Source organism: Crassostrea angulata, chromosome 2 (genome assembly GCF_025612915.1).
Source record: "Crassostrea angulata isolate pt1a10 chromosome 2, ASM2561291v2, whole genome shotgun sequence".
Lineage (NCBI taxonomy): Eukaryota > Metazoa > Mollusca > Bivalvia > Ostreida > Ostreidae > Magallana > Magallana angulata.
The window spans coordinates 16233172-16359112 of NC_069112.1; the positions used below are offsets into that span (position 1 = coordinate 16233172).

At 34.2% G+C, this 125941-nt stretch overlaps 8 protein-coding genes and 1 pseudogene across 13 annotated transcripts; 4 read left to right on the top strand and 5 right to left on the bottom strand.

The window, feature by feature from the left end:
• Positions 1–12716: 12716 nt before the first annotated feature.
• LOC128173960 (ankyrin-1-like) lies at positions 12717–15204 on the bottom strand. The gene is made up of 3 exons (XM_052839616.1): positions 15129–15204; positions 12856–14024; positions 12717–12728 (listed from the first exon to the last, which is right to left on the bottom strand). The coding sequence occupies exons 1-3, from the start codon at positions 15202–15204 to the stop codon at positions 12717–12719; spliced, it is 1257 nt and encodes a 418-aa protein (XP_052695576.1).
• Positions 15205–26133: 10929 nt separating this feature from the next.
• On the top strand, positions 26134–26640 carry LOC128173961 (uncharacterized). Its single transcript, XM_052839617.1, has one exon. It carries the CDS (start codon positions 26134–26136, stop codon positions 26638–26640), a length of 507 nt encoding a protein of 168 aa, XP_052695577.1.
• An 11427-nt stretch (positions 26641–38067) lies between these two features.
• Positions 38068–41607, top strand: LOC128173731 (riboflavin kinase-like). Its single transcript, XM_052839386.1, has 4 exons — positions 38068–38250; positions 39808–39959; positions 40493–40595; positions 41209–41607. Exons 1-4 carry the CDS (start codon positions 38094–38096, stop codon positions 41376–41378), a joined length of 582 nt encoding a protein of 193 aa, XP_052695346.1. The 5' UTR covers positions 38068–38093; the 3' UTR covers positions 41379–41607.
• A 5319-nt stretch (positions 41608–46926) lies between these two features.
• On the top strand, positions 46927–80418 carry LOC128172253 (neogenin-like). Of its 6 annotated transcripts, none has more exons than XM_052838048.1 (28): positions 46927–47202; positions 51021–51183; positions 54403–54533; positions 55435–55722; positions 56416–56581; positions 57037–57179; positions 57474–57746; positions 58502–58679; positions 59161–59306; positions 59726–59908; positions 60280–60431; positions 60719–60977; positions 61525–61722; positions 62276–62371; positions 62844–63024; positions 63655–63800; positions 65223–65330; positions 66016–66213; positions 67851–67970; positions 69472–69643; positions 70104–70312; positions 70568–70711; positions 71391–71558; positions 73001–73027; positions 73593–73682; positions 74889–75089; positions 76778–76914; positions 77874–80418. In XM_052838048.1, the coding sequence occupies exons 1-28, from the start codon at positions 47121–47123 to the stop codon at positions 77970–77972; spliced, it is 4458 nt and encodes a 1485-aa protein (XP_052694008.1). In that variant the 5' UTR covers positions 46927–47120; the 3' UTR covers positions 77973–80418. The 6 variants fall into 6 exon arrangements, with proteins under 6 accessions (XP_052694008.1, XP_052694009.1, XP_052694012.1 ...); XM_052838049.1 differs by having other exon boundaries at positions 67851–67961; XM_052838052.1 differs by lacking the exon at positions 74889–75089.
• A 17747-nt stretch (positions 80419–98165) lies between these two features.
• On the top strand, positions 98166–98849 carry LOC128172258 (E3 ubiquitin-protein ligase XIAP-like). The gene has a single exon (XM_052838059.1). It carries the CDS (start codon positions 98352–98354, stop codon positions 98823–98825), a length of 474 nt encoding a protein of 157 aa, XP_052694019.1. The 5' UTR covers positions 98166–98351; the 3' UTR covers positions 98826–98849.
• Positions 98850–102798: 3949 nt separating this feature from the next.
• Positions 102799–104290, bottom strand: LOC128172263 (uncharacterized; annotated as a pseudogene).
• A 1998-nt stretch (positions 104291–106288) lies between these two features.
• LOC128173963 (uncharacterized protein F54H12.2-like) lies at positions 106289–107536 on the bottom strand. The gene has a single exon (XM_052839618.1). The coding sequence runs from the start codon at positions 107534–107536 to the stop codon at positions 106289–106291; it is 1248 nt and encodes a 415-aa protein (XP_052695578.1).
• Positions 107537–111594: 4058 nt separating this feature from the next.
• LOC128172259 (E3 ubiquitin-protein ligase XIAP-like) lies at positions 111595–112666 on the bottom strand. Its single transcript, XM_052838060.1, has one exon. It carries the CDS (start codon positions 112090–112092, stop codon positions 111619–111621), a length of 474 nt encoding a protein of 157 aa, XP_052694020.1. The 5' UTR covers positions 112093–112666; the 3' UTR covers positions 111595–111618.
• A 3266-nt stretch (positions 112667–115932) lies between these two features.
• LOC128172261 (uncharacterized) lies at positions 115933–119044 on the bottom strand. The gene is made up of 4 exons (XM_052838062.1): positions 118970–119044; positions 117352–117598; positions 116442–116630; positions 115933–116022 (listed from the first exon to the last, which is right to left on the bottom strand). Exons 2-3 carry the CDS (start codon positions 117582–117584, stop codon positions 116483–116485), a joined length of 381 nt encoding a protein of 126 aa, XP_052694022.1. The 5' UTR covers positions 117585–117598; positions 118970–119044; the 3' UTR covers positions 115933–116022; positions 116442–116482.
• Between the last annotated feature and the right edge of the window lie 6897 nt (positions 119045–125941).

Here is a 125941-nt window from a genome sequence, read left to right on the forward strand (position 1 = left end):
AAATATTTTTTTCACGGATAAACGCTTAACATTCTCAAATAAACGCATAAATTTCGCGATTTAACGCGTAACTTTCGCGAGTAAATGCGATACTTTCGCAAATAAACACGTAACTTTCGCGAATAAACGCGTTAGTTTCGCGAAAAAAAGTGTAACTTTTGCAAATAAACGCTAAACTTTCGCACATAAACGCGTTAGTTTCGCAAATAAACGCGTAACTTTCGCGATATAACGCGAAACTTTGGCGAATAAAAATAAATGTTTTTTGTTTTGTAAATATTGTTTTGTTTGACTTACAATCACCATCCTCTTTACCAAATTGGTTAAATCTTCTAAGAACCCTTTACAATTTGAATGCAATTGTGACAATGAATAACCTAGTGTAACTTCCTGTTTACTAAATTGAAATATTGTCACAAATCTTAGGATTATAACGAACTTGTGATAGTCATTGTAATACAGGGTACGTTAATTAAATGTTTCCGTCAATACGGTATAACAACATCCTTCTTTATTTAGAGTCAATGTGTGTGTCAGGTTCATGTGATTCAAAATAATTAACTAGGTCCTTGTGAATTTTGTTTGTAAAAAACACTTATATCCGTAGTTATTTTATCTTATTTTTTATATTTTATTTTGACATTTGATTACACATATTTTTTTACAGTTTGCTTTCATTCAGATTGAATTGTTTATCGATTTGATTTTTAAAACAAAACACATCCCAAAAAATATATAAAAAGAAAAAAAAATGCCTCCCACTCTTGACCACTTTAATTTTCATGGTTTAAGGTGCATGTTATATACAGATCAAGTGGAGTCTTCTTAAATAAGATATCTTACAACGTCCTCTACAAGAAATTTACTGCAAACCTTTTAGAATTTGTGCAATCAGTGTAGAATTTTCTTTCAACGGTAAAGCGTTAGTGCAAACTGGTCAGCGTATCGGGCATAGCGTGTGGAGTTATTCGAGCAAAGCGTGTTCGTTACCCGGGATCTGTAGAATCCTATTTTTTCAGGACGTATTTCTTAGAAATTTGATTGTCTCAAAATGGGCGGTATTTCAACCCAACTCTAAAAAACTTTATTTGGAAAAATGTTATATTTAAGCAGGGAGGGGGGTATACCTTTAACTCCAATTTCACTTTTTATTTCCTTATTTTCAATTCAATTTTTTTTTCATTTTCCACTCTTTGCTGCGTAAAAAAGTCGATTGATTATGCATCAATTGATGTGACTTCCTGTATCGTGATATTAAATTTAGTCACAAGACCCATTGGTGTGAACCCGTGTAAGTCATTGTAACACGGATATATAAGTGGAAAACAACATCCCATTTTGAGTATAGTCAGTGCTTGTATCAAGTTCGTTTGATTGAAAAGTATTCACAAGTGCCGAATAATTTCCTGATTGTTTAAACCTAATTGTATGAGTTTACTTTCTGATATTATATTTATACTCTTTCGTTGAAAGATATTTTGTTTCATATTTTGAAATTTATTTTCATGCAATTTTATTTACTGGTTTATCAGTTTATACAAAATCAGAATTTGGTCTAATACAATGTTGACAATAAACTGAATGGAAGAAATATAACATCCGGAATATACATTTCCCAGACTTTGGAACACTTTGAAATTTTCATGGTTCCATGTATATAGCATGGAGACCATGAAACGTCTCCTTCACTAACGAAGCTCTAGGCACAAAGAAGACCAAGTTTGTAAGAAATGACATATGCTAGTCTACTATTTATTTCATGATCAGTTTTAGAAAATCTTTTAATTTCTTAAAATAATTTAAGGGGAAAACTGACAAAAACCTTAGTTCTTATTTGGTCAGGTTTGAATTAAAATGTTTTTGATTAATGACCCCTGGTACAATAAAAGTCTTATTAATTTATAGAATCATGGAAGTTTGAGATATAAATTTCCTTCGATTTAATTCATCTTTATTTCTAAATAGATTTTTCACTCGCAATACAAATTTTACTCTGCAAGATTCTAATTCTAAACAACGTGCGAGATGCACTTGTGGTTGGGAATCCCAATTCCAGCAAAACGATACATAGTTGACACCAAGGAAAAAAACCCAAAAACTACGATAAAACAAAAGGTAACGGACCATTGTTCCAAAGTGGAAAAAGGATGAAATGGTTAACAAGTGATGAAACAGTAACAATAGTAAGAAAACTGTACTGTCAACAATACCAGTTGGGCGGAGGGGGGGGGGGGGGAGTATGGACCTCTAGCCATTAGAAAGACTGCATCCCACAGAATAAAGCGATATGCAAGTGTGCCGTTTGTAGTAGATTCAACAAACCTCAGGCATGGCGCACTTACAACCCATAAAAACTCAGAAAGTCGCAAATATGCTGTTGAATTTACAGCTTCTAGGAACAAGCCACTAGGCGAAAGCTCCGCAGAAAAAATATTTCATTCACTTAACAAAGCTACTGTTTCCAAATTGTAGAAACGTTTAGCCAAACAGTCTTATCCTATCACAGATTGTGTGTGGTTACATATATGTGAACTAGGTGAACAGAAAAATGTTGATTTATAGATAATAGGTACAAAAACCACACACGTTGTACAAAGTTCATGGTTTCCATAGCTGAGGTTAAAAGATAATAAAATGAAAAAATGACAATTACAAACTGTCAACCATCTCAAAAATCCATCAAACGAAACACAAATTCAAAGCAGAGCAACACGGACCTCTAAAAAGATAGACGTAGGATCAGGTGCCATGGAGGAGTGAGCATCCTCTGCTGACCAGTCACACCTGCCGTGTGCTCTTTGTCGTAAAAGATCGAAAATTAGCTAAGTTGAACATATTCTAATAAATTATTATTATATGAAATACCAACTTATGTACGCATCACTTCATTAATTGAACAGTGGAAACTAAGAATTTCATTGCCCCTCCCCTGCTTAAGATCAAGAGGAATAACAGTCAATAATCAATAGACCATAATCAATTGAAACTCTACAAGTATTTTCTATAAAATAATCTACTTGGAACAGATGAATTTTTAATTTCTTTTTTTAAGATTCAAGAGGCTTAACTCTTTTAAATCGTTGGAACGAAATGAAATTCTAACTCAACCTCATCTGAAAATGACACATCAATATAGTTAATTTAAATTGAATGTGTGCAACAGTTGTTGAGATAATGAACGGAAAGTATAATGATAATAGAATGACAGGAGAATGTAATGACTGAACAGGGCAATACTATATACCTCGGCCGTTTCATGGCTGGAACATAAAAGATAACGTGTATAATTAAAATGATATTGTTATTTTATTTTACATTCTATAATTTCAATTAAAAATTAATATATGCAATTATAAATATTCTCACTCTCTCCCTCTCAATTGGATATGTGTTTATACCCAAGCTATTTTCAATGTTAGGATATTATGATTCGGTTTTTGTACTGCCTAAAAGTTATGACAAATTTTAGCCGGGCTCTGCTGAAAGCAGAATCCTGGCTGTTGGCAGGCAATTCATAGCACAACTTCAAAAGTAAACAAAAAACCAAACAGCGTCAAAGTAAAAGCTTCCGCCATACCAAATAGTTACACAAAGAGCCACGTTTTGTCAAAATTGTTGGCATTTTTTTTTTTCTCTTTTTTTAATTTCGAGAGAATTGTCTATTTTTTTTAGTTTTTTTTTTTATTAACAACGTGTTTTAAAAACAATACTATGCATTTTGGACACATACAATCCGCATGAATTTCCATGAACTACTTTGCTGCGCGTTGAAGAAATTGTAAAATCCGGAAATTTATTGTCCATTTTGTAATGGTATCATGTTTAGTGTGTTGTCTTGTTTGTGACGTCAGTTCCGTAATAAATATGTATGAGCACATAGTGTTATTCTTTCCGAGCAGTAATTCCTCGATATTACAGAAATGGGGATTGAATATGTACCGCTTGTTCCAAATTTCAAGGCAGCAACTGTTGACCTTTTTTCTACTAGACAGACTTATTTTTGTTTATAACCGCTTACGAAATTTGGTCGCTATCTGACGTTTTGCCGACATTAAAAGCATGAGAGAGAGAGAGAGAGAGAGAGAGATTTTCAGTCTTTATTACACAATATGCATAAAGACACACCAAAAGAGCCCGGCTTTCAGTACTTCAGTACTTTGATTGTTGTAATGTCATACTTAAAACTTTGCATGGTCCTTGTAAAGGATATAGTATATGTAAAGATGAACACTGTTCGTAAATTTGCATGGTCACACAGGTACATGTATATAAACTCTTTGATTTCGTTTCACCCAACTGGACACCTAAAATTCGTTGCAGACGTGTAGTATTCTATCGAGTCTATGGATTTTCTACATTTATATTTTATTTTATGTGCATAATCTATATGAAATAATGCACTGAACTGTGTATTTGATGACGGGGCTGGCGTGGTATATAACTTCAATTTCACTCCTCATTTCCTTATTTTCATATCAATTTTTTACATACTCCCAAAAAAAAAGGGGGGGGGCAACTCCATGATAATTCAATTTCTTATTTGTAAATTTTTATAAATTCCTTGCTGCGAGAAAAAGTGGGGGGCGGGGGGAGGGGGGCAGCCCCCCCCCCCCCCCGGCCCCCCTGATGCTACGTGTCTGAAGATACAGATTTGGTTTAAATGTATCATTTAAGGGGGGTTGAGGCCATCTTGTACATTTAAGGATAAGAATACATGTAAACATTTCTTGAACTGCATTCTTTCTGCCTAAAACTGGTCAAAAACGTTGCCAAAAGATATAAAAGCAATAAATATGAAGTCTTACATGGCATACAAGAACATGACAATGCCTTTTTAATCACCCAAAACAGCCGTCGACTTATCTTGAAGATTTATAAACCTGAAAAAAAAAATATGAAGGGGATTCATTTTTAATTTAATGCCATACATGTGCCATTGTAATTTCATTCAAAGAATGTTATGTTTAATATCTCTTTACTAAAGATTTTAGTAACAGTCCATAGACGCATACACACGCGCATGTAGTCATGTACAGTACCATCATAATGCATTACTATTAAGTGGGGGGAGGAGTTCTATAAATTACATAAAAATGCTATTTTGGTTGATTTTTATATATGTATATATAACGTTTACTTATATTGTATTATAACCACAATAGACATTACAGACATTCACAACCAGTTTTACGCTCATTGCAGACAAGTGTTCTGCATTTAGATATATTATTATATCAGTAAGAGTGCAAACGAAACGCTTAATGTTATAAATGTTTGTATCATTAGGGGTTGACCATGTATATTTTTGCTTGTTTCATTGAGCGTTCCTGTGCATCTCCGGCGCTTAATGATAAAACTGTATCATTAAGCGACGATTTATCATTAGCTGTTGATATTGTCAAATACTAATGCAAGAATTTATAGCATTAGGGGTTGATAGCATTAGGGGTTGCAATTGCAACGCTTAATGATATTTGTATCATTAAGCGGCGTTTTATCATTAGAAGTTAATAAACGGGACTGCTAAGACAGAACCTTAAGAATTTTATCATTCAGGTTATAGATATTTTCATGCTATTTACGCACAGATTATACATGTATTGACAATTTGGGTAAAATACGGTATATTAAGTGTGGATTTCCAGGTTCAAATGATGCCCAGCAGTACGCTCTCCTCTCCTACCTAATATTGTCGGAAGAGAACTCCCATTTCCAGAGGAGTGCGTTTTACTTGCCGATAAAATTTAATCAAATCGTTATCCAATTGGAACCTTGTTCTCGGCACAGCAAATAAATAGAGAAACACAACAGGTTAGACGGAAATACAACAGAAATCAATTGCAAAACTGAAAGCCTATAAAACAATTTATTGTTGTTGCTCACTTGTTTCTTGGAAGGGGGGGGGGTTACTGTCTATTACTGTCTATATGTGTGCAAAATATTTAAGGTACTAGTATATAGAACCATTTTGTGTCAAACAGCATTGTGACGTAGGCATGTCTATTTCATTGTTGGCCCACTTCGTCATTGCTCTTTGAAATCAACAAGATTTGTCTGGCTTTTGAGCTAAGACTACGCAGTATGTGTATATTTCACTTGAAACCAGCGTCATTTTAAACTTGTTTTGACGAAAGAAAAAGATAGTTACATCATACCGAAAGTCTAAGGTCTTTAAAAATGGGTCTAAAGTTGTCATAAAATATAAATGATCCATTTCATATACATACAGTTTATACCTATGTCTAACAACGAGCGTACGGTTGGTGTAAGGATGTTATCGTCAAATCTATGTATTTCGTGAAACTATACATTGTCCTATCGTAAATTTTAAATGTACCGGGTGGCAGTTAATACAAAATTTACAAGTTGTCATGTTGTAAATATACTACCACCCGGTTAATTCAAAATTTACAACATGACACCATACACTTTAAGTGAGAAGTGCGCTCCATACATGTAGTAAATGTTTTATCCAATAGAAAATGTCCACTAGGGAAGATATTTAATTGCCATGTACAGCTGGGGGTTTGTGGAATCTGAAAGGACCCAAAAGCAGTGTTTAGTTCCCTTTGTCCAAGGTGCACGTGGCCATTCAAAATAAAAAAAACCAGTCTTTTATATCGCACAAACATGAAATAAATATCCTGGAAATTTTTTTTCAAATGATTTCTTAAATATACTAGTTCGTGTGATAAATTATTAGAGTGGAAAAGAAAAGGGAACTTACTCTCAAAAACCATTTTTTGCTTTCTTAAATATACTAGTTTTTTTTTTTTGGTGCGGGGGAGGATGGGAACTTGGACAATGCATATGTGGAATGTTCAGAAATGTTTAATACCTGCCTGTCCATGCTTACACAGTAACAAGAAAATTAGAGAATAAAGCAGATGGTTATTTACTGAAGACAACCAAGCATAAAAGCTACACAAACATAATGCCATAGTCAAAGTCACAATATAATATACCTCAAATAAAGAATATGTGATGTGTTGTGATAAGTACAACATATGACTCTTCTTCAATAAACGACAATAACTCAAGAACAATATGTATACAAAAAAATATCAAACAAAGGTACTGTAGACCAACTTTTATTCGTGTGCGAGAATTTTTTTTTCGTGACGTGCAAGAGCCTCATTATCAACTTTTTCTCGCCACTGACCAGTATTTGTCATAAAGCTGTAATAAAAAAAAGGCGTGGATAAGGCTTGGTCGCGAAAATAAGTCGCTGCGAACCAGTCCGTTTTAGTTAAATCGCGAAATAAAGTCGTCGCAAATAACAGTTGGTTTACAGTATCCTCAAAATTGTGACTATTAAATCATTATGCAGCAAATTTTTAGATCATTGACAGGAATAGATAATTAAGTACATGTACCATCTATATTAGCAGTTATATTGTCTGTTCATCTGCCAAACCTATTTCGAGAGGTAAAACTATTAAAGCCCCAGAGGGATTCAAGCTCATTTCTTACAAATTTGTAGTTAAAGATCTTACCCATATGCATTGCATTACGCTTCTTTGCAACAATTTGGGGGAAAGAAATACATTTTAAAATAAAACTTGATTATATTCTTTATTTCGATAGAAAGTACGTCACAATATGGATGTGTTACATACCACCTTAATAACGTATTTACTCTAACTCCTGATTTAAAAAAACAGATCAATTCCACAAAATGTCTGGATTATTATGTTGATGAATGGAAGTCCTTACATTTCCTTTTCTTTTGAATTTATGGATGATTTTAGACTACATATTGTAAACCAAAAAAAAAAAAAAGAGAACACCCCCTCTCTCTTTCTCAAACCAAGGCGCCATTAGAAATTAGAACATATGTATAGATAGGTTTGTACAATGTTAACGTAACAAGTGAAAAAAAACCCACACTTAATCAACACTAACATCCATCACATCTCAATTCAATGGATTTCATACATTAAACAATTACGACTCGAGTAAATCAAAAATTCTTAGACATTTTTGGCAAAGAACATATTTTCAAGTCGGAATATATACTCGGGAGGGTTAACGTGTGAACCTCCCCTACCTGAGGAACAAATTCCTGGTAGTAAGTTAATTAGAAACACGAAATACAAAGTGGTCTGTTTCATTGGTGTAATCGTAAATTTATGTTCGAACCATCTGTTAGTAAACCTGCACACTGCTATATGCACCATATCCATATTAACATAAACTCAGAGTATAAGTAAATCTTCATATATCTCCAATAGACCTCTAATAAGGTACACGTAAATAAAGAAAATACAGAAATTAAGAATGTAAAATCAAAGCATAAGTCAATGATCAGAATAATATTCAAAACAACTTTTGAGTATAAACGAAACCTGTGCTTAAAAAACAAGTTAAAAGAGAATGTTAAAAGCCCCTCACGTAAACAAGAGTACTATTACAACAAATGAGATGGGCAACTGTAAAGGCCCCAAATTGAAAATGGTGTTGTTAATTATTCAAAAACGTTGACTTATTGATCAATGTAGAAAATGAAGGTCATTTTGTGTTAATCATTTCTCCTTTTAAAAATCTCATAGCCAATTCATTTCTCTTTCAAATTTCTTCACCTTTATCATTCTAACTATCTTCAACTATATGAACGTGACTGGTGTGATTTTTTTTATATGAGTTAAAGTTTATATTATTTAATGCTATTTTGCAGCGTTTACTACGAAAGCCGAGAAGGATCATTCGAGATTCGAGATTCAAAATACGAGATTCGAAATACGAGATTCAAGATTCGAAATTCGAGATTCAATATCCAAATTAACCAATCAAATCAAGGATCTGAAAATATGTATCCTAGAGACATCAAACTGTTCTAAATAAAGATCATCCGTACATGCTCTTATATACAAATAAATGCTATGTTCACTTCTCCCTACCTAACTAAATAATTATTTGTAATTACTTTTACACAGAATATCTAAGTAGACTAGAAATAATGCAGTGTGCTTGGCGAATCTCAGTGATTTTGTTTGTCCTGGTGCATTTCCACCTGATGCGTTTGAACCCTGGGGTATTTCACCACCAGTAATAGTTTAAACCCCGGGTTTAATCACCCCTTTTGTGTAAGAATGCGGTTATGGTAGAGAACTTCATAAGCGTAGCTAATTTTTTCTGTAGGGGGTCCTAGGCCAATTTTAAATAATTTTACTATGTAAATTTAATAAGCTCCAATTTTCCGAGGAAGGGGGTCCAAATCCCCTGACCCCCTCCTTTCTAGATCCGCGCATGAAGATTAGTACATGTATCTAAATAATCTAAATATAAATAATCAGTCCAGTTTCACCAATAAATATAAGCATTACTTATCGTTTTTATGTATGCATACAGTCATATACTAGTACTATGATTATAAACAAATCACTGAGATATTATCATATTATACGGAATTATTAATTAATACAATTTCTTTTTCCTTTTCCTCAGTAAACAACTTATTATGAGCCTTACTTTTGGAATTGTTTTCAATACTCTCTACAATTAAAGGTAGGAATGATAGGGTGCCAATTTGTTCACATTGCCGATTTCTTGTGCAGAGAACAGTAAAACTTTTTAAAAATTTGATTGTGCATGAATATTTTAAAATTAATTGTTATATTTTGTTATAATTCATTCATTGATATATCAACAAGAAAGAATAAAAGGTATAGACAAGCATATGTATCACAGCCAAGTTAAGTTTCTCTGTAGTGTCCTACCCCCCCCCCCCCTCCCCCGCACCAAAATTGACGATAATTACATATAAATCATACAAATGTTTACTTTGTATGTAAGTAAATCTCTAAAGATGTAAATAAGCACTGCAAACAAAGATGTGTGTATCTAATATACTACTACATTACACTTAGCCAGATAAAATGTAATCAGGGTGAAGCTACATGGGGCGAGTGGTGCAAATTTACAAATTTGTCGCCATACACACAGAACACCGAATAAAAAAACTGTGAGTGGTGTGTGGAATGCATAAAAGATGGCGGCAAATTATCTCAAAAAATCAGTGAAAAAAACAACAAATAGGCTGTTATTTATTACCTATCCTGTAAAAACATCGATAAAAAATGTTATCGTCACATAATATAGCCGATTAAGTTAATGTGTACATATGGTCAACGTACATGTAATTCTAATATACAAAAAGACGGACGTATCAGGCGGGGATCCAGAAAAAATAAATTTCAAAAATGATCGGTTGAATTACAGTCATGCTTTGAAAATTGTTTTAAACTATCGCACGGGTCAAAATAAATGATAGAAGCTATGTACAGTGTAATTGGAAAATTTCATTTTATATCAATATGTAGTATTACCTATTATAACAAATGAGAGTATAGCACAACTGCCACAAGCAATACATGTCCTTTACCGGCACCACCCCCATCCCCATAAAAAAATGAAACAATTGTCGTTTTATTTGCTAAAATGTGTGTTGTTCAAGATTTTTCTAAAGGACATACCCGATTAGAATTGAAAAATGATTCGTACGTTTAAAACTAATTTTGTCAAAGTTTTTAGATTCATTTGGTTATATTTTGGTCCATTTGGGTAAATAGATGCACCAGCGCAGCACTAATTTATCTATAATCAGGCCATAAATTCAAAATATTTTCAAAAATTAATAGCTTTAAATCCAGTGGATAAAATAAGGAAAGCAAGTCGAACTCGATGAGCGCTAATACCTGTAATGAATGAATGGTACAGTAGGATATGCGCAAAAAGTCTATTCTTTCCTGCCCTTTATTTATTGGAATATTAAATCCGATTATAAGAGTCAAATTAAAAATCAAGTACGGATATGTACCTGTTTATCAAAAGTAAAACTACTCATAATTTATCTACAGTGCATCGTTATGGGGCTAGACAGAAAGTTTTATATTAATTTGCCGAGCCAAATAAAAAAAAGCCTGGAAAACGAAGAGAAAACAAAGTGTGGACAGAATAACTGACAATTTAATGAGGACTATATAGCCCCCCCCCCCCCCACTTGAAATGTATATACTGAAAACAGATTATTGAGTACAACATCCGCACACAATTTAAAGAAAATTTCATTGTTTTTTTTAATCATTTTCGCTAGCTAATGTAAGACATCACAAATACCCCAAACCCCCTCACGGAAAAGGAAATGCTAGGTGATGAGAGAGAGAGAGGAGAGAGAGAGAGAGAGAGAGAGAGAGAGAGAGAGAGAGAGAGAGAGAGAGAGAGAGAGAGAGAGAGAGAGAGAGAGAGTCGATGTAAATCACAGTGCGCTAACACCGTAAAAATAAAACTTGCTAGTTGGTCTGCCCTACCCTAGCTACCTCCTCTCTTTTCTCCTTTTAGAGGCCTAATTATTGTCTATATATGCTTGTATCAAATCAAATCAATTTCAAATTCTAAATCAAAATTGAATTTGACACTACAAAACGCCCTCCCTCTCTCCCTTTCTCTCTGTCTGTCTCTTTCTCTCTGTCTCTCTCATATCGACAATGGCATTGCCATACCCTACAATACACTATTCTTATCTGGATTGTTGTCATTGAGGTTGTAAATCATTATATCTTCTTATTTCATTGAATTTCGTTTCATAACTAAAACCACACTCAGTTTTAATTATGTATATTAAACAGATCTTTCTTCGCGAGCCGATTTTTACACAGATGGGGCGAATACACTTCGGGTTAAAATTGTTCGGGGGGAAAAACATACAGGGCAAACAAAACCACTTAGATTCGCAAAGCCAACAGTGTTATCACTAATTTAATTGTTTATACTGTGTGGGGTTAATTCATCAATGTTAATTGAACCATTTTATAACCACTATATAAGAGCTATTAAGACATTTATTTGTAGGAAAGAGCATGTACGAATCTTTTTTTTAGAACAGTTTGATGTTGCTAGGATACAGGTTTCAGATCCATGATTTGATTGGTTAATTTAGATATTGAATCTCGAATTTCGAATCTTGAATCTCGAATTTCGAATCTTGAATCTCGTATTTCGAATCTCGTATTTTGAATCTCGAATCTCGAATGATCCTTCTCGGCTTTCGTAGTTTACAGCAATAGTTGTATAGTGCAATTATGTTGGGTTTTTTTAAAAACTGCTTGAAAAAGCTTGTTCGATGATGTACTGTTCTACAATGTATGCGGCCATTAATGACAAGCTACATGGTTTCGAATTTCTTATTAATTCATTGCCAGATCTTTACTTTGAAAATGATGAACATTGATATAAAGCCCTTCATGACAAGCTACAAAGACAAGAGTGGGTCGAACTTTTCATTACGGAAATGCTTCTTGCTCCGTTACTTATTAATAGTTGCATCAATAGTTGTACAATGCTAGCATGTCCGTTTTCACATGCAACATAGAGAGGACTGGCTCCAGTTCTCTCACATAAATTCACGTCTGCTTCTTTACTCAGTAAAAGTTGTACAGTGCTATAGTGTCCATTACGACAAGCTTCAAGTAGAGGAGTGGCTCCAGTTCTTGTTAATGAATTGATATATGCCCCATGATCAAGTAAACACTGAACAATGTTTAGATGTCCATTTTGACAGGCGATATGGAGCGGATTTTCTCCTTTTTTATTGTTTGAATTGATGTCTGCTTCGTTTCGTAGTAAAAGCTGGACAGTGTTAATATGTCCGTATTTACTAGCTACACAGAGAGGACTGTCTCCTGATTCATCACGTAGATTGACGTCTGTTCCTTCATTCAAAAACCAATCTACAATTACATCAAACCCGTTCTGACAAGCTTCATAAATAGTAATAGAGATATTTGCTTTATCACTCAGCAAAAGTTGAACAATACTCTCATGCCGGTTTTGACAAGTTATATATAAAGGACTGACATCGTTTTCAGCACATATATTTATATCAGCTCCCTTATTCAGTAAAAGTTGTACAATTCTATCATGTCCATTTTGACAGGCTGCGTAGAGAGGACTTTCTCCTTTGGCCGCACATAAGTTAGTGTCTGCTTCATGAGTAAGTAAAAGTTCAACAGTGCTATTATGACCATTTTGACAAGCTACATATAGAGGAGTGCCTTCGGTTTCAGAACATAAATTGATATTTGCACCTTTATTTAATAACATCTTAACAATAGATTCGTGTCCATTTTGACTAGCGATATGAAGTGGACTTTTTCCGGTTTTTTCACGTATGTTTATGACAGCTCCATTTGTCAATAAACATTTTACAATACTGGCATGACCGTATTGGCAAGCTGTATAAAGAGAACTTGCTCCAGAATTGGAACAGAGATTCACTTTTGCATCATTAGTCTCATTCAGTAAAATATAAACAATGTTATGATATCCTCTTTGACAAGCTATATGTAGAGGACTTTCTCCCATTGTTGAACAAATATTGATGTCTGCTCTATTACTCAGCAAAAGTTTCACAGTTCTTTCAAATCCGTTCTGACAAGCTATGTAGAGTGGACTTTTACCGTTTTGTGCACATAAATTGATATCTGAATTATATGTCAGTAAATATAGTACAATTCTCTCATATCCTTTTTTGCAAGCTTCGAAGATAGGACTTTCTCCAGTTTTAGAACATAAATTGCAGTCTGCATTATTCCAAAGTAAGACATTTACTATGTCATCATTTCCTTTTTCACATGCTATAAAGAGAGGGCTTTTCCTTTTTTTGTTACATAAATTGATGTTTGCTCCATTATTTAGTAAATGTTCTACAGATCTTGAATGTCCATATTTGCAAGCTTCATAGAGAGGACTGGTTCCGGCTTTTGAGCATAAATTCAAATGTTCCTTATTAGTTTCTTTTAGCAAAAGCTGGACAATGCTATCATTTCCTTTTCGACAAGCTATATGTAAAGGACTTTTGCCTCTTTTGGTACAAATATTGATATTTGCCTTGTTACTTAACAAAAGCTCCACAGTGCTCTCTTTTCCATATTTGCAAGCTACATGTAACGGACTTGCACCAGTTTTATCAAATAAATTAATATTTGCTCCATGCTTTAGTAAAAGCGCAGCTATGCACGTATGTCCTTTGCGACAAGAAATAAAGAAAGGACTAACTCCATTTTCATTACATAAATTAATGTCGGAATCATTAGTCAGTAAAAGTTTTACAGTGCTTTCATGACCATATTCACAAGCAAGATAAAGAGGGCTATTTCTCTTTGTTGAATCTGAATTTATATTTGCCCAATTATCATTACTCATTAGAAGTTGTAAAATCCCATCATGCCCTCTTTGACAAGCTTTCTGAATGGGACTTTCGTTTTTCTTCGAACATATATTAATGTCTGCTTTATTTTCCATCAGCAGTTGTACGGTTTTAAACCGCTTTGCTTCTCTTGTGTCTTCTTGTTCATTCTTTATTTTTTTATTGATGTAATTTTTAACTGCTAACATTAAAGGAGTCTCAGTATAGCTTTTAGTCGCTAAATTCACATCGACATCCAACTTAATAAGTTCATCCAGGATTTCATAATTATGAAACATTGATACGATATGGATTGGATGAAAAAATTTCCATTTTTTATCCAAACATTTTTTTAGCTGCTCTGTCGAGTACAAATGAAACAGATCCAATGAACCATTGCAGCATACTGCAGAAAATACTGACCTATCATTAAGAACCGGTTGCTTTTCTTTTAGAGCATTCAAACAATATAATGCCAAATCAATATGACAATATGCAATCAGAGCACACAGAGGCGATATTTTATTTTTGTATGTCAAAAAAGACAGTTTTGAAATACGTAATTCCTTAGCCTGATCAAAATCTTGCATTTTAGTGGAAATCTTTTTCTTTGCAAGTAAATATCCTAGTTTTTCCGGGCAATCATCGAATTCTTTTATTACAACTCTTGTCACATTTTCGTCCTTCATACAGTGATTGAGTACAACATGCAAAAAATGGTGTCCCAGAAGTTCAAAAAAAAATCTTTTCCCAAGATGAACAATGTCTTTATCATTTACATATATGGTAAAGGGATCAATCTTGGCGTTACAGCTTTTAATTTTTACTCTTTTTCGAAAAAAGCTTATGTCGGCGAATGTTATGGCTAATTTTGGATAATCTGTTCCAAATACAAAGGTCGTAACTTCCATCAAAAAGTCGTGGTAAAATTGATAGTTGTCACCTATCCTCTTTACAAAATAACCATCAAGAGTTTTAAGAGCATCACCAATAGCATACAATGCTGTGTTTTTCTGCATTCCGCATAATTTCAATGCACGTTTATATATTGTCTTAGCCATTTCATTTTCCAATACCTCGTTAAGGTTAAGTGCATTGTTCAGCAGAGTTAGAAGAACGAGGGCACAGTATTTTTCTTTGCATGATTGTCTAAAATTTCTTATTTCTTCTTCGATAACCTTGATGGGCTCTTTAAAGTACTTCAGCACACTGTTGTTTTGCATTCCCTCATAGGTAAAATATAATTTACACAATAACGGAAAGTATTTATTGGTTTTAAAGATTTCAGCAAACTCTGCATTTGTTAATGTCCTACCATGTGCATATATGTTCCAAATTTTTTGTTTTTCATCATTATTCAGTTTAAGTTCGTCTTCATCGATATCTACAATGGTTGATTCCTCAATCAAACCCCCTTTTACTCTATCTTTACTCATGAGAATATATTTTCTACACGACAGTAGAAGTTTGCATTTATTTAAACAAACTTTTAAAGTTTCTTCCTGTGCTTCCCACGAATTGTAAGCAATTTCATCAAAAAACCTTTTACCAAATGGATCATTGAGTATAAAAAGGATCTCTTTTTGTGAATTTGGATTTAAATTGTAAATTTCATGCACTTCTTTCACACTGTGTACCAGTTTAACGACCCAATCATGTCTTCTATACTTAAGAGCAATATGTTGAATAATGGCTGATTTTCCTGATCCAGAATGACCCACAACAATGACTAAATTTTGATCGCTTGCTAGTTGTTCTACTTTGTTGCATGCATTTGTCATAACAAACAATTTGTCTTCCTTTTCCCACTGTTCCAAGATATCTTTATCAAGCTGCGTTTCTGAAATTTGAATTAATTTGATGTTTAGATTATATATATATATATATATATATATATATATATATATATATATATATATATATATATATATATATATATATATATATATATATATATTCAATATGAAATACAATACAAAAACTCTTATCGTATCGTTCAAGAAAGACGAACATAATTAAATGGAGTTGCGTGTGTGTATATATATCAAGGACGTGTTTATATAAAATAAAAAAGTTTGAACTGCTCCATGTTATCTTATAATGTAAAACATATATGAAACTGGGTAAACGGTTTTGTGACTGTCAATATATCAGGTTTCAATAACTCAGTGGAAACAGCGCTAATACATTACGGAAGAGGCCCGGTTGAAGTTAAAACTTGACTTCTAACTACCAGTTATATTTTGTGCCAAACGATTTTTTCCTAGAAAGTGAGCTCTTACGGCAAGGGCTGTGCGATATGAAAATTCGGAGAGCTGGCTGCAAATTCATTCAACAAATTTGTTGGCGTCAGTTACTCGGACCAGTAATGTCCTATTCTTATCGGACTAGCAGTTTTCTATAAATATATGGTTTCCCATATCACACTCTAACAAGAACAAGCCAAATAAAGATAATTAATGAATATGTACATTAATACATATAAACTGCTGAAACAACGTACACGGATATGTAATATCCAACCCTTTAACCTCCGTACACTTTCAAATAAGATAGAGTAACGTCACAATGGTTTTATAGCACATTAATTCGTCAGAATTTTTCAGAGTAAGTAATTTTCGACCCACAATGCAATCCCAAGCATTGAAAATGGCTTTCTCAAGTTCTCGTGAGAATTAAAGTAAACGTTTTGAGAACCAGATTAAATGTGTAATTTCAAGAAGATCATGCTTAAAAAGGGGGAAATAACTCGACGGTAACCTCTTATTACTGTAAATTGAATAAACAAAATCTAAAATCCTCTTAAAATCTTGCAAAAGCTAACGAATGGGGGCATTTCTTCAGAGATATGAAACAACTTTAACTTGCACTCTTTTAAATGCTCATATTTAACAATTTTTTGAGATTTCGGTGATTTCCGCTTTCGAGTATTCGTGAACCTCGATTCTCGGAGGAGGTTTTACAAATCAAGCCTAGCAGCCAAACTGCATCTATCTATACTACTATATTGAAATAATAGACTCGAATTTTGGGCTTTAATACCAAGAAATCGGAAGAGTACTGTCATTTGTTCTATGTATTTTAAACATTATTGGCACTTGGAGATTACTAACTTGTTTTTATTTTTTCTTAATCAAGCTTCACTGATTAATAATCAACAAAAATTCCTTAAAAATATCCGGAAATCGTCTGGATTTTTCGGATTTTACAATCTTGCGCATATGGATTACATTCACGCTAAATCACGGGAGGCTCTTTAGTTTTTGTTTCCACAGTTTCACATTTGCATGGATAAACTCAGAAATGATATTACAAATAAGTATAAATTTTCATTTAAAATTTGTGATGCATGTATATATATATATATATATATATATATATATATATATATATATATATATATATATATATATATATATATATATATATTCTGTTCATCAAAGAAATACGGGAGATAACTCTAACTCAGTGCATTTAATATGAAAAATCCCGATAGTTCCGAAAGTCAACTCGAAGCGAGTGAAAAACGTTGCTGGAGAAAGTGTTGAATTCTTCAATAATATAAATTAAATTTTTAGATGAAAAGTATTTAAATACTTAAAATGGTTTATTATGAATAATTTAACTTATTTTAAATGCAGCGTCATAAATTTTTGTAATTCGGAGCGATTTTGCAATATTTTGCTATATTACGGGTATATGGAAGGCATTTTAACTGTGGTGTAGGCCTGTCCCGAGACACATTCTAGTAGTGAAATTAATAGCATTATTGTAGGCTTACAGCCTTATTATGTAAATTTAAACAATACGGTGTGTCGATGTATCTATTTCGTAAATGTCCGATATCATATATAATGTCAACCCGTGCACTCACGGGTCAAAGTCTAGTAAAACCTAAAATTTAATTTAACACAGAAACCCGTTACTGCCGAAAATGTTCTGGAAAAATTCCATCTAAACGATAGATTTTGGGAAGTTTTGCGATATCAGCGAAACTGTTGACCTAATAAAATCTACCGAGAGTAAAAATACACAGCAAAATACAAGATAGACCCTGAAACCCTTCAAGTAATGGCAATCCGCTCGCATACACAGTACAGGTTGTGAATTTCCCGAGCTCAAGAATTTGACCTAACCTGCGCACATTAACAAATGGTTGAGTAAATTTGTCGTCGAAGCCCGCAGAAAGGATGGCCAGCCGTACCCTAAAAAATCACTGTATCTACTGTGCGTCGGATTACTAAGAATCTTCCAGAAATGTGGCATTCATTCAATTTCTTGATAAAACGACTCGAAGTACTATGAATTTCGTCGTATTCTGAGTGCCGAATGAGCAAATTGACAGCGGCAGGAGTGGTACATGTAATTCGACCAAAACAAGCAGAACCAATAAGGTCCGAAACTAATAACAAACTCTGGAAAACGGTTAATTAGGCAATTGGACTGCTTTATACATGATGTTTGTCTATAACTGTAAGCTGTTTAACTTCCGTGGCGTCGATAGAGGGATGGAGAGATACTTGGAGTTAATGATCAATATGGACACTTTGTTAAATTTAAAGGAAGATCAAGCAAGACGTACAAAGGTAAAATTATGATGATTCTATATTAGGTTTTTGTTGGCTGTTCACAAATATTGCTGAAACTTAAATGCTCCACATCAACCTTAACCCCTTCACAATTTCGTAACGGGGAGGGATGATAAAGTAGAGTTAAGGGGGTCTTTGAATACGGTTATAATAAATGCACTTGTATTTTTATAGGAAGACTAGCGCAACGCCACGTGGAAGCTAAAGAAATAGGGAACCATTTCCAAAACTTAGACTTATATCACAAACAAACATTATATCGAGATATGTCGTAACTGTGGTGAAAGCCCAACGTTTTACCACCAACCTTTTGAAAATGGTACAGACTTTGAACTGCGGTTTAGCCAGCAGTCGATCGGTCTTAATAAGCTATTTTCTATAATGAAAACCTTGTTTTTAGAAGCGGGAATTCCAGGTTATTATACCAATCATTCAGGAAAGCACACACTTGCGACAACATCATATCAAGCAGGCGTCCCCAAACTATGAGAAAATAATAACGCCCCTCGTCTAAAATGTTAAAGAATAACCTCTGCAAAAGCTTGTTAAAATCGAGAAAACCAGCAGTGTGATCCCGTACCGAGTTGAACAAGTCAGTTTTATTCTAAACTGTAATGTTTATTTTCAAAACTAAAATTCAAGTTTCCAAAACCGGGTTAGTGCGGCTGTTAAAGTGGATTGTTGTTTAAATAACTGTTTCTTTTTATAATTAAAAGGTTAACCTCAAATTTGTAATTGGTTTCAGTTTGACTCTTTAATATTAAGTGTTCTAAAACTTTTTTTCTTTGTGTCATATCCAATTGATGTGTCAGTTTATATATATATATATATATATATATATATATATATATATATATATATATATATATATATATATATATATTTGACTGAAAAAATATTAATTGCGGTATGAACACAAGGCCAGACTTTAGTTATTAAAAAAACACAACACAGACGCAGAAAAATAAATAGAAACAGAAAATAAAAAAACGCGTTTACAATGCCGCTACTTTGACGTCGTTTTCTGAGCATTGTGACTTCAAAAGATAAGGGCCCCTTTCTCATGACGGCAGTCATATATATATATATATATATATATATATATATATATATATATATATATATATATATATCAAAGCTTCGCCCATGCGTTATGGTGTAGATAACCTATAGATAAAGCAAAAGAAAAAATGACGAACTATTGTCTCTTATAACTACCAAGTGATCACCAAGAGCCATTGATCAGTGTCCTTTTTCTCCTTGAAATAAGACATTAATTTGATCGGTTTGCCAAAATAGCAAACCTGACAACTGACGACATAAATACAATTGCTTGCACGACAAGATATGTTACCCAATATTCTGTCGTTTTGACTGTTTTGGAGCTTGTTGATATATGTCAATGACAGGTCATTGACATCGAAACAAGTTTTAAAACTTCAAAACGATGTCAGTTTAAAATAATCTTACCCTTCATATTGCTTGGGTTGATTGTATTTTTGATTATTTCCACGTTCTCTGTAAATAAAAAGTCATATTTTTTTGTAAATTGCACGTATTTCCAATTAACTACATATCTATGAGTTAAAATTCACGTGTCAATTCTGCTCCGGTTCATCATATACTGTGGAATCATCAGAATTTGTATAGGCTAAATTTTAGTGGTATTCGTAAGTAACCCTCGACTAGGAATTTACATCCTCGACGAAAAAAAATCTTTAAATAGTTACTTTTTTTTACTTAATCGGAATAGGCATCCACGAAATTACATCCCCATGAATACGTGAAAAACGCCAAGGTCCACAAAAATTGGTCCTCATGAATTTAAATGATTCAACAGTATTGATTTACAAAATACAAGAAGAAGCATTTTTACCACTACAAAGCTTTAACATCACTTTTGAAGTGATCTTATAAAAATACCTAAACCATAAATCAATAATATTTACAATGTTAAGAATTCTGCGTAAAAACTATTACTGTTACCTTTAAGATCTAAAATATCATCTTGCAGTTTCTTTATATAGGCCTGCACTGCATCTGGGTCCATAGGACAAATCTTTAGTTCTGTTAGAGCCTCCTGGTATTCCGTGTCAGTTCCAACGTAACACTCAAGTTCTCTGACAATTTGGAAAATGGTTTTCCACTTATGTTCAAAGTCTGCGTCCGATATGGAAAATTCCGTAAAATGTCCATAATATTCGTTTCGAATGATACGGATCCGTTCTATGTTTGCTGACAGGCCTCTGTCTTCTTGTCTTGGTACTTTTCCCCATTGGTTTGTATGAGGTTGGATTGAGCATAAATTGCGTAAAAGAAGGTAGAGCAATGAGATGTCAAAGTCTGAGTAATTCTCTGCATCTATAAGTTGTTGCTGTTTTGGAGTGATAATAGGATTTCTATGGTTTGCAACAAAAGTCTTTACATTTTGTTTCAGGGTGGAAGGCTGAATCTCCTTAGTGAGGACAGCGCACAGAACATCAGTACACGGACCCAAGATAATCCGGACAATACGAGCAAGATTGGTGGTTTCGCGGGTTGATTCATATTTTGAATGAGCCATCATCTGTCGCATTGATCATCGACCATTATTTCTACAAATATTCAAACTGTTTTGAAAATATAGGCTTAATTAAATTGACGGAAATTTGGCTTAACTAATATGGCACTGTTATAAACGCATTCACCAAATTCTTTTTCCAAGTAAAGTCTATAATTGATTTAGAAAAGACAACTAGCATTAGTATTACACGAGCAAGTGCTACATTAAATGTATGCGTACAAGAAAAAAATACAAATTAAGAAAAATTAATTACTTTTATTTTTAAATGATTGAACAAAAAGATTTACATATATTGGCAAATGTGTTAACAATGCAAATGAAAAAGATAAATCAACGATGCTTATGTAATATCATAATTTGGTGCGCCATATTGAAAACAGATTAATTTTTTAAAGTCAATCAAAAAGCTTTGCAAATACAATTGTCATATCAATTTATCGGAATTAAATATCAAAACACACAATGCATAAGCCCTTAAATACTACGGACACTATTTGTTTGGGTTTTTAATATTCATATAATTATCACTCAATCTTATTGAATTAAATAAAACTAGTATTCTTTAACTGACAGGTCCCAAGCATTCTATACAGGTCATTTAACGTTTTGTTAAACCCAGTGCTTTTACCCAATACGCTGCGATGCCGTCAGTCAAAACCAGACCAGTGGTAAATAAAGGTCAGTGGATAGAATGGCAGTATACATAAATGCAATTGACATGTATATAATTAACAACGGTGTACTAGTAGTTATAAGATCAGTTAAATCTTTTAGTATTTTTGATAAAATTATAAACTAATGTAAATAAATGCTTGTTTTCATTGTCACTTACTTACAAAGGGACGTACGTCGTTTGACTTATTATCATGGAGTGGAATTTGAGTAACTGTTATCTATTCATAAATATACCTTTCCCTTTGTACAAGACAATAATTCACTTCAGTTATAAATGCTTAATTATTTTATTAACTCTTACAACTCACCTTTGATTTAATTGACTCACTCATATTGAAGTTTTACTCTATGACATATGTCACTCGTGCTTAAGTGCTAATTTCTATTGTTTTCAATTCTTATTTATATTGTGTTATACACCAATGTCGAGAGAGAGAAATTAGGTTTCGGATTGTTCGGGTGTAGTTTTTGGATTCCCAGAAATCACCCATACCGACCTAAAGTTCAAATAAAGTGCTTTTTACCATCTAAAGCATTTTAGTCTTATTGTCGCCGGATATAGAGAAACACCTTAATTTCCCCGGTGATATTATTATAATAAAACTGTCCCAGCCAAAAGTAGTGAATGTCGTCTGTTTGGTAAGGAGGTTGATCATTATTTTAATGTCAATTACACAACATGGTATAGGATTTTGTACGTCCCTATCATAATATTGTTCTCCAGTCTAAGTACATTGCCTTGTAAAAGTAAAAATATATATATATAAATATATATATATATATATATATATATATATATATATATATATATATATATATATATATATATATATATATATATAAAATCCTTATCCAAATATGCCAGTTAAGTTCTGACATTTGTGTACTTCCTGGTCTAGCTCCCATAGCGACAAGAGCGAGATCACATGGCCTAAAATCAAGAAGTTGAACAGCAATCGATATCCTTTTTGTAAAGACAGAAACCAATACCGGTCTTACACACCGTTCAATTCTTTTGTTATATATACAAGTGTTCCTTTATAGAGAAAAAATGTTATAATTGAATTAAGTGACAACGCTTGCGGTCTACATTTGTTTGTTTAGTTTAAAAACCGAAATCTTACACTGTTTTCATGAACAATTTAAACAATAAAGATTAATCATTGATTTATGTCGGTATTTTTGATTTGATTTATATTTATACTCTTTCATGTTGATAACGTGCCATTTAAGACTCGCTCAAAAAACGATGCCTAATGTAATTCAATTGTCAACGTCATCTCAACTTGTAGTAGTTTCCTACTTTTTAAGAGATACAAGTTACGGCTTAAGGCGAGAGTGTGCAATGTAAATCGCATTCCCATTGCCGATTGACTTTAATCTGTCCTTGCAAAAGTAAACAACTTTTGTTTTCATGCAAATCGTCTGTTTGGTAAAGATGTTTATTTATCCATTGAAATTGAGTTCATCATTTGTTTAGTATTTTTAATAACAAAGAGTAAAATTTGTAGAATATCCTTCTAATTGTTCTCTCACTTTAAAAAATATTGCATAACGAGAATTGGTAAAACTTTAAAGGATATCCATAATAACTACCATAAAACAATTTGTGTAATAGCTTCTCGTCCTTAAACTTTAACGACTTGGAAAATAGATAATTACAAACCTTATTCAAAGATGGCGAGTCCAGAAGTTTTTTCTTCTTCCTGTCTTGTCTCCCATGGATACAAGAGTGAGACCACATGGTTTGCTGTTTAAAGGCTACATTTGATTTATACTATTAACATGTCAACCAAGTTTCGGAACCCCCCTCCTCTGGTGAACTTTGCCAAGAGCGGTGCTGCAATCAAGTACATTGTTCTTCAGGTTTAAAACCCACGCGTGTGGACGATGACAATATCAAAGCCTTAACATACGACAAAACACCATGTCAGAATCAAGAGCATTTTTTTTAATGGGCGGGGGGGGGGGGGGGGGTTCCAGAGGATGAATAAATTTGCCAAGGGGCCTGAGATGTAGCTTCGATACTTTATTTTGTGAATTTAATAAGTTAGAATATTCCCGGGCGGGGGGGGGGGGGGTGAGAAGTGGGCGAAGTGCAAGCCTGGGCACATGTCTCTTTTACCAAAGATAATTAATGCGCCAATGAATATTGAATAACGAATCGGATCCCTGGCTAGACCTGATAGTAGCGGACCTGAATAGGTTATTTTGATTGATATTAGTTTGAATTTTAAAAAAAAAACTATTACATTTCTTTAAAAGTTTCTGTTTGTGTATATTTATCTTGATATCGATTTTTTTACACTCGAATACGTTCAATACTTGATAGATATATTGATTTGAAATACTTTATGCTAATCAATTTAAAATCTTTATTCATAGTCTCAGTTTTTGAACTTTAAAGTCTGTTATTTTTATGATTGGGTAATTTTCTATACAGTTTTATTTCATTTTAAATTTAACAAAGAATTAATGTGAACCCATATCACTTTACGATCTTTGACTGTGCAGTTCACTAATGCACGACATGAATTACAAACTATCATATCAGGTGGAGAAATAACAACTACTATCAAGGAACTAAAACGCATGGCGGCATCTTGTCTGATTGTATTCAGAACAAACGTTCTTAATTTCGGAGGAGCCTTATTGTTCACGTGTATTAATACATTATTCAAAGTGTGCAAGATTCCATCCATCTGGAAAAAGCTGACAAATTACTGTCCTTTAGTACTAGTAATATTCAGTCTAAAGTAAAAAATTATCACATGCCAAATTATAAATTTTCGTGTAATAATTTTTAACTTTAAATTGACAATTAGTAAAGAACAATACCTATTCACCAAGAAAATTTCAACCCAAGACATCTTCTGACAGCTATATACACAGATACCTATCGCCCTTCTTTCTTGTCTTACGAAACTACATGTATTTAAGATATCTATATGATTCTTATGCTAAAGACTCACGATCATATCCTATTACTACCATTAATTAATCAAGTTTCCAAATCCACAACAACAAGGTTTCCAACATAGACTTTGAAGAATAACAACCTCATTCAATCTTCAAGAGAAAATCGTTCACAACCTAGAACACGATGATCCTGTCTTTGTTGCCTTTCATAATTCAAAAAAAAGGCATTCGATGCCATCTGGAAACAATGTCTTAATTGTGTTTAAATTACATTATGATTATTTCAGTGTGGCAGGATCTATTTGAACTCTCGAGGAAAGGGTCAAGGGTCACCGAGCTAGCAGGTTGTGGTCAGGAAGAGCTCCGGTGAAAATCTTTAAAACGTTCTATAAAATCCTATTACTTTGGATATTTATGAGCAGAAAAGTGTGTAAAGGGTATATTGGATGCAGAGGGACCTGAAAATCCCGACTGACATTTGTTAATGTGTACTTATTGTGAAAGTTTTGGAGACTCTGAGGTGGGAGCACTCGGTGAGTACAGCTCAGCGGAGCACTGTCGTCTATAGCCAGTGCTGTATATATTTGTATTGTTTTATACTCCTTTTTTCGTACGGTCTGTATATAGTGAATACACAGTCAACATGTCTAAATATATTTCTGATTGTACCAAACTGGTCACAGAGACTCATGCTATTATCTATGGTGACACAAATAAAGGACCGAGCGCCAACAGTGACGGAAATAGTGACATCACACTAGCATCTATCCACACAGTTCTGATACAGCTTACAGAAATGCAAACACAGATGAACGCTAAACTCACAAATATTAAAAACAAAAATGCCGGCCTGGAGTCTCGATTAGCTGAAATTGAAAAAAAATATCAACAAATTCGCTGAAATCAATAATGTGGTCAGTTCTTTGAAATCCCAAGTGGAAGTGCTTACTGGAGATGTCCAATTTGTGAAAACCAATTCTAACGACCTAGAATCCAATATGAGATCGCTAGGAAATATTTTTGATTCAGTTAAAGCCATAGCGGATTCGAACACAGTTGCAATCGCAGAGAACCGAAAAAACATTGACAAGTGCGCTCAGCTTCAGAAAACAACACACCCTAACGTAAGGAAAGAGCTATTCGAAATGCGTGAAGTAAATTCAAACTTACAAGAAAGCATTATCGACCTGAAATCTTGATCAATGCGGGACAATCTTGTATTTTCTGGAATTCATGAAGAACGGGGTAAGAACACAGAGGAGATTTTACAAGAATTCATCAAAAGGAAATTCCGCATTGACTACGACATTAGCTTTGAACGGGTGCATCGCATGGGAAAGTTGTCTGAGCATAACCTATACCCCAGGAACATTGTGGCTAAGTTCACATACTTCAAAGAGAGAGAGCTGATCCGGACGCGTGCCCCTCAGAAATTAAAGGGGTCTTCTGTGTGGGTCAACGAGCAATTCCCGCCAGAGATTGAGGAAAGGAGGAAGAAGTTGTACCCGATCATGAAATTAGCGAAGAGGGATGGAAAGCGTGTGCGACTGGTCAAAGACTTGTTATACGTCAACGGAGAGTTATATGACCCAGAAAAGGACGTATCCACCCAGCCGGAACGGCTGCCTTACTCCCGAGTAGTAAACACTGGTAGCCGCCAACCGCAGAAAAGACCGCGCCACGGATCAACGCCTGACCGGGTCAGATAGGGACGCGTGGAAGATCAGACAACAAAGACTCTAAGTTTTCTATCCCTTAACGTCTGCGGACTGATTTTGTTACTTTTGTTTGTAAATACGATATTTTATGCTTAACTAAAACGAAAACCGACAATACTGATGTTATTAATATTCCAGGTTTTGTTGTATATATGAAAAATAGATTTGACATTGCAAAGGTAAAATCGGGAGGAATTATCTTAGCAATAAGAGAAACTTTGGTTAAATATATTGAAGTTTTAACATCTGAATGCGAGTGTGTATTTTGGTTTAAGTTATTCAGAAACTTATCTAACAGTTCCTCAGATATATTGTTTGGAATAACATATGTCCCTCCAGAAAATACTATAAGATACTCGTCCAGCGACTGTTTTACTGACATAGAACAAGAAGTGTTGAATATGTTAAAAACTACTCAGAATATATGTTTGTTAGGCTATTTCAATGCAAGAACTGGCAAATTGAAAAATTATGTATGTTTAGATAATTTTTTAGCAAACCATAATAACATGGACGAAGAAACACGGCAATCATTAGAACAGGTTAATATATTGTTGGACTCAAATATTTCACTTGAAAGGTCAAGTTGTGATGATCACTGTAATAACTTTGGATACAAACTGATTGAACTGTGTAAGAATAACAATCTCTTCATTGTCAACGGCCGACTCGGAGAGAACCGGTTAACTTGTAAAGATAGAAGTACTGTAGATTATGTATTATGTAATGCGTCTTTGTTGCAGTCAGTTAAAGGCTTTTTTATTCACGATTTTTGTAACTTATACTCCGATGTTCACAGTCCAATCACTTTTGAGCTTTTGGATCAATTACCAATAGAGAAACAATCAAGTAGCCAATCAGCCGAAAAAGTAGATTCAAACTTATTCATTTGGGAGTCTGGAAAAGCTACAGAATTTGCACATAATATCAAAAGCGATAAATTAAACGAAACTGTCAGAAATATTGAATATTTACAAGGTAAACCCATTGTAGAACAGTACGATATAGACAAAATCACTAGTGAAGTCTGTAATATTTTTATTGCCTCAGCAGGAAAGAAAATGTTCGAGATTTATTATTAACATGTACAAGGGTATTAAATCAAAGGTAAAAATTGGTCAACATTTATCAGATTTTTTTTATGTGTAACATAGGTGTAAGACAAGGAGAATTTGTCACCATTTTCATTTTCTCTTTTTATTAACGATTTGGAAGATTATTTATTAAGAAACCAGATAGAGGGTTTTACTTGTCCTTCTCTTCAATACAGGATGATTTATTTGCTATGTTGAAACTCTGTCTACTTTTTTATGCCGATGACACTGTCTTGATATCTGAATCTGCGCCTGATTTACAAAAGTCATTAGATGTGTTTGCAAATTATTGTGATTTATGGAAACTTATTGTCAATGTAGCCAAAACAAAGATCCTCATTTTTTCATAAGGTGCAATGTCAAAGCGCAAATTTTTGTATAAAGGAGTAACTATTGAAAACGTAAAATCATTTTCCTATTTGGGTATTGTTTTATCAAGAAGTGGAAAATTTAATAATGCTAAAAAGCATTTAGTAGAACAAGTGTCAAAGGCATTATATGGTGTTTTACGAAAAATACGTAATTTTAGCCTACCAATTAATTGTCAGTTAGACGTATTTGACAAGGTCATTTATCCAATTTTACTTTACTCGTGCGAAGTGTGGGGTTACGAAAATTTAGATATTATTGAAAAGGTACATTTAAAATTTTTGAAATTTATTCTTAATCTTAAATCTAGAACTCCAAATTGTATGGTGTATGGAGAAAACATTTAAGAAAATGTACAATGTGTGATTCTAATAGTATTGGGGATGAATTTCATTATATTTTAGAATGTACAATATTTATTGAGAAAATTTTCAAAGTCTGTTCTTCCAGAAACCAACTTTAACAACCTATTGTATTGTGATTTTAACCTTTTTTTGGTCATTATTACTCCTACTGTACATGTGATCCTTGACTGTGTTCGTGTACATTTGTATATACCGATTTTGAACCTCAAATACCGGTGAACTGGTCTTGAGCGAATTAAGAATTGAAAAAAAAACTCTCACTGGCGCTTAGGCCACAAGTACCTTCTGTTCAGTTGTCATAAATTAGAAGAATTCCGACTGGTTCCCAATTTTCTAAGGGAGTGAGACAAGGGGAAGGGGGGGGGGGGGGGCTCTCAACCTTTCTCTACGTAGTGTTTATCTACGACTTTCTGTAGGAATTGCAGGGCCAAAGCCCAAATACACAGTATAACATTTTCAAAACTAGCATATATTTTAGAGATTTGATATTTTTCCATATCCTTGTCACCACGGGGACTAAACACAGCCTGATACCATTGAATGACATACACTGCATCGTCGAAACCCACGGCTTTTCTCTCCGCTACAATGGTTCTAAAGTGTTGAAAGCAGGGTAACGGAGAGACCATGATATTTTCACCATCTAAAGGCTTATGACATATCTTCATTCTTATCAACAGAATGGAATGTTTCCGACCAAATTAAAGATGAATTTAAACTGCAGTACTTAATCGCTATATTCAATAGCTATACCACCGTGCAAAATTCATGCACTGTTCAATTATAACTTTATTTTGGACTTTACTTTTAAAGTTCAACATCTGTTTTGTAATATTTTCTCACAGTTTAGGCCGTACAAAGTTACTTATTTAATTAGTGATTGACACTTGTCGGACTCTATGTGTGATTTCAAAAAGACAAAGTGTCATGTCTCAAGAACTGCTAATCTCTTAAAACAATATTGTGCAATTATCAGTTTTTCATTTCTTGGACATCAAAGACTCATTGAGTTTATTTAATTACTTTATATCTGTCAATCTTTCACTCTGCCTTCTTATGTCATCTGCACCTGTCAATTTTTACTTATTGTTCATATATATATATATATATATATATATATATATATATATATATATATATATATATATATATATATATATATAAAAGCACTAAAAATGGCTAACGACACGAACAATAGAAATAATTGTTGATTCTATTCAGTGCTTTATATATATATATATAAATATATATATATATATATATATATATATATATATATATATATATATATATATATATATATATATATATATATATATATATAGTTGTGTACAATTGTCAATCGCCAGTCCTGAATACGGCGACCAACCTCGGCCACGTCCGACTCACCCCAGAGTCTTGAGTCCGGAGGCCTCTACTGGTCGTAACCGACTTGTTTGTAAAATGTCTGTCTGTTAAATCGTTATAATGTTGCCATCGTTGAGTCTGACGGCTTGTTTATTTCTCTTGAACTGTATACTGGTGGACCCTTCGGCAATCTTGCACATCTACCCTATGTTTTAACCTTACGGTCTACAACGCGCCTCAACCTTAGAATTGTACCCTTTACGCCAACATTCCCTCACCCCGTCCGTACTGCACACGGCGAATGCAGTTCCAGATGAATTCCTTTAGCACCGTACTAATCTACGCGTTCACAGCTAGACAAGTCGTGTGCTCAGTGACTAAGAATTATACAATATTTCGGTGACATTGTGTAACCGAAGGCAAAGTCTAGCTTAAATTCAATTAATTTGGAAAGTTCCTACTGACATCCATGCATGCATGTGATGAGGTTGTAAACTGGTTCTCGCTGAAAAGTTTTAATGGGGAAAAGGTCCAGTTTTATTTTGTAAAAGATGCCGCGTTCATTGTGACGATGCACATTTTCGGGTCAACTTGTAAACGGTTGTGAATTCAGAGAGAGAGAGAGAGAGAGAGATAGAATTTATCTTTCCTTTAAAAATCGATATCATAATATCAATCACTGAACCCATTTTGTGTGAAAAATCGAATGTATTATTGGTAGAGTATGCTTTTAATTTAAGAGTAAAAGAAGCAAGCGTTTTAAAATCAAAATAGAAAGACCTTTGTTTCAATGTACCATGTAGGTGCTACTCCTCGCTGATCAATGCTTCCAACACAAAAGGAATAGACATATTTTCATTCATAGACATAAATAAAAATTCGTTTTCATTTTTTTTTATTAATTTGAATTTTTAAAAATAATAAAGAAATTGGTTGGTCTTAACTTCTTTTTATGGTTGTTTCATCCACTTAAAAAAAATTTAAGCTCACCGGGCATGCATTTTTTGCATTTTAAATCCTACAAAGAAGGTGTTGCAGTTCCTGTGCCATTTTCCATAAAGCTGTTGCAGATATCATTTTTATAAGACCGTTTTATACGCGGATACAGAAGTTTTTGTTCACATTATAAACATGAATTGTAAACATCTGCTGCTGAACGAAGGATTTTAAAACAAAGTAACACATCAGTCGATAAAGTTAATGTATTTGTTTTGTAAAATATGTCGTTTTCAAAAATATATGTACATATTGTTCGATATCATTAAAAGCAAGCCGTGTAATAATGTATGAATCAGCGATGCACGGATAACTTTGTTCCATGCGCCACGGTTTATATGGATGCTTTTAAAATGATTTGAAATAACAATCAAGAGCAAAGTAACTCAATTTAAACGTATTTGAAGAGACATAATTATATTTATTAAATAAGCTCCGAAAAATTACATGTATATTTAAAACACGCTAGCAAGTAGTAATCAAAGTGTTCTTTATTAAGATACATAAAGTGATCTACCTAACTGTATGCACGGATCTAGAAGCAGAGGGGAAATTAAATTTCTACAAAGTACAATATTTTTTTGAAATTTATTTTACTTTTAAAATTAAACGCGTACTCTACTAAAAATTTATTCTATTTATCACACATCGACGTATCAAGAACAGAGAAAAACTCACTCTCTCTCTCTCTCTCTCTCTCTCTCTCTCTCTCTCTCTCTCTCTCTCTCTCTCGTGAATTCAAAACATACGACATGTACATGTACATTGTCACAATGAACGGGGCATTTTTTAATTAAAATAAAACTGGACCTCTTCCCCATCAAAACTTTATAAAGAAGCTACCACTCCATATAATGAAATGATCACATCATGGAAAGAACTGACCTCATAATATAATGACTCAACAACGGCATATAATAAAATTGTCACATCATGTAAAGGATTTACCATTGCATGTCAAGCTTTCAACACAATACATAAAGGTTTTACCACCATGCACATTACAAATGTACATAATGATTTTAACACGCCATAACAGTCATGTTGTTAGAACTGCATATAATGAACTTATTACCTAGTGTCCAAAAGTTGCAATGCATAAAAGGATTTTGCAACTGCACATGAAGAGTGTACCACAAAACATGTAAACGATTGAACAATAGTTCATTATGAGTTTAGCTCTATACGAAATGAGTTTTTCATATCATATAAAGATTTATTCATAGCATATAATTAATAAACCACTGCACATAATGACTGATCTTACGACAAAACGTAATGATGTTACCACTTCATATAAAGATTTTATCCCAGGATATAATGGACAGATTACAGTATAATATGTTTTACGGTGCGACCGTTGGGGCGAGCACAGCATGTGATCAAACAATGAATTATAATAAATTAATAAAATAAAATTAACAACGTGAAATTTGAATGCCAAAAAATAAAACATACCTATTTTTCAGTAAATTTTCATTATTCATAGTTTATAAGATTTGTTATAATTTATTTATTTATATGTAGAACAATAGTTTAATCTCAGATACAATGTTGTTAAATAATAAAGATTTTAATATATTAATATTCATTGCACTGCATCTCCTCTTTTGAAGTGATTGTGATTATGATTGATTGATTGATTTCCCCCTTTTTTTTGCAGTAGACATTTTTTCTCAAACTTACATATAAAACTTGACTCATCATAGAGCTCCCCCCATGCTAATTTTTTTTTTCATTTTTGTCAATATATACATAGAAAATCGACTTACCATGGATTTGCCCCTCCACTTAAAAAAAAAAATTAATGTTTAATTTTAGTTTTAGTTTACGCTTAAAAATATTTGCTTATCATATTAAAAGAACATGGTGTTGTCCCCCCCCCCCCCCCCCCCCCCCCGCGCATGTAATAAATGGAAGTGAATTAAAGAAACCATTGAACTGCTAAAGAGCTGAAGGATTAGAATTTTCATGATTTATTTTTCTTTTTGCTTGCAAAGATTTTTTGGATGAGGCTGCCATCCACCCACCCACCCCCTTTAAAAAAAGGCGCTGCTACGTATAACGTTACGTTTCAGGAAATTATCGTAATTATAGTGAATAAAATATGTGTGAGCATTCATCCAAATTAGTGCAATTTACAACTGTTTCCTGTATTTGAAGAAATGTCCTTATTCGTCAGCTTTTCTTTATCTTAGCCTTTGCAAGATTTTGAGAGGATTTTGGTCATTTCAGCAGATTTACAATAACTTCAATTAGAGTAATTTCCCCTTATCAGTGCTTATTGTGACGTCAAAGCTGACGTCGGTTAAGTGTCGTCTTACTCTTTAAAACTCCCCTGAGAAATAAAAGTATGCGAAGTATACTGTTTTATTTACTTAAAAAGCATGATGTTCTTAAAATTACACATCTTATAAGCTTTTCAAAGGTTTTACTTTGATTCTCGGGAGAACGTGATGTTGGAACGTGAGGTTGGAAACCATTGGTACTATGAATTGTGGGTCAAAATTTACTGACTCCGAAAAAATATATCGGATCAATGTGTAAACGTTTGTGACGTCACACGATTATTTTTTGATTGAAAGTGTACTGAGGTGAACTTTAGAGGTAACATTGACTGTATGTCGCTTACATCGTTTGTGTTTTTACTGTCTAAATTTGTCTTGCTGATTCTCGTGAGAGTGTGAAGTGATAAAAATTGCCATGATTACAGGGAACTACTGGGACGATTAAAACGATGCATTACTGGTCCGATTTACTGACGCCAAAAAAATCCGTTGAATGAATGTGCAACTATTTTTATAGTCCGAATTTTCTATTCACACACGCCTTGCCGGTAGAGCTCGCTTCGCGCCGGCGCTGCGCACCGCGCCGGCGAACTGCGCTCGCTATAATGATGTTAGCACTGCATATAAAGATGTTACAACTGCATATAATTTTAATATGTTTTACGGTGTGACCGTTGGGGCGAGCGCAGAAGGAACCACACATCTGTCATCATTGTTAAATGCAACCCGTGGACTTAACCAAACCAAAAAACTTTGGCTTTGTCTCGAAAACTTTTACCACCGCAAGGAACCGGAAGATATCAAACTTTTATTCCAATGGTCCCTTCCTAGGTTTATACACTTAAACAAAAAACTACCTCTGAGCATTAATAAAATGTTAAACAGACTTATTAAAATATTTTGATAAACACAAAGCCGGGTTTTTTTTTTATCTCTTCTTTGCCTTTTAATAATGATCATTAAAATTAATAAATTGTGTGTCTGTGTTATTTCTCATTTTGTTCCTTGTTGTTACTGGTGTTTTAATTTTCCTGTGACATCAATTTTGTTTTTAATCTTTTTAATTTTTGTACGCTATATAAGCGTTGTAGACATGTGCCTTCCCCCTTTTTTTAGTGTGTGATATCCAATATTATTGAAAGGTTTGACCACATATGCAACTATAACAAATACATGTAGATATTTTAACAGTTTAATTTTTTTCTTTTATTTATTCATTACATAATGACGTGGCTACACGTAGATCTAATAATGATTAGACTTTTCTTTTTTAATAATTTTTTGTCACCTTCCTAACGTATACAATGATTGGATCAATATGACAATAAATTTAGCATGGAACTTGCATGTGTATTTACTGTGCAAAAAAAAAATCATCAAAACAAATCAGCCAAAGAGTCACCGTTAATAGTGAGCGCAGTATCAGTATTAACGGTGACTCCCTACTGTGTACTTCCTACACGTTACATTCAGTACAGATGCTTGATCCACCTCTAAATGTATCGCGGGAATATAAAACGCGAGATCACTGTGACGTCATACTTAACTTTTTGCGCTCGACAGTTTTCGTAAATTGTCGGACAAATTCGGGGAAGGAAATGACGTCATAGGTACAGTTTTTTACGTAAGCATATGTGTTGTTTACTTTAATGTTTTTAAAAAGATTTTTTATTGGTAAATGAAAATGATGTATGCGATTTACAGGTAAGAATTTTCCTTAGAAACGCTTCCTGTTCCGCCAAGTTGCTATGCACCGCAAAGGATCACTTGGATAGTAGAACGTTTTCACGCGGGTCCACAAAATTTTCTTTGAACAATGTGCAGATTTCAACTCGAATTTCCTCCGTTCGTACACGTTGTCTATGGAGCTCGCTACGCGAGCGGCGCTTCGCGCCGCCTCGCTGCGCTCGCTAATATGTTTTACGGTGTAACCGTTTGGAGGGCGAAGCCAATATCAATGGGGCTAGATATGCCCTTTTAATATCTCTGGCCTGTCATTTCTTATACAAGCCCTGATATGCTATAGACTATATTATCAAAACCGATTTGGTTTGACTTTTCCTATAGCGTCACGATCATTTCTGTCAGTTACGTCATGCATAAATTATACACGCCGCCGGTGTGAAAACTATATGATTGGTTAACTCCTATTTTTAGGCCGAGTTATCAGTATACGCTTATGCAATGTCAGAGCTGAAGGATTTCTCAGAACAGTTTATTTCCCCCCAATATTATTCATTCAAAATCGACTATTCCGTATGTTTAAATTCTGTGCTAAACTCTCTCTCTCTCTCTCTCTCTCTCTCTCTCTCTCTCTCTCTCTCTCTCTCTCTCTGTAAACGGGCGTTAAACCATAGCCTCAAGCTACGGTCCAGAGTACGGCGTTATAAAAAATATAATATTTAAAAGTTGCATGTGCTAAGCGTTCATTTCATGTAAATACCGTAAATGTATAATGCACATGTATCACCTACTAACTTGCCAGTCAAAGTGATAGGTATGAATTCCTCGATTTCTACACCTTTCGATCGGCAATCGACAGTCAATAAAAGTATTGAACGATGGTGTGAAAGAACGAGACGGAAGTGGAGAGTGCAAGGAGGTTTGTACATGTGCGTCTTCATTAGGCAAGTGTCCGATTCGTTTCTCTTCTGTTGCCCTATCACTTTCGGTGTAAATATCCACAAACCATTTACTGCAGATTTCTTTATTTTACCTGTCTCTGAACCCCCGATCACCCGCTCCATACATGAACACTGGTTTGTTTACATACATAAAAAATACAGTTCTTGATCCGCTTTCCGAGTACGGTTAAAGGTTGTTTAATAATTATTAACAGTAGTAAACTAAATGAAGAATTATTTAAATGGATCATTTGCACAAAATGTGGTATGGTATGATGTAAATATTTTTAAATAATAGTGTTATTTTTATACGCGGCAAATTGCCGTAAAGTGTTTTTGTACATGTAAGTATTGTATGCACTGTAGCTTTATATTTTCTAACCCAAAATTTATACACAGAGCTACATCTATATATGTTATGTACCGTATGTATTGTTTTATCACAAGTGTACACTTTCGAAAAATAGCCCAATTTCGACAGTCACGAGTACCAATGTGAATTTTTCATTCTATGATATGTTGTTGTTCTGTCCGTGCATAATTTAGTCTTAGTTAACCAGCAGCCAATCAGCGGTAAGCTGAATCCACCAATAAAAAAAACTGTGGTTAAGGTGCGGGTATTGTTTATGTATGACGTAGCTGAAAAAGTTGAACGCGACGCGATCGGAAAAGTCAAACCAAATCGGTTTTAGTAATAGTCTGTCCCAAGCTACTGTTTCCATCACATGTTGACAATTTTTATGGAAACATACACAGCTAAAAGAAATACAACTGAAATCCTTCATTAATTAAAACTTCATCGCTTTTTTTCACAGGAACGAAAAACTGACTTCTTATGGAGATTTTAATTATCTTTTTTTTCATTTGGAAGTTTCTTGGAACATCTCACACAATTTTTCAAATGCTATCATCCAGATCTTATTTTATATTACTTGCTTTACAAATATCCATAGATTTTTATTTTAACAGCCGCTTTTTTTTTAGCCGAACAAGTCAGAGAGAGAGAGAGAGAGAGAGAGAGAGAGAGAGAGAGAGAGAGAGAGAGAGAGAGAACGAGAGAGAGAGAGAGAGAGAGAATTCAAATATAAAAACCTGTAAACAAATTTTCATTCTGGTATGTAAATAAATATTGTTTAAACCCTGAGATATTTCATCTTTGTAAGCCAAGGGTTTCTGATCCCCGCCGCTCCTGCAGATCACACACCCTTGGCTAGCGAAGGTATTTATGAATAACTAATAATGAAGCAAAAAATCTTGCTTTTGAGAATTGAGTTTGTCTGACAAATGTCTTATACTTAGTGTTCAATGCATATTTGTGATTGTGAATGCAGATCAGTACTTCCTATTATAAATAATTTTTAAGTATTTATAATGCATATTATTCCAAATAATCTCCCTATTTGCTTTTATTTTTATGGCGGTTTGGGAGTACTTTGAACATTTATTGTATTTTATAATCATATACGAATTGTTTACACATTTGGGGGGGGGGGGGTGTTGAATTAGGATGGGGAAATATTTTACAATGTGTCTGCCAAAGATTAGGATGTCTACAAAATTAAGTTTTGATTATCTTTTGTTTTATATTGAATTAGTTATTGGTCGTAACTTAATTTTTTTTTCTTCTGATTTTGATAATTAATTTGAATTCTAGGTATGACCTGGGTATGAGTATGTTAGGCTACGATTTGAGATGAAACCTAAAAACGAAATTTCAAATTGAAAGTTGGAGAAAAATCGTCTTTGGTGTTTTCAAATAGTAATCAGAAAGCAAATTAAATTCAAATAAATGATGTCATATTTAATAACAATGAATTAAAACTGCTTCACTGTTGAGACTCGTTTTTTGTCCAATCAGATGTCCTAAAATTCATTTGATCGGATCTAATGCAACTGTTGAAAGTTGTAGGAAACGAAAATTTGTTTTCTTAATTAGGAATTAATTTTTCAAGAACACACTAGGTAAGTTTGAATGTATTTATCACTCATTAAACAAAGCTGATAAATTATCACCAAACGTGAAGTTAGTACGAGATTCAAATTCAACATGGATGCCGGTGATGCCACTGCGCGTGAAGTTATTCTTTTTTCCTCCATCTTGGAAAAGTTTTTCAACTTCATAGGTATAGAGTGTAATTTCTATTTTTAGACATATGTACACGTGTTGTCTATAGGGAGAGCTTAGCTCTCACGGGCCCTTCGGGCCCGTGAGAGGGCTTCGCCCTCTATTAGTATTTACTATTGCATATAAAAGATAATATGAAATTGACCTTTAGGCAGCTATGGCGTTCCATATATATATTGTCTAATTTTTCTACATTCGGTGTAAATTACATCGAGATCGGGATTCCAGAAAAGCAGATGAACTTGTCAATGAGGGTTACGACATACGCGACATTCGTCAAACTCGCAGGGAGATCTTTTCATTCCGTCATGTCCACTAAACTCCCCCATTTCGCGGAGGGGGAAGTCGTTAAGGGCTTTGGAAGGGGCAGCAAGGAGCTAGGGATTCCCACGGGTGAGTCTCATTTCCGTAAATATGCTTTAAAAAAGCCACACCAAATAGCATTATGCTGTGTACACTTTTAGTGCACATGCACCCATGTACAGATGTACACGTATGTCTGGATATAGATAGGACCTTCTATCGTAAGAATCATCATACGGACCCGATTTGTGACGCTGTAACCAATGTTACTGGTTACAAATAGAAAGGGGTAAAAGTCGGGACTATATATTTCTGGCCATATACGGACAGTACTGCAGTAGTGGTTAGTGCAGTGGTTACCAGTTGATTGTGTTGACAGAATATGTAATTATGCAGTGAATGTTGTTGACTTATAATCGCTTTAAGACTAATATAAAGGATAAAATTTCATAATATTGAGATAATAGTAACATTCTGATGGGTACCTGTGCTACAATCATGACAGTTAGTTAGCGGTGAGTTTCACAAGCAGTAGACATTTTTTTGTTCTAAAATTTAACATTTTATAAACCATCTTCCTGATTCTACTGTTGTGTCAGTGTTCATACATTGCATAACATCCCTCCTCACCATGCATAGACACTATTAGGCAGGAAATTTTATTCAACATAACACAATTGTATTAACATGCATGTTGCATAAAAACATGTAACAAAATGAAAACATCAACAAAAAACTAAGAAGCACTCTGACGAGTTATAAACTAACTCAATAACTGGTCATTGGGACAGTTATTATCCGTTTTTAATTGTTTTAATCATGTTTGTTATTTGTGATGATTACAAGGGCCCTAATTTGGAAAATCTATCTATTTGTTTACTTTTATTTTGAGTTTTATTTTCAATTATTACTAGTCATTGGTTTATGGTGTATTGACAATTCTAGTATATACATCTGGGGTATTAAAATGACATTTATCAAATAATTGTTGTAACACATGTTACACCACATGTGCAGACATACATAGGGGTCTTAAATTAAAATTCGCAAAAATAGACTCCTCCTGAGTCCTGACAAACTACTCAAATTACCCCCCCCCCCCCCCCCCCCCCCCCCCCCGGGGGAAAAGTTTTGATTGATCCACACATGCACCATATTTTACCAAACAGTATTACTTTGCCCCCATAATCTTTATCTTGAAGGATTCAACAATCTAAAATTAAACTCCTTATACAGGTCAAAAATAAGGACTCTCAGGATACAAACAGATTTGACGTAGATTTAACACGTACAGCTCAATTTCCAAGTATCAAGGGTTGTTGATGGTGTTTCAGAGAAAGAATGAGACAATGAAATACGATTGTAAAATGTCTAGTAAGAAAAGTTTGATATGAAATTAGGGACATGGTCTTGCAAAGTCAAAGGTTAAATCTTCAAATTATGATCTACGAATTTCAATGTTTATTTAACTTTTCTGTAGTTAAAATCATGTACATTTCATATGTTTTGCTGTCTAATTACTAACAGTCAACTACCCAGAGAGGCTGCCCAAGAAGATGAATTATCTTGTTTAATGATCAAAGAATTGCAATGTTTTAGGTAGCTTTAAATTCATGTACATTTCCTCTGTTGCTTTCTAACTAACAGCCAACTACCCAGAGAGTGTGGTAGATAACCTGCCCAAGGAGATGCCCCTGGGTGTGTACTATGGCTGGGGCAGTGTTGATGACGGCGAGGTCTACAAGATGGTCCTGTCGGTTGGATGGAACCTGTACTACAAGAACACTAAAAAGTCCATGGTAAGTTCATACAAAAAACACTAAAAAGTCCATGGAAGGTCCATGCAAAAGCACTATATAAAGTCCTTGTTAAATCCATTCAAGAAGTTGGCAAGAACACCTAAAAGTCCATTGTTACTCTACAAAAACACCAAAACTGAAAAAGTCCATTTCAACTCGGACTAACTTCATATAAAAACACCAAAACTGAGAAAGTCCATGGTATGTCCACCAAAGATGTATCTTCTAAGACCATACAAAAATGCAAAAAAAAAAAAAAAAATATTTATAGTAAGTCCAAAAGTTCATACAAGAAAACCAAAAAGTCCATAGTAGGTGCATACATAGAAACAACATGTATAAATGGTGTTCATGGCATAATGAAAATTCACATTCATTGATTGACATATGTATTGATTGAGATCTAGTCCTTGTGAAGTAAAAATTTGATTTGGCAGTACATGTAACATGAAAATTAGTTTAGGAGGATTTTTGCTCTGTTTCTTTTGAAATAAATTCAGTCATGTGGCATGATTACTGATATTATTTTCCAGGAGACCTACTTGATGCACACATTCAATGAGGACTTTTATGGGTCAAAGTTGAAGGTCGTCATGCTGGGGTATATAAGACCAATGAAAGACTTCTCCTCTCTTGGTAATGTTTTAAACATTTACTTAAAACATGTATTATTAGTCGTCCATCGGTAAAACAGGATAACTATATAATGGGAAATATTCGCCCCAGTTTTCTTTTCGCCCCTTTCATCAAAATTTAAATGTCTCCGATTCTCTCTCTTTAAACGCAACTGTGTCAGGGCAAATTCAAGATGGGGCAAAACTCTTTGAAGTGATGAAGGGTGAAACAAGTTGGGAGGGGGGCGAAAGTAACCCTGTAAACAAAATAGTCTTTATCTCAGTCTTTCTGTCTGTCTCTTGTACATTCTACCGTAACCTTATGTTCATAATGGTTTAAAGAATTGATTTGAAACTTGCTGTTTAACTTCAAATTGATAAACTGCACATATGTTGTACATGTTTTGTTTGATTTTTGTCGATATTGATTGGTAAGCTGTGTTTGTCCTTTCTTGTGATGCTTATTTCTAGATATAGTATCCAGCTATTATCAATTTGTTCAACAAAGAATTAAATTTTAGCAAGACAACTTCAAATGCGAATAATTAATTTTTCTTCTTCTTTTAAAACATCAGAACTTGACAATAGGTATAACTAATATGTGGGATTAATCTTGCATTTTTTTCTGATTTCAGATGAGTTAGTGAAAGCTATAGAAAATGATATCTACGTGGCTAAACAAAAACTGGACCAACCAGAGAACTTAAAGTACAAAACAAACAATTTCTTCTCACCCTCTGGTGGGAAGGGCAATGAAGAAGCAGAAATCCCTGAGACAAATGGTCCGAGCCATATATCACGTTGAGATATAGGAGAGAGAGAGAGAGAGAGAGAGAGAGAGAGAGAGAGAGAGAGAGAGAGAGAGAGAGTTGGGTATTTATGTTCTGGGTAATCCAAATTATTTTTTCAAGTTTTTTTTTTTTAGGTGTCAAGCTAATGCTCATCAGCATTCTAGCGATCATCTGGTTTTATGTAGGACGTACATGTTCATACTTATATGTAAACTTAACTTAATGGTACATACAGTTTATGTTTGGAAAATATTTGCATCTCATATAATTATCACTTAGGCTAAATATTTACAAAAAAACTCCCAAAAACTGTTTGACATCTTCTGACCCAGTTTTCAATATCTGGGTGGGTAAATGGGATTAACACTTTTTCCAAATTTGAGCAAAATTAGAAAGCTTTCAATAATCTCAGTTGTTACTTGGGATGATTATAGATTATTTGAAACCCAACTTATGCCTGTACTTGCTTTAAACATGCATATTTAAAAAATTATGTTAAAAATACCTTACAACATGCATAAACAGAATAGGATATGCATTCAAAAAATTAATCTGTAATTTCTATTTCTAAAAAATATGATGTTGCTAGCAAGTATTTTATTTAACTATTATTAATATTCATAATATTGTTGAATTTAAAAAGGGAAATAATTCTATTTGCAATTTTTTGGTTTAAATTGAAAAAATTGAGATTTTCTCCTTTTCCAACAAAACAATATATTGCCATAATGTGCTGTATGTGAGAATTAAATGATTACATGTGCTAATTAATCTTTCTGCTATGTATTATTTTTTTCAAACTGTTAGTTGTAAAATATATTTTGAGTACTTTATAGATTTTAATTAAGATGTCATGTTAGTTAATAGTATACTTTGTTTTATTTGCAAATTTGATTTTTTAAGAATAGATTTAGAGTTGAAACTATATATGAAGAGCGTATTTTCTTATATTCATCCTTAAAAGTGTGATGATAAAAATTTAGGTAATTTACAGAGAATTTGGCCATAGTTCTTTCATACTGTCGCTTGTTTTATCCTGATCATTTTTGGGAGTGAATGCAATGCTTATCACTATAGATATTGAATACATTAAGATAAATGTATTTTTATCTTTTGTACATACTGGTAACCAGCTTTTTTTCACATGCTTTAACTTTAATTTGCACATGAGAACATTTAGCATTTAAGGTTCATTGCAATATTCTTGTCAAAGGTATTTATTGTTGCTTACGGTCATGTTTTTATGTCTCTCGTATAATATGCTTATATCTACAAAGGCTTCATCTTTAAGATTGGTCACTGTGAACCATTTAAGGGGGCTGGGTGGTTATGACCATTTTTAGACTCTTTTGATCTCCTTTATAAGAAGAGTTCTGTATAAAGATTTAGGAAAATCCTCAAAACTAACAGCTTAAATTTTTGGATTTTTTTTTGTTACTAAATAATAGTTTATAGCTTGACAAATCATAACTAAAGAAATAAAGGTAGGCATGATTTGTAATTTGTAATTTGTGGATCAATCAGCCTTCGTAAGCACATGTTATATAATTGTTGAAATAAAGTTTTTGTGAAGATAAGTTGGTTTTCAGTATATGTGAATTAAAGAAGACCTGTTGAAATAATGAACAATCATTTACAGTATATGCTCGTGAAATCCTTTGGTTTTGTTTTCATTGAAGAATTTATGTTAAAGCAAGAATGTTTGTTTTAGTAGTCTGTTACAGCAGTTAAGATCTCATAATACATTAAACAAAGTGTATAAACATAAATTATTTGTATGCTGTTACTGTCAACTTGTTATTGTGTGAAGAAATAGAAACAATTTAGATATCATGCTTTGATCTTCTGAGATATCATATTTATACAGATATCCTATTCCATAAATATCAGGCTATATATACACTGAATCGTCATATGAACAAGGGATCAAAGATTGAGATCTGTATATTATTCAGAGAAGTGGATTTTTTTTACATATCATTTAGAGGTTACAAATACATGTACATTGACTTTCAACATGATGAAAATGTCACCCTGAGATATTTTATAGTATAATGAAACGATGATGAGATGTTGAAGTGAGATCTGGTGAGATATTTGTGTCTTGTTATCATATAACAGGCCATCAGTCCGAGTTTTTGTATGTATAAGAACTGAAAATGTCAAACTCATGACTTGTATTGAGATAACTTGGTATGTTGAGATAATATGGTATGATGAGATGTTTAACTGAGATCTGGTGAGATATTTGTGTTTTGTAATGAGATATCACATCATCTGATGAGATACAGGTACCAGCATATACTAGTATTGGTATTTCAATGCAACATATTTCATGTACTATATATCAAATCATATTTGATAATATACATGTACATATACGTTTATAATTATTTAATTCAGAGTTATTTTGTCTGTTGTTTTGTGTTTATTAATCACTCATATTTTGATGTAGAGATCTTGTGTCAAAATAATCAGCAATTGAAAATTATACGTAAGACAAAAAATCAGAAATCATGAAAACTGTTGATTAAAATCTGAAGTTTCCTACTAAAGTGTGTAGTATTGTGTTCAGAGCACCATGTTAACATCCAATTTCCAGGTATATGCAGGGTAGATAGATATTTATCAATTGATGAATTAAACATTTTCAAACCAAGAATTAAAAAATTTCAATGTATGTTTTTCTTTCTTTGATAAATATTATGCCAATAAATTTGAATGCTATGAGAATTGTGTTTACAGATACAAAGAGTTTAGGAATTAAAGATATCACTTTTCACAGTATTTCTTGTCGTTCATTCTGACTCTCTACTAGAATACTAAACTAGGTTTTATTAAATGTTATGCTACGGTATATACTAGCATTGTCTCAAAATTGGAAGGGTTAGCAAATTAGATTTAATTAAAAGATAAGAAATCGTTCTGAATTGAATATTATGAGGTGATCAAATACATGTATGGTCGCGGCTGATCAAATCCAGTAAAACCCAAAGGGTTTTATGCATGATGGATTTCATCATTTGATCGCGGATTTGATCACCTCGTAACATTCAGAGTTGATCTCTATATCCTTCTTACTTATACCATTATATATTTTTTCAACAATTTTTACAAACATTAATATTGACATTGTATTTTTGTTCAGTTATGCAAACCGCGCTTCCGCCCTACAATACGTCATTTGTAATGTATCGAATTATATGTTACGAATTTGATTCGTACATTTATCATAGACAAAGACACTGAAAAATGTAAATATTGAGGTATAAAACATACATGTATATCTGATGGGCTTTGATAGAAAACTGTAGGCCAATGACATAAAAGTCTATAGTGAGGTAAAAGCAGTCGGTTCGCAGAGGGAATATAGTCTCCTTTGGATTTATTGATAGCAAGAAAAAATAATAATTACATGTAATCATGGCACTTACTCGCAGTGTCCTATATTTTTGGGGGTTAAAAAGGCTAGTATTTTAAAAGTTGGTTGCATTTAATCGATCGAAATTCTAATTGTGGGATTTTATTTCAAACTGCAAAAGGGTACATGTACGTTAGTTGCCTTATCAAAGATCACATGCATATAGTTTGTTAAATAATAACAGAAAACGTTTACATAATCTTATTGAAAATCATAATTAAGATATTAACTCATGGTGTATTATTAATATAATTCAATATAATGTACAATTTTTGCGTCACATTTTTTTTTATTATGCAAGCGAATTAAGTTTCAAGTAAACTTCTGCATACGATGTATGTCCGCCTGCTATATATATAAAAGACCAATTGCAATTTATTAATCTTTAGAGGAACTATCTGTTGAATATATATATTTATATTATATATAAAAACAAAACACTTTTTATAGGACATGACCACAGTTTGAGCTTTAAAAAAATCAAATTTTATTTATTTCTTTTTTTGTAAATGGTTTAAACAGTAAAAGCTTCATTAACATGATTAAGCTTTAATTAATGGTCAACCATTATTTGAACGTCAGTTGTCAAGTTTCAAGCGAGATACAAAGTTCGATGCTTTGTGTTGTAAACAAGGCTCGTGTCATGTTTTTGTTAGCCTTTAGGTTCTTTGGATTAAAATTTCAAAATATCACGCAAATTTATAAACAGCATGAGATGTGAAAAACACCATATAGCGTGTCTAGCTGTGTTCATAATTAATTTGTAATAAGAAAATAAATCTGATTTTAACTATAACTAAAGTTTGAAAGAAAAGCATGCGACAATCCATGTTTATGAAATAATAAAAGTAAATTTACATTCACTGCGTGTTGTCTCCTCTATTTCTTTAGCAAACCGATCGGTCGAAACCTACAGCGACCTGAGAAAAATCACAGACTGCACGAAATAATCATGATGATGTCAGAGTCAAACTAAAGGCCCATGTAAGATGATTATATATATATATATATATATATATATATATATATATATATATATATATATATATATATATATATATATATGGCTTCTTTTATCTAACGCACTATGAGAAATAGCCATATAATCGTCTTATATATGGGGATTCGAGCCTGACAACGACAGTAATATTTTACATATATACTAATATATTAATGAAAATAAACCTTATAAAGTTCATTCATGTTTGTTGGATTCTTTATAAATTGCAAGATTCATGAAGTGTTGCCTAAAGATGATTTATGTATATGAATTAACGAATTAATATTTAAGTGAGGATGATTTCATAATTATTTTTTTTTTTTGGGGGGGGGGGGGGGGGGAGGGGGTACCTATTAAACTTACATTCTTTTCATCTTTTATGTATATTTTCCGGTGCTACCGTTGTGGCGAACGCAGCAAGAATTATACATACCTTGCATCATTGTCAACTTAGTGATATTTTGACAATATCAACTAACATCAAAGAATTTGAGATGGATGCATGGATGGATGGATAGATAGATAGATAGATAGATAGATAGATAGATAGATAGATAGATAGATAGATAGATAGATAGATAGATAGATAGATAGATAGATAGATATAGATTCTTTTTAAAATCTTACAAAATACATAGACTTGATTCCCCCTGAAACCGGTCCTTACTTTTGGAGAAAACTAATCAGTCTGTAAAATGTAACGTTAATATAATTAATTTTGGTCAATAGTGTACACAATAAGTACTGTGCCCTAATATAATTATTCTTTTTTATTACCTTGCTGCTCTCTTACTTTTATTTTTTTTTCCTTGTTCCTATATTTTAAAAAAAAAAATGAGTTTATTATTGCATTCTAATTAGGCAACAAACGTTGACTGTTGAATGCGCCCCGGTCCCTGTTTGCAGGTGTGTAATTTCCCATTTTTCAATTTAATGGTTTGACAATATGCAATATCTGCATACATCTATTTTAAAAATGTTTATTTTTTTTCTCTGTATCCCCCCCCCCCGACTTATGCTGAAAAATTAAAAATATAGAAAGTTCGACAACTCTAAAATGTCGTAAGTTTACCGTCCTTGAATAGCGCCGCCTCAGTCAAGTATGTAAATTGGGGTCATTCCTTATATGGATAACGTGACCTCGGCTTTTGTGTTGTGAAAAAGAAAATGGCGACGGGTTAGAGAAAAGACAAAAATATGTCGAATTTACTACTTCGTTTTTGCAATTTCCCGTTATACATACTGAAAAGAACGATTCCTTAAGGATTTATAAATAATGTGAAATTTCAAGGAGCATATTTTGATAAACCTAGTGGAAAAGCAGAGGATTTAAAAATGGATTTAACCGAAAGAAGTAAACGAACAGTTTTGTCCTGTGTTGTTACTTTTGCAGTCGTGTGTTTAAAGTGTGTACATGGTGAGTTAGTTCTATCCGATTTCTCCATCCAGGTTTGATATACATAATGTGAGCAAAAATCAGGGACAGCTGACTTGCTAGTCGTTTATAATGTGAAGTCGGTGCCCCCTTTCATGTTTTTGATCTTGGTAGCGTTATGCGTGTTCAAAGAGCCATATATATTAATTTATAAAGCAAGCTCGAAGCACACCGACAGTTTTATTTTAGAAATGCATTGCATTTATAAAATGAAGGTTTTTTTTAAAACCCTGGGAGGCTCTTCCAATTTTTTATCCAGGGACAAAGGGTTCAGTGTTGCCCTCTGTTACTTGGTCACAATGATATATGTATATCATCACTATATGACACATATATAATATAACTCTACTCTAAAATGCTAACCTCAAAGCCAATATTTTTCTGCTTACTGCTTTCCCCACACTTCAAAGCCCTCATCCCTTTCTTAAGAGTTAAGACTTTATCGGGGGAACTTTCGCCACTGTTAGGTGGTTTGACTCCTATTTTTGGTGATCGAATGCCTACGTTACGTCTATTTTGTTTCCGTATACTACTTTGAATAGGAGTTCAAGCACCAAGCAGCGGCCAGTACCCAACATGGACATTTCTTACTCCAGCCTCCTTGCTTGCTATTATTACCCCAGTATCCCCCCCTAAAAACTATCCCCTCTCCCCAGCAACCAATTCAAAATACCACTCAAGACAAGTTGTAATGAGTTGTACTATTGTAACTAACTGATACACCACCATCCCTGCATAATTCAGAACCAAAGTATTCACACACTTACAAACTGACTACAACTGCACCTTCCCCCCAAAGCAGTAAAAAAAAACCCACTTCCAACCATCCCCCCTGAACCACTGCTTGACTGCCAAAATGCCACAATCAGGCCCAAATGAACATACTTGCTTCAAAAGGCAATATTGTTAAAACATGATTATTTAGCATCCTCCTCCTTCCCCTTCCCACCCACCCCTACCCGCATTTTCACTCGACCATCATGCCCCCACTTCTTTTTACTGTCCATTCATTTAACTCATTCTTGTACTTTGTTGGACAAGTTTGCATCTTTGACTCCTCCTTTCAAGAACTCCTTGCCTAACCCTCAGAGATATGTACACGTTTATCTATTGCAAGAATAAACTGATGTCTTCTGATCTTTATGTGTGACAATCTGATTCGAAAAATCAAAATCTAATGTTACGTGTATCCTGAAGTGAAAATAGAGAGCATGACTATGTATTTATCCAGCTATGTGATACCTGCCTTTCTTACAGAAAAAAATCCCTCCCTTAGACCCTAGTGTAAAACAATCACCCCCTTTTCTGCTGTGGCTGGGAAATAGCTAAAATAAAATGACTTTCAATCCATATCAATTTCTCACTGATATATTTAGCTCATTAAGATTAAGCATATTTTTTTTTTTACTGAGGTAAGATAATTTTAAATTTGTAATGTGATAGTCAAAAACATTTTCTAAATCCATGGCAGTAAAAAAAGGCAATTGTTTTAGCATTTTCCATGTTTTCTTTTAAAAGTACATGGTCTTTCCTTGGCATTATTATTAATAATATTACAGACTTAGTTTGCTCTGAAAAGGAAAGCCATTGGCTTCCTCAGTCTTCAAAGTTCTATTTTAGAAAGAGTAAGTATTATAATATTTATTTAACAGATTGAAGCTACTTATAACTCAAAGGACTTGAGCAATGAATTGAACAAAAGTCTCATATCTTTATAATTATGTATGAAGCCATTTGTTACATAATTTTTGTTCTATATTTAATCTTTCTGTTGCACAAGTGAAAGGTTAAATAAGATTATAACCTCAGAAGCTCTCTCTCTAAATTTTAATTGCCTCAGACAAAAGACATACTGGTTCAATATCGCAGGGTTTTTGTGTGCCTGATTTTAGGGCCGAAAATGAAAATTCAGCTTCAGTCCCAAAAGCATTCATTTATCTGGCCTAAAATAAAATTTCATATGTTCTTTACTTATGATTTCTAAAAAAAGAAAAAGACTTCAACTTAGAAGACCAAACTTTAACATTTCTCCCCAATGAAATATGAAACATAATCACGATGATTAAGAACCTCACTAATTGATTGCTCTACTTTGCACCAGCCCCGAAATTCCATGGTGAATAAAAAAACTCTGATAAAAATGTACTCGGTGGTACAAAGTTAGGTCACATGACATTTAACTACAATTAATTAGGAAATGACCTCTGACCTTCTGTCTACTCCAGCAGGTCTGTGCACTGTATAGTTACTGTAGATTTATTTAAAAATGAGGAGGAGGGGGAACCCAAAACCTGCCATTTTGTTTTGTGTGAATTTAAATTATTTGATAATCAGGTTGCGACTGTTGGACACTTTTTTTCTGACTCATATGTCAGATGGAAAGTTGGTTCCATTTTGTCTACAAAAGCTATCAACACCAGTAAATATAACACCCCTCCCCACCATTTCTATCATGTGTCCTGAGAATAAACCCTGTTTTCACTTTGACAGCATTAAAAAAAGTGGCAAATTAACTTTTATACTTGATTTATGTTTGTTTATTATCAAATTTGTCCTCAGTAACATGAGTAATGAATAAACAATTAATTTTAGCACAACTTTCAGTTCAGTTCTTAATTCATGTATTCTGCGAGACAATTTTTAGAATCTTGTGGCTGCGCTACTTTATCTCCATCGACCCATCAGATTGCCTGTGTATAATTTAATTTGAGACATGGCCATGAGTGTCTATTATTAACACAGCAGAAACTGAAAATTTGACATGCCCAGCAGTTTATAGTAAATTCTCAGGTTACCTATTGTTTTATTACTTGCATGTTACTCGACAAATGAAATGAAATCTCTGCTTAAAATTTTGAACAATGCTATAAATAATTAGATAGCGTAGATTACGTAGCCTTATCTAATGATTCCATGTTTTCCTTAATTTCTCCTCGATGATTGCACATGTTTGGGAAGGGGGTGGGGATAAGGAATAGATTTACTTGGAGGGATGTTGCAAAGTAAACAAACCACTCTTTACCCAAGGTCTTTGGCTTCATGTCTACAATCATTATAATGGCCATCAGTTTTCTATTTTATTTTCTAATCGCAAAACGCATTGATTAAGTTACATTTATACAATCAATGTATATCTTTATCTATGTGTATGATGAACTATAGTGTCATCGTCCTTTTAAAAAAGAAAGGATAACTCGACACAATCTAGAAATGTAAACAAACATTATCCCATGTATCCTGAACAATAAACACACACCATTGATGGACCAAGTATCAATGTGTAACATTTCTACCAGTAGCAGTTGAATGATATCATCAGGGCCATGTCTACCAGATAAATTAGTTTTTTTCTATTGATCAAAATAACCAATTTCACAGCAGTGTTTACTCTGGAAGATGAATTGCAAAGAACTTTTCAAACCGCCTTAAGCTCCACCCAACCCAACAATAACGGGGAGAAAATCTTAATGAACAGGCCTTACTTTATTATAAAAAAACCCTGAAAACAAAATGACTGTTTGGTGATTAACTATTTTATATCTGAATACCTGAAATGTGAGTCGACAAAGATGTTGTTTTTAATTTTTTGGCACATTATTCATGTCTCTTGTTTTTTCTATTTTCATTGTACAATCAAATGACTCGATCTATCGATCATCTATACATTTATATATTGTTGCATAATATTAAGACAGAAACATTTTTTCAGATTTTGGACTTTCAAGTGAAAAAATTTCATGATTTTTGGATGAAAACCAAAATTACTGATTTATAACAAATTTGTTTTTTAATGCTTACAGCAACGACCAGTTTTACCGAGCTCACATTCCTAGAGGAGCCCAGCAACCTGGTGGTTTCCAGGGGCAACGCCGCCACGCTTCACTGCTCCGTCCAATCAGAAGCAGGAATGCCCAACGTCATTTGGATGAAGGACGGAAAACCCCTGGGTCTTGACGATCAAAAGTATGTACCATCCTTTTTAGTGAGTGTCCCAGACTTGTAAAAATGGGATATATAAATGTGGTACTTTCGTTTTTTTTTCATCAATAATTTTTTACAACTTAAAGTTTCTTATTGCAAACAATATTGGGTATTATATTTGTAAATTGTGTTTTTTGTGATGGCAAAGCACGTGGTCGCTTAAAAACAAAAACAAAGACGAGTTCAATGCATAAATAACTGGATATACTGTATTTTGACAGGTGTTTAATGTTATAATAAATTGGTATTATAGGACCTCTTTTGATTATACTGTCGGCTAATTCTGTTAAGGTCAAGGTTAATTTCTAAAGGTGAAGGTCAATAGTCAATTCATCCAATTTATTATTAAGGTTAAGATCAATGATTGTGTGAGAAGCTGGTTGTCAGTACAATGGCAGCTTCACTAGCAAAAGGTTATCAATCCAATTCTTTCCCCATTTTATGGGGATTGGAATAGATTGAAAATTCTTGGCTAGGAGAAATTGTACAATGGGTGTACAACAATATCAGAGGAAGAAAATTTGGTGTCTCTGGTCAGATTTGAACAACAAAACATGCAAAATGCATCATTGCCAACTACATGTACCTGGTACTTTAAGTTCTCTCAATATTTGTGGGCATCAGTTCTGGATTTGAGAAAAATCAACAATTTTCAGGATAAAATTTAAATTTGTGAACATTAATGGTCCTACCCATCAATATTTACTTCATGTATCTCACTTCAGTAGATATTTCATTTCCTTCACTAGCTCAACAACACAAATGCAAGAAAATTTGTTTCAACAAATATCGATGAAAGCTCGGTAATGCACACGTTTATTCTTGCCAATGGTTAAAAATTTGTTTTCTGTGAGAGGGCCATTGCGGCCATTTATGGATAAAAATGTCAGTTTTATGTATTAAAGTTGGTATATTTTGTGAAATTCTATGATCGTCAAACAATTGTTTTCAACCATGCACTTAGATTAACCATGTTCAATGTACCAGGTATGTTAAGAGGGCTGGATAGTTGTGGTCATTTTTAGACAAAATCAATCTCTTTGAAAAGAAGAGCTCTACATAGAACCATTTTAACAATACCTTGGACTTTCAGTAGGATATAGCAATCTATTTCTTGCATCAAAACACATTAAAAATGATGCTGGTTTCGAAATGAAATATACACAGATTGAGTAGCCTTGCTCAAAAGCTTGCCAAATCTTGTTGATTTCTAAAAGCCATGACTAGTGGCCAACAACAAAACAGACAGGCCTTCGTCACATTGCTGTTTGACACAACTACCCAAAGTCCAAGCTCCTGTTAAAATGGTTCCAACATGTAAAAGGTATAAGGAAACATTCAAATTAAAACCATGCTGTTAGCATAACCATATGTACAATGTTGGCTTTCTAGTAGATCTGGTAGGTTAAGATGGCTGGATATTTGTGGCCATTTTTACACTATATTAATCTTCTTGAGAAGAAGAGCTCAATATACTGTAAACCAATTTTTATTTGGGGCGACTTTATTTCGTGATCAACTGCCGATAAACTGGTTCGCAACAAATAATGTTCACGACCAAGCCTTACCCAGACCTGAATTGTTATAAAAACTATAGATAAAGGATTGGTTCACGGCGAGAAATATTTGCGACGACAAGGCGCTCGCTAACCTCGCGAAAATACAGTATAAAAAGTAGTAAACATTTAAAGTTTATGTCATACATGACAGTTTATGGCAGCTATCGTGTTTAAAATTTTGAGTAAGATCTGATGGATAATTTGTTGACCATGCAGCCTCCTTACTGTTACAGTAGTGGTGGTGAATTCTTTCTAGGTACTGATAAGCTTGGTAGAATACATGTATTGCTGCAGTTATATTGTCAACAAGCCATTGAAGGAATACCTTTATCAAATCTCTTTCAAGATCTTTTTTGATAGTCTAAAGAAATCCAGTATTTGAATTTGAGAGTTATGATAAAGGGGGGTTCGGGAGGGGGTATTTGACATGTATAAAGGGATATATAATGGTTGGTGAAATACACATGCTGGAAGCTTGCGGCTAGTGTCAATTACAAACACAAAGTCAAAGCATGGAAATAGCCAATATGTTCCAAGTCATTCATATTTCTTGGTGGAGGTGATTTATGATATCTATATAATTAAGAGAGAAAGTTCCCAGTTTTTAGATTCGAGCTCCCGATAACGGCCTACCCAGTCTCGAAGGATAGCTTTAATCGTCTCCTGAGATCTTCTCCTTGTCAGCTTATGACGATAAAATGTAAACTTCAGTCGGAGGAATGCTTGAAATATTTGAGGGGGTGCAATTTTTATCAGGGTCATTGAGACGTTTGTGTTTATTGCATGTCAGAAAGAAATGTCAAAACATGACGAGAGAGAGATAGAGAGAAAGTGTCAGTGAGAGAAGGATAGATATGAGAGAGAGAGAGAGAGAGAGAGAGAGAGAGAGAGAGAGAGAGAGAGAGAGAGCATAGATGATTCATTCGTGTTTGAGTCTTTGAAGCATTAATTGTAAGCATGAACTGAATTTCTTTATATCCAGCGGTTCTGACAAGTTTAGGATAATTATTTAATCACAAAGTCTGCATGGAATTACTTAATCAGGGATATATTCAAAGCTCCAAAGGATCTGCTGTATTTGTTGGATAAAAATTTGTCTGTTCAGAAATTTATTCTCTCGACTAAAGTCTGAAGGAATTTTTATGCTGCATTTACTCCTAACCTCCATCACATTTGGTTCATTATTCATGAAGATGCATTTCTTAAAAACAGGATAATTTATATGAAATATTATACTGTACAGAAAAAAAACATGTTTTCACTTTACAACATGTACAAAACAAGAATCCAGTTTGAAATTTTGGAATTTTAGTCTCAATTAAATCATATTTTTAAACAAAATCTATGATGAAATTCTAAAAAGAAAAAAACTATCATTCTTCAGAAATATCATAATTTGAAAGAATCTTAATGTATCTACATTTTTTTTACTGTAGTAGATGGAAAGTTACACCATTTCTTTATGATGAAATTTTGGCAATGGAAATTTTTTGTTAAAATTCTAATTATATATATTGTGATTTTTGAAGGAAAAGAATATCTGCTCTAACCCTGCTATAGAAAATTAATTCAATTAATTCTTTATTAAGTAAGTACATTCATGCAGAGAATTTTGATTTTAAATTTTTTTTTCTATGTACAGTATTCTTTGGCCAAACGGATCTCTTCACATCACCAATGTCGATGGTTCGAATCGGGGCCTGTATCAGTGCATGGCCACTCTCCCCCAGACTGGGGCCATCATCAGCCGCTTCGCCAGCCTACACACAGCTTGTGAGTACACTATATGCCATAAACCAGAAATAATTTATTTTCTTTGGTCAACTATATTTTTTAAAACTACTGCATTCAAGGCCTTTTCTTTCCTGTTTCACTTTCACCCAGCCATGGTTGTAAGAGAACTCCCAATGTTTTAGATTCAGCAGGTTGTTGTAATTAAGGTGGTATGGGACACTTGTCAATATTAATGTGGATAAAAAGTACATATACTTAGAGTCTAATAAAAGGCTTTAAAAGAATAACCTTATTTTATAGAAGTAGAAAACCCCACTGGAGCACAGTTACACTACTTTGGTTAAAAAACAAATGCATTAAAATCAGAAAGTTTTGTGTTTTGTAATTTGATATATCCTCTATGTACATGATGTATAACATTACATACATGAAGTAAATTTTGTACGAAGCAGTGTATTTCTGTCCGAGTTTGAAATCGTATTAGTTCAGGCACAGAAGTGCCTTTGTTTTCACAATTTGATGAAGGACTTGGCAAGTCAGTATTGCTGAAATGAGGTGAAGTGCCCAGGCAATTAATGCTGGGTAATGATTACAACAGATAGGTGAAACAAAAACTGGAAGAGAACCAACAGAATGCTGATCTATCCCTCTATTATTGTCAGTGCTCTGCTCTCTCTCTTCCCTTAAAACAGGATAAATTTAAAAACAAATTGATCTCTAAAAATGTATCTGTACATGTAGATACAAATTTTAGAAAAAAATGAACTTTAAATTCTCTCTCTCTCTCTCTCTCTCTCAAAAAAAAAAGAAAAAAAAAGAAACGAACTATATTTCAAATGATGGAACTACACATTATACATGTTATATAAACGTAATGTCGATTTTTTTATTGGAAAAATGTAAATAAAACTTTTAAGGAGATAATCCCCTATCATTGTAGATCTCTCTAGAAACTTCATCCGCGAACCTCAGGACCTCACGATTTACCTCCAAGAGGTAGCCATGTTTGAATGTGAAGGTGATGGACTGCCCGCCCCCAATGTCACATGGTACAAAGACAACAGTCTGCTCCGAGACTTCAAGCCCAACATCCTGGTGTATCCAGATGGAGTTCTGGAAATTAACCCCGTGGAATTCTCGGACTTCGGCACGTATTACTGCCAGGTGGAAAACACGGAGAGAGCCAGGAGTAGCCGGTTAGCCAAGCTCGAGCAGAACGGAAATACAGGTCAGGGTCAAGCAAATTAATTTGGTTACCATGGTTACAGGGAATTGCAGGGAAATAAATGTTTATTCTATTATTGAGGTTCAAATTTAAAGTTTATCTTGTTTCTTAGGCATTGGTGTCTTAATTCACAAGTCATGCACATGAGTGGCAGAGTTTTAAGAGAATAAAAATAAGGTCACAGCCGCTTGAAGGTCAAATGTTTTTACATCTGAGCGCAAAATGATTTACATAAATGTAAGAATTTAGAAGAGGAATACATGTGTTCCAATTCTCCAATATATTTTGATTAGTTGGGGGATCCCTTACCTCTGAAAATACTGCAAATTAAAAGAATGGTTTTATGGACACTACTCAACACTGAGTCAAATAATTGTGTTGCTGATACATTGCAAAATGCTAAATTTCATCACCATATTGGAGAGGGGAATAATTTTTTACAATGTCGAGAAAAAAAAATTAGATAGGGGAATAATTTTTTTTTCCATGTCAAGTAAAAAACAAAAACATTGACTTATTCCCCTTTTCAAGTCTTGCATTTTACAAAAAACAACTCTGTCACATCTTTTCACCCATGGAAACATCTTAGAATATTAGAAGTTTGATACTTTAATTTTTTATTCACTAGTAGGTATACATACAAGTCAAATTCATAATTCACAAGTATATAAAGGCCATGTCTTTTGTTTGTTGTAGATTCCTTTGATGACGGCACCGCACCGTGGTTTGTGGCGACCCCCCGAGACACCAGTATCCCAGAAGGCTCTTCCACCATACTGTTCTGTGGGGCCAATGGCTTCGACACCCTGAGGAAAAAGCCTGAAATTACCTGGCTTAAAGATGGAGAAACCATCATCTTCAAGTAAGCTATTCGCTGTGTGGACTGGTCCCCTTAAAATGCACATTGCCTGACTATTCCTGACCATTATTTTGTCCTGTGTCTGTTTAGATAAAGTTTATCTCCTGTTGTTTATTTAATAGTTGTTAAAATCCTTAATTTAAAAAAAAATAACTGCCTATTGCCCTTTTAAACACATTTGTTTCCCATTTCTCTGCTATTGTGAGTGAATTATTCCATCTTCAGTGACAAAAGACACTAACGAAATTACACGGAGTATTTGATTTTCTGTATATCTGAACAGATATGCTTCTGATGTAGAGATTGTTTTGAGTAGCACCCTGGATAACCCAAAGTTGAATGAAAATTTTAGCCTTTATAAATTTAAATGAAATTCTTTAATTGGCTTTAGTTGGCTTTCTATATGGGGATTGATTGATGTGTCATAAGTCAATATGAGTCTTTTGTTTGGTTTTCAGTAGCACCCAGGGTCGTCTCAAGTTGAAGGGGGCGGGCAGCTTGCAGATATTCAATGTCCAGCCCTTTGATGCTGGGACCTACTCCTGTCGTTCCAATAACCTAGAGGACTCTATAGACGCCGAGGCCACCCTCACTGTGTTAGGTAATTATCAGACTCTCACCTAAAACCATTAAATATTGTTACAGTGAACAAGCTTACAAGCTTATAACAAATTTATGCTTACAGTAAAGTCATATCCTTACTTCAGAGCTTCTCTAATTGGAACCAAAATTAAATTTTTAGTTTAATTATGAAAATGTAGTCTTTCCCCTTGAGATCTTGAAATTAAAATATTCATTTGCTGCATTATTCTTTGCATTAGAGTCTAAAGGATATTATGTATGATAAATTCTCTTTTCAACCACTTTGAATCTTTATATACTGTATTTCTTTTAGTTCGGCCTCATTTTGAGACCAAACCACAGAGCGTCAGGGCATACGAGAAAACAGAGGCCATCTTTAATTGTAAACTCAAGGGTTCCCCAGCGCCAGAGGTCCGATGGACGAAAGATGGACTCCCGCTACAGGAGTCTAATTACATCATCGAAAACGAAGACCACCTGAGGATTATGGGATTGGTGACCTCTGACAGTGGATATTATCAGTGTCACGGCAGCAACGAGCTAGGAAGCATCCAGGCAATAGCTCAGCTTGTTGTGCTACCTAACAGTAAGTGTAAAAAATAGTCAGCAGTCAAGCTATAGCTCAGCTTGTGGTGTAACCAAACATAAATAGTGACAAATGACCAACAGTTCAACTGTCAAGCTATAGCTCAGCTTGTGGTGTAACCGAACATAAATAGTGACAAATGACCAACAGTTCAACTGTCAAGCTATAGCTCAGCTTGTGGTGTAACCAAACATAAATAGTGACAAATGACCAACAGTTCAACTGTCAAGCTATAGCTCAGCTTGTGGTGTAACCAAACATAAATAGTGACAAATGACCAACAGTTTAACTGTCAATCTATAGCTCAGCTTGTGGTGTAACCAAACATAAATAGTGACAAATGACCAACAGTTTAACTGTCAAGCTATAGCTCAGCTTGTGGTGTAACCAAACATAAATAGTGACAAATGACCAACAGTTTAACTGTCAAGCTATAGCTCAGCTTGTGGTGTAACCTAGCAAAAGGTGTGACAAATAACCAACAATCTGATTAACTGTCAATCTATGGCTCAGATTTGTGATGTTACCTAACAGTAAATGTGATAAAATAGCCAAGCTTAAACTCAGCTTTTGCTGTTACTGATAAAGAGTCAAGCTTTATCTCAGCTTGTGATGTCACCCCACAACATGTGTGATAAACCATGCTTTCTTCATTCAGCTCAATCTGCTCAAACATCAATTTCAATGACCAATTTTTGTTTTTTTTGTTGTGGAATATTTGCCAATTCTACAAATTGTTGTTCTTGATCTTGCAGCACTGGCCACTCTCACAGACAGGTATTCCTATGGAGGACAGAGGAGCCCGCCCTCAAAGCCCACTGGTCTAGCGGCTGCCATTGTGTCCAAGCGGTTCATCACACTCCGATGGGACAAAGATGATGATGGGGGGACCACGGGGTACACTGTATTCTGGAGGGAGCAGGGCTCTCTCAGGTAGGTCAAGAGAAGAGGTTAAAGGTCAAGCAGGTTTAAGCACTGGGATTCAAGCTCATGCTGTAAAAGGTCTTGAGATCAAGGTCAATATGTCCAAGGTCAGCGGGCTATTACTGTAAAGTGGTTATTTATGTGAAATTTACAACAGTTATGTGGTAAGGTTAAATCCGTGTAAAATACCCCTACGGGTATGGTAAAAAGATTAAAATTTGCGTGTGGTTATTAATGAATTTGTATATTTAATTCCCCAAATTATTGTTTGACTCCAGAAAACGCATAATTTACCACCAGCGTATATAACCACTTTTACAGTTCAGAGTTAAACTTCTTGAGGTTAAATGTCAGGGATGCTTACAGAGAACATATGTTAAAGGTTTTGTTAAATGTTCTTTTCTGCAGTAGACACATGTATATATCATTAGTGTTTGCAAGTAACATGCTTAACTTTGTGTGAGAGTATATATAACATTGGTGTTTACAGAGAACGTATGCTGAATACCACACAGCCTGAGGCTACACTTCAGAGGCTTAATCCAGACTCCAGATATCAGATCCAGGTACGGGCCTTCAACAGTGTCCAGTACAGCTGGAGCTATGCAAGCATCGAAGTTGACACCGAAAAAGATGGTGAGTAGTAAACAAGAAATAAGCTGTTGTGGTCTTAAGTTTCCTAATTTTCAAACAATTTGAGTCCAAAAAACAAATACATGTATAAAAACCAATTCTGTGGCGTCATGAATGTCTGTGGTGACTCCATTGAATTAGTACGCCTCGCCTTGGAGTTTTAATCTTCAACGAGGATTTGAACATGTTCTTTAATAATGAAAGGAAATCGAATATATTGCCAACAAACCAGTAACATATTGGCAATCCTTGCAAATAGGCCTCATGAATTTAAAAGATAAACATGAATTGACATTTGGTTTCTGATCTTGTGTAGATCTGATACTCTGATTAATATGTGATGTATTTTGGAAATGCACTTTTCACTTTCTAGGAAAGCTTTTTATAGGTAAAATGTAACAGTTTCTTGCAAATGTTTTCAGTGGCGGTGCCAAGTCCACCGGTCAACATTCGAGTGACGCCACAGTCCCCAGAGTCCATCCTGGTAACTTGGGACCCACCTCTACAGCCCAAGGGACAGATTCTGAAGTATCTCCTCAGCTATGAGGACTCTCATGGATCACCCAAACAGATTGAGGTGTTGGACACCAGAAAACTTCTGACAGGTAAAGATTGAATGAGAATCAAATAAAATTAAATAAGATAGAGCTAGGTTTAAAAAAAAGTCTAATTTTTTCCACTTCTTTCTAATAAAATTTTTAGAAGATTGAAGTGGTTTTTTTTAATACAGGGTTATTTTCACCCTGTATTTTTTGCAGCTTTCTTCATCTGCAAACCATTTTGCCCCATCTTGAATTTGCCCAATGAAGTTATGTTTTTTGAGAGATAATTTGAAACATTCTCCAGCTGAAAACAATGGCAAACAGGATGAAAATAAAATGGAGACAAATATTTCCCTGGATACAGCCTTACTTCATGTATCTTGTTTTTTTATATGGCATGATCCAGTATGTTGATTCCTCCCTCTGATTTGTAGGTTTGATGGCATTCCGAACCTACACACTCCGTGTTGTGGCTGTGAATGAAAATGGGGAAGGGATGAGCACAAGGGAAATGACCACAAAGACGTACTCAGACAAACCGTCAGAACCACCACAAAACGCCACGCTTGAAACCGCAAGTTCTACGGTAAGAATCTAAATCTAAATCAAAATCTATAGAATTTAACTGTGTCATGTTCATCAAAGTTGTGAAAGTTTTTCAACTCAGTACTTCTGTAATTTTGAAAGTTTGCAATAATAAGATAATAATAAAAAAACAATCTTCAACATATTTGCTAATGAAGATCATTTAATAATTCCACAAAATAATCAATTCTTGATTCTTTTTCTGAAATGGATGGTACTTTTTATTATTATTTACATTAAAACTCTTTGATTCTGATATGGGTTATAATGAACACCATTTTTTTCCAGTCACTCATTGTGCGATGGGAACCTCCCCCTCGGGAGCACCAGAACGGGAAAATCACAGGCTACAAGATCCGCTACAAGATGAAAGGCGCCTCCAGAAACGGAGCCACCGTTACCACGGATGGGAACCGCCGTCTGTACGCCCTCACTAACCTGGAGAAGATGACAGAGTACCAGGTGCGGATCTCAGCTCTGACCGTCAACGGGAGTGGACCACTGACTCCCAAACTGAAGGCCACCACCTATGAAGATGATTTGGATGGTAAGGGGGGGGGGGTCTCCTGTCTAGTGTTTAGGACCCGTAATTAAGAGGGCTGGATTGTCAAGTACTTGTTTAGATTGTTTATTTATACAGTAGATTCCTTACTTTATACGAGAAATTAATTCCATGATTAAATTGTTTTGTATCAAATCACTTGAATATAAAATTGCAAGAACTAAAATTTTTTTATCATAGTTTCATTTAATTTACGTCTGCTCGAAAAATGAAGGTGAGATTTGAAAATCTACAAGATAAGCTTCTCACGATTTTATGGGGATATCAATTCCTTGGGTTTAATTAGGAACCTACAGAATATAACCTTTAGAAGAAGAGCTATGTAACTATATAGATATAACTATAGAATATATATATATATGTATGGAATTACTTAATAAGATTTAATGACTTAATAAATTTTATGTCCAAAATGTTGAGTAGATTTCCTTAAGTAGTGAATTGAGTGATTTGTAACTGTTGGTAACAAGGGGCCTATTTATACCGTATAAATTGACATTACGTGTACAGGAAACTTTGTTTCTCTTGACAGAGTCTAGGGTACCTGATGCCCCTCGCACAGTGACTGTGACCCCTCATGCGACCTCCATTCGAGTTTCGTGGACCACCCCTCCCCCGGAGAAGAAGATCGTGGTGCGGGGCTACGTCCTGGGGTGGGGGAAAGGTGTTCCGGACTCGGAGAAGAAAGTCCTTGGGCCTGATACCCAAATATACACAATAGAGAACCTCAGTAAGCTTACAGCTAATGATACAGAATTTGACCGAGTACTTTATGTGCATTAAGGATGTGTCCATTGTGCTGATGCATTGTGGTGCTCTTCATTGCACTATAAATCATTTGTGTATGTTAAAGAAAACTTTTAGTTCAGAACTGCTCCATAGTTAATTTTTAAATTTTTTTTTGGACAATCGCTGAACATTAGTTATGCATTCTAAAGAAAACCTAAATACTGTGGTTTCATCAATATTCGTTGAATACCAATTTTCGTGGATTTCGTTGATAAGTTGATCCATGAAATGTTCATTGAAGTGCAGTTTCTATTAACATTTTGTATTAATAGGGTCATTGGCCTCAAATTTATGTATCCTTGAAATTGTGATTTTCACCTTATCCACCAAAATTGATACCCTTGAATATTAATGAAACCACAGTAAGTCATGAATCATTATCTGAACTGTATCACGTTGTTACTGTGTGTATAATGCTTAGAATTTAGGCTGTTTGTTGTTTATGCTGTTTACTTGATGTTCCCTCCTGACGAATTCCTGTGTTCTGTTTACAGTTCCTTCCTCCGAGTACGTGATTACAGTTCGCGCCATGAACAACAAAGGGGAGGGATTGACCCGCTACACCACAGCAATCACCACCAAGGAGTCCGGTAAGGCAGACCCCTGATTATAGGAATCCAGGCCCCAAAACCATGAACTTATAATGGAATGATGTCCATTATAAGTTGATTTTAAATTGTTTTTGCCCCACATTATTTTTGCCTCTCTTCACTTGCAAACGGTTGAATTCGCCTAGACAAAGTTGTATTTAAAGAAGGAATATTTGAAATTTTGGAATTAGCTAAGTCTTTAATTCATCCGCCAACAAGGGGGGCAAAATTAAAACGGGGCCAAATATTTCCATGTATACAGTACCTTGCTAATTGAAATATGATTAAAAAGTTGAAACTTTGTATAACTGTCAATTTTATATAACTTACAAATGCCAAGATAGTACATGTATTCAAATTATCCTATAACATTTTTGTGAGTCTCTATCAAAATGGCAGTTTCTCTACATTTAATCAATTCATATGTTCAGTGATGAACTGATTTGTAATGTTAGTTTTGCCTTTATTTCAGTGGAGGAGAGGCTCATTCCACTTTTTCCCCCGGTGGGTCTGAAGACGATGGTTTTGTCCTCGTCCACCATTGTTCTGACCTGGACCGACACCTCGATTGGCCCCAGTCAGAAACTGCTGGACAATCGTTATTATACTGTCAGATATCGTCTGGCAACGGAGACGGAAAATGACAATAACAGGTAAATTATATTGCATGAATGCACTGCCTGGCATCAGAGGCGGTAAATGACAATATAATAGGTAAATTATATTGTATGATAACGCCTTGCATCAAATTAATTATCAAACCGTTTATCAAGGTTTATCAATGTTTTTTCAGGGTGTCACAAAATTTGCAAAAATGGAAGAAATGTTTTAGCATTTTTAATTTGCGTCAGTCATCTTTTGCAATTAAAAATGTTCCTTATAAAAAATAATAAAAAAGATGTATAATTTCTGCATATCCAGTAATTTGCAATGAAATAGAGAGCGTAAAAAAAGCAGGAATTAGATTATCATGAAAAGAACAAGAATTGTTATTGGCTAAAAAAAAATGCAGTGTTTTAAAATCTAATATTACTTACCATTTTCAAAATCAAGGAGTAACTAAAACTCAATGGTATTTGATTTATTCATATGACTTAAATGTGAGTATGATAAATTTTACAATAAAATGAAACGTCAACATACGAAGTCAATGTCATAAACATTTCATTATCTGAGTGTATAGAACAAAATTGATACGTAGCGTTATCACAGGCAGACACTAAAAAATGTAAACATATGGATATGGTACAGTGACATTTGATGAGCGCTATGAATGATTACAGGTACTGGTACCTGAACTCGACAGACCTAAACGCTCACATTGACCACCTACGTCCCAACACTAAGTACGAGTTTGACGTCAAGATCACGAAGGGGCGGAGCGTAAGTCCATGGAGCATGAAGGAGTCCAACAAAACCATGGAAGATGGTACGTAATATTAATGAGTTATAGCCCTCCCCCCTCTTACCCTCCTCTATTATCATAGCAATGGAGCATGAAAGAGTCCAATAAGACCATGGAGGAAGGTATGTAATATTTATGAGATATGATATCTTGTATACAGGGTTATTTTCGCCCGTGTAATTTTCGCCCTTCTCCACCTGCAAACAGTTTCGTCCCGTCTTGAATTCACCCAGTGTTTTATTAAAACAATACGAGCTGCAATTTTCATGTTGAATTCTTTTTTAAAGAAAATGGTATTTTCTGCTAAAATGACAAAAAATATCATGACTTGTAAATTTCTGTTAGCTTTATTTTTGTGTTAAAAAAAAATGTTAAAAGCCGTTAAGAAGCCTTAATTGAAGCAAAATTGAATTATTGTCATCTTGTACAAAAATTGATTTGCTTAGAAGAGAAATCTTTCTTCTGACAAAAATTAATGATTTTTTCAAATCTCATTTATCATGAAAGTTTAAGTTACATGCAGACTTATCATTCTAACAGGTTTTTGAACCAAAATAAAATTCTAAAAAATACAGCTCATGAATTGGAATTCGCCCAGTCTTAAATTCGCCCGCTGACAACGAGGGTTAAAGAGGGGAAAATAAAACGGGGGCAAATATTTCCCTGTATACAGCAGCCCTGTCTCCCTCTCCCTCCTCCATTATCATAGCGATACTCACTACAAAGCAGTTCATCATGAGCAAATTCTGAAACTAAGCCACACAATAAGAAAATAATGACTTGAACCATGAAGGAATGGTAATTAGTATTTTAAAATTATGTGCACATAAGACATTCCCCTCCTCAGTTAACAAGTCACTTTTCTCGCACGTGGAATACTTTGTAAGATAATGTCAATGAATAATATTGACTACGATGTTTCCCATATTTGTTTATTTACAGAGAGAGAGTTGCAAAAAAATAAATTAAGTATATGAAGCTTAGAAAATTGTAAAATTGTCACAAATGAAAGTTGTTTTACAGTAGATATATATCAGCAAAACAGCAAAGAATTGTGACTTATCTTATTTCTGACTCAATACATTTATAATAGAAGTGTGTGGGGAAGATGCCATGATAGTGTTTCTTTCATGATTATAATTTGACACTGTAGAGTATAGATAAGGAATGTGTTTATGCAATGTGGTTTGAGTATTAACATGCATATGTAATACTGTGGTTTCATCAATATTCGTTGAATACCAATTTTCGTGGATTTCGTTGTTAAGTTGATCCACGAAATTAAATGTTCATTGAACTTCAATTTCAACTAACATTTTGTATTGATAGGATTATTGGCCACGAAATTACGTATCCTTGAAACTGTGGTTTTCAGAAAATCCACGAAAATTGATACCCACGAAAATTAATGAAACCACAGTACTAATGATTTTATTTTCGTTTTAGTTCCTGCTACAGCCCCGGTAGATCTGACCCCTGTCCCCAAGAAGAACGACCCCCGGGCAGTCATCATGAACTGGCAGCCCCCCGCTAAACCCAACGGACAAATCACAGGTGAGCTCCCACCCCCTTTCTTCCCACAGGTAGACAGATAACTGGTCAGCAGAGAGAATTATAACACATGTATTGATGAATACATATTACACAAAAGTCAACTCTGCCCAAAGGTAAACAGATGTGTGGTGGACAGCTTGACAATTGAATGAATACAAAATAATGGGCAGATGCTAAAAACAGATCTGAGAGTAAAAACTTACGATATCAGGTGTACTTTTACTTGCTTCTTGTTCCTTGTGTTCAGGAGAGGGCAAACTTAAGTGTGTTTACATAACTCCAGTCTAATTCCATTGTATGAAAAGATTACTGTGTAACAGATTACTGTGTAACAATAAGATAAAAATATGACATTTCTGAACGATCACATATCTCCTGTGTTGTAGCCTTGCTGAAGCAATATACCTTTTTCAGAGTACCTGGTTTTTCACATAATAGTACATATGTAATATTCAGTTGCACATAACACATTTGTGACCGGGTTAACAGGTGTGTGACTTTCAGTCAATATATCCGGTCTCATTAGCTCAGTGGTTAGAGCGCTGGCACAGAAAGCCAGAGGCCCTGGCTTCGAGTCCTGGTTGACTTGACTTTTCACTACCTGTTACACATGTATGGAAATGCACTATGTCCGACATGTTCCATGTGTTGTTGCCATGCTGAGACCGTGTTTTCTACTTTGTAGGGTACCTAGTTTTCTACACGACGGACCCAAAGCAGGACCTGCGTGAGTGGGTGGTAGATGGGGTCCTCGAGGGGGATGAGCTGTCAGCGACCATCAAACGCCTCACCCCCTCAACCACATACTACTTCAAGGTCCAGGCACGCAACAGCAAGGGTTACGGTCCGCTGTCTGAGACCGTCATCTATAAAACACCTCAAGGTAGGTCTCTAGTAATAACTATCTTGTAGCCTGCACAAAAGCAGAGAAAAAATTGCTGTAAAATGCCTCAACAACAAGGGTTATAGTCCACTGTCCGAGACTGGCATTTATAAACACTTCAAAGTTGGTCTCAAAATAAACCTCAAAAACATAGAAAATTTACTTTAAAAAACATTATGGAAAAGGTCCCTTTAAATAGTTACATAGAAAATTACAGTAAAATGTCTGAATGTCCCCTGAAAATAGCTACCTTATGGTAGGTCAGACAATCTCTGAGAGGTAAAAAAAAAAAAAGAAATAAAAAATTACATGCAGCTTTAAGTTAGGTCCCTGGAAATAATTATAACCTCAAGATAGACCACACAGAGAAATGTAATCAGAAAATGGCTACCAGGTAATCAAATCACAGATATACAGAAACCAACCATATCACTGGAGTTGTCAGGCTTCATTTGTGTCTAAGACTGGTGATGTTTCACAGCTTTCCCAATATAAAACACTTTATCTCTTAGTAATTTACACAGCAAAAACTGCATGGGTTAAAAGGTGTCGGTAAATGTATTTGTTGATCTGTTTGTTTGTCTTTAAGTTAATAATCTGTCACTGTTCAGAGGTCAAATACACAAAAAATGGGAGCGACCCATTTCCAACCGTAGAATTCTGGAATCTACTCCTCCATTTTGTTATATTTGTTGAATTTCAAATGGCATCTCAAAGGGAGCTTAAAAGATTTGAATCTTTTGATTATTGAAGTCTTTGACAATATGAAAATTAATATGTTTAATGATTTGGTATTGTCTTTATAGAGTTATTTCAAAATGAAATACAATAATCTTTTCTTCTTAATTTGAAAAAAAAATCCTTTGTTTTTAATATCAAGATGTAATACATGGGTATCTGAATTTTTATTTTTTGCTATTGTCAAAACAAGTCCCTTTTTCATTAGGGTAAACATGTAATTCCATGTCTTATTACCCATCCCAGTGTTAATGTGGGCAATACTTGTCCTTTATGATTGAGCTTTTAACGGGCTTGATGGTTGTGGCCATTTTTAGAGTCTTTTAATCTCCTTCTTTTAAGGTGGAATAACACACCTGGGAAAAATCACTCAAATTAACTGTAGATTATTTGATTATGAATAAGAATAATTATAAATAAACTATACATATGTCAAATAAGCGAAAAATTGCAAATTGGGGATAAAAAATGAATATTTTAAAAAAAATCAATTCAGTAAGAAACAACAAAAGCCCCTTCGGGATTCAAACTCAAGCCCAACACTTTATCCACTTGGCTATGAAGTAAGTTATATGTTGCCATCGATAAAATCCCTTAAAAAAACAAAATGTCGTTTTGATCAGAGGTAAGCCATTTTATGACGATGTGTTATTCCACCTTAAAGAAGAGTTCTGTATAAGGATACAGGAAATTGATAAAATTTTAAAGCTTTAATATTTAGAATTTTTTTTAATTTTATGGCCAAAAATATCGTTTGTCAAAGCTAAGAGAGATCTAATGGGGTATTTGTCGACCACACAGCCTCCTTGAATTGTTTACAGTGAACATGATTCATGGTGTCGGGATCTACTAATATGTCGGGGCACTAATGGTTTCTGTTGTTTGGGGCATGTTTGTAGCGGACGGAAGTGGTGGTGGCCAGATTGATCCGGAGTATCCACGGATCAGTCCCGGTGGGAAAGGGACAATGCCCGATTTGTCCGAGGACCCGAAAAAAACCAGCGTGGGAGGTAACGGAAGTAGGTCTTTGTGCTGCCTTAATTAATTCTGTGGTTTCATTAATATTTAAGGGTATCAATTTTCGTGGATTTAGCATGTTTAGTGAAAATTGCATTTTCAAAAAAACTCATAAAATCTGGACCAATTATCCTATCTTTAATATATATTATTAGAAATTGAAATTTAATGTTGTGGATTAATGCAACAACAAAATCAACGAAAATTGGTATTCAGTGAATAGTGAGGAAACCACAGTATTGTCTCCCTTGCTTAGGCCAAAACATTTCATGTTTAGTTTCTCAATCTTCAAATTTGTAAATTTAATGCTGCAGCTCTATTCCTTTTTAATGTATTTATTTTCATTTTTTTCAAAAATTGAAAAGGGGAATAACTTAATTATATTTTTCTCACTTAAAATCTAAAAAAATTAATTTCCTTTTCAATATGGAGTTAACATTTATCCATGCTGCATTTCTTTTTCTCTTTCTGAAGGTCTGAGAACTAGCCATTGTGTTCAATTTTTGCCTTGTCTTTACTAACCCTGATCTAACTAAAGTCTTTACAAGCTTACCAGAATTATCTCTATCGACAAATGTGAAATGCTTTAATAAACTAGCTGTATAAACTTCTTATGTAAAATTTTTTATTCAGGACACTGCTTTCTTAATTATTATTAGCTCATAATTTCTTGCTTGATTTTTTCTTGTACTTTGTAGATATTTCGGTTTCAAACTTTCTTTGCAGTTGTATGTTAAATATTAGCATATATTAATTACCCTTCCTAGTAATATGAACTTTTCAACTTGAATAACTCTTTCAAAAGCATGTCTTTTCTTTTTCATATCTCAATTTTCTTTCCTACAAATGTAAAATTTCTTCTTCTTAAGGAGTAGTTTCTTTTTGTAGCATAGGAACATGCTTCTATATTATATACTGCATCTTGTTCAAAATTTTGATTCCTAATAAATGTCAACATGTTGATTATGAATTTTCGAACCTTTTGTGTTACTGTGGAATCATTGAATTTCATGGGGGCCAATTTTCGTGGATTGCTTAAATTTTACAAGTTCTTGGGGATGTAATTTCGTGTATTCCCTTAAACCTACAAAGGAAATATGACTTTATTACCTTAATTCATTAATTCATGGAGGATGTTAATTCGTGGATAAGAGGTACCCACGAATTCCATGAAAATTGAGCCACCATGAAATCTAATGATTCCACAGTAATTGTCTAGGATTGATTAATTATCTGTCTTTTAAACCATTTTGATATTATTTTTCATTTTGTAGATATAATAACTGTCCATCTACCTTTTCTCAACTACAGTTATTAGTCTCAACTAAAAATAAAGAAATTTCCTAATGTAATCTTTTAAATACATGAATTGTTAGTGTGAGAAAAAAATATCTAATCTCTTGCATTGTAATTTTACCAATACTTTTACTTTCCATATGTGATTTGGCCAATTTCAACATTATGATCGCGTTAATCCTTGCACTTTCGTGTTGTGTTTTATAGATAGTCGAGACAGTGAGGGGAGAAGGGGCAGTAACTCAGAGAGCGGTCTGCCCACCGGCATCATGAACATTATCATCGCCTCTGTGGTGGGGGCGGCATTCTGTGTCATCATCATCGTCATCGCTGTCATTTACTGTAAGAGAAGAGACAACGAACAAAGGCTCAAACGCCAGTAAGTGTCCGGGGGTTTTTAACTTGTGATCTAAAATTACCCCCATTTGAGTTTTTTTTTTCTACTGTAAGAGACTAAACAACGAACAAAGGCGAAAGTAATTGTCTGGGGCTTTTAACTTGTGATCTAGAATTACCCCCATTTGAGTTTTTTTGAAACATAGGAATCTCAAATTCTTTTCTTAATGACCTGCTCAATATGTCTAACTGGAAAAGTGAGCAATCTGCCTTTATTTAGAGGAACTTTTTAAATCAAGACAGACAGCTTAAACTCTGCTAGACTTTTCAACACATTTAACAGAGATGGGGAAGGCAGATGGAGTTCAAATCTGTAGGAACTCTTGAATGAAAAACTTAGAATATACTAAAGTGTTTTACTACTCTTCTCTTACGTGATAAATACATGATAATGATGTGAATGAAAAAGTCTGTTCAAATAGAGGTTTATCTTTCTCTTTCAGAGCTCAACAAAACCAGCAGTCTCCTGTGAAAGGCAAAGGTCAGGGTCGTGACCTAAAGCCCCCTGACCTCTGGATCCATGACAACATGGAGATGAAGAACATTGACAAAGGTCAGAGGAGTGAGAGTACGCTGACCATGAGCACCACGCGGCGAAGCTCCAACGACTACCGCTCAATGGACGACCTGCCACCCTACCACGAGGACAGAAGTAAGAACTCAAGTCTTGTTCAAGGCATTAATAAATTTGAATATATGGATTATATATGTGTTATTTTTCATGTATTGTAAAAATTATAAGTTTGCATTGTGATTACAGAATTATAATTCAACCCATGTTTTTGACATTCCAATAATCAAGTTAAAATTCAAGTCATATTCTAGTCATTTCTAAGTTTGGATTATAATTCAAGACATTGTCACTGCATTCCTATATAAATTTATTTTTTATTTTGTACATTAAAAGATGAAATGTACTACCATCCACCCTCTGATCACGATGAAAGAGAGAGGTTCCTGCCCCCAAGACAACCCGGTCCTGGGATAATTCGCCCCAAGGCAACAAAACCCTTAATGATTCCAGTGGATGCTCAACCTCCACCTAGGGAACGTATGTATTTATTGTCTGACTGGTGTTAACTGAAGTCTCTCTCTTGCCTTGTGTGATGAGTCTCTTGTGTACTGTAATTACAATAATTGCTGCCCATTACCAACCAAACAATGGGCAAGATCTCCCATAATTCTTTTTGTTATACTTTCATGTTAAATACTGAAATCTGATTGGTTAAGACGCAGTTAATAATATTTACTATTACCCTCAGCGTTAGCAACGCACTTGGCAACGGGTAACATTAAAAAATGTTACATGCGCGAAAATTATGCGCGTACGGTTCGCTGTAGAATTCACGTTATTCCTATATAAAAGCAGTAAAATTTTCTTAAAAATTTTAAAAAAGACATTCAGTATAACAAAATAAATAGTGCCTGTTTGGGAGGATGACAGTTGAAATTTACACCCCTCGAAAACCATTGTCAACTTCCGCTTCGCGTCGGTTGACAATGGTTTTCTCGGGGTGTCAATTTCAACTGTTACCTCCCAAACAGGCACTATTTATATAATACTGACATTACCATCTAGATATTTACTATATACTGTCAATTTTTATGATAACATATTATGTAAAGAGAGAACCATAACACCAGTAAATAAAAAAAAATATCCTATTTCAAGTGCAAGTCTTCTCAGTATGCTATGTCAATTAATCCCGCCTGATTTTTTATCTCTGCAGCCATTGCAATGGTGACAGCTTTACCTAATGGAGCGCTCAACCCGAACCTGGATCGGGGAGAGCCGGGGGTAATGTCTCGGCCAGGATTCCCCCGGACTCAGTACAACATGCAGTACACAAGTGGGGGACCAAGAGTCAACGCCGGGGATCTTCCCCAGCCACCACCAAGTAAGTACCTTAGATCCACCTCATAGATTTCTGTTGTGAACTACCACCCACCCCCAGATAATGCTGGATCCTCCTCACAGATTTCTGTTCTGAACTATAACCCATACCTAGTAAATACTGGATCCACTACACATATTTGTGGTGGAACTATCACCCACCCCAAGACATGCTGGATCCACCTCACAGATTTCTGGTGGAACTACCAACCACTCCCAGACAATGCTGGATCCACCTCACAGATTACTGTTGTGAACTATCACATACCCCAAGACATGCTCGATCCACCACACAGATTACACAGATTTATGTTTTTTAAGTTAGTTGACCATCCAGTTTCTATATTAAATTTCACATAAGCCTCTCTTTCTCCCCCCTTCCCCACCCCCTTTCCCCAATACCAGTACTTTAAAGAAATAAAATGACAGAAACTTTTTATTTGACTTTTCCTGAAAATACAATATACAAAGGATGTAACCTCTCTCTTTAACTCTAGACTTTCAAAGATTAACATTTATAGGATTTTATTTCAGTTACAGATACATGTTGCAGATAAATGTATGAGAATTGGGTTGTATGAATAGCTTATGATTTAATAATTGGTGACAAAAATCTTGGTTACAAAAATGTCCCAAAGTTAGAAAAAGGTGAAAGATTGAGACAGATTCTGTTGTAAAAAAAGTATTTACAATAAAAACTATCCAAACCTCATGAAACAACCACAGCCCCTAAAAGAGACTCTGAAGTGTATTCCTATTTTCAGAAGCATCCAGAAATGTTGTGTTACAGTACAGCTTCTGTCTCTCTTTCTAGTCAATGCCAAGAGTTGAAAAAAATATGGTTAAATGTTACAATTTTAGCCTGCAGACTTGTTTTTCTGTGTCAATTTTAGGGATTTTCAAACTTAGATTGATTGACACAGTAATCGAAGAAAATGCATCCACTGGCTGTAGTAGCAAGAGTATTGCTGTTGTGATGTTGAGCCGAATTTTGGCAATTTGAACCCATTGCAGTGTTACCACAGATTAACATAACATTACGATTATAGAAAGTGTTACACAAATTCATTTATTTGGTATTCCCTCCTTTATCTTGTTTGACAGGATTGCATTGAGTTTTCTTACGGCCTTTGTAATCATGGATATTTCCCCACTGTTTTGTTGTTTGAGTTGCATTGTGCTCTTTTTATTTAAATAATGCAACATTTACTGTAATATCATACAGAGTGTGTCACACAAAGTTGTTGATTTTTCACCCCTTATCTAGTTCAGTTACAATAAAATTATGCCAACATAAAATCATTGGTTGTGTATACAGCAGCAAATATTTTAATGCCTCTCTCCACAAATTTTGATACATTTTTTTCTATTTTTTTGCAACATTGACTTTGATTATATTCCGTAGATTGCATGATTGATGTTGTGTTTGGTTTTTTTCTTTTGTAGTTCAAGCCTACCCGATAGATTATGCATGTAAGTTTGTTATCCTATAAATCTGAAATCCTTTAATTAACAGATCTCTCATTAATATGTAGTATCAACAAAGCCAGACCTCTTACCATCACTCCATTTGTCTTGTAAACTTGACTTCTTAACTTGCAAGCTATTATTATGGGCATTTTAGGATGAGGGTAGCTATAATGGACATTTTATGATGAGGGTAAAAATTATTATGGGCATTTTAGGATGAGGGTAAAAATTATTGTCCTGGGCATTTTAGGATGAGGGTAAAAAAAAATTCAAATCGGGTGTCTAATTCATATATAATTTCTATGTTTTCCTGTTAATTAAACATCCAACCAAATTAGTTTGATTTTCTTAATAGCCTAGAAAATAGACTTGATGATATGTTTCTTTTCAATTTTTTTTCCTCTAATTTGAGTAGAGTTCTAAATGAATATGTGTAGATGTATCTAAATAGAGTTTAACTTGTAGATGTTTTTAACAAGTATTGTTTTTGGTTATTGTTTCCCTGCTTTTTTTTTTCTGTGTGTTCTTCCTCCCATATAGTGAAATGACAAATTCTTTTGCTTCACAGACAAGCGTCCCATTTATGATGAAGATGACACATCCAGCCTGCATAGTTGTCATGACGACCGTTCCTTTTCCAGTAGATCCATTGGTTATGGCATGTATTCCCTTTGTCTGTCTGTGTGTCAGCCTGCATCTGTCTGTGTGTCAGCCTGCATCTGTCTGTCAGCCTGCATCTGTCTGTGTGTCAGCCTGCATTTGTCTGTGTGTCAGTATGCATGTGTGTCAGTTTGTGTGTTTTGTCTGTCTGTGCGTCAGTATGGACAATTGTGTCTTACTGGTCCTGACCAATAACTATCATGTATGTGTGTGTATATCCATGTGTATATCCATGCTTTAATACTAACATACATTCCATAAAATGATAGCCAAAAAAACCTGTAAAGAAATTTATGAAGAACATTTTGTCAAAAACCCACTCCTGCTAAGATATATATGACCTTTTCCTCTCAATTATCCATAACACCCCCCCCCCCCCCCCTTTCCCCTTTTCTTTTGTCTGAAGATCAAAATTGTTTCGACGGATTTTATTTTGCAGTCAATTTTCACCTTTTTTAACTTTGCAAGCTGAATGTCAGAGTAGATGTTTATAAAAGTGATAGGAAATTCCTCACAATCAAATTGATTCAGTAGGAATGAACAGAGCTTTGACAAGAGCAGAGTTTTCAACAGAGTCACTCATTTTGTACAGTTTGCCTCTTTCCATCCCTCACTCGTCCATTTGTTACTGATCCATTTGTGTTTTTTTGCCTTTTTAACTCATGATTTATCTCTGTTCCTATCAATCCATCTGTTGCCGTCTGATAATGTCCATTTGTCTGTCCATCTGTCCATCCATCTGACTGTCGCTGTGTCTGGATTTTGGTGTTCTTCATACTTGTCACACTGTTCTGTTTATAACATTTTCATTTCATTTTCTGAATTTTCAACATCTGTTATCCAACTGTTAGTGCTTCTTTGATTTGTCAAGTTAATATCATTAATTTTTTTTTACTAGATTAATGGGTGCACTAGGCATTTGTCTAGTTTTAGTTCACAATATCACTTCTCTCTTTGCACTTAGAAATCTGTCTGTCTTTTAATTTTAATTTTCAAAGTTGATGCTTAACTTCATGCTATTGTTTCATTTTCGTGCAAAATTCATGAATTATTGGAACTCTACAAATTTATTATTTCGCAATTCATCTTCAGTCTGTTATAATTTGCTTAAAAAGTGCCTTTTTCCACTTATTTGATTTGGCTTATCATTTTTTTTTAGTTGTCTGACCTTTGTTTGAACCTTTGACCTTTGACCCCATTTCAGGCCAGAAGCCCCCTGACTGTCATTCCCTAGGTCAAGGCCAACCAATGGCCGTCATTGCGCCAGGACAGCACGAGTTCGACGGCCACCGCAGTCTGCCCAGAGGAAACCGACCAATGAGAAGCTTCACATCCCCAAACCCCCATAACCAATCAAATCTCTTCTCAGGGGTTCATCACCATAGCACCCCAAAACATCAGATAGGTAAGGTGGGGCAGGATATCATGGTAAAATCAAGGCTCTTCTCTTCAGAGAGTTTTGCAAAGGAGTCTCATTTGGTACTTTTCCTCGACTAGTGACCTTGACATAATAAACTTAGTAATACCAAAGGTCACCTTTGTCCCTTGGCAGAGGATGTACAAATTACTCACGAATCATATATGTCAGATGTCAGTTGATATACATGTGGTTTGTAAAAGGCCCAGTCAAACAAAATCATCCAGCGAGTTTTGATGGCTGGTAAATAATCATGACACAAGCTGAGGGTGTGCATTATTTTTTTTATCTGTAACAGGGTATTGTACAAATCATATTCATTCCTCTTTAAACTCTCATAGTATGACATCTGTATGCTCTTTTTGTGTAATAAACCTTGGGATGTGTGTAAGGTTTGATTCTGACCAAGTAAATATTCTTTGAAAAAGTGGTCTTTGATTTTCACAGATGTTGCAGTATGTAATATTAAGTCTTCCCTTTTCATTACTGAAGTGCAATCAGTAGGTGTATCATTATCAAACCTGGGGTTACCAAAATACTTTTTAGGTGTGCCAAGTTTGCAGGATATTTCAGTGTAAAAAGAAGTATAGTTTATCATCACAGTAGTAACTCCCTTAAACAATTGTAACCCACTGAAATAATAAAAATGAAAATATTACTGTATCTACATCATCCTTATCATGCATTCTTTGACAGATTAGCCTCTTGCTGATGTATTTACCTTTTTATGCTTCAAATTTTATTTTCAATGTTTGCATGTTGTTATATTATTCTGCATGCGATATGTAATGTCGTGCCACTTTGTATCGTAGTATTATAGGCCAGTAATTGGGCAATACTGGGTTCTCTGTTCTCCAATTCTTTAATTTTTGTTTGTGAGAAAAAGGGTTTGCACCACACAGTATTTCAATGCATTTATAATAACATAAACAAATGAAAAACAAATCCTGTAGAAGATTGTATAAAACTTGTTTCAGATTAAAACGTACTCATATAATACTTTTTCAAATGTACAAAATTTCAGTTTAGTTACATTCTGTTGAAAAAGACGCTGAATTGAAGCATCAGCACTCCGCGGTAAAAATGGAAATCTCTTGGTTTTATCATTAGAACTAAAGTCTTGGTTCTCTGTCTTCTACGATTGACAAACCATTCATTATTCATCTCCCTTTGTGACTACATGTAGTTGTTTATATGTCAGCATAGGAATAAGACTTGTAAAAAATGTTTTTTTTATAAATGGATGTACTTTAAGGAAAAAGTCAGCATCTTTTTTTTTTCAGGCAAAGTTGTCATTTATTAGTTACAAAAGTAAAGTACATATTTTTTGTTAACAACCATTTAATTTTTTGATGATTAAATATTTAAAGTTACTCCATCGAGTAAATTGCTAAATGCAAAAACTGCTGCAAATTTAGTTGTATTTCCCATTTCCAAAACTTTGTTACATCATAATTTTTCTTTTCTAAACTTGTACTCAGTACTTAAAAAAAAAAATACAGTAAGACCTTATGGTACAAAACTCCTCAATTTAAAATAGTCTGCAAGTATAGACAGTGTTGGAGTAACCCTATCTTTATCTTTCACATGTAGTAATGGTTAAATGCCCCTCTTAATAAGTGTAATCTATTAAAGTACAACTTCGTTGAAGTAACCCCCGTCTTTCTCTATTTCAGTCAAGCCCCAGCAGTCTCCCTATAAGAAGGCCGGGCCTCCTCTCACCTCTGCTCCAATCAAACCCCGTGCCATACCTGTTATAAAGCCCAAAGCTCCAGACGTCGTGCTGAAGGCCGGAGTAGATCCAGACATACAGGTAAGTTCCAGGTGTCTAGAAACAGATTAAGGTCAGACGACACGTTCTTCAATTTTAGATAACTTTTTCCAGGAATTTGTTAATGGTTTACTACTACTTTGACAAGCCTTCTTGCAAAAAATTAGGGTACCTTACCAGGCATTTCTGCAAAATACTAGAGTATGCAATTTCCTATATAATCTTCTTGAAAATACACTTGAATTGCTGATATAAAAATAAATACATATACAGCACAGCAAAATTCACTATATTGGAACTCTATTTTTTCCGGGGCGGGGCTTTGAACTCACGACCTCTAGAACCTATACGCTTCTGGCAGTGAGCGGCTACGGTTCTAACCACTCGGCTTTCTAGACACATAACCACATCCAATTAAATTTGAATCATCTTTAAAATAATTATAAAATTAATATTTTTTATTGGAACTCTTTATTACGAGGAGAAACAAAAAAGATTCTCGAGGAACATGTCGTCTGACCTTAAGGTGCATTAACCAGTTAGCATTGACCAGGGGGATAACTCGCACTTGGATGATTGACTTATTGGTCCTCAATAAGTTTTTGAGGGGTAAAAATGTCTATATTTTTACCTCTGAAGGTCTGATGAAATTCACTGTTATTTTTTATATATTATTATAGTTATTGAAATTTTTGAGAAAAATTGTATTTTTTAAAGCAAAATTTCATAAATGTATATAGGGATAGTGAAATTTAAGAATTTGCTAAAATAACTGCATGTATTCTCTTATTTTCATCAGATTTTTTCTTCAAATGACTACTGCTTGTTAGTCCAAACTTGTATTAGATAATGTTTATCCTGTTATTTTGCCCATTCACACGTTTTTGAGAATTTTGCTTCAATTTAATATTACTATTGCTGAGAAATAGATGAAATTTTTATGCAATATATGTTACTTTGATTTATTTCAATTTTAAAGTGAGTTTTTTTTTTTATTTTAGAAGTCAGAAAGTACTGAGGAACTTTCAGCAGAAATGGCTAATTTGGATTGTCTGATGAAAGATCTGAATGCCATAACGCAGCAAAACTTTGAGGTTTAGAAGTGAAGCATAGATTGAAACGAAGACATTTTTTTTTTCATGGAGTTGTCTCCCTTGAATATATTTCACTGTGCCATGTGTTTCTATTTCCTCACAAAGTAAGTGGGAGATTGACCATGAAAGTTATGTGTGGAATTACAAATAACTTCTGAAGAAGAATGTATTATTCAAATACTGACCTCTGTTGGGATCAAACCAGAAGAGGACGAATTCATGATCACTCTCAGAAACAACAGAAGTCAAGGGAAAACCTTAGATAAACTATAGTATCATTTCTGTTCTGTGTGGAAGGCATGATCCTGATTTTGTTTTCACATGTTTTTTCTGTACATTGTATAGTGTGACTATACTTGATAAGTGAAAGGTAGTTTATAGACTTAAGGAAAAACCAGTGTTTTCAAGGAGAAGAGGTGATGAAACATATCGTAGGTCATTGAGGGACTCTCAAATCATTATTTAAGGGAGATTTGTTTCTAGGTTGTGTCAATATTAAAATGCTTTAAAAACGATCAAAGAAATGATATCACGTATATCTTTATGTATTGGGGGAATAACTTGATGTCTACAGCCTCGGTGTGAGTTTGCAGCCTCATTCTGAGTTTGTAGCCTCGTTTTGAATATGTGACCTCATTCTGATAAAGAATATGCTCAGCTTTCAAAGAGAGATAGGGTTGTCTTACGTGTTGGACCTGCCTTCATTATACATTATATGATACACATATTGTCTTGTTGTATGTTTAGTAAAACAGTATCAAACGAATCACCACATCAACAACATTTTCATAGAACATGTACAAGCCAAAACTTTATCATTGAATACTCCTGATATTATAAGCCAATTTCATCAAATCAGCTCAAATGTATTACAAATGATTACTTTTGTCACTGAGTGATATATGCTAATCTCATACAGAAAACATCTATTTGCATCTGTTTATTTGAAGAAAACCCCCCAGATATTCCCTTCTTCAGTGACATTGTTGGAAACCAACGTTTTTGCGACAACTTTGAATTTTTGCTCTTTTTAGCCCCTGACTAGTGATAAGGTTGTTTGCAGTGAGTTTTTGCAACATTTTATTTCTTTTTGAATAAAATCTAAAACAAATTAAGGCATTATTAGCCTGAATGATGACAAATGTCCTCTTTGTCTCCGAAAAATCTGTGAAATCTACTTTAAGTGAATTATAGTTGGTTAACAGTGTATGTAAATTGTAAAGGATATAATATTAGCGCTATTTTCTAACGCCTATCATAACACAAATCATTGGAATGTTTATAGAATCAAATACATTGGGTGCAAAGACCCACCAGATTATATAACCGTTTGTGGTGCTATTTTATTTTAATCATTAGAGTTCTGCATGCATAGTTTACAAAGCCATGTAATTGTTTTCATCATGATTATTGTCAGTTTGGAATCTGTGTTAAAATTTTTATATTTTTGATTTTACAAGATAAGGTTGTAGGCAATGTTTTTCATTTTTTCAAACTTATTCAGGTCTTGCTACATTTTGTGTCATTTTTAATATGAATTCACTTCACTGTATTTAACTTCAACATACATCTTTATACAAAGTCTACTATCTTCAACTTTTACTTTCCTTCTTATCCTTTTGTATCAGACCAGTGGTACGAGTTTTGAGTAAAATCTTCAATGAATTCTGACCTATTCTTTGGAATTTTTACTCCTGACTTTGAACAAAACGTACGAACCATATCTATTGATATTTAGGGGCTTGACCACTACAGAAATTTTAGTTTGAGTTTTGTACTTTTTAAGTACCGTCTTGGAAATTTGGCTTTACACGTGTTTCTTATTTGTATTTCACGGGTCACCTTTGAATATTTGACCTGACCTTGACCTAGACTTATTTGATTCTGACCCTAACCTGCTGAATTTGCCCTTTTAATTTATTTTTAGCATATTCATTATTTACTTGTGATGTGTTTATAATATACCTGTCCATTTCATGGTTAATACGTGAACTGTAATATTTTTATGCAATTTATTTAAAAACGAAAACCTAATGTTTATTATTTTTAAAAAAAGGATGGGCATATTTACCACTGAAAACTTTTATAGCTCGGACTTGAAACTTAATGTGAAGTTTGATATTGAACTGATTTTAAATGCCATTAGGATATCGCTAAACGTCTTTATATTATTGGTTGTTTTTTTTTTACTTGTTTTTTTTTTATAAAGCAATGATACTCTGTGTATCCTTTTGGTGTTTTCTTGACATACTGCTTATCTTGGATGGTTGTGTACTTAGTCTATATATACAGTCGTCTGGTTTTACACGTAGGTCCGTATTTTATTATATTTAGTATTCACGTGATGCATGATGTCACTGGCATCGCTTTTGGTTGTGTTTGATTTATCGTAGACTTTTTTTTTTGACCCTGAACAAAACATCTTTCATAATAAAATTTATGTAATAAAACATCTTGGATTTGTTACCTTTTTAACTTGCCTAAACGAAGGTTAAAGTTGAGCGTTTCTGATCACCTATTGTGATCACCTGTTGTCTGTCATCATTCTGTCTGTCTGTCTGTCCATCCGTCCATCTGTAAAGTTTTCACATTTTTAACTTCTTCTCTAGAACCACTCTTCCAAATTAAACAAAACTTGGTACAATGCATCCTTATGAAAAGGGGATTCTAAATTGTAAAAATCAAGGGAAAACCTATTTGCAAAGTAGACATTTGTAAATTGTGTGTCTTTATAAATCTTTTCAAGAACTACTGCACTAGAAATGCCAATATTTAACATTACACCAGAGCTTGTATATATAATGAATATTCCAAATTGTTAGAATGGTGACCCCAGACCATTACTGGGACCCCAGGAGGGGTCTAAAGTTCTACAAAACTAAAAATTATGAGATTTCTATACAAGCTTCCCAAGATACATGTAGTGTAGATTCTAAATTGTTAAAATTGTGACCCTCGTGCCAATACTGGGGCCCCAGGAGGAGTTCAAATTTTAACATAGAAATGTATATGAAAAATGTTTTTAAAAAATTATCAAGAACAACTAAAAATTATGAGATTACTCTGCAAGCATCCTGAAATAGTGTAAATTTTAAAATGTCAAAATCGTGACCCTGAACAAATACTTGTTCCCAGGAAAAATTCAAAGATCATAATCTAAATATTAATGTATTTGTATTTAAAAAAAATATTTTATTTAAAAACCACACTGTTACAATGTCTGAGATTGCTATTCAAGAATCTTCAGATAGTGTAGATTCTTAATTGTTAAAACTGTGACCCCCCGAATTTATACTGTGTTTAATGGTCAACATAGAAAAGGGGGTGAGTCAAAATCGTGACCACGTCCATTTAATGTATTGTCAAATCTTAAAATATAATTACATGTATACTACAATGAGTTTAAAGAGCTCCATATTTAAAAATGGTTTAAATAAAATAAAACAAGACACTGTTGTTCAGGTGAGAGATGTGGCTCATGGGCGTCTTGTAAATTTACTAGTAGAGGTTTATAATGAAAGGCAGGTGTCCATAGGGAACTTGCTTTAAATACATTAGAAAGCATTTTTGCCATGCTCTTGGCAAAGCCTTTACTGAAGTGAAATTTAGAATATTATCACTTGATTTTTTTTTCTCTCTCACAGTAAAGAGATTTGTCCCTCCGAAATAGTCTAAGATAGTTTATTAATTACCCAATAGAAAAACATTTTGAATGTATTAAATAGGCGTCCATGGCAATACCTCTTATCGTAAACTTTGTTTTAGACCTTTGTTTGTAATAAAGCGGGACGAGATTTCCGGGTTCAATGTTTAATGAAAACTTGAGCTCTTATCGTTTTTCTAAAGACATGTTTGGCTCACAGACACCTAGCGTTATATATTTTTCTTCACTTAAAAAATTATACCCTCTACCTTAAATTGTAATAACTTTTAATATGAGAAAAATGTATGACTTTATATGCTTGTGATTTGATTAAACTACCACAATATCATATACATGATTTGGAAATTAAGAATAAAAAATGCTGCGTTATCTTTTATTACGTTCAAGAATTATTAAGTAGTGCAACAGTAGCGGAGTATTCCATTAACAAACCGTGTCCTGTAAATGAAAAAAGAGAAGAATTAAACAAGATAAGTTGTGTGAGAGAGAGATACATAGAGAGAGAGAGAGAGAGAGAGAGAGAGAGAGAGAGAGAGATTTCTATAACACCAGAAATTGTCCTAGTAATTGCATTTTCCTGTGTTTTATGATTGATGATGCTACAAATCGAGTAATGTTATTGTATGACCCAATACATTCATTTCATTATTAAATCGTACAATTGATGATAGTTATATAAATATTAAATTTTATATTTTCATATGCATTTTTACCACTTGTCTTGTGTTAATAAAATTTAACCATCTCTCTTTCAAGTTATTTCTTTAAGGAATGAGAAATCATTCTTTAAATGAGATAGTCAAATCCGTGATCACATTTAATATCATAAAGCCTAACGGGCTTTATTGCATTTGACCCCCCCCCCCCCCTTCACCCACCGTATTGTATCACCTCATAATACCCAAAGAATAATTCATCATTCCTTAAAGAAATGACGAGAGAGAGAGAGAGAGAGAGAGAGAGAGAGATTTAATAACACAAGTGGTAGAAATGCAAATGAAAGTGTAATATATATATATATATATATATATATATATATATATATATATATATATATATATATATATATATATATATATATATATATTATTGTATTATATATTATATAACTGTTACTTACAGATATCAGTTAAGACGTCCAGCCCTGGTGTAAGGCCCAGGTTAATACACAGCGGTCTTTTTGTGATAACCCCTGGTGTGGTGTCTTATTTTGTAAAAAGAAAACAAATAATCATAGAGTATTTTAGAAAAATCAATAATATATTTTCCCATGCGATGACCTTGTTTCTACATCATAAATATGGTTATTTGTATACTATCGTTGTTTAAGTAACATGCGCGTTAAATAAAGACTAATTTTTTTAGAAAATGATATAGCAATTATCCTGGAGATAAGGTGCAATTCTATTTCGATTCCTCAACCTTATGAAAATATGAAATTTAATTTGAAGAGAAATTATGAAATACTACTTTTGATATTCTTTAGTATTAACACTGTGTTGAAGAAAATCGATAGGACTCACTTGCAATTTGAATTCCGATTTAAACTGAAACAATTAAATTACACCCCCATTTACCTGTAACGGCCATGATGATTCCAGTTGTTGTTCAATATACCCCATCCGTTGTTCAATCCACCCCAAACGTTGTTCAATCCACCCCAAATGCCGTTCCTTCTGTTGTTCAATATACCCCATTCGTTGTTCAATCCACCCCATTCGTTGTTCAGTCCACCCCAAACGTTGTTCAATCTACCCCATTCGTTGTTCAGTCCACCCCAAACGTTGTTCATTCCGTTGTTCAATATACCCCATTCGTTGTTCAGTATACCCCATTCGTTGTTCAATCCACCCCAAACGTTGTTCAGTCCACCCCATTCGTTGTTCAGTCCACCCCAAATATTGTTCATTCCGTTGTTCAATCCACCCCAAACGTTGTTCAATCCACCCCATTCGTTGTTCAGTCCACCCCAAATGTTGTTCATTCCGTTGTTCAATCCACCCCAAACGTGTTGACGTTTGCCTGCATGGACAGCAACAAGGCCAGCGAGAGCAACAGCGAGCAACAGCAACCCATTCATTGTTGTACGAGGATCTATAAAAGAAACTGATAATGCATTATAAACTTTTATTATGTCCTCCCTCGAAGAAGGGATGGCATATTGCTTTGCTGTTGTCTGTCGGTCTGTTGTTCCGTCGGTCTGTCGATCGGTCCATCAACAGACTCTTTACTTTCAATGATAATTATGAGCGAAGTTCATAATAAAAAGTGTAACTTGAGTTACATGTGCATAATAAACAATAGAATAATATAAATCATTCTAGACAATGTAAAATGATAATTTTCTTTCAGCTGTTTAGTACTTATTTATACGTAGAATCTGCTTGAAAATAAAAATTAACGTTTTTTGGGCTATTTTATGTTTTACTCTTGCATTGTAGACTGAAATTTTTCTTTCTTGTTCACACGAATTACAGTTTAAAACCCCTTATAAATTCTTATTCTTCGATAATCAAACGGAATCAATTATTTACAACCATTTTTACATTTTTATGTACCAGCATCGATCTGTGACTTGCGTTTTACAAAAGGACTTACGACAAAGTCATACATATTTTCAGTCTCGTGGAATGATATATAAAGAGCAAAACTTAGAGAGAACTTTATTTATACAACTACTCTGATGCCCATAATAATATTCTACAGACATGAGAATAAAACATTGATTAGTTTGTGATTAATTAACATTCATTAATTTGGTCGTAAGTCGTAAGTTTTTTTTGTAAAACGCAGCCCTAATGCCCTTCCTTTCTTCTTCTTTTTTTTTTACATTTATATTGTACATTTTGAACGAGGGTTGTTCGGAAATTTTTGAGACATTTACTCTACTCCCGTATGAAAAAAAAATTAATTTTTTGAAATTTAATCAGAAAATAAACCAGGATGTCTTTTATTAACGTAAACATTTTGAAGTTGATGACATCATTTGTTTGTTCCTGGTAAACTAACAAACTTACCTACATCCAATGACCGGCGCAACCAAAAACTCATCGCATCGTCATTGGAACGTTTTTCCTTGGTCGTATGTTAAATCACGAACGGAAACATGAACTGTTCTTTCTTTTTATTTTAGAACGACAACAGTCATTGTAAAAAAAAATCCGGTAATTTCTTCACCTTCACCAAGTCAACACTGTGAAACTTCTCTTACATTCATTCAGTAAATATCTTAGAACTGTTAAAATCAGTTTGTGTGAAGAAGTATTTCATATTTAGATACATTGTTTTAATTCTAGTAAGACAATCAGTAAAAAAAAACAAAACATAATTAACTGAAACTTTTGGCCTTATTCTATCGTATAGTTTTTATTTAAACAATTTCTTGGTTACAAGAAAGGTCTTCCTCAGAGGTTCACACCAATTTTATGTATATTCGCTCCGCAGCCTTGAAGTTAAAATTCAATAAACCGTCTAATTTCAATTGCTTGGGAAATATTCAAGTTCTCTCTTCATATTTCAACTCGAACACTAGTAAAACTGACACAAAAATTAATCACAATAAATAGCAAAATGAACATACACAATTTGATTTCTTTATCAGTATTTGTAGGTCTATCAACACTTACAATAAAGATGTTTAAGTTTTTTAAACCCAGAGTTCATTCTGCGCCGGGTACCCCGACCACCGACTTGTTTATGTACAATATGTACTGTGATAAACAAACTATTGATTTTGTAATATTACTTTGCTCATTTATTTGATTATGTTTCTTCAATGTTCATGCCAAATTTCATTAAAATTCGCCTCTTAGAAAAAGAGATATTTGTGTTGCCTCAAAAATTTCCAAACAACCCTCGTATTTTGGCATATCGTAACGGAAACATAAAATTTTTGATAACCATTTGATGGCTTTAAAGATACCAAAATAAAATATAGAAATAAAAATTTCAAATGCATCTGTAATTCTTCAAAGGAAGTATACAATATTAGAACAGTACATTTTGAAAAAAACAACAACAAAAAACAGTGTTATTTCAAACCTTATTCATCTTATTTCATGTTATCTTCAACAGTATCATAATTAAATATTATCTGCCAGTTTAAACATTAACATTGGTCCATTGAATCATTACACTTCGTACAATTACATTTTTTTTCACACCATATTTGCTGCGTAGCAGAAATGAATGATTCTATTTCAACCCACATCTTTAGCAAAGTGTGATGAAGTGTTTCCATTTATTTTTTTTTTATAAATTAAATATTTTTTTAGATAGAAAAATTACTTTTAAAAAATGCTTGTGTTTCAATACCTTTTAAAACGTCTATAATATTGTGTCAACAGTATCTCTAAAAATAACTAAAATATACTGTTACTAGTATTTCTTAAAATAACTACATGTATAATGACGTGTTACTAGCATATCAAAATTACATAAAAGAAGTATTGATAGTATCTCTTAAAAGTAACTATAATATAATTTAGTTAATATCTCTTAAAAATGATGTTGATATATTTAAAACGTCTATAAAATAGAGTTACATGTTCTAGTTTATCTTAAATTGACTAAAATGTTATTATAATATAAGTAGTATCTCTTACCTTTGATCAACCTAAGAAATCGCGGTAAAGAAACTACGGTAAATCTCCTTTTTTATACGATAGTTCAGTGACCTCATCGAATTTAATTGGTCGATGGAGGAAATGAAAAGATAAATGACATAAAAAATTTATTAACCTCTGTTGCTTTTTTCACCTGTCCTGTACATTATTTATATATTCTATGATGCCACGCATAAGTATTTCTTTATCTCCACAAGATAATACACAGTGAGCTACTTCTTGCATGCATCTGATTAAGAAGGCTAGATGGTCTTGGTCCTTTACGGATCATATTAATCTCCTTTTGATGGAGAACTTTGTATAGAGATACAGGAAAATATTAAAGTCTTAAACCTACAATACATGGAATTTCTTCTACTAAATAATAGTTTATAGATAAAAAAAATATTGCCTAAAATTTTAAGTAAGATCTGATGACCATCCAGGATTTGTAAAAAACAAGGGATATACCGGTATAAGATTGATATTGATAACAATGAGTGTAACTATTTCATTTTCACATATTTAGTTTTGATCCTTATCTAGTTTCCGAAATGAAATAAGTGCGCAGGGTGAAGTTTGGGAAACTGAGTCAATTCATAGATACAGTTAACAAACTACATAACTGCATTAGAAAGTAGTCATGTTGTATATTTTATTTGATAAAATGAAATATATCGGAAAGGACAGTAGCACAAACCACGTTCCCATCCATTCGACCGATTTTTTACAGTAATAGTATGCAATTTTATTCGTGTATTTGTCGCTATATTCGTATCATTTTACGCTATACATGTATTTTACCAAGGTAAAAATGAAAAGAAGGGTCCTCGACACTCCAATACTTTTACTTTTAAAGACAGTACATCGCAACATGGCGATTTGAACTCATGATACCGTTTATATCGTCCTTGGTTGTTGTCTAAGCCTGTAGTGTAGTGGGTGATACTTCGGCCTTATGACCCGCATGTCTCGAGTGTAAACCTAACAGTGTTTTGGTTTTTTATATGAAGTGAATTTTTAAAAGATTATTTTCTCCTTTAATTGATCTTTTATCAGACACTTTCAGGTCGACCACATGCTAGATTTCCATATTAAAGAATATAAAATGTTAACTTTGTAGTGTAATGGGTAATATTTTGGTCTGCTGACTCGCATGTCCTGAGTTCGATCTCAGTAGGGCCTTTCGTTTTTTTATATATGACGTTGAATTATTAAAGTTGGTTGTCTCTCTCAAATTAATCATTTTCAAGTCAACCGCATACTAGATTTCCCTATCATTAAGAAATATAGAATGTTGGACTTGTATGCAAAACTTTTTTCTAGGGTATGGAGAACCTAAAAATGAAGCAGATACGAAGCAGACCGAAATACGCTTAAGTGAATGCCGCTAAAATAAAAACAAAACTAGAAGCTGTCATTAGACAGTAATACCCGCACCAAGTGTTTGCCCCTAAATAACACTGTTTTGTACTAGTTTACTTCAAAATGAAGGCCACATGCAAGTTCTGGTAATACATTTAAAAATTATAATTTTAATTTCATAACTGAAGGACGAGATCCCTTTCTATATGATAATACACATGAGCAGCATTTTATGTGCAATTTGGGGTTGAACTGTTTACATGTGAATTTTAAGTTAATCAATAATCTTAACATTTCATATCATAGAAAGTATATGGTCTATATAAATACCATTACAAACAATATTCAATTATGCCCCCTCTCCCCGGGGGTTGCCAGTTTTAGATTTGCTTCTGTGTGCCTACATGTACATAATCGTGTGCATGGATTTAGAGAAGGGGTGGGAGTGAGGGGTCCAAACCCTATCTCCCCCCCCCCATGACAATTCACCTATATCAATAGTAAGATTACCAAAAATAGACCTCGGACTTCCAATGCCTTTACAGACATGAAATTGCTCTAACTCATTGTGCTTCATTGTCAGGTGACATTATTTTGGAGGAAAATATTGTATTTATACTTTTATGTTTATTTCAATAGGAAGTATACAAAACAATATGCAGATGTCCTGCTTCACCTGAAAGCTGTTATTTACCTAATAAAATAGTTTTTCTGTTTTATACACAATATTTAATTGCTTGCCGGAATATTTGTACATCTTGATTTTTACTTTAGAACCATTAACTTTGTTCCATGCTCACATTGAAAAATACTGTTGTTTTAGTTGATCAATTGTTGCTTCAAACACCGATCAGTATCAAAAGACTGGCAAACATACGCATACAGGTACAAACAGACTTTGATCAGAAAAATTCTGCAAAATAGTTTATTGATGACTTTATTATTGTGCACTAGAAATAAAGACAAGTAACTGTACAATTTTAACATACGTAAATAGCCACGGTATTAGAAATGCACATATATACAAATGCAGAATTGCAAGCTATGTAACATATAGTATTTTGTACGTTAAGCATTCTGAAGAAAATATCAATGCACATTCTACTAATGTGGTCCAAAATCTTGGGTATCACGTGAAAAAAACCCACGGTACTTACTGCTTCAAATTCAATAGGACGTACATGTACTTCTCTTTTGAACATTGACAATAGGGCATTTAAATAGGTTGATATAAGGCCTCATATGCAATATTTTTTAAATGTGACCATTGAAATAAATGCTCAGACATAATTGTCCATATTTATTTCATAAATTCTGAAAAATCATTTAAAATGAGTTTCCAAAGGACAATTCAAAATGGTATTTATTTTCAATACGCTTTGTTAACACTGAACATTTTGTAAAGGCAACATAATGTACCTTCAATAATTTTCTTTGCGCATTTAAATTTTATGATTCCATTTTGATAGATTTATAATTCATAATTCATCGTCTTATAATGTAGTTCATGTGATGACATTTATGGAAATGTGACATTTGAAATACTTTCTGCTAAGATTGGATTGATTGGCAGTGAATTGTTCTAGGAATTGGGAGTTTTTCCTTCACCTATAAATAATCATGCAAATGCTTGCAATTTTGTTTTGTGTTTTGTAGATAGCGAAGACAGTAAAGGCAAAAAGTACAGTTACTCAGAGAGTAGTCTGCCGACTGGGATTATAAAACTATAACTGCCTCTGTGGTGGGGACTGTATTATGTGTCATCACCATCATCTATACTACTATATTAAATAATAGACTCGAATTTTTGGTCTTTAATACCGAGAAATCGGATGAATACTGTCTTTTGTTCTATATATTTTAAACCTCATTGGTACTTGAAGATTACCAATTTGTTTTCATTTTTTCTCAGTTAAGCTTCGCTAATTAATAATCAACGAACATTCCTCAAAAAATCCCGGATATCACTTGGATTTTTTGGATTTTACAATCTTGCGCTTGCGCAATACATTCACTCTAACGGGATCTTTAGTTTATGTTTCCACAATATCACATCTGCATGAATAAACTCAGAAATGATAATACAAATACGGGTAAATTTTAATTGGACCTTTGCTATATATTCTGTTCATATACATGTATATTAATGATTCCTTATGAGAGAAAGTATAAAATAACAAATATACAGTTCAACTAAGTACTTACTTTTGTCTTCGTGATGACAAAAAATATTTGATTACCTGCAAAAAAGTTATATTATATTTATATTTGTTAGGAAAGTGAAGATAGAATATGTTTTATTGTAAAAATGAATGTCCTACGGACCCAGTTTTACAAAGAAAATACGTGTACGTTGGTGAAAAGGTGTTGAATTCCTCCATTCTGTGGAATTAAAAATTTTTGTATTTGCAGTCTCAAAAAGGTTTGTTGTGATGAATTTGACTGTTTGACAAGGCAACTTCATTAACTTTCTCTTAAATCGTTCTGGAGCGATTCAGCAATTTTCTGCTACATTACGGGTATTAGGGGGGGGGGGGCATTCTAATTGTGGTGAGGGCCTTTCCCGAGACTCAGTAAGATTATTCAAACTAAGCAAAGTATAGTGAAATTAATAGCATTATTGTAGGCTTATAGCTTTGTTATGTAAATGTCAAGGTCGTAATTTAAATGTCTGATATGCAATGTCAACCCGTGCACGCACGGGTCAAAGTCTAGTGATCTAGAAAGTTTGAGGTTTCGTTTTATAGAATTTTCAAATGCTCTTCTCAATGACCTGTTCAACATATCTTACAGGGAAAGGGGTAAGCCTTTAAAAGGCAGATAGAATTTAAATATGTAGGAACTTTTTGAATAAAGTTAAGGAATTAGTTTCTGGTCGACAATTTTTTAACATGTCTGACTGAGACGGGGGGGGGGGGGGGGGCGGAATACAGATCCGTAGGTACTCTTGAATGGAGAACTTAGAATATGCTATATTGTTTTGCTAATGTAACAGTGTGCATAAGGTATATGCTAGGTTCAGTACTGCTATGCTCCTACTATCACTAGCCAGTGGATTAACCCTTTAGCTCAGTCGGTAGACTGTTTGTTTTTAAGCTGAAGGGTCCCGAGTTTTAGCCTTGTGGTAGCTCATTCCTATTCTTTCTTCTATTACCATACTCCTGTCGTACATGATAGAGACATGGCAATGATATGAACGAAAAAGGCCCTGTTAACAATTTATTTAGTGAAAATATAAGTCTGTTCAAATGGCGGAATGCCTTCAGTATATGCATTCAAAACTTTTCTTTGTTTTTTTCTCTCCGCTTTTGTCCAGTCTGGGTTGTGATCAATAACCAAAACCATCATGTCCTCCCATTTGTAACTATCTAAGTTAAAATTTTCCCACTGGCTTCTTAAATTTTCTTAGTTTTGATGGTGAAATGATGGTTATTGATGCGTTTGGTTTAAAACTATAATACTTTAATCTATCTCTACACAAACTTCTTTAATATTCAAAAGGAGATATAGTCCGGAAATGGCCTCGACCACTAAGGGCTCTTAAAGGGGCATGGTCACGATTTTGGTCAAAAACTATTTTTTCGATTTTAATACTTCCAATGCTTCAGTAAGGCATTTTTAATGGGCAACCAAAATTTGAGTGTCATTTGTTGAGTTATAAGCGAGTTACAGAGCTTACAATTCTTCGATCGCTATTTAAACAAAGCTTTTGTTTACATTTCGAATGTTGAAGTGAAAATTCCAGTTTTAGACCTCAAATGAATGTGTTAATCGTTAGTAACTGTTTATTTATGCCTAAAATGAATAAAAAGATAGACAAATCAGCTTGAAAAAGATTTTTTACTGGTATATTGAACCCATGTTAACAAAAACAGGGCACGAGCCTTGTTTACATGACGAAGAATTGTGAGCCCTGTATCTTGTTTAAAACTCATCGACTGGCACCCAAATTTCATTTGATCATTAGAAATGCATTCCTAAAGCATTGTAAATAATAAAAACAGAAAAAAAAATTGACGAAAATCGTGACCATGTCCCTTTAATCAGATGCACGAAGTAGCTCGATGTGATTTATCTTGATGAGATAAAGAAATACACATGGGTAGTGATAAGGGCATCTATCAACATAACCGTTAATCAAGAAATATACAAATTGAATTCATAATGTGCAAGGCAGACGAAAATAGCAACAGAAGTTCACTAGTTAGGAGGGGCGTTCAATAAATAATATCACTAATCAGATTCCATGAAATACTGACCTTTGATTTTCTTTTCACGCATGATTTGGTTCATATTTTGTTTATGACCGTTCATCCGACCACGTTATATCATCGAATACTCCTTTGAGAAGTTGATATATAACCCCTATATACAGTCTTGAATTCGCAACATTAGACTTCTTCTTTATGATAACGATCCAGCACGTAAATCCAAGATTGTGAGATCATTTGTGAAAAAAAAGGCTTATGTTTTGTCTCATCCTCCCTATTCACCTGACTTGTCCCCCTGAGCCCTTTTTCGTTTTCCTAAATTAAAAAAAGTTGGGCTCTGTCATTTATCTGTACATGAATACCATTACCCCCAAAACATTTTATGAATGCATTTAAAGCTTGGATAAATCGGTTGAAATTATGTGTGTCTGTTAAAGGAGAATATTTTGAAGGTAACCATTAAAAAAAATAAAAAAAACATCTTACTGTGTTATTTTTTGTAACAACGATGACAATATTTATTGAACGGTCCTCGTATGTCAGCCCATTAGTCATCATTCTAAGAAATATCTTTTTTATGTAGCAAACATGATTAATTGAGCTATGGTATGACGTTGACATCATACCATTGATTATATATCGACCAATTAAATTCAATGAGGTCAATAAACTTTCGTATTTAAGGCACAATTTACCATAGTTCTTTACCAGTATTTTTTGGGTTAGTCAAAGGTAAGAGATACTACTTGTATTATGATAATTCTATATTGTAGAATTTGTAGACATATCAAGAAACATGTTTACTAGTAGCTCTATTTTTAAAACATATCACAATCATTTTTAAAAAGATACTAAGTAAACTTTGTTGTAGTAATTTAAAAAAAAACCCACTATTAACGCTACTTTATAGCAATTATAAGAGGTACTAGCAACACTTCATTATAGTCATTTTTATGAAATACTAGTGACACTATATCAAAAATTTATTATCATAGTTATTTCTATATAGATATCTTTATTGTAATCAACTGGTTATCTAAATTATTCGGTTTTCGTTACGATATGCCAAAATACAAAATATGCAATATGCCTCATCTGAGGCGCAACAAATATATCGTGATCATTTTAAAATCAGGTCATGCTCTCTTTGCTAATCAAGAAAAGGGACATTTGGTCAGAGATCGATGCTGGTACATAAAAAATAAAAATAGTTTTAAATAGTAAGTAAATAAGTAAGTAAGTAAGTAAGTGAATAGTTTATTATAGTGACATGAGTTTATTATCAATTACAAAATTCATTTTACAGATATAATGTCAATACACCTGGCTCAACGAACCTATTATTCACCTAAATTCTGATACGCCATGATACGTATTTACATCCCCAATTCATGATGGGTTGAATTGTGCCTATGCAAAGAAAGACAACCTGAATTGTACAATACGCGATAAACGCGTTCAAAAATGAACGCGATCGTGCGAATACATTTGTCCACAGTCTGTTTAAGGCGTGGCGTTATCTCCTGTACTTTTTTCGTTACACTCAAATGATTTTGAAAATTCCTTCATTAAATCTCTTTGCCAAGATGGTAATATTCAAGAATCATCATTGTATTGACAATTTTATACGGATGACATAGTTTTAAACTCTGACCCGCCTGATGGTTTACACAAATTGCTTGATATATATTATTCATATTTTAACGATTGGAGATTATCTGTAAATGTTAGCACATTGAAATAGTAGTATTTAGGGAATCTGGATCGCAGACCAAAATGTTAAGCGACCTTTTAATGATGAGGATGTTGAAGTCATGAACCAGTCAATATACCTTGGTCTGACATTTTCATAGACAGGTAATTCTTTTAATCATATACATTACAGACTCAATTGGTCTCTCTAGTAAGAAAATTTAACTTTAACTTTTGAAACCAACGCAAAATGTGTACATTTCTAATGTTCCTCGATTATATTTATTTGATACATAACGAATGTAGTTTATTGAGCGATGCAAGTGAAATATGGGGATTTCATTAAGGTGATGCTGTAAATAAAGTCATATAAAATATCTAAAATGTTGCTGAGAGTAAGAACAAATATCCCGTCATTGAGTATATATAATGCACTAAGTTGCTAACCGCTTTTTTATCCAAAGGAAAATTCTGGTGTATACGCAGCACTGTTAAGTCTGGAATTTGGAGGCGGGGCTTATTTTAGTAAACTTTGAACTCATGAATATTCATTAGATATGTTATTTGGCGTAAATAACTTCCATCATTGGTAATTGATTCCTTTTGGGGTTTGATTTTTGTTAAAGAGAGTTAAACCAAATATCAAACCCCCTCACTGTGTAAAAATGATCACCATTTACTCATTTTCAATGAAAACCTGAAATGTCGTTTGGTTCCGATCTGCTCCTTTCCGACGCTTGTATCGATCGGTGACGTCGACTATTTTTAGCTGTCAACAAAATGGCCGGCATGGAAGCAAACAGGTGCGCTGAGCTTGTGCGACTCGAGCTTTTGGAAAGATACGATGCTTGTGGCTGTCGAAGTATGCATGAGATCTGGTAGGTATTCGACAAATCATTTAATAAGCTAACGCAAACAATGTGATAAGGAACATACGTAGTATTTTGTGCTGAAATCACAGTGATGTACGAAGACGTGTTTTCCCACGACCACGTGTCGTAAATACAATGTAATTACTGAATTTAGCCATTGTACTACTATATCATTTATTTTACACACAAGATAATATCCATCAATACTTTAATTGGCATATGATAAAATATTTTAAAGACTAACGTTACTGTTAAGAGCATTTAAATCCCGCTTGTTGTTAAAAATATTTTGGACGAAAACAAATGGCGATGGCTTTAAGCTCTTCCCCATGCATCAGCCTTTATATTATGAATATACAACCTTGCACATTGGTTCTTGATCAACGACACCATCAAACTGTGTTAGTACACAACATATTCAAGTATAGATCTGTACATGATATATATAAACATGATAATTAACATCCCTGTGATTTGCATGTTCATATCTATGCATGTTGTAAAATGTTGTACGCAATAATAGTAAAAATTGTTTGTCAGGTACGTTGACTGTCCTTGCAGATAATTAAAAACTTTTTCAAAGCAACACAAATATCCTTTTTAGGTGGCATTACATATTTGTAGTTAATAGATGTAACTAGATTGTCATCACCTTAATTAAACTTGCATCATGCATGCAAGTACTTCTTGCTGTCAATGTTGACATAATCTTCCATAACTGTAGCCATGTTAGTCTTACTGTCATAGTACGAGAAATTCTTTTTCTCTATATTAAGAGATAAAAAAATGGGAAATTTTACATAAGTATTTGATTGGATTGAGTAATGTTGATAAAAACTAAAACAATCAGTTGAGTTTAATTTGAAGTTGCCATGTCCAATTTTATATCAAATATTGTGATGCTTTTAAACGATAGATATTCTAAGTATGTGTATAATATTAGACTTTACAGTAGCTTTTTCTGTCAAGCAGGCCATATTTCAATGAAGTAATAATATACAAAAATTTTCTACAAAACAAACAACATTAAAAGGGTATCACCTTATTTCGCCTCCTATTAAAATTTGCCCCTGACGTTAAAGCGGTGGTGATTGTATTACAAATTTGACATAGCTGTTAATAGAGTTTAAATGGGAATAATGTTCTAGCATATCAAAAATAAACCTGCACAGTTTGTTCACACATTTTATTCACTAATATTTCTGACGTTTGTTTTGTTTAAAGTCGATGCATAACAGGTGGGAATAAGCTGAAACATTAATGGGACGAAACCAAACGTTCCCTTTTCTTAAACAATCCCATGATACATTTTTTTTTGTATGCCTATAAAGAAATTTTTAACTTTGAAAGGAGATTGATTCTGCAAGTGTAAATAAGCAAAAGTTTATACGGTAACTTTCTAAGATAATTGGTTTGTATGGAAAATTATTTGATATAGTAGTAGGCAAAAATCAGACCATGCAGCTTTAAAAAGTATAGTTCAATTGATCACATACATTACGAAAAGAAAACAGTGAAAGAGTTCAAGGATTATTTAATAATGGTATATTTGATTATCATTAATGGTTAGCATTGAAATGCTGTGTCTGGTATCTAGTAAAAATACATTTTCCAATATCTCATAAGGTCCTCTGCATGAGCTACCAAAGAACTCCCACTGTTACTTTCTTTTAATTCCCTGTGCCTTTTGCTCACTGCCAATTGTAACTTAGTCAGGAACTGCTCATATGATTGTGACAAGGATTTGTCATCAGGGCGTGCTTTTACAAGTCTCCTATACTTGGAGTATTCTGTGAGCGTAGGGTGGTCTGGGAGGAGAAGTAGAATCTTCTTTGACATAGACTCTTTGTCTTAAAAAAATAAAGTATGACAATTTTTTAATTTTTTTTTTTTACACTACTTAATAAAAGATAGTATGAAAATAGGTAACGCCTATACTTTTTCAGACACTATGTCACAAGACTGCAGTTTAATTTTTTTGTTAAATTGAATCGGTCAATGTGTTTGTATATCCTCATAGTTAAAGTATCATGCATGTAAACCATAGATTACAAAGTTCAAATCCTCCTCCGAGGGATGTTGCTCTTATTGTCAGAATATTCCTTCCAGAGAACTCCTGATTCTAATATCTTCATTCTCTCAGATAGCGTTTGGGGATGGAACCGCAGAGCACACTCAAGGTTCTGGTGTTCTTTAACAGAAATACCACAAAGACAGCTGTAGTTTCCACCTCTTTGATGTCCTGCTTCAAACTGTCTAGCAGGACCATCTCCACTGAAATCGCGAAGAACATCATAGATTGCTGTTCCCTTGAAGTATGTTGGCTGATGTAATGAGTTGATATCTTCCAGTCTGGTGGAGGTGTAGGACAGCTGGTCAACATCGGTGGCTTTTGACTGACCCAAAATATATAGGTATGGTTTCTCGACAGCTGACTGAACGTCTACTGGAGTTCTATCATGATACCTCTCTTTGAATTCTTCATCTGTTAAAAAAACTGCGGTGTCATAGAGGGCAGAAATCATAAAGCTGACATAACTATGATTAAGGATGTCTGAGCGGTCATGCCAAACTTTCAAGTTTCTGGTGTGTTCAAGTTTCATCAACTCGTCAAGTGCCGACATAGGCTCACTGGGCACAGTGATCTTAAGCTTGCTGAACCTTTTCAAAATAGTCTCCTCATCCAGGTTTTCATAATCATCCTTCCGCCATCTGAAAAGTAAGCCCTGGTCAACATTCATTTGACGCCTGATGTGTTCTAGGGGGATTTTTCGTCCATGCACGGTGACCTCAGTTTCCTCTAGGACTCCACTTGATGTTATGTGGTTTCTCCGATATGTTTTTGGTGCAATCAGTTCACCTACATATATTTCCTGGTTATTCAACCGTCTTCTAATTTCTGTATGGAGCTTTCGGGTGGGTTGAGAGGCAGGAATTGAGACCTTTTGGTACATAAGCTTGTGCCGTGCACGCCTAATCCGCTGAGCATAGTCTCTCCCGCTGATTCTCTTCTCGGTGTTAAATTTTGACACATCAATTCCCAGGGATTTGGCAGCTTCCATCAAAACTTGTCCTGCGTTACTTGGCCATAAACCAGATTTGTTCTTCACCTAAAATCTGATTCCAAGGTCTCGCCAGCTAACCTTAGAGCCAGATGGAAGGGCTTCTATAAACTTTTGAAACGCATCCCTGTCAAACAGATAATTTCCGAGTTTCCCCACATGCCTTTTTGGTTTTTGAACCCCAGCTTTCAGTTTTTGAGTCTTACGGGCAGTTCTTAATCTGACGGCTTGTGTGGTTTCAAAATATGTGTTCATGCGATCTCTGTTAGTAGTATGAAGGGGGACATTATACCCCACTTTGAGGTTCAAAAATTTGAGGTTCAGAGGTTCAGTGTAGACCAGGAAGGTAATTAGGGAGGAGCGTAGCAGGAAGTTGATAAGTAGTATTAATGCGAGGATTAGAATGATGAACGTTTCTTCGTTATTTATTTGATTTATGAAGATATCCAACACAATTATCACACTGTGGTTAATTATATGAATTGGTGATAAAAAAAAAATTGATTTTGATAAAGATGAAAAAGTGTGTAAGATTTTTAAATGAAGTGATAATAATTAACATTCCTTACGAGAACCGTAGAGGAGAGTGGATGATGTTAGCTGTAGACAGATGTCGGTTTAAGACACGAATCGAAAGAGTTTTCCCAATGATTGATTTAGTGCTCAAGAAACATTTAAAACTTATATCGAGTAGCATAAATGGAAATCCATGTATTCAGACCGGAAAACGATTACACCCGTAAATAAAAATATTGTACAAGTCAACATTAACACACAATGTAATGAAGGACAACCCATCAATTCCGGTCTAGCAAGATGAATACATTATGAATCGGATATGACGATCATCCTGTTCCGTTTCCGGAACGGACTTTAGTGTTCCGTCATTTGACCAGCAGTATTCACGGTGACAACATGACTTCCAAATTAGATTGCAGACCCCATTGCTTGGAGACAGATTCTGCAGTGTTTTCCAAGCCTACTACGTCGGAACCTGTGCCTTCTAGATTGGCTCCCGCTGCAAATTTTGTCTTGTCAACAGGCACACGAGCAACCTCAGGCGAATTCATGAATGCAGGGAGGTCAATCCATAACATCTCTTCACCTTTCCTACTAAACTGGAACGAATGGAAACACCCAAAATATGCCAATTTTACCGAACGTTATGCCAGCTTTAGAGATTGGCCAAAGTTCCTCAAAGGCCCCAACAAGAAGGACTTGGCTAGAGCTGGTTTCATCTACACCGAAATTGGAGACAGAGTCACCTGTTTTTCGTGTGGATTGTCTCTCAAGGACTGGGAACCCTTCGATGATTCCTACAAAGAACATTTTCGTTGGTCAAAGAATTGTGTTTATGCTAACATGGTGTCAGACGGGAAAGACTATTGAGTTAAATATGTTGTAACATTATTCTTACATCCTTGTTAGAATAAAATCAAATGTAATTATTATAGTAAACAAATTTCCATTTGACCTGGTATTTATTTCATAAGATGAAATCATTTAAATGTTATAATCCAATCAGACAAATGTTCGGAAATGACAGTGTTTCCAAACTGAGGTGCAGTGTAGACCAGGAAGGTAATTAGCGTAGCAGGAAGTACATTATGATTCGGATATGACGACCATCCTGTTCCGTTTTCCGGAACAGACTTTAGTGTTCCGTCATTTATACAGCAGTATTCACGGTGACAACATGATTTCTTCTTGCTGTAAGTTATCGTTAGAAAATGGACGCTTCGTGGAGGTATACACGACGAAAGACAACGAATACAGAGTAGATCTACGCGAATGGGAATCCGATCGATATCCTAGCCGCAAGGGAATAAGTTTAAAACCAGACATTTTTAAAACATGGACAATGGCTTTAGACATGATTGATAATGCTTTGAACAAGAATGAAGAGTTACATTACCACATGGGATCCAACATTTTTTGCACAATTAAAAAGGACAATCCATGTGTGGACATTCGTCAGTACTGGCAACCAATTGGCCAAGAACCACTTGCTCCAACGAAAAAAGGACTTTGTCTTCGCCCGATCGAGTACAGAAAGTTGAAGTCTCATGTGGCTGAAATAGGGAAAGCTATTCCTGACTTCGATTCACTCGTTCCATGTTTCATGCGCGATGATCATTTGAATCAATTAGGCCTGCTCCAGTGTCCTACCTGTAACCCGCTGGAATATACCAATTGGTGAAAAAGAAAGGGTGTAGGGAAAAAAAACTTTTTAAAGAATAATAATTAGCATGAATATTGTAATATAATTGTAAATATTTCTAGAATTATGTGTATATGCGGTGCGGGGTGTCAGAGGGGGTAGTGCAGTGCCGGGACTGGAGGGAGTTTGAGAGCGGAAACTACCCCATGGCAAACTTCCTCATCCTGGAGAGGGCAGTGGGGGAGATTAACATGGAGGGATATTTAGCACTGACCAGACTTGTCATCCACGACCCACAAGCTGATTGTGAGGACATCAAAACAAACCCCTGGACGACGGTCCGCATAGGCTCCCTCACTTGTCAGGTAATTATATTTTTTTTATTTATTTATTTAATTTTGTTATCTATGTCATAAAAAAAAAAAATTAACAATAATTTTAATTCTCAAAAGAAAACTTGTCAGGGAGATATATCGTCAAGAATTTTTTTAATTGAATCGATGTTATTTAAAAAAATTTAAAAAGTTAATAAAAATTGAAATTTATGTTGTTTTTTTTTCTCTTTTTTTCAGAACGCTCAGCACAGCAGTGGGGTCAAAGACATGATAACAACAACTACCCTAAGAACCGTCGAATTGGGAGTTATTACATTCAGTAAGTTTTGAATAAAAAATAAATAATTTTAAATAAATAAAATAAAGGATTATTTAAATTACTCTTATATAGAAGTTGTTTCTAAAGCCACCCTTTGTTTATTTAGACACACCTTGGATATATGTTATTCTTGGAGGGACGGGTGTAGTGGTTTTCATTTTCTCGGGGATGATCGTTTGTGTGATTAAGAGAAGGTGTTAGAGGAGACGGGTGGACCTCGAGATAGAGTCGCAGTCGCTAACCGAGTTCGACGCGGTTGTGATGAGAGATTTTAAGAACGATTAACTTTCTTTTTAGTGATCATTCTGACTTTATGTGTGAGGAGAAGAGGCCAAGATCTACACATGCGAGCCCCCACACCTCCACCAGTCATGCCAGCGCCACAACCAGCACCACTCCGCCGCTCAACCAGACAGAGGCGCGCACCCACCAGACTGTCATATTAAAATGATCTTATCATGATATTTTTTTTTAAACATGTTGATTTTTCCGAAATTCTTTATGTATTTAATAAACGAAATATAAATATTTGAATTATTTGTAATCTTTGTATTATTGTGTCAGTGGTTCTTTTGTAAATTTTGAGTACATTGCTACAGTCTGTTTCAACCGATAACAGAATTGAAAAAAAAAGACAGGTTGAAATTTAAAACATTTTAATTTTGACAAAAATTGCAAACATTCAACTTCCGGAGGATTCTCCTCCCTTCCATCTCCTTTCGGAGTGCCTCCAAACTTTCTTCGAGTCTCAGCACTCGTTGCTGAAGACTTTCTTCAGCTATGGTCTGGAAAAGATAAATTATAATGTAATGAAAGGAACAAGAAAACTTAAGGATGTATAAAATAAAGGGAAAAAAAAAACTGAGGCCTGTATTTTCTAAAGAAAAAAATTTACGACTACGAGCAAAAAAAAAAAAAAATATATATATATATATACAAAAAAAAGTTATTAGCAGAATTAAATTTGGTCGTAGTCGTAAGTTCTTTTTTTTTTTATAAAACAGGTCCTCTAGATAATCATGGTTAGATCATCCTTAAAATAATGTTTGTCTGTGCTTTCCCGACTCAAATTTTTTTAAAAATATTTGTTGACAAGATAAAAGGAATAAAGAAAAATATATATATTTCGTTTTTCCGGGAGAGCACAGCCAAACAATTTTAAAGATGACCTTACATGAAATACATTAACCAGTGGCGGATCCAGGAATTTCGCAACGAGATGGTACAGTAAAAGGTAGGGGGGGGGTGTAATGAAGCCCCCCCCCCCCCCCCCCCGCACAGTAGGTCTATTAAGGCTATGACCCTGATGAGGGTCCGGGGCGACTCCCTCGGAAGCTTACACATTTTTACATATAAGAAATGTTATTTCGTTGCGCCGTCCCTAGATCCGTCATTGTTTACTTTCGGATAACACATGACGAATTCAGTCATAACCCGGAAAAAGATTATCCAAGTAAAATAATGTAATACATGTGTATGACTAATGATGTACTATATAAGACTGAGGAAAATGTACTCATTGTTTAATTAGGTGTTCAATGTCATTTGAATGAACGACTGTGAATTATGCAGACATTTTGTGCTATATGTAACAAGTCGTTTTGTAACAGCTCTTCTTTTAAGCGACATTATAAAACTGTACACGATAAAACAAATAGTTTTCGTTGCGATATTTGTGAAAAGGTACTTAATCGAAAAGACAATTACGATCGACATGTTAGAGTATGCAAAGCAGAGTTTAAATGTTTTTACTGTGACTATACGTTTAAGTTTTCATCGCATCGCACATTACATGTCCACATGGAGCATAAGGATAAATTATTTAAGTGTGATAACTGTTGCGCTGAATTCTTGGACGAGAGAAAGTATCAAAGACACCAGCAGACATGCAAGGTATAGTACCACATTTTGAAAATCGTTGTTAATGAAAATATAAGATATATGTACCGTATCTGCAGGAATTTGGGGGGACGCTGCAGGTGTGCGGGTTGCGCCATCCCCATCCTCCGAGGAGAAGTTAATTCGTCTCCTCACCTACAAAAAAAAAAATGCATATTTTTTTTTTTTTTTTTTTTTTTTTTTTTTTTTGCTCGTAGTCGTAAATTTTTTTCTTTAGAAAATACAGGCCTCAGTTTTTTTTTTTCCTTTATTTTATACATCCTTAAGTTTTCTTGTTCCTTTCATTACATTATAATTTATCTTTTCCAGACCATAGCTGAAGAAAGTCTTCAGCAACGGGTGCTGAGACTTGAAGAAAGTTTGGAGGCACTCCGGAAGTTGAATGTTTGCCATTTTTGCCAAAATTAAAATGTTTTAAATTTCAACCTGTCTTTTTTTTTTTTTTTTTTTTTCAATTCTGTTAACGGTTGAAACAGACTGTAGCAATGTACTCAAAATTTACAAAAGAACCACTGACACAATAATACAAAGATTACAAATAATTCAAATATTTATATTTCGTTTATTAAATACATAAAGAATTTCGGAAAAGTCAACATGTTTAAAAAAATATCATGATAAGATCATTTTAATATGACAGTCTGGTGGGTGCGCGCCTCTGTCTGGTTGAGCGGCGGAGTGGTGCTGGTTGTGGCGCTGGCATGACTGGTGGAGGTGTGGGGGCTCGCATGTGTAGATCTTGGCCTCTTCTCCTCACACATAAAGTCAGAATGATCACTAAAAAGAAAGTTAATCGTTCTTAAAATCTCTCATCACAACCGCGTCGAACTCGGTTAGCGACTGCGACTCTATCTCGAGGTCCACCCGTCTCCTCTGACACCTTCTCTTAATCACACAAACGATCATCCCCGAGAAAATGAAAACCACTACACCCGTCCCTCCAAGAATAACATATATCCAAGGTGTGTCTAAATAAACAAAGGGTGGCTTTAGAAACAACTTCTATATAAGAGTAATTTAAATAATCCTTTATTTTATTTATTTAAAATTATTTATTTTTTATTCAAAACTTACTGAATGTAATAACTCCCAATTCGACGGTTCTTAGGGTAGTTGTTGTTATCATGTCTTTGACTCCACTGCTGTGCTGAGCGTTCTGAAAAAAAGAGAAAAAAAAAAAAACATAAATTTCAATTTTTATTAACTTTTTAAATTTTTTTAAATAACATCGATTCAATTAAAAAAATTCTTGACGATATATCTCCCTGACAAGTTTTCTTTTGAGAATTAAAATTATTGTTAATTTTTTTTTATGACATAGATAACAAAATTAAATAAATAAATAAATAAAAAAAATATAATTACCTGACAAGTGAGGGAGCCTATGCGGACCGTCGTCCAGGGGTTTGTTTTGATGTCCTCACAATCAGCTTGTGGGTCGTGGATGACAAGTCTGGTCAGTGCTAAATATCCCTCCATGTTAATCTCCCCCACTGCCCTCTCCAGGATGAGGAAGTTTGCCATGGGGTAGTTTCCGCTCTCAAACTCCCTCCAGTCCCGGCACTGCACTACCCCCTCTGACACCCCGCACATCAACTTGAACCACCAGAATAACCAGAATCATGAACATCCTGTCTCTTCGAATTTGGAATTAAGATGGCGAATTTTTTCCTTCATCTCTTATATAATACATAATGACACATTCCAATTAGGGGTGGAATGGTCATTTAAATTACGAGGTCATGAATTTTTCCCCCCAAAAATAAATTCTAACAGTTGATAATTACAAGGTATTATTGTTTTTTTAGAGTAATAGCAAAAAAATGGATAAAAGGTACATACATAGTTTTTTAAAACTAATAAAAGACGTTCATCACCCCTAATTAATAAAATGGAACTGATCCTTGACCAGTGGAAGTGTCCATATTGGTAAAGTTGCCCCAAGGTTAAGAAAAATAATTATTTACAAAGAAAATGATTAATAAACGATTAATAAATGTAATAAATATTAAAAACAATAAATCTTAGTTGTATGACACTTAAATTATTTGATTCCGTAGAAGTTCAAAGTCGGCAAGTTGAAGAATTCCATTCCTTTGCCCCCCCTTGTGAAAGTCGAGTCACCCAGGCGCTAGCGGCGCCTTTGATGTTACTCGAAGACTGTCCCCTCGCGTAGCGGACCAGCTGCACGATGGGTATATTACGCAATGTGTATATACGTCTGTAAAAGGAATGAATATACACGATTCTTGTATGGCACTTAAATTATTTGATTCCGTAGCAGTTCAAAGTCGGCAAGTTGAAGAATTCCATTCCTTTGCCCCCCGCCTTGTGAAAGTCGAGTCACCCAGGGCTAGCGGCGCCTTTGATGTTACTCGAAGACTGTCCCCTCGCGTAGCGGACCAGCTGCACGATGGGTATATTACGCAATGTGTATATACGTCTGTAGCAGGAATGATTATACACGATTCTTAGTTAGTACAGTCGTGAATGGAGTTTGCTGAACATTACGACTTTATTCTCGTGAAAGTATTACGTTTTATTTAAATCGTAACATTTTATATAAATTGACACTGATTTTACTGAAGAAAAGAATTATTATTAATTACGTTGTTTTAAAAAAGATGATTTTACTGTTGGGGATTTAGTAACCCTTAAACCTCAATTGTATTCTAAAACTTAATTCTTTAATGTGAATATACAAACATCGAGAGATAAACACAGTTAAAGAAAAGATTAATTAATTGTAGGTTTTTTTCTTTGCCCCCCCCCCCCCCCATTGTTATAATGAAATTTAAATTGAAGCAGCGTCTGAAAGAGAGAGAGAAAAAATAATGATAAAATTTTAAAAGGGAACATCTATTACACGCTACTGTATACCAATTAACAATCATAATAATTTACCAGGTGTTGTTGTGCTCCTGCAGAGAGGACAGCCACAGGACTTCTTTAATCGCTGGAAACATGGCATACAACAAGCTATTTTCTTGCACTTGTAGCATATATATATATATATATTTAGCATACATTTTGCACCTCACAGCAAAGTCTGCATTCAAAATACGTTATCGGAAATCTTGCATGCATGTAACCCCACCTCACCTCTCCGGATTGTTCATTCGTTCTGTTGTTCATGATTTTTGAGGGGGATTCGTATAAAAGGAGGGTTCTGTACTGGTCGAGTTTTAATACAGGGCTTTTTTTTTTTTTTTTTTTTTTTTTTTTTTTAATACAAGAAATCTGTTTAGTTTGTTATTACGCTGATTTACTCAAGTACTACACGGGTGGTCAGTTTGAGAAGGTGTAATAACATCCTTCATCTTTGATAAAACACAACAATTCCATTGTAACAAATGAAATGATAGTTTTGAGTTTATTACAAAGAGAACTTAATAGATTTATCTGTGTAAATAATGTCTGTGGGTTAATTAACGTGTTTTCTTTTTCATTCACTGACACTACATGTATCGTCTACTGAAACATCACATCAACAGAGTTAATCCACATTTACTTAAAATTTCACTTTTTTTGATTTCCCCAATAATCCATACAGCGTCATTGTTTATAATTCCTTTTTTTTTTATTCCCCTAATTTCTCACTACAAACAATGATTTTTTTATTTTTAATGATGAAATTTGGTTTGGAGGAAAATGAAATTAAAAAACAAAAAAAAAAACACATAATTTATTTGAATTTTTCTTAATCAATACATATCATTTATAAAATCAGACACCAAGCGATCATTAGCATGCGTATTTAAATCATAAAAGTCATGTACAATGTTATTCATGGAACGTCCTTTAATTCTTTGTAAGATGAAATAGATACAATAGTGTCCGCACAAGGAAGAAGTCACAGACTGGATTCTGGAATCGATATATTTATATCTTGGTCCATTGAATATTAGAATACTTTGAAATCTCCTATGATAATGTTCCGGGGGATTTCCGAGGGAATCAAAGAACTCCATAGATCCTTTTGAGGGAAAATGAAAAACGACCCAATGTAAACCTTTTCCCCCGCATTCGTCTGTATTCACGATCCAAAATTGGTGCTTTTTTGCAACAGCAGGTAGGTCGTCGCTGCATACGACTTGAACGTCGTATGATGATAAATAATGTTTCAATTCGTAATTGTTCATTTGAATATAATGCTCCTAGACTGATCAATGTGGAGAACCTGTGGGAATTTTCCGTATAATATTAAAGTCACACTCTCGGGAAGGGGTAAAGCGAATTTTAATTCTAAGCGACAATGACCTTTCCGCTTCGTATTAAAGTCGATGTAGGGATTAATATTCAAGACATATAATGCATTTCCAATGGGATATTCCCCTCGCTCTACACTAACGTGCTCTCTTCCTTGAAGAAGGGTTTGATAGGCTTCCAAGTACGCGCCTGAGTTGTAATTCGGTTGTATAGGTTTAGAGGGTAGTGATTGCCCGTCAACGTAGAAAGCTACAAAGTTACAATTAAAATGTTGAAAGTTATAAGGAGATTTCTTATAGTCTCCGTTAAAGGCGCTACTGGACACCATTCCCAGAATAAGCGTAGACGGAACTTCTCCTTGAAATACGTCGTCTACGGTCAAACTGAATTCTCCCTTAGCGATGGAAGCAATTTTCAAATTAGAAAACAAGTAGGGATACACGGCAGGGGACTTCTCCAGCATTTTCACATGCGCCATGGTAAGGGCGGGATTGGGTCGCTGAATGCAGAGTTTAAAACTGGCATCGATAATTTGTATTTTGTAATCTTTACCCTCAGCTGACTTTAATCTAAATGAATCCTTACTAGGCCATAGTTTTAGGGAAAGTGCTACCCCGTTCAAAACCAAACGATCTTGTTGAAAAATATCTACGTGTAAGGAACCTTCCAAGTCTAAAATTTTTCCACCTTTGGTAAACTGATATCTTTGAAATAAACCGATGTTTATCCCTTTGATCGGGTCCGTATCGTCGGGATCAGAGGTGTCTTTAAAGTAGAGCTGAGACTGATGCACTTCATAGTTTTCGGAGGATGTAGATAGTAAGGTATCGATGTAGGCCTTGTAGGGATAATTCGTTCCCAGCTGTGACACTGGAGTCTGCTGTAGACTAGTGTCCACTTGAGAAAAGATGCTGTGTAGAGGTAAGTTAGTCAAACCAACGGCATTCTCTTCGGTGATGGGGGTGTTCAGCGGGCTTAGTATTCTTAGCTTAATTTTTAAGCGACTGTTCTGAAGGTCCATGTATCCGGTGGAGAGAGGAGGAATGTTGAATTCCAAAGCAGAATACTCAGAAATTTGATTGATAGGTCTAAACTCTACCCATTCTCTTGTAAGTATGGTCGTGTCCGTCGGCGGAGGTTCAAAGATGGAGAGCTGATTCAGATGGTTTTCATTCATGATTAATCGTCGAATTGCGTGGTCAGCTTTGGCTTCTTGGTTCTAGGTTTAGAGTTTGCAGGTCTTCCCGGTGGACGATACATTTCTCGCTTTCTTATAAATTTTCGCTTTTTCGGTGAGGAGTTGTCGTTTTCACGTTCCAGTTCCGATTTAGCCATTTCGATTGCCTGAGCTACTGGGGTCACTAATTTCACGAAAGGGTGATGGTCCCTGGAAGGAGTTTCATGTCGGTGTTGCGAGCCGCTCCCCACAATGTACCTCCCTTTATAATCCGGACGCACCCTGCCAGCGGAAATGTCTTCAAAATGCTTGATCCATTTATTAAAATCGGGAACGTAAGGAACCCATTGCATTTTATCGTAGTCGTACACCTCTACTGAGCCCATGGTTTCTTTTTCCGCAAACACAAGACACACGCAAACGATTCAATACTTGTTGGAATAGGTCTTAACTGTTCGTTTCTTATAAAAACTCTGATGTTACGAAAGTCTTGTTTAGATATATCAAAGTAGAAGGGAGGGTTATAAGACTCCTTAATGTCCTTTGTTACATCGCAAGCTCGCAGAACCGGTATCATGTTATTTCGAACATAACTGTCTTCAACTAAATCGCAGCATACGTACACTCGAGATACCACATTTTCTTTGGACAGACGAATGTTTACCTCTAAAAGTGCGCACTCCCAAGAACCGGTCAACATGTATTGCTTAGGTAGAGTAACGATAAAATCATCGGGAGTATTAGAGGGATGAAAATTTGACGAGTCTTTCCCGTCCAAAAATAAATACACAGTCATGTTTAAAGCGAATCGTGGCTCTTCTCTCTTATAACTTAAGATTCTCTGTCTCTCAAAATACGAATGAGTATCCTCGCTAAGTAATAATCTCTCAAAAGTCTTGGAATCAGTTCGCAGTGAGAGAGTAGTGTCTCTTTTTTTCTTGCAATTGAAATCCTCGGACTGATCAATTGTCTCATAACAAGTCGCCAACGTCGGAAATGAGAGCGATCGCGAGGTAAGATCGGAACATGTCCTTGCAGCAAGTGAGCCACGACATCGCAAAGAGCTAATATTTGTCGATCGCTTGCACTAGGAATCATAGTGCGCTGTCGACTGCGGTTAGCTTGTCTGAGAACTCTCAGAAAATTGGCATTCTGCATTATATTAGATTGCTCCATTCTTTTTATTTTTTAAAAAGTAAATTCAATGCTATGATTAGGTTTTATTAATTATCATATTTTATATACCACATAATTAACTCTTCTTATAATGCTTCAATGACGATCTGGGTATGTAGCTGTTAAATTTTTTAGGCCACCCCCACCATTTAACTAAAGCCTGATTTCCTTTATATCGCAACACCTTCTCGATTCTATACATGACGTCTCTGTCGATGAGTACTTTTTGTAATTCTCCTCCGTAAAATGTCCCTTTTATGTCTTCACCATCTATGTCCTGTAAGTGATAAAGGGGTATTCTCTGTTTGACCATGCGCGATTTAACGACGAAATATTCACCTGTCCACCTCTCATCGTATTCTCGATCAAATGGCTGTCTCAGATGAGAAATGCGAACTTTATCACCGACTTTAAAATGAAAACGCAGAGGTCCAGATATATTTATTTCTGATTTTTTAACTTTACTTCTGGGAGCATGATCGTACATGTTCATCCATATAGATGCTTCGTCCTTCTTTTTCACTTGTTCGGGCGCCATTTTGATGGTTCGGTGATAGGTGGCGTTGTAACTCTTTGTGACATTAGCTAAGACATCAACCCATCGATGAGTCTGATTTTGAGTCATGTATCGACTCAATTTTGATTTTATAGTTTTAATACCTCTTTCGGCAACGTTTGCTTTCTTTTCGTTTTGAGAACAGAAATGAGACACACCATTTTCTTTTAAAAGCTTCTGAACATCTCTATTCATGAATTCGGAACCTTTGTCGGTTCGTATTTTCTTGGGCTTCTTAGTTTTTGACAACAAAGAGGCTAAAGCGCGTGACATCTCGCTACCTTTGGTGGATTTTAAAGCGACTGTCCAGGCATATTTCGAAAATACATCAATGACAAAAAGAAAGTAACCAAATCCATCGTTTTCTTTGCGATACGAGTTCAATACGGCCGTGTCAGCATCCCACTGATAACCAATCTCTGGAACGACTACTCGCACACGTTTGAATTTTCTATTAATCTGTCTATGTAGAGTAAACGTTTCCTGTTTTTGTAACCAGTTCTTGACTTTTGTTCGACTCAGAACATATTTTCCCTCTTTTCGCACGGCACGATATAATTTTTCTAACCCCCCAAATGACCCTGGATGCTTTGGGTTGTAATAAACGGACTCTAAATATTTCTCGTACGACATGTCTCTACCAAACATTAAAAGAAATTGTTCTTATAAACACATCTCGATTTCTAAAATTGTTGGAAATACTACGTTGTCTAAATCTTTCAATCTCTTGATACCGGTGATAAGGACTGTTCCTCGCAAATGACAGGTGAAATGAATACCATCTCGTCGTAACATGACTGCGGGAAACAACTCCGGGTCGTATGAAAAATTCAAACTTTTAGATAAGGAACTTGCGTTCACTTTTCCAGATAATTTGTGGCAAGCAGACGCAGTGACTAGTCGTACGTTTTGCAAACGTACATCGTATCCGAGTTTCTGTATGACGCGTGCATACTTTCTCAGTCTTTTTAAACCTTGACTGAAACTTTCACAAGGACCATTACAATTTATTTTCCCATTGGAAAATATTAAACAGTTTCCTCCGATTTTCCTATTCTGGTAAATTACACCCGGAAAGGACCTAGGGTTGTAACGTACATTAATTAACTGTTGAGTCAAAAAGTTGAGATTTAGTACACAGTTCATTTCTCCCTGATAAACCACGTTAGTCAGCCTCATGTTGAAATCATAAAATGATAAACACCCTTTCCGAGTTGTAATTTTTATGAACATATCCGGATGGTGTAATATTATTATATAACAATTCGGAAACATGCTTAACAATAACACAGATCATACAACAAAAAAGAAATCATGTTTAACAACTTCATTTATTGACATGTAAAACTACATTTTACACCACAAGCGCATGTAATATGTGATATATCGACAACGGTTTTACTGCAAAACGATTCATAATGAAAGGGAAACAATACTGATAAAACATACACATAATTCTAGAAATATTTACAATTATATTACAATATTCATGCTAATTATTATTCTTTAAAAAGTTTTTTTTCCCTACACCCTTTCTTTTCACCAATTGGTATATTCCAGCGGGTTACAGGTAGGACACTGGAGCAGGCCTAATTGATTCAAATGATCATCGCGCATGAAACATGGAACGAGTGAATCGAAGTCAGGAATAGCTTTCCCTATTTCAGCCACATGAGACTTCAACTTTCTGTACTCGATCGGGCGAAGACAAAGTCCTTTTTTCGTTGGAGCAAGTGGTTCTTGACCAATTGGTTGCCAGTACTGACGAATGTCCACACATGGATTGTCCTTTTTAATTGTACAAAAAATGTTGGATCCCATGTGGTAATGTAACTCTTCATTCTTGTTCAAAGCATTATCAATCATGTCTAAAGCCATTGTCCATGTTTTAAAAATGTCTGGTTTTAAACTTATTCCCTTGCGGCTAGGATGTCGATCGGATTCCCATTCGCGTAGATCTACTCTGTATTCGTTGTCTTTCGTCGTGTATACCTCCACGAAGCGTCCATTTTCTAACGATAACTTACAGCAAGAAGAAATCATGTTGTCACCGTGAATACTGCTGTATAAATGACGGAACACTAAAGTCTGTTCCGGAAAACGGAACAGGATGGTCGTCATATCCGAATCATAATGTACTTCCTGCTACGCTAATTACCTTCCTGGTCTACACTGCACCTCAGTTTGGAAACACTGTCATTTCCGAACATTTGTCTGATTGGATTATAACATTTAAATGATTTCATCTTATGAAATAAATACCAGGTCAAATGGAAATTTGTTTACTATAATAATTACATTTGATTTTATTCTAACAAGGATGTAAGAATAATGTTACAACATATTTAACTCAATAGTCTTTCCCGTCTGACACCATGTTAGCATAAACACAATTCTTTGACCAACGAAAATGTTCTTTGTAGGAATCATCGAAGGGTTCCCAGTCCTTGAGAGACAATCCACACGAAAAACAGGTGACTCTGTCTCCAATTTCGGTGTAGATGAAACCAGCTCTAGCCAAGTCCTTCTTGTTGGGGCCTTTGAGGAACTTTGGCCAATCTCTAAAGCTGGCATAACGTTCGGTAAAATTGGCATATTTTGGGTGTTTCCATTCGTTCCAGTTTAGTAGGAAAGGTGAAGAGATGTTATGGATTGACCTCCCTGCATTCATGAATTCGCCTGAGGTTGCTCGTGTGCCTGTTGACAAGACAAAATTTGCAGCGGGAGCCAATCTAGAAGGCACAGGTTCCGACGTAGTAGGCTTGGAAAACACTGCAGAATCTGTCTCCAAGCAATGGGGTCTGCAATCTAATTTGGAAGTCATGTTGTCACCGTGAATACTGCTGGTCAAATGACGGAACACTAAAGTCCGTTCCGGAAGCGGAACAGGATGATCGTCATATCCGATTCATAATGTATTCATCTTGCTAGACCGGAATTGATGGGTTGTCCTTCATCACATTGTGTGTTAATGTTGACTTGTACAATATTTTTATTTACGGGTGTAATCGTTTTCCGGTCTGAATACATGGATTTTCATTTATGTTACTCGATATAAGTTTTAAATGTTTCTTGAGCACTAAATCAATCATTGGGAAAACTCTTTCGATTCGTGTCTTAAACCGACATCTGTCTACAGCTAACATCATCCACTCTCCTCTACGGTTCTCGTAAGGAATGTTAATTATTATCACTTCATTTAAAAATCTTACACACTTTTTCATCTTTATCAAAATCAATTTTTTTTATCACCAATTCATATAATTAACCACAGTGTTCTAATTGTGTTGGATATCTTCATAAATCAAATGAAATCAAATAAATAACGAAGAAACGTTGTTCATCATTCAAATCCTCGCATTAATACTACTTATCAACTTCCTGCTACGCTCCTCCCTAATTACCTTCCTGGTCTACACTGAACCTCTGAACCTCAAATTTTTGAACCTCAAAGTGGGGTATAATGTCCCCCTTCATACTACTTCTGTTTCTCTGACTAAAGGAATTGCCTGAAGCTAAAAATGAGGCCACTTCACAGTCATTGTTTGAAATTATTTTAGCAATTTTTCCGCTACTCTCTTTTGTTGATTTTATTTTCTGTCTTTGTTTTTTTTCGCTGGGTACTTTTTCTGTCAAGTTATATTGAGTTGATACTGTTTTTTTCATGCTTGTTTTAAATGTGTTTTCCATTATGGGCTCTATCATTTTGACCAATTGTTCAGCACCATCGACAAGCCTTGCAGCATGCATATTTTCTATTTCTTGTGCAAGCTCGTTTGTTTTTTGTATTATGTTCTGTGTAGTGTCACTTACAGAAGAATGCATTGAAGAAATTGTTGGATTGCTTGCCTCACATTTAATGCAGTCAATTAATCTGTGCATATGTTTCTCTCTTTCGGACAACTTGTTCCATGATTGCAGATTGAAATTTTCTATAAACTTGCTTTTTTCCCCATTCCTGTTTCCATTTTTCCAATATTTACTCTCTGTGATATATTTCTGCAATCTTGGAAGATTTGAGGCAAAAGCCCTGGATGTCAAATACATTTTAGGGTACTTGTTCATAACATTCTGGTAAAAGTCATACCTTTTGGCCACAGTAACATTGTTGTTAAACACCGGTATTCTTATTGTTGTTTTTTTCCCTGTTGTTTCTGTTGTGTTCTGTGTTTCCTTTGAGTTTCTTGCAATGATGATTTTTGCAAAATTGCAGAAATTCATTTTTTTATGACTTCAAGAACATGCACTAATATTTGAAGGTTATACCGCCATCATGAAATTTATCTCTCTAAGAAATAATTGATTTGCAATTTTTTTTTATTTTTTTTTTTTAATTTCTATCAAAGATATTTAAAATTTTAATTGTTAAAATCAGTTGAAATATGCAATTTTTTTTTTAACCATGATTTCTTTGTAAACATTTTTTTAACTGTGCTTTATTTCTTCAATATTCCCCTTTAAAAATGAATAATAAGTGTATTAAAATCTATATATTTGTTCTTGTGACCAATTTTTAAAATCTTAGAATTCACACCATTCATGTGTATATTGTTTGATTAAAAATATTTTTCTTTGAGATTAAGAAGGGTGAAGATCAAGTAATTATTCAATATCTCCATATCAAAAAGAAAATGTTTTAAGATACTGTATATGAGTTAAATTTTATACATTTTCCTGTCATTTAATGTGCAAGATGTGTGACCCCCCCCCCCCCTCCCCAAATTATTCGGGGGGGGGGGGGGTATTGTTTTGTACTTGTACTTCCAGTAATGTAAATGTGAACAATATTGAAGAAGAACGTATGAAAATTATATTTTATTCATCATTTATTGAATTTATTGACAAAGCAATTACAAAATAAATCAAAATGAAAAAAATGCATGGCTTGTTGATTGTCACTGAATAAAAATTATAAAGTGGTAATATCGTGGTTATCTATGATGTTTTAGCGGTTCCATTTTTTCCTCGATGAATATCTGATCCACTGTGGCACCTGAAATATACAAATGTATGAAATTTAAGTACACATACTATAGTAAGTAACGGTTTAGCTTCAAGAAAAACTTATCGTCAAATGCTCGTAATGAAATTCAAATTTCCCGCATTACTAGATCTACAGAGTTATTTGCCCTTAGCCGAAATCTAGATCGGCGTTGCGTTTGAAAAAGGGGTTGAGTTAAGGAAAATTTATGTATAGCATCTTCAGCGCATTTTCGCAAGGGCATAACCTGCACGGCTACCTTTGATATTTTACACAGTGATAGAGAAGGCCTTGAGGTAACTGAAAACTGCTGCTGTATTGTTTCATTCTCCTGATTTACTTATTCGTTGTTGAAAAATGACGTGATACCCCGGTAAATGATGGATTTTCGGATGCATTTTTGGATATGCCGTTTTAATTAACTCGATTCCATTAAAGCAGCAATGATTTTTAAGTGAAGGGGATCACATTTAGATTATATATGCAAAAATAATGAATGTACAACGGGGATATGCGCTTGCGATGTTGAAAAATATGTGTGACCTAATAAAATGTTTATAAATATCAATGTCACGTGATAGACACGTGATGACTCTATATGTACTTGTGTGTCGTAATACGTGGGTCACTAGAGTAATAATGATAGCATACTGGAAAAAGTTGCATTCGAGTTTTGAGATATACGGCCATCACATTTGTATGTCGTTTTTAATGACATGTTCCTTAGTAATCTAAGTAAATGCAGCCTTAACAGTGCTGCGTATGCTTTTTGATTCGGGGAAATGCACTAGAGATTAGTATAGTATATTAGTATAGTATTAACCAAGTTATGATTGACAGAACGGAAACATGTCCATAATATAATTGGTTGCTGAATTTGATAAAAAATAATATTGCTTTCGTTTCGGTTTGATGATGTTAGACTTTGTCAAAACATCACAAACAAAATACCCTTTTTAAACATTTTTGAACAAAAATGAATTGATCGTTTGGCTTTTTTTTCATTATCCCCAAAACACTTTTTGCATAATTAGATAACAACGAAGTTGTGCCTACAAGCATACATTATGAAACCAACAGCAGCCAAGTACATTCACAAATGATTTTTCCAGACCCGTTTTATAACTATAAATGGTAAAAGCTCATAATTTCAAATTTTAACCTTCCTGTTAGTGAAATGTAAATAGTTTCATGAAAATATGTACTTTATGTAAGTGACTTTTATGGGAGTTGTTTATGCTTGAAATATTCGAAAATAATGTCACAATTTATACATCTTTATTGTGTAAACATGTGGAAAATACATAAGTATCGGTATGGTCTTTTCCAAAAAAAAAAAAAGAAGAAAAAATAAATTACGGCTTGTTGTAGGAAATTCTTTTAAATATTGATATTTAAAACATTTATTTGAGATAACTACAGTATTAAGATTATATATGAGAACATAAAAAACTTTGATTAAGCATTTCGACCCCACCCCATCTTTCTCTGGATCCGCCAATGTAGAATGAGAAGAGATAAATTATACTGAAGACCTGTCTACTCTTTATATGATAATATGATTATCAATTAATTTTGTTTGGCACAGAGACTTCAGAAAGCCATATAGGCCGATTTCAAGGACGAGTGAAATACGAATGCCATAAATCATACACATGGATTAAAAAGTTAAAAAACAAAGACATGCTGCCTTAATTTTTATTATGTACAAATATTATCAGGTAGTACAAAAGAAGTAGAAAAAAGCGGAGCATTCCATTAACAATCCGTGTCCTGTAAATGGCAAAAAGAGAAAAATTAAAACAAGATTGATGGTATATAAAATAGAAAGATCGATAGAAGAGAGAGAGAGAGAGAGAGAGAGAGAGAGAGAGAGAGAGAGAGAGAGAGAGAATTGTTTAGATACTTTATAAATTCTAAATTCTTCTAGTTTTCTCAGGCCTCATCAAATAATACTTGTCTTTTTTTTTTACAAGCAATGTATATCTATTTGTGTTAACATAATCTTGATGGAGGATATCAACCCATTCAGAGAAGGTTTCCCAATACAGCATCTCATACTACATACATGTATATAATATTTAATTCGTAAGGCAATTATATATTTCACTTGAACTACATTGTCGTGAGATCCATGAGAGAGAGAGAGAGAGAGAGAGAGAGAGAGAGAGAGAGGGGAGTCTGTTACGTACATTTGTCGGGTTAGGACGTCCAGCACTGAGTAGAGTTCAATTTAATACACAGAGCTCCTTTTGTATCCCAAGCCCGAGTTGTATCCCCCGCCATGGTGACCCCACACGCTGGGGTAACCGTTCCACATGCCTTGGTTGTACTGCCAGGGGTTGTGTCCGTAATAGTTGTTGTACATGTTGCCGTATGGTCTGAAATGAACAAATGACAATAACAAACCGTGAACCATCTCAAAAATCCATAAAACGAAATACAAATTCAAAGCAGAGCAACACGGACCTCCAAGTAGATAGAGGTAGGATCAGGTGCCTAGGAGGAGTGAGCACCCTCTACTGACCGGTATTTCCATTATTGGAATTCGTAGAGATAAAATAATTATATATTATGTGTATGCGTGGTGGGAGGGGGTGGGGGGGGGGGGTTACATAGGATTTTCAAGATTGGAAGTCCGCGCCAGTAATCCGTCATTACAATTTTGTCTGTTATTTTGTAAAATTCATTTTCATTCGATAATTTTGTTTCTAGATCACAAAAAATGTTTATTTCTTTCATTGAAGTTGCATTTGAATTAAAGTCTAATGCCACATCTGATATATCCTAGGGTACTCAGTTGAAAAAAGTCTCATTTGTAACGCATTAAAATATAGGTATACATATCAGCTGGATACAACTTTGTTGTAATTCGAATTTGAACCCACGGCCACACTTTGAAAAAAAAAATGTATCAATGATACTCTTCAATATCAACACTGAGTTAGTTAAAAAAAAACTGAAGAAAAAATACAACTGTTGGAGAGTTTTAAGAAATAGATTTCCGTAGAGAATGGATTGAACGTTCTAGTTATAGGACTTCGTACGTTGCAATTCGAATTCGAGTTCGAACCTGCGACCACCCACAACACCTCCGCTTACCTGAAGTAGTTGTTGTAGTCATCATCCCCATACCATCCGTTGTTCAGTCCGCCATGCCATCCGTTGTATAGTCCGTTATATCCCACATTGTATAACCCATTCATATGACCATATCCCAGGTTGTTATATCTGTAGCCCTGGTTACCGTAGCCGTAACCTCCAAGATGACCCTTTCCTGCCTGGACAGCAACAAGACCAGCGAGAGCAACCGCGAGCAACAGCAACCCGTTCATTGTTGTACGAGGATCTATAAACGAAATTGGCCATCCATTTATTGTGTTTAGGGTATTATTTCTTTTGTTTGTGCGCGCTTCCATTTTAGGTATTTTATGCAGAAGCCGGGGGAGGGGGGGGGGGGGCAACACTTTTTTTTTTACGATAACGTACAGAGATTTTTAGGAAACAAATATAATAGATAATGAATGTCAATACTACTGGATAATTATCAGTGAAAATAAAATAAAAACAAGCACGTTAAATAATAGAATCGTTGTAGAATAAATCTAGATATTGGAAACAGTTTTTTACTTATTTCCCCAATGAAAGAGGACATTTTCTTTGAAAATTATATCGTAATACCCATCACTTGGAGTCTGTTTAGAACTAATATATATTTTTGCTTTTTATGTTACACTAAGATGTAGTATATTTTCTTTCTTGTTCTCATAAATTTCTGTTTGGTAAAACAAAACGAATTCTTAATCTTCGATAATTTTATTATTAACCATCATTTTTGTTACAACATGTGACATCTGACCAAATTTCATTTTATTCCATTTTTTTTTAACTTCAAAATGGGAATGATGCTTGCGCAATTTAAAAATGACCTCACTATATTTTACCCGCCTCGTTCTAAGCATCTAAATATTTCTTTTTTTTAATTTTGGCATCGTTACAGAAAATGAACAGTTTAGAAAACCATTTTTTTTTATTAAGAATGACAAGAGATTATTATAGAATAAAAATCATATGCTTCAGTTTGATAAAAAAGCAAATTTTACCGTTTAGTAACAAAACATCTGGAAAAAAAAATATGTGACTTTATCCCTCATATTTCTATTGTACTTTACATAATCTTTAAATATTCCCTGCTTGTTTAAAAAAAGAAAACATTCGTTTATTCAGCTATGTATTTGTATTTGTACTTGTAGTTTATCGTTATCATACCATACATTTTTTAGTTTAAAGAGAACAAATGATTCTATTTTAATCCATATCTTTAGAAAAAAAGCAATGGTATACATAGTCACACGCTGAACGCTCCTATTCCAAATTCAATGTATTGTATAAATATAGAAATTATAAAATAAACTGTAGTGTTACCAGTATCTGTTAAAAGGATAATGATATAGTTCGACTAGTTTCTCTTAAAGATGGCTATGATATAGTGTTACAAGTATATCTTGGAAGTTTATTAATAGTTACTAGTATCTTTTTAAAAGGATGTAATATATACATTTGTAGTTACTAGTATCTTTTCATAAATTATCGTACTAAAATACAGAGCTACTAGTATCTCTTAAAACGACTGTAATATAGAGAGACTAGTGAATATCTTATAAAACGCCTATAATGTAAAACAAATATAATACATGGATGTGTAAGTAGTAGTTCTTACCTTTGACCAACCTAAGAAATCCCGGTAAAGCAGCTACGTTACCGCTTGACTTTTATACTATTGTTTAGTGACCTCATTGAATTTAATTGGTCGATACCTAATTAAGGATATAAAGTCAACAATAACTCAATTAATCACGTTTGCTACCAAAAGAGGTGTTTCAAAAGGCGATCACTTAGGAGTTGACATAACTAATGAACTTCTGTTGCTATTTTCACCTGTCCTGTACATTATGAATTCATTCTGTATAATCCCTGATTTACGGTTGTTTTGATAGATGCGCTTGTAACCACCGTTTTGTATTTCTTTCTCTCCACAAGATAATTCACTGTTGATTATTAATTGTATCTAGTTAACCTAATATTTGGTTCTGCTTTTTGTCCTTAGATTAGAACCGAGGCAACGGATATATAAATATATGGTATGTCATTGACATTCAATATAGTTCCAATGCAATGGCGAAAGAAAATTGTCATAGTATAAAATAAGAGTGTGGGGAAAAGTTAACGAAACTGTTAATTCAAAAATACTGTATACATACTGAATTACTTTTGAATTTTTTTAATATTTGTATTTTGCAGTCGCAATTCTATATGAACATGATACATATAGGATTTCTCATAATTTGTGATGGTGTAGGAATTTTAATCCAACGATTTGTGAGTTTTGTAGAAAACACACAATGAGTTTCGTGAAAGTCTTCTACCATCACAAATAATAAGACATTCTTGTTATCACATGTTTACCGCGTCTTTTGTTAAGCATAAATATTTTAGTTAGGATTTTATCATTGTGAGCTGCACAACACTTTTACCACAAGAAGTCAAAAACTTAACGCATGGAAAAAAGTTCCTTGAAAATAACTTGCTGATACGGCTGATATTGATTTGTATCGCACCCCTCTCGGAACTCCTCTGGTATATTCCACTAAATTGAGCTCAAAATCAATTCGCTAGATATTAACCAAATTCGTTATAAGCGTAAAAGTTTGAAGGATTTTGTTATATTATCGATCGTACTAACTGAGTTTTACTATGTGCAATTTATTTGTGCATTTGACGCCAAATAGAAATCGGCAGCTTTTTGGATGCTTGTTTTTACTTATGTGCCCACAGTAGGGGGTCTGTCATGTATTTTTTGTACATGTGTTACATAATATTTCTAGTCCTTCGGTCCCCTATCTTGTGTTCGTGTAGATATTTATTTTCCATATCTGTGTATAATAGGGGGTCATGGTTGCATTCAGCACCACATGTTTTATTACTATGTAACATGTTTTTGAACGCCCCCTATTTTGTATATATCTTTTCGTCATTTACTAAATAAACGACAATTTTCATTCTTACACATGTGTTCTGTTTTATACCTCTTAAGCAAAAAACAAGCTCAGTCTCCTCGGCTAGAACATAAAAGCTAAGGAACATAAATCATTTTACGAACTACACTAAAAATAAATATCGATAATAAAAAAACAGACCCCCCCCCCCAAAAAAATAAAAAATAAAAATCACCATCACTACCCCATCCCTGGCAAATATAAACATCCCTCGGACCCTCCCCCCAGCTTTCTCCCTCCAAAAAAAAAAATGGATCCGCGCATGAAAACCTTTTCTGTAATTCAAGGGTACGTATTTTTATACCTCTTTGCACTTCATCTAGCGTTAATTCAGTGCACAACTGACTGTTGATTTTGCATCGTTGTTCGTTTGTTATGCATTCATGTCTGTTAATTTTGCAAAAAAGGGGGTTCAAAATGTTTTTCGCTTGTTTGTTTCAAATTTAATCATGTTTTTAAAAAAAAGTTGTTCCATTTGCATGAATGTCTTTTTTTTTTAACCCTTTCCGCCGCCCTTGCCTTAATCTTTATTGGATTTGATCACCTAGACTGCATTTGATCACCTTATTTACTCAAAGAATTCCTCCTATAGGTATTTCTTAAATACATCCGGAAGAACGTTTTATTTCATTTTTCTTTTCTGACGGCAGTAAAACAAGAGACAGAAATTATCCCGCATTTTGGACAAAATTCTACCACGCACTTAATCAACCAATGGTTTGATTTTCAGCGTAGAGGAAGATATGACGAAAATGATTTATAAGGTAATATGATACCAGTTTTAGCGGTTATCAAGATTTCTCATCTCAATTTGAATTTTAAATTTTTGCGGCACCTCAATCATTATAAGAATCACTGTAATACATTTTTCAATGCAGATAGAGATAACTTTGTAATTGCTTCATTTAGGTAAGAGAATTTATGCTACACATAAGATAAATGATTTATTTGAGTGTACCAAAAGAATTTCTAAGAAGGACTTGAATAGGATTTGGAGCAAAATGTATTAAGAAAACAGAATTATTATAATTTGTTCCAGATAATTAGCCCGGAACAAAATTATGTTATACACCTTAATTATGGCCTCAGTTATGAGCATGAGTTTTTCTTCGTGTCAACGACCTGATGATGGGAGAAAAAAGAACGCACATTTTATTTCTTTATATCTTAACGATTTTATTTCGTACGTGTTTTCTACTATTAAGCATACATATAACCACATAAAAAATACCGAAATATTATATTTACATTGAATTAACACTAGCTTTGACCTGATATTTTACTGTATGCACATTGAAAAAAAAGCAGCGGGCGGAGAAGACATGATGAAGGTCAGTAGAGAATAAGATGAAATATCAGGGATGGACTTGCAATTTAGGCATGGTACAGCAGATGTCAGCAGTCAGGCAGAAATGGAGATCCGCGCTGAAGGTCTTATGTGCTATATAAGTAAATAAGTTAGCAAGCAAGGAAGAACCCCCCCCCCCCCCCCCCCCGCCCAAAAAAGAAAAAAACAAGAAAGAAAGAAAAAACCTATTGTTCTGATTGAGTTGATTTCTGTCTTAAGTTTACAATTTTTTTTTTTTTTTTTTTGGGGGGGGGGGGGGGTATTCTCTTATTTAAATACTGAGTATATCGACAAAAACTTTTACAAATCTGTAGTGTATATGAATTATTGCTTAAACCAAAATGTGCAGCCAATACTTACTTACTTACTTATTGTTACTTTTTATTCTCTTCTTAATTACGTTTACTTTATCGTTTTTTGTTGGACTTACGATATGTACATATGTAAAAACTTGATGGTATTCATTATGTCGAGTAAGCACTGTATGTTGATGAATATGGTTTGTATAGGAATATGTTTCAAATCTAGGTTTTTTAATGTAATATTTACAATGCTTTGCGGAAATGCCCCTTTTCACACTTGTTATGTAAAAAAAATGGAAGAATACTGCGAATCAGACATTACTTGTTTCTGATATTCGGGAAGACCGGAAAGGTTCGATAATTGCTGACCGTCAAATTCGTGTTTTCTTTTTTTTCCCGAGTTCTGTTTGAAAAGTTGCGATTAAAACCAATATTTGCTCTCATGCTTTCAAAACACGTTATGGACTCAATTAATATCAAGGAAGGTTTATCGAAAATAATATCAGAGAAAAAATCACGAGAAATCGGACTTTAAGTGACAACGGTTAGTAAAGTGAAATATATATACCCTTTTTTATATTCAGATCTAAACAATTGATAATTAAAAAATGTTTATTACCTCTAACTTTTAGAGTGGGAGGTAAGTAAATTCGCCATAATTTCGTTTGCATGCAAATGCTATTTTGAATTTTTGACGTTTTGTTTAAAACTCATAAAGCGTTCCTTACAAGGAATTGGCCGTTATGTTGTGTTCATATTTTTTTTATCAAAAATTTAATGATTGAATAAATTTGCTTGATAGAGCAGTATATTTTTGTCCCTGTGCGATCAATTAAATGGAGAGTTCTACAAAAAGGCATGGATGTAACTTTATTATATCCTATTTGACGTAGGAGTCGTTACTTTCCTTTAGAGCGCATGTCTTCTGACTAAAGAGGTAGGATCAGCATCCCCTTCCAACTGGTTACACCCGCCATTGAATATCTTAAATATATATATTTTCCTTAGTTTTGTATTAACATTTCAAATGACACTTATTCTTCTTCCCCATAAGAACCTGTTTTTGCTTTCTAGCTTACTATCTACCGGCTAAACTCTGTTTATCCTACTGAGAGCGTTTTATACCTTTGTGTTTCAATCGCTTTTCCAAGCCACGTGACTTTTGAATATTTTACGTTCAAACTGGTACAAAGGATACATTCTGATTAACGAAACAGATCAATATCATGATGCGAATATTTACTTCGCAAACTATATATTCCACCAATGTAATGGTATTTGTCATTTAGGTCTGCTTTTACCTGTAAGATTTGTGCACACTGTTTGCTGTTAGTGAATACTCAATATACATCTCTTTTCAAAATGTAAATCAAAGATCACAATTAAGGTCGTTTTCGAACAATGCCGTACTTTTATCGGCATTGCTGTGATGACAAGAGCAAATAATTCACCCAATGGTCAAAATTTTCGAAATATGAATAAGAAAATAGGTATTTGAAGTTAGAATTGATCTACAAACAGAAGGTATCGATGATTATCATGATGCTTACCTACAGAAGGTATCTACGATTATCATGATCCTTACAAACAGAAGGTATCGATGATTATCACGATGCTTACAAACAGAAGGTATCGATTATTATCACGATGCTTAAAAACAGAAAGTATCAATGAATATTATGATGCTTACCAACAGAAAGTATCAATGATTATCACATTGCTTACCAATAGAAAGAATTGATGATAATCACTATGCTTACAGACAAAAGGTATCAATGACTATCATAATGCTTACAGACAGAAGATATCGATGACTATCACGATGCTCACAAAAAAAAGGTATCGATGACTATCATAATGCTTACGAACAAAAGGTATCGATGATTATCATAATGCTTTCCAACAGAAGGTATCGATGATTATCACTATGCTTACAAACAGAAGATGTCGATGATTATCTCGACGCTTACAAACAGAAGGTATCGATTATTATCTCGACGCTTACAAGCAGACGGTATCGACTATTATCATGATGCTAACCAACAGAAGGTACCGATGGTTATCATGATGCTTACAAACAGAAAGTATCGATGCTTATCACGATGCTTACAAACAGAAGATGTCGATGATTATCACGATGCTTACAAACAGAAGATATCGATGATTATCATTATGCTTACAAATAGAAAGCATCGAGGCTTGCAATGCTCCTTTATCTTGGCATTACCAACACTGTAGGAACTATTGTATTATTATTATTTTTGGCGTGTACGATATTTGGCGGAAATTAGTTTTTGAACAAGTTGGCGTAGATTTGAATTAGCGTATTCCTAAAATGTGACTATATATATATATATATATATATATATATATATATATATATATATATATATATATATATATATATATATATATATATATAGTTATATGTATAAAGATCTGGGAAATTAGTCGATTTTCAAATTCAAAATATTACGAATTTTCCAGATAGACGTTTAGGGTTTAATTTTAGGGCAGATTTAAATGCTAATCTGTCGATCATATAAATTATCATTCTTATAATTAAATGACAAAAATAGCAGAAGTACGTTTTACAACCTTTTTGTTAATAGAGTAAGTAGATGAATCATAGTATTTGCGCTCAAAGTAAAAATGGTGAAACAAAGATTATATAATAAGATGCTATTTTCAGAAAGCTATGACCAAATGCATGTCAGAGGGTGCATGCGCAGCCGTTTTGTACATTTGTTAGTAAAAATGTAAATATTTCTTGTTGGCTTGTTTCTACCGAAACCTGACTAAAACCGCTGTGAAAGATAAAAAAACAATTTATGTTACTTATATGTTGTTTTGTGTGCAAGTTACACACAAAAGAGCAAAACAACTTCCTTTTTTATCAGTAAGAAATGACAGTCATTTTTACATCAAATTGAGTTGTCTCTCTTTCAGTTTTGACTAGATTGGTGTCACTGAAATTCAAACGTGGATGTTTTCTGAAAACTTACATTAATTACGCGCACACTATTCTAAATTTGATTTTGTAATTTTATAAATTTTTTTAACATTTGGTCATATTTGAAAACAAAACTACTTTTTTGAACCTCCATTTGAAATTCTGTAAAACTAGTACATACATGTGTTCCTCTGTTGAATTTAATGTATTTATTAAACAAGAGGTCAAGAACAGTCTATATACCATTTATAAAGAGACTCTACAGATTCTAAATATATTTCATTTGTCAAAAACTAAAAAAAACGAACTCTCCGAATTTTGAAGTCGGTTTGCTTCATATTTCACAAAAAATGGCAGTAAGATATGCAACTCTTTTTACTGCTGAGAAAGTATTTCTCGGTTAACATGAACAAACCAAACTATTATTATGAAGCATCGTCGAAGAGATTCATTGCTGAAATATCTGAAATCTGTGAGTTTTTTTGTTTTACTAGTCATAAGATCTTCTCCTTGAGTTTATTTAGTGTGAAATTAATGAATGGGTTCACACTTAACAAAGGTTGACCTATTTACAAATCTTATTTGAATAATTTTACCATAAAGGTCATTATGAGCAAACAAATTTATCTGTTTTAATATATACGGTACTTTAGCTGTTTGTATGTTGTGTCATTACAAATATAATTTAAAAAAGAAAACAATCATGATTGGATCATTGTTAATTGAAAAATTACCTATATAGGGGTAATCTAAGCATATTGAAACATCTCTGTTGATTTCGTTGAATGATAATTTCATGCTTTTGATGTTCTCTTTGTATTTTTCAAAAGAAATGAAAAAAAGTAAGCGTAAAAGAGCATTTTAAACTCCTCTTTTGCATTATTTTGGGTAAACCATTAAATTTAATGAAGAAAATCTTACAACTCATTCTGTATTTAAATCAAGTTTTATTAAATGGTGCTTTAAACACAACAAAAAGGCAAGTCAGATTATTTATTAAGGATTTAATTTTGTTTGCAACAATCCTTGGGAC

Excerpts from the sequence above, each read along its gene's own strand:
- LOC128173960 (XM_052839616.1), bottom strand. The coding sequence starts at position 15,204 with ATGCAGAAAAACACAGCATTGTATGCTATTGGTGATGCTCTTAAAACT. Across the intron at positions 14,025-15,128 it reads TTATTTTGTAAAGAGGATAG|GACATACGTGCATAGCTGCG; the intron begins GTGACAACTATC and ends CTTGTCGCAAAG.
- LOC128173961 (XM_052839617.1), top strand. The coding sequence starts at position 26,134 with ATGCGGGACAATCTTGTATTTTCTGGAATTCATGAAGAACGGGGTAAG.
- LOC128173731 (XM_052839386.1), top strand. The coding sequence starts at position 38,094 with ATGAACTTGTCAATGAGGGTTACGACATACGCGACATTCGTCAAACTC. Across the intron at positions 38,251-39,807 it reads GGAGCTAGGGATTCCCACGG|CCAACTACCCAGAGAGTGTG; the intron begins GTGAGTCTCATT and ends TCTAACTAACAG. Across the intron at positions 39,960-40,492 it reads AGAACACTAAAAAGTCCATG|GAGACCTACTTGATGCACAC; the intron begins GTAAGTTCATAC and ends ATTATTTTCCAG.
- LOC128172253 (XM_052838048.1), top strand. The coding sequence starts at position 47,121 with ATGGATTTAACCGAAAGAAGTAAACGAACAGTTTTGTCCTGTGTTGTT. Across the intron at positions 65,331-66,015 it reads ACCCAACGGACAAATCACAG|GGTACCTAGTTTTCTACACG; the intron begins GTGAGCTCCCAC and ends TCTACTTTGTAG. Across the intron at positions 70,313-70,567 it reads ACCCTACCACGAGGACAGAA|ATGAAATGTACTACCATCCA; the intron begins GTAAGAACTCAA and ends GTACATTAAAAG.
- LOC128172258 (XM_052838059.1), top strand. The coding sequence starts at position 98,352 with ATGACTTCCAAATTAGATTGCAGACCCCATTGCTTGGAGACAGATTCT.
- LOC128173963 (XM_052839618.1), bottom strand. The coding sequence starts at position 107,536 with ATGAATGAAAACCATCTGAATCAGCTCTCCATCTTTGAACCTCCGCCG.
- LOC128172259 (XM_052838060.1), bottom strand. The coding sequence starts at position 112,092 with ATGACTTCCAAATTAGATTGCAGACCCCATTGCTTGGAGACAGATTCT.
- LOC128172261 (XM_052838062.1), bottom strand. The coding sequence starts at position 117,584 with ATGAACGGGTTGCTGTTGCTCGCGGTTGCTCTCGCTGGTCTTGTTGCT. Across the intron at positions 116,631-117,351 it reads GACTACAACAACTACTTCAG|ACCATACGGCAACATGTACA; the intron begins GTAAGCGGAGGT and ends TGTTCATTTCAG.